General features: G+C 44.9%; 2 protein-coding genes across 7 annotated transcripts; one reads left to right on the top strand and one right to left on the bottom strand.

The window, feature by feature from the left end:
* Nucleotides 1-333: 333 nt before the first annotated feature.
* On the top strand, nt 334-42,892 carry GGT5 (gamma-glutamyltransferase 5). 3 transcript variants are annotated; one of them, XM_038372948.2, is made up of 12 exons: nt 334-486; nt 22,255-22,385; nt 25,852-25,941; nt 31,013-31,208; nt 32,293-32,450; nt 33,383-33,529; nt 33,985-34,121; nt 35,151-35,341; nt 36,428-36,525; nt 37,710-37,822; nt 39,463-39,573; nt 39,841-42,892. In XM_038372948.2, exons 2-12 carry the CDS (start codon nt 22,337-22,339, stop codon nt 39,985-39,987), a joined length of 1,437 nt encoding a protein of 478 aa, XP_038228876.1. In that variant the 5' UTR covers nt 334-486; nt 22,255-22,336; the 3' UTR covers nt 39,988-42,892. The 3 variants fall into 3 exon arrangements, with proteins under 3 accessions (XP_038228876.1, XP_038228878.1, XP_038228874.1); XM_038372946.2 differs by lacking the exon at nt 334-486 and adding an exon at nt 1,822-2,427; XM_038372950.2 differs by lacking the exons at nt 334-486; nt 31,013-31,208; nt 32,293-32,450 and adding an exon at nt 1,669-2,427.
* Nucleotides 42,123-102,660, bottom strand: GGT1 (gamma-glutamyltransferase 1). Of its 4 annotated transcripts, XM_038372942.2 has the most exons (17): nt 102,442-102,660; nt 98,058-98,144; nt 91,180-91,271; nt 88,971-89,117; nt 85,992-86,077; nt 67,540-67,719; nt 66,435-66,562; nt 66,107-66,196; nt 64,181-64,373; nt 63,536-63,693; nt 60,905-61,054; nt 60,093-60,229; nt 59,232-59,419; nt 56,053-56,180; nt 53,465-53,577; nt 50,431-50,544; nt 42,123-45,648 (listed from the first exon to the last, which is right to left on the bottom strand). In XM_038372942.2, exons 6-17 carry the CDS (start codon nt 67,713-67,715, stop codon nt 45,505-45,507), a joined length of 1,719 nt encoding a protein of 572 aa, XP_038228870.1. In that variant the 5' UTR covers nt 67,716-67,719; nt 85,992-86,077; nt 88,971-89,117; nt 91,180-91,271; nt 98,058-98,144; nt 102,442-102,660; the 3' UTR covers nt 42,123-45,504. The 4 variants fall into 4 exon arrangements, with proteins under 4 accessions (XP_038228870.1, XP_043354204.1, XP_038228869.1 ...); XM_043498269.1 differs by lacking the exon at nt 85,992-86,077 and having other exon boundaries at nt 102,442-102,659; XM_038372941.2 differs by lacking the exons at nt 85,992-86,077; nt 88,971-89,117; nt 91,180-91,271.
* Nucleotides 102,661-104,313: the final 1,653 nt, after the last annotated feature.

Raw genomic sequence — 104,313 nt, 5'->3', positions numbered from 1 at the left:
CCCCAACACTGACGTACACATGCATGGATAACCTCCTTCAATATCTTCTCAAAAACAAAATAAACCCACTAACAAGATGAGTCCTTTATCAGGTATGTGACATCTTGTTCAGGTAATTGTGTGGAGTAGAACTCCTCAGCAAAGAGATTATAGACTCCAAGATGTAGGAATGAACTACATACTGTCCTACAATGGAAAATATAATAAATATTTACCACCAGGAAGTATTCATAGACGAGGTGTTCTATTATCAGTTTTAATAACACTCGGCAATTATATATCACATTGCATTCTCAAAGACCTTCACAAACATCAGCTAATTAATCTTTACAGTGCCCATGTGAAGGACAATTTACTGTGAGAAGTCAAGTATAGGATGGTCTTGGATCCTGCACTCGTTTGAGCCAGCACTTATCTTCTTCAGGGTACTGCAGAGTTGGAGGCTCAAGAGACTCTTCCATAGGAACATGGGAATTGTCATTCCAGGTAAGACCACTGGTCCATCTCTTTCAGTATCCTGTCTCTACCACTGCTCAGTACCAGATACTTTAGAAGAAAGTGGAAGACATCCCATAACAGGTAAGTTTGGAATAACCTGCCCATAGGGGAAATTTCTACCCAATTCCATCAGTTAGTGGTTGTTTAGCCCACTTAAAGCAGAATGGCTTATATTTCTCGACAGTTATTGTACCCTAGCTAATGTAACTGTGGATGTTCTCATTATCCATAGAGATGTCTATTTTCTGTTTGGTAAGCAATTTCCAAATTGACACATCTTGAGAAGTTTGAGAGAAGAATGGTACAGAATTCCAAAAAAGAAGAATGATACATGAATAAAGGATTTTTAAAGTTATTGTACCCATTTGATTAATTAGACAGCAATTCTGTTAATGACTGCAGTGAAAATTAAGAGGTAAATATAATGGTTTGGGGCCCAGGGAATTGATTCTTATAAAAATGTTATTTTTGTGGTAGTAATTCTTAATGGGTGAGTTTCACTATATTTAAAATGGTCAGATCTTGAAGTCTTTCATTTTTACACAGTTCTTAATAAGGCAAAATTCTCATTGAAGTATGTGTATCTGTGTATCTTATGCCTTTGTGATATATTCTTAAATGTACAAGGACTTTGCTGTCTGTAGAGACCAGCAGTCACTCTGTGTTCAGCTCAGTGCAGACTGTTACAGAGGAGACACACACATACTATCTCTATAAGAATTTACTTTGGTTCTCTTTGTTTGATCTCTGAAATTAAAATAAAGTCCATTCTGGTTGAAGATACGAGAAGTCACTCTGTGTAGAGAAAATCAAAGTCTGTGGGAGTTCTGTCTGAGGAAAGAATAAGTAAAAACTCAGGCAGTGATCTACCTACATGTTTAACTTTACTACTGTGAGAGTCCCATTGTGGTCAATGGGAACTACTCATGGAAGAAGTTAAGCACATACGAGTTTGCAGGATCAGTGTATAAGAAGGATCCCGGGGCTTAGCCCAAAGATGTAGTCCAGGGGAGACTGCATGATACAGGGTCCATACTGTCTCATCTACCTCTGCTTGGAGGTTTGCAGCTGGCATGTGCAGAGAATTAGGCTTTGTCTATACTGGAACTTTGTTGGCAAAACTTTTGTCCTCCCGGGGTGTTAAAAAAACACACACCCCAAACGACAAAAGTTTTATCAAAGAAAAGTGCTGGTGTGAACAGCCCTTTGTCGGCAGCTGCTGCTGCTGCTCTTTGGGGGTGGAAGTTTTTTGTCGGCAGGAAAGCTCTCTCCTGCTGACAAACAGCAGGTACACTGCACACCTTTTAGTGGCACAGCTGTAGCGGCAAAACTGTGTTACTAAAAGGTGGGTAGTGTAGACAAAGCCTGTGAAAGCAAGGAAGTGTTGTGAAAGGTTGGAGATTTTCCACTAGAAATGCTCCAGGAGTAAATGGGTTAATAGTTTTCATCTCAACTTCCAAAGCAATCTTTGGAGTGTTCTGCCAAAAAAAGCAATTTATGCTCAAAAAAGAGGAAAAAGTCTTTTACTGAGATCTGTGTGCGTAAGAGTGTTCTGCACACACATTTCTTAACAGACATATCAAGGCACTTAACAGACTGTTTCCATCAAAGCCACTGTGGGGCAATCAATGAGCCTATTAATGCAAGCTCCTCCTATGGCTCTCACAGCGCCAGAGCAAAACAAGACAAGACAAGAGTCTCAGCCAGATACAAGTCTTTACGAACAACAGGACTGAGATCCTTTCTCTCTGCTGCACTGGGGAAGGTCAGGATAGCCATGTCTAAAAGGAAGATCTGCTGTCTTGTGCTGCTGGTCCTGGCTATTGCAGTTTCTGTCATTGTAATCCTGGCACTGCCCAGGTGTGTTCCTGGAAGTTATCTGCATGCTGCTGTAGCAGCTGACACTGAAATCTGTTCAGACATTGGCAGGTATGTGCATGTACTTTTCTGTTTGGAACTTGTGTATGTAGTACAAGCTATAGAGCCAGAGTGAAAGACAGGTAGATGATACTAGAGATTATAGTTAAAACCAGCGCTTTCCAGTGACTGAGTAGGAGGAACTGGGTCTTACCCTCTCCCCTAATCCTCAGTCTGAAGAGTTATGCCAGATACCTGAGCACAAGCTCCTGATCATAGGTCAGATTCATTCCTGGTGTAGGAGCTCTGAAGTCAGACATACTTAGCTGTACATACCAGTAGGATATTCCTTTTCCTTCTAGAAAAAAGAAAAGGAGTACTTGTGGCACCTTAGAGACTAACAAATTTATCTGAGCATAACCTTTCATGAGCTACAGCTCACTTCATCAGATGCATTCCTTCTCTCCTCCTTTTCCTTCTCTCACATCTAAGTCTGACTGCTCTGCAGACCTGTCTGTTTCCTGAGGGCGCAGATAATGACTGTCACTTGTATTCGAGTGTGACTGGAACCCACAAGGCAGCTCTTAAGGAGAAGCAGGAAGTAGATTAATCCCTCTTACTGGGCAGTAATCTCTGTTCAGCAAGACTTTAGAAACAAACTGGGAGACGGTGAGGAGGAGAACATAAAGGGGAGAAGTGGTGTTAGGCTGCAGGGAAAGATGAGCACCTACGCTTATGGCCAGCGCTGCCCAGGCTGGTCAAAATGTCCTTTATATCCATAAAAAAGCATGGGGAAATTATTTCACTTAATTATCTTAATCAGTGCTGAAGAAACAAAGGCAGCTCTCCAGGTCCCTTGCGTGGAGAGCTGGGGAACTTCTGATAGATCTTTATGGAAACAGGTATGACTGAGTTTCCCCTCTCACTTTGTATTGTTATGCCTGGGTGTGAAGGCATTAATTTATTTCTGGAAACAAGACAGGCAATGCAGTGATTGGGGCAGGAGAGGGGCAACATCACATAAGCATGAATGAACTATCAAGAACTGTCAACCTGTAGAAGCTAATGAATCATAGATTCCTCAGACCATTGTATCAACTTTATGTTGTGTGTATCTGTGTGGACTTGGGGAGGAGGGGCGGGAGATGCAGGAGTTACCTGCAAGAACTAAGGGTGGGGAATTAAAGCAAATCCCTAGGCAAGTAAACAAGTATGGAGAGGCAGCACCCTTCTGGGGAGAATGGCATCTCCTGGTTTGTGCGTATTGAAGAAAGCTACCAAAGAACAGAGAACTCTCTAATGTAACCAACCTGTCATAAGGGAGGTGTCACTCTCCTTGGATCCAAGAACTCATGACACTGTGTGGGACAGACCCTGACATAGGACTTTGGACCCCACCAAGGTCTCCACATTGAAGGGGGGGGTGACACCTGCTAGGGGTGACAGGTATGCATATAAACTGTGGCTGTCAAGATATGTTCTCTCAGTGAATTGTAGGAAGAATTGCTGACTAAATCTCTGGTGTGGAGTTAAAGGTGGTTTCCTTCCTTGAGTAAGGTGATGGCTAGAAGCCTGAGACTTGAGTAGTATGCCCTCAAGGAGGCCATGAAAGGGATAGAGGTGCAACTAGCTTTGGAATTCGAGACACCTGGCTCAGCAAGTGGCTGAATCAGTTGGAGGTGAGGGCTCAGTGCCTCATGTGATTGGACCCTGACCCATGACTCAAGCCACTTATGACAGCAGCAACATTTCAAAGGCTTCATTTTCTCTTACCTGCACTGAGTGTTATGCTAGCAGCCAGCTCTGACTCACATTTGTTGCCACTATGGCCAGTCAGGGAGCATTGCTTTGCTATTGGAATAAGGATGGCCCAATGTTAGGGAGCTACATGGGTGGCTCGGGAGAGTGGGATTCAACATCCTGTTTCAGCACAGACTTTCTGGGTGATCTTGGGCAAGTCTCTCACTGTACCTCAGTTCTCCCTCCTCCTCTCCCGCCTCAGAGGGGTGCGGTGAGGGTAAATCCATTAACGATTGTGAGGTGCTCAGGTACTGTGGTGATGGGGGCCAGAGAGGTTCCTAAGACAGATAGATACAAGGACAGGTCTCTAGCTAGCCTCATCCAAACCTCACATAGAATAGAATAGAATAGAATAGAATCATAGGAGTGGAAGGGACTTCGAGAGGTCATCTAATCCAGTCCCCTACACTCATGGCAGGACTAAGTATTATCTAGACCATCCCTGACAGGTGTGTGTCTAAACTGCTCTTAAAAATCTCCAATGATGGAGATTCCACAACCACCCTAGGTAATTTATTCTGGTGCTTAACCACTCTGACAATTAGGAAGTTTTTCCTAATGTCCAGTCTAAACCTCCTTTGCTGCAATTTAAGCCCATTGCTTCTTGTCCTACCCTCAGAGGTTAAGAAGAACAATTTTTCTCCCTCCTACTTGTAACAACCTTTTATGTACTTGTAAATCCCTCTCAGTCTTCTCTTCTCCAGACTAAACACACCCAATTTTTTCAGCCTTATAGGTCATGTATTCTAGACCTTTAATCATTTTTGTTGTTCTTCTCTGGACTTTTTCCAGTTTGTCCACATCTTTCCTGAACTGGACACAATATAGAACTGGAGCTCCCAATATAGAGCTCCCAGAACTGGACACAATATTCCAGTTGAGACCTAATCAGCGTGGAGTAGAGCGGAAGAATTACTTCTTGTGCCTTGCTTATAATACATTCCAGAATGATGTTTGTTTTATTGTAACAGTGTTACACTGTTGACTCATATTTAGCTTGTGCTCCGCTATGATCCCCGGATCCCTTTGCGTAGTACTCCTTCCTAGGTAGTCATTTCCCATTTTGTATGTGTGCAACTGATTGTCCCTTCCTAAATGGAGTACTTTCTACACCTCTTTGTTTTCTGACAAGCATTTCAGACTGGACAATAAAGAAAACCCTCTTGGTGGTGGTGTTTCTGAGTCCCTGCTTTAGGCAAGTCTCCAGGGGCATGGCTATTGCATTGCTGGGGCACATGCTTGAAAGCCACAGGAAAACGAATGAAGTATCCAGCTCAGCTAACATAGGGATTTTCCTATTCAGATGCCAATGCTGTGGTGGGGACTGTTGTATACAGGTATCAGTCTGCTCTTCTCCTCCCTCCAGGCTTTCTCCCACAGTCACCTTAGCTGCTCCCAGGGCTTCAGCCACTGCCTTTATGTTGGTGACTTGGAAATCTACCTCACTACACCATACTCCCTGCTTCTGCCCATTTCTCACACATTCAGCTCCCTCTCTACCTCTGACACAACTGAGGATCATTCCTTTCCTCCAAAACCTTCCCCTCTCTCTGGTTCCTCTTTTCATCAGCAACTGGACCACCCTCCCTGTCACATAGTATGAGCCTTGAGCAGGAGTGAAAGTAATAATAAATTCTTACCGGTACAGTGGCCGGTGTGTCGGGTGGAAGGGGTGGGGCGGGGGGGGAGGGTCAGCCTCTCCCAACCGGCCCATCCGCGGTGCCTGGCCCCTGCCACCCAGGGCTCCGACGGCGATTTAAAAGGGCCTGGGCTCTGGCTGCTGCCGCAGAAGCCGCTGGGGCAGCTGCCCTTTTCCCCCGCCCCCCTCCACCCCCAGTGGCCTGTGGGGGTGAAAGGGGCAACGACGTTAAAGTGCTGCGGCAGTGCTTTAATGTCATTGACCCTTTTGGCTTACCCATCAGCAGCCCTACCAGTAGGCTGCCCTACCACGGCAGTGCTTTAAGGAGGGTCCTTTGCTGCGGCAGCGCTTTAACATGGGCTGCATACAGGTCAGTACCGGCTTCTTACCGGTACGCGGTACCGGCCCGTACTGGCTCACTTTCACCCCTGTCCTTTAGCCTCATCCTGCTCCTAGCATCTAGCTTCTCACCAAATCCCATTGCTACTTCCTCTATAGCATCTCTGAAACCTGCCCTCTCCTCCTGGCTCACACTTTTGTGTCCGAGCTGCCATCGCCTCTTCCCCACCATCCCACACAGAGCTCCCTTCAGCCCATGTCACTTTGACACTATCCAGTTTTTTATCCCTGTATTTCTGTTTCAGTACTGAATTAAAGTGCCTCAAGTGATTACAAAGGCTCAAATCCGTAAATTAGAAGCAGCTCTCCTGAACCCTGACCTAGTTATTTCCAGATTTTGAAACTTTGCTGATTTTTATTCTTCAGTCAAAATATTTTTTTAATAAAATATCTGCCACATGCTTTACAATGAGCAGCCATTAATGAATGGAGATGAGATTCCTGTGGCATTACATACTGCAGCATCTTACAAGCTTCCTGAGTGTCTGATTAATAGTGTTGGATAGCCAGGCCCCATCCAACTCCAATTAAACTCAAAGGGAAGATTCCATTGACTTCAAGAGGAGTTGAACTGGGCCCCTTATAATAGGAGAAGCTGTTCCCTGCTGTCCTGAGGACATAGCCCTTTGGGCACTGCTCTTTCCCCCTCTAATGAAGTGTTTGTCTGTAACTTCACCAGTGAGTGAAGCTGGGGAGATGGGAGGATGCTCTTAGGAAAGTTTGTCTTCTTCACTGACCTGCCCCCTACTTGAACCTCAGCAGCAGTATAACTCAGTGATTTGAGGAAGCTGACTCAGCCCTCAAGGGTTCTACTCCAGGTGCTTCAACTAACCTGTGGTTGGCAACTTGCAACTTCTCTGTGCCTAGTTTCCCAATTTATGTTGAAAATAATTCCATCTCGTGGATGTTTTTGAGACTTGGGTCACTATAATGTTTCTAAAGCCCTTTATATCCTTTAGAGAAAGAAGCTGTACATCTGGGAAGTCTCACTATCCTTACTGGCATCACTCACAAATTCTGTGCTAGATTTATTGTTACTAACTCAGGGACTAAGAGAAAGCATCTCTGGCTTCTGGGTGATAGAAGGATTTCCAGTGCTGAAAGACAGCTAGGTCCTTTGTGGTGTAATGGTATGCTTATGGAGGATGGAGAGGGAGAAAGGACTATTATGTTATTTGTGGCACCTTAGAGACTAACAAATTTATTTGAGCATAAGCTTTTGTGAGCTTCAGCTCACTTCAGTATCACTTCATGCATCCGATGAAGTGAGCTGTAGCTCACGAAAGCTTATGCTCAAATAAATTTGTTAGTGTCTAAGGTGCCACAAGTACTCCTTTTCTTTTTGCGAATACAGACTAATACGGCTGCTACTCTGAAACCTGTTATATTATTGAGTCTCTTCCTGCTAATCCAGTCTACAGACCCTGGACAGAGAAAAAAGAAAAGGAGTACTTGTGGCACCTTAGAGACTAACAAATTTATTAGAGCATAAGCTTTCGTGAGCTACAGCTCACTTCATCGGATGCATTTACATAAATGCATCCGATGAAGTGAGCTGTAGCTTACGAAAGCTTATGCTCTAATAAATTTGTTAGTCTCTAAGGTGCCACAAGTACTCCTTTTCTTTTTGCGAATACAGACTAACACGGCTGCTACTGTGAAACCTGGACAGAGAGTGTCTGTAGTAGATTGAGCAGGAAACCTGAGTGTACCCAAACTTTTCTTTTATGGGAGCCATAGATGTTTGAAATCCACAGATGTGAATTTTGTGGCCTCAGTCCAGCTCCAACAATGGGGTCTCTTTCCCACTTGGCCCACAAAGCGTACAGATGGAGAAGTATCTAAACACGAACACTGAGGAATCTGTTTGTCCTTAGCATTCTGCACGGAGGTGTATTCAGACCAGATACCATCCCCCACACATGCCCTGAATCTCCCAGTCACAGTGCATCCTTTCCCTTCACTGCATTTTTAGGTCATTATAACCCCCTTTGTGAGCATTAGAAGAAGCTTTTCCTCCCAAGCAGATAAAGGACTATGTATTCCCATCCCCGCCTGCCTCCATCCACCTTCTGGTGGGGCTGCCTGCTCAGAGCTCTGGACAGAAACCCACCCGCCCCAACCACCACCACTGCAGTGTGCTGTTTTGCCTACTATTGTTTCTGAAAGTGGGGGCATGAGCCAGCAACAGGGGGTGACATATTTTGGAAAGATAGACCACAGAAGAAGAGTTTGTTCCTAGCAGAGGAAAGACAGGGCAGTTGGGAATCACTGCAGCCAGGAATCCTGTCTTGACTTGACCTTCCCTCCCAGCAGCCATCAATCTTCCAACCTCCATAGTACATACTAAGGAAAATACTGGAAACTAATCTCTTTCAAAACAGCATCCCCCAGGGGATTTGCTAGTTTCCTTGTGGCTAAGCCCCTAAAGGATGGGGGAGCTGGGAAGGCCAAACATTTTACAACCAAGCGATACTCACATTAATATGAAACCCAGTTCATAAGCCAAGGATACGCTACAAAAGTCATTTGCTGTTTTGAAGACCTCCAGTGTTTCTTGTTAATCTTTCTCTGCATCCCGAGGGATCTCCTCCTAGTTTAAGAATTATCAGCTTGGCCACTAAACATTCCATAGAAACAGCTGTTGCCTTTACTCTTGATAAGCCATCTGAGTCAGCCAAGTCAAGGGCTGGTATCATCTCAGGCCCAAGCTTGCATGAAGAAGAAGAAATATCTCCCAAGAGTGTTTAATGCCTTAACATTTCCAGAATTTACCCAATCGCAGCAGAGATCCTTCTTTTATCATCCCAGAATGAAATCACAGCCCCCATGAAGTCAAGAACTGAACTGACTTTGACTTCAGTGTGGCCAGAGTTTAACCCCCGGTATCTGAGAGTTATGCTGTCTCTATGTTTAGCTGCTACTACTGCAGGAGTTGTTTGTTAACTAGCTTTAGGCAGAAGGCTCTAGAAGCTTTATAGCCTCCTGCATCATAACAAGGCCCGATTGTTTGACGTGGCAAAAAATGGGAAAATTTACAATTTTAGTAAAAATAGAGAAGGGGGAAAAAAAGTCACAGGGAGGGGACGGACAGTAGCGAAAGCAGCAGCATGGCTCTGATCATCTCAGTGTGAGTAGAAATGGATAAGCAGGACAGATGTGCAGAGCAATGTGATACTGCAGAGACTGGAGAGCTGCTGTGAGGCCACCAGGCTCGCCCTGCGTAGCAGCAGCAAAGCCTACATATCTAAACACTTTGTTTTTAATTACAGATGTTTACGTTTAATCCTTGGCTCCTTAAAATTGGTCATTATCTGCCCAGACCGTTTTTTTAGCCTGTGCTTGAACCTCACCCTGTCTGTGTGGAGGCCTATGTCCAATGTTTCACCTGACCTCCATGCACACAATTAGCCTCTGGTGCAGAATGATATAGCTTCCTCTGCTGTGCACCATACAAGTCCTTGCAAGTGTAAAACCAACTGATGGGAAAGGTTACAAATACAGCTATGGCTTCAGAAGGGATGCCTGGCTTCACCTCCCCACTGTTGGGAAAACTGCAGCAGTTCAGGGGGGAAGGGCCTTGATGGCCGTTCATATCCCATGAAAATAAAACACATAACTGGGAAACTGCTGAGAATTTTTTTTTAATGCAATTACACAGAGGCTTAAGGCACTGCATAGCCAGCCAGGGTTGTAAGACCGTTGCTGGGAGCAACCATTTGGCATTGTGAGGAAGAGGCTGGCTTGATCTTTTGTTTGTGATTGTTCTCCATTGTGGTCTCCTGAATCCACCATAAGAAATCCCTCTGGATTCCTCTGCAAGAGCTTCTCTGGCTGGGGCTGCTTTAACAGACTGGAATGAAATGTGGCATGGAGTGGAGCCAGGCTCTTATTTACTCTCCTTTGCTGCTCCTTTGTTAGTCTCTACGGTGCCACAAGTACTCCTTTTCTTTTTGCGAATACAGACTAACATGGCTGCTACTCTGAAACCTGTCATTATTTAGAGTTTAACAATCCCTTCATGGAGTGATCACTTAAGATAAGCCATCACCAGCAGCAGGGGGGGGAAAGGAGGAAAACCTTTCATGGTGACAAGCAAGGTAGGCTATTTCCAGCAGTTAACAAGAATAACTGAGGTTTTCCTCCTCCCCCCCCCCCCCGCTGCTGGTGATGGCTTATCTTAAGTGATCACTCTCCTTACAGTGTGTATGATAAACCCATTGTTTCATGTTCTCTGTGTGTGTATATCAATCTCCCCTCTGTTTTTTCCACCAAATGCATCCGATGAAGTGAGCTGTAGCTCACGAAAGCCTATTCTCTAATAAATTTGTTAGTCTCTAAGGTGCCACAAGTACTCCTTTTCATTACACAAAGTAAAACTATTTCCCCATGTTATTTCTCCCCCCCACCCCCCACTGTTCCTCAGATATTCTTGTTAACTGCTAGAAATAGCCTACTTTGCTTGTCACCATGAAAGGTTTTCCTCCTTTCTCCCCCCTGCTGCTGGTGATGGCTTATCTTAAATGATCACTCTCTTTACATTGTGTATGATAAACCTATTGTTTCATGTTCTCTCTGTGTGTATATCAATCTCCCCTCTGTTTTTTCCACCAAATGCATCCGATGAAGTGAGCTGTAGCTCACGAAAGCTTGTGCTCTAATAAATTTGTTAGTCTCTAAGGTGCCACAAGTACTCCTTTTCTTTAAACTCTAAACAGTCTCTCCCTGATAATAGACCTTTGCTCATCAGTTGCTGCTCTTGCTGCTGGGAACCCTCCAAGGGTCAATGCTCACTGTCTGGTGCTGCTGAGAATAGAATGGAGACTGGATATTAGGGATGCTGCTTTGAAGCTCTGGATAGTGCCTGTCCTTTGAATTCCGCTGCCTTCCTTGCAAATTGATGCTACAAGTCCAATTGTAGAGAGAAATGTGTAATTGGGCAGGAGTCTAGTGTGTTGGGGCATGCTTTCATCTACGAGAGATGGTGGGAATTGCAGCCTATGATGGAAATCCAGGATCAATGGAACCACAAAACCTACCCTAGTTACAGGAAAGGTTCCTTTAAAAGAGCTGTGTTTGCCAAGTGTCTCAACCCTCACAGTCATAATCAGTAACAGAACAGAATATTGGCAGTTGCCAAGGTATGAAAAGGTTCCTAAAATTCAAACCAAGCCATCTAATACTATGATTTCAACAGATGCAACACTCATAAGCTAGCGTGGGTTTGTACTTGGATGGGAGACCTAAGGAAAACCCCAGATGTTACAAGAAATGGTATTGGTGATACAGTATGGGACAACCTTCCCTCTATATCAGCTAAGTGCCCTTATACAGTGTTGGGAGAGAGGGGTATTGAGCTTCTTGAAATGTCACCTTTCCATTGAGAAATAGTAAGAAGTGCTATGTGCTTTTGGACAGATGCTGTACTTGATCACAGAGATGGTTGCATTTTCGGAATGGGTAAAGTCACTATTACATATGTTTTCATCAGTCAGTAAAAAGAGTACGTAAAGCACTTAGGGGTCATTAAACACTGCATATTTTCATGGTCATCTAGTGTAGGTTTCATAACATGGCTAATGTGTGTTAACAAAACAATTGATTAAAAATTAAAACATGCTCTACTTTGACAGGAAGATGCATGATTCTCTTGCAGATTGTTAAAAGGAATCGCTTCCTGACAACATTATTATTATTTGTATTATTGTAGCACCTAGAACCTCCAGTCCTCGTGCTACGTGGTGTAGAGACATGAAAAGAGAAGACGTTCCTACCCCAGAGAGCTCATAACATGTGAGAATGCGATGCAACAGACAAATGTTTGGGGTGGGTTGGAAGGATGAAGCAACATATAAAATGACTAGCTTTTAGCAGAAACCACAGCTCATCATTTGCCTAACCAATGGCAGACAAGATTCCACCTGCTCCCCCTCTCCCTCTGCTGTCACACCCCAAGTTAGTGAGTACATTCATCAGCATTGGCTTGGATTGTGAATTACTTATTCCAGTTAATAAGCATGAGTAGTGACTTTTCATGAGTCAAGAGTGGACTTCGCATGAGTTCTAACCAGACTTCAGTGGGATCCACAAGATGAGTCTTTGATATCAGGAACAGTCTGAATATTTAATGTACAATTATTATTTATTTTCATTCTTAGGCCTGTCTGCGGGCACCTCCCATTGACCTCAGTTGGAATCACATTTTAAAGCATTGAATTTGCCTGAGTTTTATTAACTTGTGTCAAGTTGTGTTAGAGAGAGTGCATTACTACACACTGAAGTCTAACCATTTTGTATATGTGGCATTTCTATAAAGCCCTAGAAGTGTTTGTAGTAATTAAATAGTGTTTTTATCACACAGTGTTGCTGTTGTTAAGTAAATGTTGCTTTTGTTGGGAATTTAAAAGCTTTAAGCAGCAGACTGAGGCCCTTGGGAGCATGTGTGTGACTTATAGACTCCAACTTGCTGACAGAGTTGTGACCGTGGTCCCAGGGGAGCCATACTGAGATTACTTAATTAGGGCAAACTGAAAAGAATGGGGCAGACAATCCTCAAAATTGGTAGTCATTCCAGGACTTAGATCCACCAAGCTAGCCTCAAAACAACTTCTGCAATACCATACTGGTTACCCAGAACACCAAAACACAGCTCCCTTAAAGCAACCCAGCAGTAGGTTTCCATCCAGACACCCAAGTCAAATATGATGAGAATTACTGAAAATCTTATTCATCATAGAAGAAAGTTCTACCAATCCCAAAGGATCAGACACATTACCTCCCAGGTTAATGAATATTTCAGATCTTACCCAAATACACACTTACAGCCAATTCTTATTAACTAAACTAAAATTTATTTAAAAAGAAAAGAGAGAGAGTATTGGTTAAAAGATCAGTATGCGTACAGACATGAGTGCAGTTCTGAGATCATTCATATGATGGTGAGCTTTGTAGTTGCAAAGAGTTCTTTCAGAATTAGTCCATAGGTTATATAGTCCAATGTTAATATTCAGGGTGATCCAAATGAGACTGGAGATCTCAGTCAAGCTTCCCTGGCATAAAGCATCAAGCAGATCTGAGATGAAAGGATCAGGTCCCAAGAGTTTTTATACAGTTTTTTGACAGCCTCTTGACCATACCGTCCTGGGTGAAAAATAGGCCTTTAATGTAACCTTCTGGTTCCCAAATATCGCTAGTAATTAACTGCATGGATTAACATAAGGTAATGTATCCATTAAGTAGTTCATATACAGCTTACCACAAACTTTAAAGAGACATATAGACAATGACATTATTTCACTCACATTTCATCTAAATATTAATATTTCCTTTTGATCTCTGAATCAATAGCCATAGTAGTAGACAGGAACTGTCTGTTTACATGGCTAACATCTAACAAGATATAAATAAACACATGCAATTAGGATCACCTCTGATTCTCTAACAATACAGGATTGCATTTAAAAATTCTAGCCCATCTAGCATGAAATGGCCCTAATTACCATTTACATAGTTTTCTAACATGTTTCTAAAGGTTGAATCTGGGTTATTCAGCCTGCGAGCTGCTTAACCCTTTCTGGCCATGTGTCACAGGAGTACACTGAACTAATGTGTTTAAAATGCAGAGGGCACTGGCTCTGAATTCCCATGTGTGTTTGGATCTGGTGGAAAGAATTGTCCATGAAGGGTAAACACTCACTGTATCTCCTGGGATAATGCAAGAACTGCTCATTGTCTGGCAAAGATAAGCAACCACTGTAGTGTGTGAATGAAGAGGGCCTAGGGGTTCTTTAGGTTGTGGTATTTCTCACATAATTTTAAATGTTCAGGAGGGTGTGAGTGATTTATCTGTGTTGCTCTAAAAAGATATTGGCCAAGGGGCCATAGGACAATGGTGAATGTGGGTTATAGGAATTGCAAACATTGTCATAAATTATAAATATAGCTGTAAACTCAAGTGCTGGAATCTGTGGTCTCGGAAGGGTCAGCAGCTCATATGATGGTCATGGGCTTTTTATATTTAAAATCCTGTCCCTACTCCCTTAAAACCTCCTGTGCTAAGAAAAAAACTCCACATCTGTCCAGCAGAGAACGGAACTTCTTATAATGGGCGGAAGTAGGGAAGAGAGACAGATCTTTTAGCACATCTTTAACCACCCCAGGGCTGCTGGGTGGTTTTTTCACATGAAAGCTGCTGCTTTTTTCACATGAAAGCTCCTCTCAGGGAACAAGTGGAGAGTGGCAGATTTGTTCCACTTGGGGGATAAAGCCAAGCTGGAAACCTGGTCTCTGAAGCAGATATTCCAGGGATTTCTGTGGGAGCATAGGAATAACCTCAGTGGAGCAGACCAGAGGCCCATCTAGTTCAGTGTTCTGTTTCTAGTAGTGGCTAATCCTGGATGTTTCAGAGCAAATAACCAAATATAAATAGTGCTACATATAGGGACCCAATTTTACAGACTGATGCCTTCACAGAGCTGTTTGTGCGGGCTTGCCCCGGCTAGTGTCGTAATCTGATATTTCACTCCTGGCTTTGGCTGTGTTGGGATCAGCTATCAGAGTAATTTAGCATGACTTAAGTATATCAGTCAAGATAATGTTAATGGAAAATTCCCAACTGTAAGGGCTATCTGTTTACATAAAGAATGTTCTTGCAGATCTAAACGAATGTGTTTCTGAGAGGTACTTGCGAAACAAGCCCCCACAGGCTGAGGTGGCTCATGATCAGTGGGGTAAGATTAAGTGCAATTCCCTTTTCTCTTAGGCCAGGTCTACACTAGAAACTTTTTCTAGTAGAGTAAGATTGATTAGGGAGGTGAATTTTTTGCTGGTGACATTCCTATATTGTTAAAAGCCGTAGTGGAAGGGCAGTTATACAGCATAAACGTGCTTTTGCTGGGATAGCTTATTTCACTCAGGGAACTAAGTTCTGTCATCAAAAGCACTTTTTGCCAGTATAAACTGCATCTATACTAGAGGATTTACCAATATAACTATACTGGGAAACCATATCTAGTGGAGACTGGGCTTTACTCTTCCTAGAGAGTAGCATCCAGAGAATATTGAGCACATCCTGTTGCTAATCCTTAGCTATGTGCTACTTGGTTCTAAGGCTACTAGGGGCGGGGGGGGGGGCAGACCCACTTTAATGACAAAAGAAATGGTGGCTTAATGTAACTGTGGTTCTTCGAGATGTGATGCAGACATGTATTCCGCTTAGGTGTGCGTGCACCCAATGCGCTGGAGCCGGAGACTTTTGCCTAGCCTAGCAGTATGCGTAGAAGACAGTGAATCACACCTCCTGACCGTGGCCCTCCCCTGGCTGTATGAGGTGGCGCCACCCTGACCCCCCCCCAAAGTTCCTTTGCACTGAAAGCCCATGAGAGGAGACTCCAGTGCAGAGGGGACGAAGTGTTGGTCACATCTCAAAGAACCACACTTCCTGTAAATAACTGTTTCTTCTTTGAATAAATGCAGAAGTGTATTCCACTTAGGTGACTCACAAGCAGTACCCCAATCTAGACGCAGGGCTTGGAGCCTACGCAATAGAGATCACAGAACTTCCCTTCCGAGGCCTGCATCCACTCCTGAAGATACAGTAATAGCATAATGGTCTATAAACATATGTATAGATGATCTCGTGGCATCCCTGCAAATGTCCAGTATGGAAACATCACTGAGGACTGCCATCGATATCACTTGCGCTCTTGTGGAGTGAGCCATATCCACTGAGGAAGCATAGCTGAAGCTATTTCACACACAGCCTTGATACAGGATGTTATCCATCTAGAAATGGTCTGTGCTGAAACTGCTTGCCCCCTTTCATGCTGTCTGCATATGATACGAACAGATGAGGTGAAGCACGAATCGGTTTAGTCCTGTCTAGATAAAAGACTAGACATCACTGGACATCCAGATTATGGAGGCGCTGCTCTCCTGGGGAAGAGGTGCAGCTTTGGGAAAAACAGGTAAATACACCGCCTGATTCAGATGAATCCGAGAGACCACCTTGGATAAAAACTTTGGGTGTGATCAATAGGTGCTGGAACCAGGGGTGCTGCAGCACCTCCTGGTTTGAAGTGGTTTCCATCATATACGGGGTTTACACAGTTTGGTTCAGTGGCTCTCAGCACCCCCACTATAAAAATTGTTCCAGCAGTCCACTGTGATCTCAGTGTTACATTCAGCTCTCCAAGGACAAAGTAAAGCAGCTCAGCCATTAAGGCCTGCAACTCACACACACCCTTGCTGAAGTGATGGCTATCAGGAATGTGGTTTTCTGAGACAGGAGGGGCAGTGGGCAGGCCTCAAGGGGCTCAAACGGAGGGCCCATCAGAGCTGCCAGGACCATGTTTAGGTCCCACACTGGTTCTTGGACCAGATGATGTAAGCGGAGAAGTCCCTTCAGAAATCTCATCACTATGGCAGTGGAAAAAACTGACTTCCCTTAAATTGGGGGATGGAATGCAGATATTGCTGCCAAATGCACCCTCGGGGAACTGAGCACAAGGCCCAATTTCTGAAGATGTAGCAGATACTCTAAGATGTCCGAATGGAAGCCCCTGTCATTTGGGTCACACGGGTCAAGGACCACACCAAGAATTTATTCCAGCTCACTAAGTAGGCTGTCCTAGTGGAGGACTTCCTGCTGTTGAATAGGACATGTTGGACAGCTGCCAAGCACTGCTCCTCCTCTTCATTCAGACATGTAGCAATTGCACCATAAGGTTCAAGGAGCTGAGCACAGGATGGAGGTGTGGCCGTAAACCTGAGTGAGCAGATCAGGATGGAGAGGAAGTGGTATGGGAGGCTGAACTGACAGAGCCAGGAGCTCTGGGAACGAGCACTATCTCGGCAACACTAGAGCAATGAGATGAGCTTGGCCCCATCCGTATTGATGAACTATGGAATAGGTGGAAAGGCACACAGAAGAGCTAACTGCCAACTGCAGTGGAAGGCATCAGAGATGGAGCCAGGCCTGCAGCTTTCCCAGGAGCAGAATATATGACACTTTCTGTTTTCCCTCGTCACAAACAGGTTGATCATGGAGATGCCCCATGTTGTGAAGACAACCCTGCTGAGATGGTCTGTAAGATGATTTTGCACCTCCAGCAAATGGATTGCTACTGGAGTGATGTCTTCCTCGATGCAAAACTGCCACAGGTTGATCACCTCCAGACAGAGTAACCTGGAACTTGCTTGTTCACATAGTACATTGCGGTGCTATTTTCCCTCAGTATGTGAACCACTGAGTGTCTGATGCAGTCCCAGAAGGCATGGCATACATTGTGGATGGCCTGAAGTTCCAACACATTGATATGGAAGGAGGTTTTCTGTACCGACCACAAGCCCTACACCCTCAATGAGTTCAGCTGAGCCCCCCAAATCCAGAAGGGAAGCGTTGATAACCACTGACTTTGTCAGAGAGGGCTGAGCGAAGGGGACTCCTTGGCACTACATTGTGGAGGGACTCCCACCAGCACAAGGAATCCGGGATTGATGGAGGAACTGGGAAACCAGCCTGCCCAGAGAACGCAGGGCAGGGAGATAAGCCATCCTGAGCCACATCTGAAGAGGGAAAAAGTGCAGCCTGGTGAACTGGGCCACCTGCATGCAAGCAGACACGTAGCTCCAATAGGCTTAGACACATGTGGACTGTCATGGATGGCTGAGACTGCAGAATGAGGCAGAGCTGCTGAGTTGCTTGGAAGTGGTCGTCGGTAGGAATGCCCTCGACCTCACGGAATCTAACAGGAACCCAGTGAACTCGATTTGTTGTGTGGGAGCCAACGTTGACTTTGCAGTGTTTAAAATGAGTCCCAGATGGTCGAGCAAACGCAATGTGGTGTCAAGCATGGTAATGAGTGTGCCATAAATTTCAAGTACATAAAAGGTTGTTACAAGGAGGAGGGAGAAAAATTGGTCTCCTTAACTTCTGGGGATAGGGCAAGAAGCAATGGGCTTAAATTGCAGCAAGGGAGGTTTAGGCTGGACACTAGAAAAAACTTCCCAACTGTCAGGGTGGTTAAGCACTGGAATAAATTGCCCAGGGAGGTTGTGGAATCTCTGTCATTGGAGATTTTTAAGAGCAGGTTGGACAAACACCTGTCAGGGATGGTCTAGATAATACTTAATCCTGTCTTGAGTGCAGGGGACTAGACTAGATGATCCTTCCAGTCCTACGATTCTGTGATTCTGTGCTGATGCCATAGGCGGTGTTGTTCTCAACACAAACATCAGTACCAGAGTGTCTGAATGTGTCAATGTTGAGGGTGGTGAGAGCTGATATGGGAGCACTTGCAGAGTCAAATGCAGCGGGGCTGAAGCGGGTCCTGGTGCCGTGGTCCCCCTCACTGATTCAGGTGCCAGCTCCATCCCCTCCATGGCAAGGGAAGGGTCTGGATGCGGTGCTGACAGACACATAGGTTCAGTGGCTCGCTCCATCAGAGGGATCATAAATGGCACAGCCCTGGGAGAGTCCTGGACCAATGGTGAGTTTGGGACTGAAAGGCAGAGAAGGTCTGCGGCTGCCTGGGTTGCCAATGATACCGGTACCGGCATCTCCCTCGTCAGTACCAGACTCAATGGATGCCTAGAGGCTGGAACCGGAGTCAATGGCACGGGGTTTCTGCTCTTTCCATTCAGTACCAGGGAAGGGTCAGAGGAACCCGTGCCATCCCATGTTCCAGAACCAGCCGTGTGCCAGTCTGCACTTTTCCTGGGGGAAGCAGAGGAGTTGCCCCGCAACCTGGAATGGTCCTGATTGGTCTTATGAGACGTCTTCCTTGATGTCGATGATGGAGAACAGTTCCTCTGTCTCTTTGGCGAGATGCCTGCCCCGGAATGAGAGACGGCAACACTTTTCAAGCCTGAGGGCAATCTTTGGCCTAAAGAGGACCTTAGTATGGATCAGGCCGCATGGCCAGATGAAGCAGGTGTTGCTTCAGGCAAAGGTCCAGTGCCACCTGAGTCTGCTTTTTAAACAATTTGCAGATCAAACAGTGCTCTTAAGATGGGGCTCACTGAGACAAAACACGCACCGTGGGGTGGAGGGGGTCGCTGATGGAGATCGCCTCTCCACACGAAGGACAGTATTTAAAGCCTGGTGAGGGCATCAAGGGAGGAACACTATTTACTTATGACAGGTTTCATAGTAGCAGCCGTGTTAGTCTGTATTCGCAAAAAGAAAAGGAGTACTTGTGGCACCTTAGAGACTAACAAATTTATTAGAGCATAAGCTTTCGTGAGCTACAGCTCATGAAATGCATCCGATGAAGTGAGCTGTAGCTCACGAAAGCTTATGCTCTAATAAATTTGTTAGTCTCTAAGGTGCCACAAGTACTCCTTTTCTATTTACTTATGCTATCTAATTACTGACTAACTACTTATGTACAGTAAACTAGGCTTAGAGTAAATGCAAGGTTGTAAGACTACAATCACAGACAGATCTTCAACTCCAGCCACGGTCGGTGAGAAGGGACTGAGGAGGGTTGGGGCAACATCACCTTATATAGCCAGGAGAGGGGCCGCAGCCCTGAGGCGCAAGCACTGCCCCTCTATGGGCACTGGTAGGCCAAAGTCTCTGGAGGCATGTGGTTAGGTGAGAATAGCAGCTTTCGTTTTAAAAAAGAAGTTTCTAGCCCTCCCAGTTGCAGAGAAAAGCTTGAAAACAGAACCTAAGTGCACCCTAAAGACATTAAAACCAGAAGGGAAATAAATGGCATCCACATGTGTTAGGCTTAAAAATCATGAGGGTTTTCAATAGTATCTCATGATTTTGGGGTGCCTGATTCAGGCCTTTTGAACATTTAGGATTAACAGTACTGAAAACTCGGGTGGTTGAATCTGCCACTAAGAGAGTCAATCGAGGTTAACGTGGAGTTGTAGGAAGGTGAGGTAGTAAGAAGGGTAGTTCCTGTTGCTTAGCCTCCATGCAAATACGTCATCTTAATAATGTTTCACTCCTGTAGCCTGATCTGTAGATTATGTTACTGTATCACTTTGAGGGTTGACAGGTTCTTGTCCCAAGATCAGGCCAAGTATTATTAAAATTATATAGTTGGGATCCTTGATGTGCACAGGTGCAACACTCACACTACAGGAACTCTTTTATATTTACAAATAAATAATGTATTAATACATTTAGCAAAGTCACACACACTCTAACTCAGTAAGGTAGATAGAGATAATACAGAAAGTACATCTGAACATCCATACTCATACCATCCCTTGCAGAACAACATGAAATGTTAGCCATTATCTTCCTCATCACTGTCACCTTCTTCATCTTTACCATTGGCCATTCTGGCCCCTCCCAAGGGCTACATCTCTCTCCCTACTGCCCCCAGGCTGGGATGTCACTTTTATAATATGTTATGCTGACATTACCCGTCTCTAATGCATATTCAGGAGGGGTTTCTCCCCTCTTCCTTATTTGCATTTCATCTCCTTACCAGTGTTAAGGTATCCTTCTATAAGTTAGTGTATTTATGATTTTACCCCATTATCATATACGTCAATTTGTTGCCAGGGCACTCTTGTGGTCAGATATTCCATCCAAAAGCCAGTGTCAATTCATGTTCTGTGGTGAGCTGATAACATTATGGACAAAATTCCCCCCTACACTCTACTTCCAGTTCCCCAAAACGTATGTGTTACCTAAGTTTGTAGGCCTCGTGCTAACTGCTGAAGCCAGTGTCTTACAGAAACAAGCCTGTAGGTTCCTTGCATTACTGCTGAATATAAAAAAGCAGAATATAACGCAAAGCAATGAATATAACAGAGGTAAGCTGGCCCACTGAGCTACACTCCTAAAGCTCCTTTCATCTGAGGGGAGCAAGGTACTTTCATAATCATTCAGCAGCGACATCATTCATCGTATAAGGAGTTAAACTCATGCTACAAGAGGGGTGGCTTTGTAGGTAGGGCACCGGACTGGAGATCTAGGTTTTGTTCCTGGCTCTGCTAGAAACTCTGTGTGTGATCTTGGGCAGGTCCCAGAATCCCTCTCTGTGCCTCAGTTCCCCTATCTGTATAGTGGGAAGAATACGTCCGTATGTGCCAGGGGTGTTGGGAGGCTAAATTCATTAGTGTTGGGAAGATGGTCAGAGGGCCCCAGAATATGTTATAAATAAAGATATGGACATGCCTGGCCTACAGTGAGTGGGGATTTGAGCTTCCTCCAAGCTCAGTGCAATTTGGAACAGAGCTGTGGCTCCAGCCATTGCTTTGGAGGCACTGGTAACCACTCCATAGTGAGGATTGCATACTGGAAGGAGCTTGAAATGAAGCCTAGATTGGGATCCAGTGCCCTGCCCGAGCTCGTTCACTCTGGTATAAGTCTGGAGTAGCTTCACTTAAACCAGTGGGGTTACACTGCTGTTAGTGAGCAAAGAATCCAGCCCTGAGTTTCCACAGAGTTGGTGTTCAGATTCAAGGGCTTGTTTCCCATCCACCTGTAACTCATACTTCTCCCTTTCCCCCCACAATGACCAAATGGTGCCTCGTCTAATTGTCGTTTGAATTGAAGCTGGAAACGTAGTGCAGTTGAACTAGCCACAAATCACTTACGTTACTTAAGACATTTGTGAAGACTTCGTCTCTGCATTATAGAGTGTGCTGTGCTGTCCTGGGGGGGGCTTCTGGTTTTCCTCCTCTTTGTATGATCATTTCCTGATCTGCCTTGTTACTGTGGCTTAAAAAGCCGTAGAAATTTCCGATGATTGTTCTCTATTTTCATCCTTCAGCTTAACCTAAATAAGTCTTCTGACTGATAGGCATGGTCCAGCTGTGTCATTTCCTTGTGCAGATTTTAGATCCTCACACAGAATTGCTACCTGTTTTTTCAGGGGTTCTCTCTTCACTGTCCAGTTTCCTTTCCCACCTACTCATTTCCCCCAGTTTTGTGAAATCACCCCAACTGCTTCAGTCCACGTAACTATTGACTTCTCCCAACTTACCACCTGAATATCATTTGCATTACAAGCAGGAAGGATCTTCCATGAGCCAGCTCAGTTCTGTGCTGCCTGGCCTTTCACAATATTTTCTCTTCCTTTCTCATACAGGGACATCCTACAACGTAACGGTTCAGCTGTAGATGCTGCTATTGCTGCTCTGCTCTGCACTTCAGTTTTGAACCCCCAGAGTATGGGTCTGGGAGGAGGTGTCATCTTTACCATCTATAATGCAACCACAGGTATGGTTCCCTTCTCAGGTAATTCTCCCATAGCATTTGCATACTCCTCCTTTAGAGTCTATTCACCAGCATATTCATTCAGTGGCCTTGCACGAGCCAATGTCCTGGAAGCTCAGGCAAAACATTTTTCAGTTAAAGCTGCGCTCCCTGATTAGAATGGTACTGTATTCCCAGACCTAACTGGGGATCTGTTACAGTAGAGCGATGGCTGTAAACAGACATCTGTTTACTCACAACAGTGTGAGTAGGATATCGCAGTAATTCAAAAAGCAATCTCATGGAGGTGAGGGAATGTTAGAGTTAAGGTGAAAAACCCAACCATGTCTGAACTTTAGGCAGGCATTAGAGCAAACCCGGAATGGTCTGAATCCCAGTTAACTGAAGGGCTGATGCTCACCTTATGCTCAGCCAATGCAGCTGAGATCAGAAGGGAAGCATTTGTTATGAGAATCTAAGTGTAAATACTCTGGGCCATATTCATCTCTGTTGTGACTGTGCTGAGGGATGGATGTGACTCTCCATGTCTGGTGAGACCGTGGACCTAATGCTCCATGGCAAGTTTGCACCTTGTGTCCTTTACCATATGCCTGTGCAAAAGGCTGCCAGATCAGAACAGTACTTTGTGTGGGTGTTAGGGTCTCCACAAAGAGACAGACTATGGAGACTCAGGCCCTCTCATTTTGCAATTTACTCCCTTTGGCAATCTAGCTATGCTCAAGTCTAGCCACTTTCAGGACCTGACATAAGACTTGTCTGTTTGGCTTTTAGAACTCAAAGTTTCGTTATGTTCCTGCTTCAATGTATTTACAGTGCCTTAGCTTATCCCAGCCGACATAACCTATAGAAATTAGCAGTAAGAATAATACTGTAGTTTATTATAAACAAGCCAGCTAAGTAACAAAGTCTGGAAATATGCAGGACTGACCTACATTAGAAAGCTGTGCTGGCAAAACTTTCCTTTTTCTCAGCACAACCTGGTGTGTTGTCTCCTACCAACCAAAGTCCACTGTTGCTGACATAGTTATTCTCCTGTTCAGAACATCGTAACCCTCTGCCAGTGTACTGGCAGTGGCTGTGTGGGCACACACATACTGATACTGATATAGACAGTACTCCAGCTGCAATCCCAAAATGCAACATTCATTTGTGGTTCCAACACCCTCCTAAAGTCTACTTTTTTCACCTCACTTTTTTCCCCCTTTACTGGTGGGAGAATCCCATTCATTGCCACATGAAAGGGACTTAAGCACTCTCTGTTGCAGATATGAATTACAGTAGTGTGGTCTATTGTTGCATGATAATATAATCTACACACATGCCCTGCCTCTTAGCCTGCCTCAGGTACAAGGATTATCAATAGCCAGTCTGTAAGCGTGTATATGGTGCTGCATGTCTAAGGTTGTGTTGCTCTCTGGCTTGCACTGGGAAAATGGAGTGTCTTTCTGATAGTGGCAGATGAATATGGAGTATTGGATGGTTTCAGGGACTTGTATGGACAGAGGAGAATAAGAGAGGGCATGGTTGTCATGTTTTGGGGTGCAACCCACACCAGTGTGAGGTTGCGTTACCATTTGTTGTATAACTCTGAGTGTCTTAAAATGCTCTGCTGCTGTAGCTTCCTGTCTGGGTGCTCCCAGCCAGCATACAAGCCTGCACTGAGTATCTGTGTGATAAAAGCCACCCTGGTTCAGCAACTCCAGCAGCCTGCTTTTTACACCACAGCCACTCCCTGGTCTCCAGCAGCCTTGGTTACTATTAGCCAAGCCTCCCCTACTCCCGAATTTCCCCCAAACTGTCTGCCCTGAAATGTCCAGCCCTCTGCTAGTACATTTGGGAAGTAATACAGTCCATTGCTCCTTTAAAGAGACAAAATCTCAGCAGTCTGTTGCTTTAACTAGAGTTCATGATTACTTCAATTCAAACACAGCACCGGGTTGGTTTAGATGGAAAATAAGTTTATTAATGAAAAGAGGATTTTAAGTGAGCTCAGGTGTAAGGGATAAAGTAAGAAATAAAAGTGAAAAATGCTTTCTAAGGACTAAGATTTAACCAAGCTACAGTCTTGTTTCAAGGTAAGCTTCTTATGCTTCCTCCCAGCAAGACAGCTGACTGGCCCCTTGGTCAGGATCTTCCACAAAGTCCAAGGTGCTCAGGTCCTTTGTCTCTCAAAGTGAAAGATAAGTTGGGGTTCTTTGCCCCCCTCTTTTATAGTCCAGTGAACCTTTAAAATGCATCCTTCTCAAAGTCTAGTGCCCTCCTGTGCGGAAAGGTGCCATGGAGTCTGAGGGAGAAGGTTCCATGCTGGTTCCAATATGCCAGGAATGGGCAAACTTTTTGGCCTGAGGGTCACATCAGGGTTCTGAAACTGTATGGAGGGCCGGCTAGGGAAGGCTGTGCCTTCCCAAACAGCCTGGCCCTCATCCCCTATCTGCCCCCTGACTGCCCCCCTCAGAATCCCCGACCCATCCAACCCCCTCTGCTCCTTGATCCCCTGACTGCCCCCTCCCAGGACTCCCTGCCCCTAACCGCTGCCATGTGGCCCCACCCCCTATCCAACTCCCCCTGTCCCCTGACTGCCCCGACCCCTATCCACACTCCAGACCCCTGACAGGCCCCCCAGGACTCCCATGCCTATCCAGCTGCTCCCTGTCCCCTGATTGCTCCCTGGGACCCTCTGCCCCTTATCCAAGCCCCCGCCGCTCCTTGCCCCCTTACCTTGCCGCTCAGAGCAGCAGGACTGGCAACCACACTGCCCAGCCAGAGCCAGCCACTCCACCATGCTGCCCGGCAGGAGTTCGCAGCCCCACCACCCAGAGCACTGGTGGCACGGCAAGCTGAGGCTGCAGGGGAGGGGGGACAGTAGGGGAGGGGCCAGGAGCTAGCATCCCCGGCCGGGAGCTCAAGAGCCAGGCAGGACACTCCGAGACATAGTCTGCCCACCTCTGCAATACGCCAATGACTGGCCTCTTGACTGCAGTTTGCAACCATACCCCCTGCAGCAGGTGCAGGAGCGATGTAGAGATGAGAATTCCTCGTTAACTGGTTAAGCCAACTGTGTGCCTCTTTGCACCTCTGAAGTACCATAAAAGGGCCACAGCAGTTTTTAAGAGCAATAGAGCTGGAATTAACCCATCTGTATATCCTGGATCATGATCTCGCTTTCAGATCAAACAAAGAGTCAAAGGGACCAGCAGTATGAGATGTACTTTTCTTAAAATGTTAGGTAGACGTAAACTCTGCTGAAGGAAAGTGCCTTGCTGCAGAGTTCATAAACACAACATGAGAGCTTGGCCAGTTTGGTGAATGACTTCATGGACTCCACAGTGCATGATCCAGTGGGATTCCAACCCTCACCAGTTTCCACAAAAAAGCATAAACTCCAGCACTTTGCTTTCTGCTCCTCTAACTGTGATGAATGAAACATACTGAGAAGAGATTATTATGTGTTTTCCCTTCTTATTTCCAGGAGAGGTCGTGGTGATTAATGCTCGTGAAACAGCTCCAGAAAATATCAAACAAGACTTGTTAAATCAATGTACAGGCTTTCTCCAAATAGGTAAGGACTGGAATTGGACTGTTTTCCTTTCAGACAGCTTGGTGCAGTAAGCAGAAAGGGGGCCGCTGCCTAGCATTTGCGGAGAGGATAGCAGACCTCGCTACTTCACTGTATTATGGGAAGTCCATTGTCTCTGGAGGGTCACTCTTCTTCATTATTTCCTGCTGAATACTGAGTACTAAGCAGAACAGAGCTGGGTAAAGCATTTGAACCCACCTAATCTGTGGGACGAGAAGGGAAAAAGTGTCCTTGGAAGAGGAAGGTAACCTGAACCTCAAGGAAACCTTCTGGGGTTGGTCTGGTGTCAGTCCCCATGTACCGCAGTTCTAAACTTTTTCCTAATATCAGTGTTGGCCCAGAGTTGGGTTATTTTTGAATACATCTAGTGAAAGAGCACAGAGGATTTGACTCTTACGCCCACATAAAGTAGTTACTCCTGGGTATAGCCACATGTTTTTCACTAGGGCTGCAGAGACATAAATAATGTGTAAAAACAATAACCATGTAACCAATTAAAATTCTATTGGTTACACAGTTAAATGTTTAACTGGGGAACTAGAAGTATGGGGGGTGCTGCAACACCCCCACGTTTTACATGGGGCACCATTGCCAGCTCCATGCCTAGGGATCCCCACTGTCGGGCCCGCGCCTGGGGATCCTCGCTGCTGGCCCCGCATCCAGGGATCTCTGCTGCTGCATCCCAGCACACCCAGCATCCTGACTACTGGCCCTGCACCCAGGATGCTGGCCCTGCACCCAGGGCTGTCCATGCCTGGGATCCTGTCTGCTGGCAAATGCCTATAGATAGCAGTTTTTTGCACTATAGTGTATGTGAAATTGCTACGTGTAGAAATGTGCTATCTGTAGCAGTTAGTGGTACGTATAGATTGTAAGAAACAGCTTTTGTAAAAAGATGCTACTTTATTTGTACATACTTGAAAACTGTTATCATGTTTCAATCTTCCCTCATAGGTCATGTTTTCTAGACCTTAAATTTTCACAAACTTTATAAGTGTACTCTATATGCCATTATCTCAGTCATTAAGATTTTGAATAGAAACATATCCAGAACTGATCCCTGGTGACCCCACTCGTTATGCCCATCTTATTTTAGCTCCATCTGGGTTTCATTTCCATAGTTTGTTTATGAGAAGGTCATGGGAGACAGTATCAAAAGCCTTACTAAAGGCAAGATATACCACATCTACCACTTGTAGGCTTGTTACACTGTTAAAGAAAGCTATCAGATTGCTTTTACATGTGAGACTTCTTGAAATACCTTTTTTTAGCAAAGTAGGACCTGTCGTTGCTGCAGGTAGCACGGTCCTACAGATAACATTTTCACACACACATACATGTGTACGAAACTGCGAACTATAGGGATGTGCTACCTGTAACACTGCAATGTGATGAAGCTACCCCACATCAGCCATCTTGCATAAAGTATATATTAGCTATGTCATATCCATATCATAAGCATATTTTCATAAAGAATGTGGGTATAATGTCACACCCCACATGTATGTTTGCTGATCTGCAAATAGTGAAGGAGCCGTGCAGAGCCATGCAAGCTCCATGATTCTGTGTGAGATGGCAGACAGTGAGGAGGGCCAGGCAGGTTAATGGGTTTAGGAAAAAAGGTGTACACATTTTGTATATGTTTATGTATGGCAGTGATTCACAAACTGGGTTTCGCCAAAAAAATTTCACTAATGGCAGCCAGAGGATCCTGGGCATTGGAGGCAGCGGGTGGGACCTGGTTGCACGGCAGACAGCCCGAGCCCCAGGGAGAGCAGGGCAGGGCAGTTGGGGCTGGCAGCCCGAGCCCTGCCCCCATCAGCAGGGGAGCCGGCAGCCCGAACCCCAGCGCTCCACGCGGAGTTGGCAACCCGAGCCGCAGGAAGAGCGGGGCTGGGCAGTTGGGGCTGGCAGCCTGAGATCAGTGTAGCTCAGTTGACCAGGGCAGTCAACGGGGTCCAGCAGCAGGAGCCTCACGGATTGCAGAGTGCAGAGGAAATTTAAACTTAAATCCCTGGAAATATTCATTTTTAGGAGGGGGTTTGTGAGATTTCACAATTTAGTGAAAGGCGTTTGCAGGCTGTTAAAGTTTGGGAACCACTGATGTATGGGATACATATAAAATTAGTGGACAGGCTTGGCACCCAGTGGTCGGAGCTAATCCCCTCGTCGCGGTGGATTACCAGGAGCATTGGCACTCGCGGCAGTGCTTTGAACTTTGTAGTGTAGACATAGCCTCAGAAGGTTAGATCAGACAAAGAGGAGCTGCATTGACTAGGCGTTGGGGTGCCTGTGCCTTTAAGAACCCAGCCCTGGTAAACCCATACTGAGAGGTGTTGTCTGTGTGAGAGGGGGAAATAAAAAAGTCCCTTGCAAACACTGGTGTCAATCCCTCTGAGGTAACTGCTACCCCCCTCTTCCCCTGCCTGTGCTGGGTTTTGCCCTCTGACACCCTCTGCCAGCGCCACACTCCTGGGCTTAACTCCTCCTTCTCCCTCGATATGGGTTTGCACAGATCTTACTATGACTGAACTTAGCAAGCAGTGGTGTTGATGCACAAGGACTAGAGTCCAGCACTCTGTCTCGTAGCTGTGTTGACTCTGCAGCAGTAAAAATCATTTTAAAAAATTAGTTTTGTCACTAAAGTTGGCAGAGGCGACTGACCACACACAGGGCAGACCGGCTAAGTAAGGAGGTGCCTTTTATATGTAATCTTCAAAGTAGGACTGCATTTTCCTAGTGCTCAGCACCCAGCAGCTCCCACTGAGAACAATTAAAGTCAGTGAGTGCTCAGACCCTCTGAAAAACCAAGCCCTGAGTGTCTTGCCCATGATCCTTCAGGGCATCTGTGGCAGAGACAGGAATTGAATCCAGGTTTCCTGAGTTCCAGTACAAACCCATAACCAGGAAACTACCTTTTCTGTCTCATCCCCACCCTGCTCTGTAAAGAGAATACACATGCTGTTATTACTATCAAATAGAAAAGCAGCTTCTTCAACTTGGGCTGCAGATACTTTTGTTTAGGAAGAGATCAAGAAATCTACCCTTGCTGCTTTTGCGCAAATGCTTCTCGTTCCCTAGAACCTTTCATTCAAGGGTCTCAGAGCACATTACAGGCACTAGTGAATTAAGCCTCAGGACACTCCAGGAAAGGAGGTATTCGAGTTCCTCTTTTGCAGACTGATAAGCAGAGGAACAGAAAAATTAAAGCCATTATTGTTTCTAAGGAACAGAGCTCAGCTGTCCCAACAGGAGATCCAAGAGGCATTGTGCGGGTGAATAGGTTCCTTGAAGAGGGTGCAGTCTCTATTTCCCTATCTAGGTATTGTGACTGGGCAAGGCCAGATGGCTATAGAAAAGAAGTGGGAGATAGCTATATTAGCTCCAGGCTAAACAAATCCCTGGTACCTGGTTAAGTGAAATGGAAGCTGCTCCAGGTCAATTAAGACACCTGGGGCCAATTAAGAACTTTCCAGAAGGCAGGGAGAATGCTAGGTTGATTGGGACACCTGTTTGATCACTGAGACTGGGAGACAACAGAGACTGTGCAAGGGAGGATAACTTCTCCCCACCGGCTTATGATGAAAATGGCTCAGTAGACTGTGACCCTTGTCTGTAGAGAAAGAAGGGTTAGGTGGAGGGTCACAGTGAGCCTCTAAGGCAAGTGAAATCTGCCAGGAAACGCAGGACCCATGGAGGCAAGGACAGAGCTTTGTCGCAATATTTACATCACCCTTTCCACTAATCATCACAGCTCCTGCTCCATCCCTTCAGGGATCAGGTCAGCATCCAGGCTGTGAATGTGACTGGCCTCTGTACAGGGGTGCATGTGGAGAAGACCCCATACATGCTCCACAGCTAGATTACTTACTAAGTTCTACTAGATTACTTACTAAGTTCTAAGACTCCATTCCTTTTCTGTTCCTGGCAAAAGCATCACACAGACAGAAAAAACTTTTGTTTCTTTCCCCTTCCAGCTTTGAAAGTATCTTGTCTCCTCACTGGTCATTTTGGTCTGGAGCCAGCAAGGTTATCCTAGCTTCTTAACCCTTTACAGGTGAAAGGATTTTTCCTCTGGCCAGGAGGGATTTTAAAGGTGTTTACCCTTCCCTTTATATTTATGACATAGCCTGTAGTGATGGTCTGCCGGGGCACAAAGAGGGGGAGGGTCCAGAGGTCCCAGGCCCCATCTTGGCCCCTGATTGGAGCTGGAACTTTAGCCTGACCGCTCCTCTCTCCACCCCCAGGGAGAAAAGGAGCAGGGGCACCAGGAACCCCCAGTGCCAAGGAGGGTGGGAGAATTGGATCCAGGCGTTTGGAGCTTACTGGGAAGTGGAGATGCAGGAGGAGGATGTGGTCTGGGGCTCCCAGAAATGCCTGGTGGAGGTGGTGTTCTTCAACCTGACAGCCTCAGGGCTGGTTGTGGGGCAAGGAGGCCTCTGGGACTGAGTGCAGAGTGGGAGAGGTCAGAGCTGGGTGTGGGGCAGCAGGAGGGGAGTGTGTGTAGGGCTGGGTGCAGAGGCAGCAGCTGGGGGGCTGAGAGCAGGGAGAGCATGCGGGGAAGAGAGGTTTGGAGTGGGTGCAGAGCAGGGGAGAAGAACTCTGGGAAAACTCTGGTTGTGTCCCTGATCATCTGAGGGCATTTGTTGCCATTTTGCGGTGAATTGGCTGGCCACATGGTACTGGCTCCATGACTTCTGTCCGCTGCTCGATAGACATTGTTTTTCCATGTAAGCAATTGCTGAGCTATCGCTTATGAGACAGGTGGCTGGGGGAGGGTTATCAGTAATGGGCAGGGAGGAGGAAGTGGTCTGTGCCATCCCTAATGGAATAAGGGGGATGGGGGTGGTCCGCGCTATTGTCAATGGGATTGAAGGGGGTGGATCACGCCTTGAAACCATTGGAAATTCCTGGTGCTAGATTCTGCTTCCCTTAGTCTTAGCGTGTCATAGCTGTTAGTGGTGGTCTCCAGATGGATGTGACTAGGCATTATGTGATTAATGTATGAGGGGAGGGGTTACTGCAATGAGTAATATCATAACTGCTTGTGCAGGGAGCCAGTGGATTGCAGTCCCGGGGGAGCTTCGTGGCTATGAAGAAGCCCACAGGCGGTATGGGCGGTTGCCATGGAAATCGCTATTTGAACCAACCATCAAGCTCCTTACACATGGAATCAGAATGCCAAAAGTGCTAAGCAGATTTCTCAGTTCCCTGGAGTTACAGACCTTTTTGAAACAGTCATCCTTGTGGTACGAGAAGTTGTATTTCACATGGGTGTGCAGCATAGGGTGCTCGACCCCCACCCCTGCTCCTGCCCCTACCCCCACTCCAACCCTTCCATGAGGCCCTGCCCCTGCCCCACCTATTCCTACCTCTGCCCCGCCCCCATTCCAACCCCTTCCCCAAAGTCCCCACCCCAACTCCGCCCCTTCCCTGCCCCTATTCCAACTCCTTCCCCAAATCCCCGCCCTGGGACCGCCTCTTCCCCACCTCCTCCCCTGAATGCACCCCGTTCCCGCTCCTCCCCCTCCCTCCCGGAGCGTGCCAACACTGCCAAACAGCTGTTTGGCGGCGGCCAGGCGGGAAGCACTGGGAGATAGGTGGAGGAGTGGGGAAGCGGCACGCTCAGGAGAGGAGGACGTCGTGGGGCAGGGGGTGAGGGGAGCTTGGCTGCCAGTGGGCGCAGAGCACCCACTAATTTTTCCCTGTGGGTGCTTCAGCCACGGAGCACCCACAGAGTCGGCACCTATGGTGTGCAGGACAAAAATGTGCCACTGAATGGGCTTGAATTCGGAATACTCTGCTGGCAACTGGTCAATTTTTGCAGCTGAAAGAAAAATCTGTTTTGGGAGGATGGGGGAATATAATAGAAATATATCTTTGCTTTGTCAGCACCTCTTGAGTGGCTCTGCAGAGAGGGATGATTTAGTAAATGCAGCTGAACGTTGAGAATAAGAGATGGGGGACTGGATGTGTGAAGACTGCATCTGTTGAAAGACATTGACAGTGTTGCAACTGTCTGCTGAAAGGGCAGAAACCTGCAGTCTTACTCATGTGAGCATTCCCAGTGGGATTACTTGAATAAAGGCTGCATCTTCAGGACCAGAGTGAGGAATCTTTGTGTGGGACTTGATATAGAGACATGCTCACCAAGGGAGAGTTACTGTATGAAGACAGGCCTTCCCCTGGTAGTATGGAGTGGAGTTTTGAGAACCAGGACAAACTGTACACAGAAGAAACGAGCTTTGGCTGGCAAATGGGGACTCTGTTAGGGGAGAGAAATAATCACACGCACGCTATAAACCTGAACTGATGGACATTCTCTCTTAACAGCAAGCTGTTCTGTAAGAATGGTGGGGTCCTAAAACCTGATGAAATCATCTTTTGGCCAGCCCTGCTGAATACACTGAAGGTTGTAGCAGAGAAGGGAGCCAGAGAATTTTATGAGGGCGAGATAGCACGGGATTTGGTGAAGGACATAAAGCATGAAAGTAGGTAACAGTTATACTTCATAGATGACATTTCTGTAAGGTGGGTGCACAACGGCTGAAAGATCATACTCAAAGAGAAGTTATCAGTGGTTCACTGTCAAACTGGGAGGGCATAGCTAGTGGGGTCTCACAGGGGGTCAGTCTTGGGTCCAGTGCTATTCAATATTTTCATTAAAGACTTGGATAATGGAGTGGAGAGTATGCTTATAAATTTTGGCAATGACATCAGACTGAGGGGTTGCAAGTACAGTACTTGGGAGGAGAGGATTAGAATTCAAAAGGACCTTGTCAAATTGGAAAATTATTCTGAAACCAACAGGATGAAATTCGATAAAGATAAATGCAAAGAACTCAGTTTGTGGCCCCCAAAATTGAGCACTCAAAGTCACTAGTCACCTTTTTTAAAAATTGGCATCATGACAAGTATTGGTGAAAATACTAGGCCTGATATTTCCTGGTGCAACTCAGCTGACTCTGTGGAATTATACCAGGCCTGGATTTGAGCCCTAATGCCTAGGATTATACACAATAGAGTTTTCAGCTAAGAAAATGGGTCTATGTTCAGGAAAGCTGTAGCCTTGACTTTGATACAGCTGAGGGTTCTACAGCAGGGCAACTCATGCCGTTTCCCTTTCCACTGGGAGCAGACATGATCTGGCTCAGCCCCAGGAGTGGAGCCTGAAACCCAGCCTCTGCTCCGTCATTCAGTCAGGGTCACTGTGCAGTTGTTTCACCAGCTGTATCAGTTTTTTGCTGTCCTTGGGTTTGACATACAAAAGAGGAATAGCAAAAGATAGGTGGGGGGATGCTGGGGCCCGGTGTACTAAGTATTCATCAGGCTTGCAGGTATTCATCTGGTTCTCTCTGCCTATGGTACCCGTAGAGTAAGCTATCACGCCAATGGCATGTGCTTCTCTTGTCTTCTCTTGAAGATGGCAGTCTGCTGCTGAGTGACCTCAAGAATTTCAAGGCAAAAGTGATGACACCCCTGAATATTTCTCTGGGTGAATACACAATGTATTCCCCTCCAGCACCTGCTGGGGGTCCTGTTCTTCTCTTCATCCTCAACATACTGAAAGGTAATCTGTGAAATGAAAGGCAGATTTCTGTATCGTGTACCATCTACATGGACAGGAAGGGCACTGGCAGTGACAGTGGGTGGAGGGGCAGGATGAGATCAGAAACAGCCATGTAATAACACTACTTGTCCCTTATCTTCAAAGCATGCTACAAATAGGAACCAACTAATCCTCCAAACATCTTTGTGAGGTAGGGAAGCATCATTATCCCCATTATACAGCTAGGGGAACAGAGGCAAAGAGGTTAACTGACTTTCCCAAAGTCACAAAGAGAATTGGTTTCAGAGCAGGAATTAGAACTTTGGTGTTCCTGGCTCCCAGCCCATGTTCAGTCTGTGGGATCAAGTCTCTCAGATGGGAAGAAATGGATTATGAATAGGGATGGGACAGAAAGAGTAGATGGGATTTGGACTCATGATATAATGCAGCTGGCTGTCTTCCTTACTCCACCAAAGAGTTTAAATTCACGCCACAGTCTCTGACGTCGACCAGTGGGAAGATTGAGACCTACCATCGTATTGCAGAGGCCCTGAAGTTTGGCAATGGGCAAAAGCCAAAATCGGATGACCCGCAGTTCTCTGGCATAGAGCAGGTGAGCCAGCACAGTGCCATGAGGCAGCCAGAAATGCCGTTGCAGATCTCAGACTGCACCTGCAGCACAATCAGTGGGGGAAGGGAAGAAATGGAAATCAATTTGCTGTTAATTGTCCATGTATTTTAAAGTCCAGTCAATGTTTCCTTGCTAATAAGATTCAAGTACCCAAACCCCATAAAGTTTCACAGCTCACTGGTCCCAGTGCATCTCCATCTCAATAGGACTCTTACTTGTAAGATGAATATGTGCAAACTTGGACTTCCTGTACTGACTGTCCATTGGATAGTTGATAGGGAACACTGTCGTGGAGAACAGCTGTTATCTTGGGGCCCCTTCCTCCTTTCCTGCCTTCTCTATAGCTTTGATGCAGGGCTGCTGTTACTGTTTTGAAACCTCTTTGTCATAAACTCCCTATGATAAACCTTCCAAACAACCTGCCAGTTCCCCTTGAGGTTCATTAGAACACCACACTGCAACGTTAAATGTTACTTCTCTCATGCTTACTCTTGCTGAGTAGGAATTTACACTCTGTAGTCCTGTTGCAATGGGGAGGAAGTAAAATCAGTGGGACAACTGGTGGAGAACAGTACTGCTCAGCTTGGCTGAGGGTGGCAGAATTGGGCCCTGTGTTCTCAGACAGTCTCAATGTCAGTGTGTTGATTAAAAGAAAAGGAGGACTTGTGGCACCTTAGAGACTAACAAATTTATTTGAGCCTAAGCTTTCGTGAGCTACAGCTCACCTGATCAACTGAAGCAGGAAAGAGGATCTGGATTACATGCGTCATCTGTTGTCGTTTGCCAGAGTGTTCTCATTTGTTCAGGAGTTGGTTATTGAGCACTGATAGCTCTGCTTAGTGTTGTTTGAGGAGGCAGGTTGTGGGGAGCAGTTGGGCGACAGATGCTGACAGTGCTTGAGTGATGATGTAGATTCTCTGAATTCCATCACCCTATGACCTCCTTCTCAGCCTGCAGCAGCATCCCTTTGCTCTGGAAGGGTCATCTCACTGCCCTTGGCCTTATTCCTAGGTGATTATTCAAGAACTGTTGTCCAACTCCTTTGCTGAACTTATCAGGAAGCGTATAGATGACAGAGGTGACCATCCAGACAATTTTTACAATCTCTCGCAGCCAAGCATCGTAGGCTACGGCACCTCCCACGTCTCCGTCCTCGCTGAAGATGGCAGTGCTGTGTCTGTCACCAGCACTATCAACCAGCCGTAAGTGACCAGAGCCTGGTGATTTGGTCACCCAGAGGGAGTGTGACTGGAACTCTGCTGAGCAGGTTCATGGGGCTCCTTGAGTGTATGAGAGTGGGTAGTGCCACCTGAAAACCAGCTGCTGCCCAACTTGTGACTCTTGGGAAATGGCTTCAGTCTCAGGTCTCCCCTGTCTCTCCCCACCTTCACTCTTCCGCAGGTTGCCACTCTGGGGGAGGGTGTGGGGAGGTTGCTGTGCTGTCCTCATAGGGAGGGGACCAGATGGCCTGGTCTACTGAAACTGACACACAATCCTACCCTCCAGTATAATAAACTGGCACAGCCAGTTACCTGGCTGCCAAGCTGGTTATGAACAATACAATAGCCTGTGTTTCAGTTTCCCAGAAATAGGCAAGGCAGGGGCAGGGATGTAGCTACCCACAGGACAGCCTTCCTCTGAGCTTCCCTACACTTTCTCAGCCAGCCATCTGAGTTTGGTTGTTCCCAGCTGGAGTAGTGAAATTGTCCCCTGCTATCAAGGGACGTAGCCCCAATCCACCTATAGTGCCACGTCCACTCAGGAGTCAGACAGGACAAACAACTTGCTCAGTAGTTTTTGCTACTGAGCCACTTACTAAGAGATGCCCTAGAAAGTGACAGCCAGCAACTCTTTTACAAGCACCTGGACTCAGCTGGCTTAGGAACTAGAAGTGTCTCAGTTTTGTTGCCCATTCAGTGATGCCTCTGGCCCAGCACAAGGGCGTAATATTTACTCTGATTTCAAAACTTAGCCATACAAAAGGTAAAACTCTCTTGTCTCTCCTTACAGATAGTGGACTCAGCAACCCACACAGCCTGTGGCCACACAACAGTAAATATAAAGGTACCCCAGCCTTAAGGCACTGGCACAGTGGTATAATCACCTCTGCGCTGAATATGGGCTTAGCAGAATCTTCTGTGGGCTTCTGTATATGGCAGCGCTAGGCTGGCATGGTGCAGCATGGCTAGTGGTAATTCCCGAAGGGTTCTCTACTGTTCTGTCTGTCGGTGATCTTTGGCATAACAGTCCTGGACTCCCACATCTCACATGTGCTTTCCCTCCACCAGGTTTGGCTCAATGGTATATTCTCCAAACACTGGGATCATTTTAAATAACGAGCTCGTTGACTTCTGCAAGAAGAAGCCAAGAAACAAGATCACTAGCGGTGAGAGCTGTCGACTCTTATCTTAACAAAAGGCCAGAACATGCTGTGAGCATCCACAAACTTTTGGATGTGCTCCCAGATCTTGAGCAGTCAGCTCATGGCTCTAAGCCTAAAGTGCACCCTGGGAAATGATCTCCAGCAGGACATTCCAAGGGTCAGACGTTACTCTTCCTCTCTGATCCCTTTCTGACCAGAACTAGATGTGAATTTGTTCTGAACTAGTGCAGTATCTGGGTCTGTAAAACTCTTTCAGTCATTTTCTGGCCAGGGCATACAAAGCAGAGGCAAAATGCTGAGAAGCTGAACTCAGAAAAGTAACTACTATTCATATAGGGATAAATGCTGCCGTGCTTACTCTCGGCTCCCAGTGACTTCACAATACTCATTGTGGGGAAAATAATAATCCCCACAAGACACACACATCCACCAAGAATTTAAATAGCTTTATTACAGTGCCAGAGGTTTCAGAGTAGCAGCCGTGTTAGTCTGTATTCTCAAAAAGAAAAGGAGTACTTGTGGCACCTTTGAGACTAACAAATTTATTAGAGCATAAGCTTTCAAATGCATCCGATGAAGTGAGCTGTAGCTCACGAAAGCTTATGCTCTAATAAATTTGTTAGTCTCTAAGGTGCCACAAGTACTCCTTTTCTTTTTGAGTGCCAGAGGTGTATTTATAGCTGTACAACCCTATAGGTCTATATAAAGTGCGCAAGCCTGGGGCTATTGGCGCATTGTTTTCCACGTTGGCAGTTAAGTGTCACCCCAAGGAAATCTTCCATGGCTCAGCTATGCCAGAGGTTGACAGAACATTGACTATAGCCCTACTGCGAATATAGGTGTGCCCAGGTTGTGCCTATCACTGATGTCTAGTTCCAGCAGTTCCCGAAGTTTGAGGCTGCAGCACACTACAGAGCTAAGCAGGACTGTGAGAGCATCTTCATAGTTACAGGCCTCCTCTAGTGCAGGCTGGGCTTCCAAGGAGTTGCCTCTGGCTAAAGGAGACAAAAGCAAATCCCCAAGATTTGTATTTCTGGATAAACTGATGGGATGTTGAATTGCTGAGGGGAACGGGTGAGGTTCGGTGTGGAACAGGGAGGAGACAGACAGAGATTTGCAATGAACAAAGTTTGTTTTTTTCCCCCTATGGCCAGATGGGCCAATAACTCATTCTCCATCTTCTCTAGGAGAGATACCCCCCTCTGCCATGGTTCCTTCCATTCTTGTCTCCAAAGATGATAACTCCAAGCTGGTGATTGGAGGCTCAGGAGGGGACCTGATTATCAGCGCCACTGCCTTGGTGAGCGAGTGACCGCGTAGCAGGGGATGGAGCACTAAAGTTACTGATCTTCATTTGAGTTTCCTTCTGCTAAACGCGTGAAATGTTCATAAACCTACCTGCAGGGCAGAGGGGGCCGCAGTTCCTTTTGTCGGTGCTGTTAATTCTGTTTGAGAGTGCTGCAGGCCCACCAGCCTTTGTGACTACACTGGACACTAGCCCAAGTGGGTTTTGACATTACCATGAACTGGAGTTTCCTTCACTTCATGGCAGCTTTGTCATTGCCCCACAGGGATGGCTTAGACTTTCTTGCTAAAAGGAAGAGATGGTGTGTCTACTGGAGGTAGAGTGGATGAAATGGTAGCTTATTAAAACTGGTATCGCTGGTACCATCTCCCAGACCAGATAGGGAATGTTCCTGCCATCCTGCACACTCCATGTCCTCTTTCACAAACCTGATGCAATTGCTAGTCCTGTCCTTAAAAACTCCTCTCATTAGAGGTTGGGGGTGGGGAAAATCACTTCCTCTCCATAGAGGTTGGGGCCAAAGTGTCCCCAGGTTGCTTTCCAGGTCAGGTAAAGGATTTCATAGTCACTCTCTGGCCAGCTGGAGAGGCAAATCTCCCCTTCACTGTTGGAACCATCATCTTTGGATGTTGAGTCGCATTCATTCTTGCCTCCCTCTTTTGCTAGTTCAGGCCTCTCTGACAGGAAACGGAGGAAGTCGCTGTAGGCCAAGTTGTTGATCCAGCCTTGAATGGCCGCAGTTAGGGATGGGCAAGATCAGCCTTCTAGCCCATCTCCTGTCCCTTAGGGCCTGTTGTTCTAGTGTTTTTTTTTTTTTTAGAGGAGGCTAAATGAAAAATGACCCCTTGGTTGCCAGCAACAAAAAGACTCATCCCTGAAGCTTGTTAAAGCTCTGGATGTTGTTCTTAATAGTTTAACAGCTGGGCTGATGTTCAAACAGCATCACAAGGTGCTGCTGTGGACGAGGCAAGGGAGAATCAAGACAGATTCAAACTCTGTCCCTTTCATTTGGACCAGTGAGTGCTGTGGAGGGAACATCTGTGTGTGTTTCTGTCCCTCCACCTGTTTCAAGGGTAGTATTCGTCTGTTGAAGGAACCTGTGTCTAGCCCGCCTGGGGCCATGGAGCAACAGGTATGGGGAATAAGCTGCTCTCCCTTGGTATAGTGCACAGCACTTTTATGGCCAGTTGTTTATGTGAGATATGGGCAAATAGCAAAAGACTAGTGTATCAACCTTATAGGTGTTTTCATGGCTCTGTGAGGAAGTTACAGGGTTTCCTGGAGAAACCAACATCACTGGAGGGTAATTAATGGAAATCCCTAGGTAGGTAGCAAGTCTTGAGAAGACTCACCCTGTGAAGGAAACTGCATATACTAGTTTGACCAGGTTCAAGAGGCCTGACAAAGAACTAAAGCTGTCAAAGGTGCCCACCCCGACCTAGGGAGAGCAGTCACTCTCACTTGATCCTAAATATTACTGGTGTAAATCTGTAACTTCTAGAGTTACTTCAGACTTATGCTGCCATACAAGCAGGATATAGCCCAAAGACTTCAAAGGAGAGGCTCTGGGTTTGCACCAGTGTAAATGAGAATTTGACCCAGTTTCTCACCCTGCTGACTTTGTTCCACTACAGGCAATCATGAACAAACTCTGGTTTGGCTATGACCTGAAGCAGGCCATCTCACTGCCAGTTCTCCATGCTTCCACAAACAACTCCATCCAGTTTGAGCCAAAATTTGATGAGGTGAGCAGCTTCCGTTGGTTCTCCCTGCACTAGATTCTTGTCCTTGGTGTGGGTTACAAATATACAGCAACTGAGTGCTGCCTTGCCTGTCACCACACCAAATGATAGGAGGGGCCCACTTCCAACTGATGTTCCTTTTATTTGAATCCAGTCTCCGGACCAGTTGTACAACATCTTTCCGTCCCATGGGAGAATAAGCCCAGATGCAACACACAACAGAGGCCCCGGCGAGACTTGACTTCATTTTTTCTGCTCCTTCTCTTTCAGCATGTTAAGCTGGGACTGCTGAGCAGAGGACACCGTGAATCGAAACCCCACACATTCCTGAATGTTGTGCAGGGGATTTCAAAGGAAGGAAGATGCATCTTTGCTTATTCTGATCAAAGGAAGATGGGGAAGTCATCTGGGTATTAAGAAGAAGTGCTGTAGCAAACATTTTATTCTAGCTAAAAAGAGTATGAAATAACTGGGTCCAGAGCACCAGTTATCCTGGAAGCACCCCTGACACCTCCTGTACCAGTCGGACTTCTTGAAGCCACCTAGCAGTGGGTGAGACTCATAGTAACAACTGACCCTCCAATATATGGCAAGCTACCTTCAAGCTGTTACAGGCACTAGTCAGCCAGTCTTGGCTAGAATCATACCCTCCATTTATTATATCTGCTAGCTGGGTCCAGAGGACAAAGGACCAGCTCTTGTGTGATATATAGAAATATATTTTGTGAACAGAGGAGCTATTTAGAATATGAATCCAGAAATCAGGGATTTACCAAGCAGTGGGAATTTGGAAAGGGGAACCAGGCCCAGTGACAGTGGGAGCTGCCCTCAGGGACCTGACTCTATCTTCCCTAGAGTCTGAAGATCCTCAGATAGGAGTGGGATTGGTTTCTTTCTGGCTTTGGAAACCCTCCCCCCCCATGTGTGAATGTGCTTTCTGGCCACACCATTCACGTGAAATAGGAAGTTATCACAGATGACTTTCTTTGCTCAGGTGTGTTTCAGCACCACCAAGTTGCACAGCAGAGCTGCAAGATATAGCTTTGCTTCGACACACACTAAGGGAGTGAGTCTAACAACATTTTGTCTAGCTCTTGCAATCCCAGGACCCCTGCCTGGCCCACGGGTATCATTTTACATTAGCATTAGCACAAACCTGGTCTATGTACTACAGCGTCTGTTGCGGCAGTCAGCTACTGTAGGAATGAGGGCCACCTCTATAGTAGCACTGAAGGTTTCTTAGGCCCTGCATAAGAGGGAGTCCCTACAAATGAGCCGTGCAAAGTGTGACTGTGCATTAGGATGGATAATGTGAATTCTTCTCTCCTTTGGAAGGAACTGATAATGTATTATTACAGCTAATCTTCCAGTCTTACACCTCTCCCTTGCGGGCGGGAAGCCCTAAGCCTTCACCAGATTTCCTTGCTCATCCTTATCGAGACGTGTTCCATAGTGAAGCAGAAACCAGGCCCTGGATGAGTTGAAGTGAGGATGCACAAGAGAAGGAAATTAATATTGCTTCAAAACAGGAGTGACATGGGTCCTGGGAGGACCCTTTAAAATAAGGGTGCAGGTAAGAGTAGGGTAATTCAGCAGGATTTCTTTTACATCTTCACAAATATGCTGGAACTGTTACAGCACCCACCAATGCAACGAGACATGATGCGGCCTGTTCTAGAGCGGTGCTGTGCATTCTGCGACTATTTGACGCCTGTATCCTCGGTAAGAAGTGTGCTCCACAAAAAACTACTTCCCCCTGATTAACTACCGTAAGTGACCTAAGTTTTTCAGAGAATTTGAGGAGAGGAGCTTAGGAACATGTCAAAGAACAGTCATAGCTAATACACCTGTAGCAGGGGAACAGACTAGTGCTTGGTAAATTGCAGACATGAGCAGCCTTGGGGGTTATCTATGCCTCATCCCTGCCATAAGTATGTCTGGGCATGCAGTCACATTGTTTATATTTGTACACTGATGGGCTTTAGAAAAATTCACAGGACCGAAGATTCAGCATGCCTCTATAAATTCACCTGCAGTCACTTACATGTACAGGAACCTTTGTTTGCATACAGGAATTTGAGAATATTATATGCTTTTAAAGCTTTGCCTATAACAGATTTATATTCCCTATTCTGTAACCCATCTTATGCAGAAAAGAAAACAGTTGCATTCGTGTCAGACCTTAGTCTTTTTACTCCAGTCTCATTATCCCTCCGCCATTTTTTTTAAACTCATGCTTAAAATGTCTCCGCAAACCTTCTCACTGTAATTGTTTTGTCACAAATGGCTGAGTACATGCCTTTAAAAAAAATTCTGTATCTCATGAAACCAGATTGCTGGATGCCTGCCTTTTCTACCCATAAGTCCCTATCATTTAAATAAAATGCAAGCCAATGCTATTAACTTGGAGAAACAAAGTCAGCCTCTAGATGTATTTCAATGCTGTTGAAAATGAAACTTGCTACAGAGAGAGAGAGCTGTTTTCCTTCAGGAATTGTACATCAAGAAACTGTCTTTGTCTGGAAAAGAAATTTCTTTTTTCTTACTCATTGACAAGTATGTAAAGCATGTGTTTTTCTGAAGTGGGGCTTACGTTTTAAAGTGCTTGCCTGAACAAATAGTAAATGTAAGTGTGGTAGAACGGTACAGGATAAAAGAATGTTGCTGCTTGGCTAGCACTCATTCTATAGTATGTAGAATGATAGGGGCCCTGCTTTTTCTTTAAGGTCACCTACATACTTGTTACAGTCTGGTGCTTGCAGTTGTGATTTAGCAGTCAAATGACCTGAGTTGCAGGTAGACTGACATCTCAGTGGTGGTAGCACTGATGACTACAATTAGTTGCCACTCTGGGGTAATTACATAGGCCCAAAACAGTAATTTCAAAAATTGACCCAACTCTTCAAGAGCAGGCCCATTGATTGTATGCCAGCAGAACTATCACATAGGCAGATAAACTGAACAGAAGTAGCACTAGGCAGAAACTGAACAGAAGTAGCACTAGAGCTGTCATTACTTTTGGCTGGGTGAATGTTGCTTAGTGTGTTTAAAAATGAGGAACTGGCCAAAAGGAGGCAGGAGCTATTTTTGCTACCATATTACACCTCAAGCCTGACCTCAGCATCACTCAAGTCTCGCCCTGGGCTTCTCCAATGTTTGGCTCCCCCAGGCTGACTGCTGCCAAGGGCAGGGGCCAGTTTATCTGCACACTGCCACCTTCCATAAACTTTACATGACACCGTGAACAGAGGATATGTTTCTATTTTCCAGGTGAAGTTTGTTTTACAAAGCTATATTTTTAATAAACTACTTTTACAAATGACTTGTAGATGCTGGGAATTTTTAGCCTGCTGCCCTATCTCACCCACTAACTGATCAGTTCTTAGAGAATGGAACCAACAGTGTGGTTTTCATTTCTCTGCCATCCCGAGTCATTCTGGCATTTCTTACAATAGCAGCAAGGCGGTTTTGAACAGCCACATGTTCCACTTCACCTCTGAAATAAGGGTATCTTTGCCTGGACTGTGCTTGCATGGCTTGGTCCCTGGGTCCTGCATTACGCACTGAATTGTGGGGGGGTCTGAATATTACAACGATTGTGAAATAGCAACAGCCTAACTCTTGCTAAGGAGCTTATCAGGCTCCTTTAATTAGAGTGCTGTGAGAAAAGTGGTGTCGTCATAAAGATTTGGAGACGCTAAAGCAGTCATTTTAGAATGATTTGCTCTGGTGTGTTCCAAAATAGTACCCAAGGTCTACTTAATTTCCTCTACTGGGACTTTCAATCATACCATGTCAGTGCACAGTTATGGATTTTTATTTTATTTTTTTTTAAAAAACCCATCAGTGCAACTCAGGTCAAATCTTTGAAGGCCATACTTTGGCACTTATTTGGCAGCTAGAAAATAATCCTATTGCTGTTTGTATTATCAAAGCAACACCGTGACAGCTAAACCTTGACATACTGTGGAAAAAGTTTGCCCTTTCGCCAAAGGACCTATATAGAATGGGACAGGAAATGAACTCAACTGACATTTTTCATTAAAAAAAAAGGACATTGAAAAAGCAAGTTTTCATCCCAAAACATTTAAGAAATTAAATTTTAGTAACTGCAAAATCTGAGCATTTTCAGCAACAATTGATGAAAAAACATTTGTTTTCATCAGAAATTCTCGAAGGAAAAAGTCAGTTCCTGACCTGCTCCACACCTAAAGGATTTAGGAACACAGTTGCCATTAAGCTCCAAAATCCTTTGGGGTTTACTTTCTGAATGACCTGACATCCATTTAGTTATTATTGGGGATTTTGTTTGGGGTTTTTTTTTGGTTGCTTGTTTTAAAATACAGGTGAACAAATACTTGAGCTTGTTCTTTAGAGAGCTATTTCAGGTTAACATTCATTTTCAGTGCAGTCTTGTTTGTATTACTAATGGCACCAGTTATTGCAACCAAATAGATTTTTAAAATCCTGTTTATTTGAGTTCTTGGATTTTATCCAACTCCAACAGACAATGGAGAGAGTAGCAGGCTGCCAGTTTGACAGCTACAGACCAGCCTCACCTCTGGTGGGGGGACTTCAGTAGGCAGCGAGGCTGCTTGGGCCTTTTTTATCCACCTTGCATCTCAAATCCAAATGAATGAACCCGAGCTCTGAAGGTGGAGAATGTTCTTATTTCCATTATAAAGATGGCTGAAAGTCACAAGCAACTCAAAAGTTTAAGGGGGACAGTTGGCTGAAACCACAGCTTCACACTCATCTAAGACACAGCTTCTTCAATATGCAAGTCTTTGGGGTAAGTGGTAGGTAAAGAAAAATCTATGTATTCAACCACATCAAATTTGGAGTTTAAGGATGGGCACCCTGCACCCCCCACCCCTTATTCTTTTTTCAGCTTCTAGACACCACATCAAAGTGATATAACCAAAGCAAACCCTCAGAAGTTATTTTTGTCACTGAAAGACAAGAGGCCATGCTGCCCTGGGTGGCAGTGGTTTATACTATGATATTCAGCTTTATATGCTTCCTTCCTTTTTCCCTTGGACTCTTGCATGCTGTCAGAAGGGATAATAGTGAGAGACAAATTAGGGTGAGGGGAGAAGGGAAGACTCATCATGGATAAGGGAGCCTTGTCCCTATTCTCTGGGACCTGAAGGAGTTGCACCAAGGAGCCAAATTGCTGCAGAGCCTCAGTCATATAGAGCCTCCTGATTCCTTGTGGACACATGTACTGTACAGGTGAAACCAGGGATATTTACCTCCATGGGCCTGTAATTCTTTTTCAGCATAAATTAAACAGGTAGTCTCTGTCTTCCCTTTACAGCTTTTGAACAGATAAAAAACAAACAAAAGACATTGGCACCATCACCCCTCATAAACTCCTGAAATGAGAAGCAAGACGATAGTCTTAAAAAATTGGTGAGGTTGTGAAGGGTTATCCCAATCACTCTTCAGCCTGTAGCTCAGATGTACTAGTTTACAGTATAGAGTTACCAGCACCTTACATCCCATTAACACACCATCATACATTTCTCCTGGGAATGCGGTCACTGCTAGAAGACAGGCAAGGACAGCCACTGGCTGGATAAAGCTGAAAAATAAAGGAACACTTTCTGCAGCTGGGGCTTTGGAACTTCCAAATGCTGTGCACTCAGTCCCTGGTGAGCAGGAGTAGGGACTAGACCCTTTAGGTAGGTGCTGTATATTCTGGGAGATTTGTGCTTTTTCTTAACACACTGATCTGGTGAAAGGCACTTTTCAGTAATGGCCCTCAAAAACATCTGTCCAGGTCTATTAGCAGAACCACAGGCAAATTCATTCTTTCCTGTGACAATCCCTGAGTTGCAATGCTCAAGTATTCCCTGCTTCCCTCTCCCCACCTGGAAGCTGGTTACTAGATCCACAAAGAAGCAGGCTGTCAGAGCAACTTGAGTGAGTTCAGTAGCCTGCTGGGAAGCCACCTTTCCGGGAATCAGACACAGCATACCAGCCATCAGCAGTCTGCAGAATGGCCTGGACGACAGCACTACTGTTAGTCCGCTTGATAGCGTGTTTCCTCTTCTCTAGTTCCACTTCTATGCCCTGGAATTCAGAGAGAAGGGGTAAACACACAACAGGAGAGGCAGCCAAAGATGCAGACAGAGATTACACAGCATATGCTATGTACCTCACATGCAACGCACAAGTATACCGTACCCTGAGCTGCCTCCACTGCCAGGTCCCCTCTGCTGCTGGTAGCGCCATGCAGAAACCTGTTCCACCATCTCCACCCTCCCACTCCTCCAACCAGCTACCTCCTCTCTGGCTTTCCAAGGGGTTTTGCTACTAAGTGACAGAAGGCAATTCTTGATTTAATTCTAAATGGAGCACAGGATGTTGTTCAAGAGGTGAATATAGCTGAACCACTTGGTAATAAGCAACCATAACAGAATTAAATTTAACATCCCTGTGGAGGTGGTGGGACACCAAATAAGCCCACCACAGTAGCATTCAATTTCAAAATAGGGAACTGCACAAAAAAGAAGCAGCTAGTTAAACAGAAATTAAAAGGTACAGTCCCAAAAGTGAAATGCCTGCAAGCTGCATGGAAACTTAACACACACCATAATAGAGGTTTAAATTATATTTATACCTCACATTAAAAAACACAGTAAGAGGCCCCAAAAAGTGCCACCTTGGCTAAACAAAGTAAAAGAAGCAGAAAAAGGCATCCTTTAATAATTGGAAGTTAAATCCTATTGAAGAAAATAGAAAAGGAGCATAAACTCTGGCAAGTCAAGTGTAAAAGTATAATTAGGCCGGCCAAAAAAGAATGTGTAGAGCAATTAGCCAAAGAAACAGCAAAAGCGGGAAGCCTGCCAAAAAAATCAGTGGGGACACTGGACGATCACGGTGCTAAAGGAGCACTCGAAGATAAAGCCATTGCAGAGAAACTAAATGAATTTTTTGCATCAATCTTGACTGTGGAGCATGTGAGGAAGATTCCCAAAAACCTAAGCTATTCTTTTTAGGTGACAAAGCTGAGGAACTCTCCCAGATTGAGGTGTCATTAGTGGTGGTTTTGGAACAGATTGATAAACTAAACAATAATAAGTCGCCAGGACCAGATGGTATTCACCCAAGAAGTCTGAAAAAACTCAAATGTGAAATTGCAGAACTATTAACTGTGGTTTGTAACCTATCATTTAAATCAGCTTTTGTACCAGATGACTGGAGGATAGCTAACGTGACACCAATTTATAAAGGCGCTCCCGGCAATTACAAGCCTAACTTCAGTACTGGGCAAACTGGTTGAAACAATAGTAAAGAACAGAATTGTCAGACACATAGATGAACATGATTTGCTGGGGAAGAGTCAACATGATTGTTCGTAAAGGGAACTCTTGCCTCACCAATCTAAATAGAATGCTTTGAGGGTGTCAACAAGCATATGAACAAGAGTGATCCAGTGGAGATCATGTATACTTAGATTTTCAGAAAGTCTTTGACAAGATTCCCTCACCGAAGGTTCTTAAGCAAAGCAAGCTGTCATGGGATAAGAGGGAAGGTCCTCTCATAGATCAGTAACTGGTTAAAAGATAGTACAAAATTATCAGTTTTCAGAATGGAGAGAGGTGAATAGTGGTGTCCCCCCCCCCAGGGGGCTATACTAGCACCAATATTGTTCAACATATTCATAAATGACCTGGAAAAAGGGGTAAACAATGAGTTGGCAAAATTTGCAGATGATACAAAATTATTCAAGATAGTTAAGGCCAAAGCAGGTTACAAAGGAATCCCACAAAACTGTGTGACTGGGCAACAAAATGGCAGATGACATTCAATGTGGATAAAGGTAAAGGAATGCACATTGTATGAGCTTGGGAAAACGATGTGTGCAATTCAGCGGTGTGCTTTGTACAGAGAGGAAACATAAGCAGGAAGCACAGTGGCCCATAAAAGCAGAACTGCAGTGGGTTTGGGGGTCTTTATAGATCCTGCCCAAACACGGCTGTGCTTTAGAGGATGTCAGGATGCCCTTCCCACTCTGGGGTACAGATGTGAGAACCTGCATGAAAAACCCACCCCCTCCCCCCCAAGATTAATTCTAGCAGCTTAGGTTAAAAACTTCCCCAAGGTACAAATTCTTCCTTGGCCTTGGACAGTATTGCTGCCACCACCAAGTGAGTTAGACAAAGATTCAGGAAAACGACCACTTGGAGTTCCTGTTTCCCCAAAATATCCCCCCCCATGCCCCTTCACCCCCGTTCCTGGGGAGGCTTGAGAATAATATACCAACCAAATAGGTAAACAAGATGAGCACTTGGGTTTTTAGGACACTAAAAACCAATCAGGTTTTAAAAACAAAAAACTTTATAATAAAGTAAAAGAAGCTCCTCTGTAAAATCAGGATGGAAGATAATTTTACAGGGTAATAAGATTTAAAACAGAGGATTCCCCTCTAGGCAAAACTTTAAAGTTACAAAAAACAGGAATAAACCTCTCTTAGGGAAAAATTCACAAGCTAAAACAAAAGATAAGCTAATGCATTTCCTTAATTTTTTTAATCTTGGATGTTTATTTCAGGTAGGGTTTTAGGAGATGGTTTTTCCTGCCCTAGTCCCTCTCTGTCCAGGAGAGAACAACAAAAGGCCACACAAACAAACCCTCCCCCCACAGATTTGAAAGGATCTTCTTTCCCTGTTGGTCCTTTTGGTCAGGTGCCAACCAGGTTATTCGAGCTTCTTAATCCCTTACAGGTAAAGAAGGGATTTTATGCTACCCTTAGCTGTATGGTTATGACAAAGGTGGAATTCAGAATCCCAGATCCCAATTGCTCAGTTGAGCCCTTCTGTCTCTAAATAAAAAGGACAAAAACCCTAGAGCATTCAAAGTTAGTATCTGAATTTTACACTTCTCTATATCTAGGCCACACATACCCCCCTATCACTGCAGCGCCCAAAGAGGGACAGCAACAACCTTTATCAGAGGAAGCAGGGCACTGGGGTGACAGATCTAGGAGACCATGTGGATAGCTTTCCAAAAACATCTGCTCTATGTGTAGCGGCCGTCAAGAAAGCGAACAGAGTGTGAGGAACCATTAGAAAAAGGAACAGATAAGAGCGAAAATATGATCATGCCTCTGTAAAAATCCCAGGTGCACCCCCATCTTGAATACTCTGGTCAGATCTGGTTGCCCCATGTCAAAAAAGTTCTATTGGACTTGAAAAGGGTACAGAGAAGGGCAACAAAAATGATTAGGGGTATGGAACAGCTTCTGTGTGAAGAGATTAAACAGATGGACTTTTCAGCTTGGAGAAGAGAAGACTATGGGGGGATATGCTAGAGGTTGATAAAAATCTTGACTGGAGTGGAGAAAGTGAATAAAGTGTTATTTACTCCTTTACATAATGTAAGAACTAGGGGTCATTAATAGGGAAATTGATGGGCTGCAGGTTTAAAATTTACAAAAGGAAGTACTTCTTCACACAACACACAGTCAACCTGTGGAACTCGTTGCCAGGGGAAGTTGTGAAGGCCAAAACTATAACAGGGTTCAAAAAAAGAACTAGAGAAATTAATGGATAGATTTATCGATGGCCAGTAGGCAGGATGGGCAGGGGGTGCAATACCATGCTCTGAGTGTCCCTAGCCTCTGTCTGCCAGAAGCTGGGAATGAGCAACATGGGATGGATCGCTTGATTGCCTGTTCTGTTCATTCCCTTTGAAGCACCTGGCACTGGCCACTGTCAGAAGCCAGTATACTGGGCTAGATGGAACTTTGGTCTGACCCAGTAGGGCCATTTTATGTAAGTGAAATATTTTGAACACTACAGCACATCAAGTCCATTCATGAGCTCCTCATCCACGCCACTTCAAGTTTTGTAGGCGAACTGCCTCACTCCAGTCAACTGACTAGTTTTGAGGTTGACAGGGTGTTTTTGTGGCTTTTAGAGGCCTGGGGCCATCCACAATGTTGATAAAGGCTATTTTAGTTGCTGCCATAACTACAGTGGAAGCCCCTTTAGCTCTCCACAGATAGAAAAGAGGTTTCCGGACACAGTGTTTCTAGTTTGATGAACAAAGCAGGTTTTGTCCGGGAAAAGCATGTGTTTTTAAATACACAAGACCCAGAGTGTCTTCTAGAGTTGTTCTGCAGCTCTGCAGAGAAAGTGCTGATCCACATCTGATCGCAGGACATCTGGAAAGTTAGTGTATCGGAGAAGTGAGTGAGAGAAGCAGGTCTGCTGGCTTGAGTGGAGTGGTATCTGTCATTCTGAATCCAGACTGAAGGCAAGTTTTACCCCAGTGTAACAATGCATTGACAGGACAGCAAAGGTCCCATGTAAGGACCTTTGGTGGAAGTTTTCTATGGATTTTCAAGGGTGATCTCAGCACTGAATGAATATCTCCTTGGCCATCGTTCAGGTGCCATAGAACAACTCAGCTTCATACCCAACTCTTCAGGATCATGAAGAGAGTAATATATTAAGAGACAAAGCTGTTGAAATTCACTGGGTTTGTAGTTGTTACAAACTTCATGCCTAGCCCAGGCTGAGTATTTTAAAAAGTTTTTAAGCTATGCAGGGCCAAGGACAGCATTAAGTTCCCTCCAGGCAAATCCAAGGGCAGCTCTGTAGTACTGGCATTTCCAGCTTTGTTTGCAGCCAAAATTCCAAGTGCAAACCCACATGGATGGGCCCTTGTACTCCTTGTTGTGGACTAAGGCCAAAGCTTTGCCCAGCTTTAATTCTTATGTTCATAAACAGTCAGACAAACATTATGCAATGGAACACAGGGAAAACATTCCCACGGTGCCTGCAGAGACCAGGATCATGTCGGACATCATTCCCCCTACCCCAATCCCTCCCAGAGAAGACAGACCTGCTCTACATTTTGCTCCAGCTCCGTGACATTGGGAAACAGCTGATCATGAACTCGAGGTTCTTCCACAGCCTTCATCACATCATACCCGAACCAGAGTGATTTGATGATTGTCTGGATGAAGCAGAAAGCCACAACATTAGTACATGACCTACCCCTGGAGAAATTGGACATTGGTGTCTCAAAATACTGCAGTGAAAGAGAGCCAGATTCCTCAGCATGTTAGGCTTTACCCATACAATACTGCCTCTAAACCTGGTTGAACGGGACACAGGAGATCACCCCAGTATACAGGGCTGCTCAGGTGATTCAGAGCCACTGTAGCATAAATATTTACAGAGAGAAAACATAAGCAGGAAGCAGAATGGACCACAAAAGCAGAACTGCAGTGGGTCTGAGCATCTTTATAGATCCTGCCCAACATGGCTGTGCTTTAGAGGAGGAATTCAGAATCCCAGATCCCAATTGCTCAGTTGAACCCTTCTGTCTATAAATAAAAAGGGCAAAACTGTAGGGCATTCAAAGTTAGTGCCTGAATTTTGCACTTCTCTGTATCTAGACCACATATACCCTCCTATCACTGCAGTGCCCAAAGAGGGACAGCAACAGCCTTTATCAGAGGAAGCAGAGCACTAGGGTGACAGCTTCTTCCTGTGATAACCATAAACACTTTGTAAGGCTGCTTCTGTAAGAAGTTTGTACAGTGGATCATGAGGATCCACATTTCTAAAGTGGACTCAAATTAAGCCTAGTTAGAGTTCCAGTAAATAGAAAAGGAGTACTTGTGGCACCTTAGAGACTAACAAATTTATTTGAGCATAAGCTTTTGTGAGCTACAGCTCACTTCATCGGATGCATTCAGAGTTCCAGTAAATGTGACCTGTAGCTGTGCAGCACAGCTGCCATTTGAGAGTCCTGCATTTGGACATGCATGTAGAGAAATGCATGAAGGAGCAGGTCCCATGCAAACCATGTAGCTCTCAGAAACATAAATATTGGAAAAGTTAATAACTTTGCATGCCTGTGAGGCAAGTGACCTAGATTGTCCCCTTAATTGTCAATAAGTTATACTGAATGAGCCTCAACAGCAGCCTCTGCTGGTCTTCTATTAAAGTGTACTTGGACCATTATCACCCCAAAGCAGGGCACACCATGAAAGTTACCTCAGAAGCTTGGAACGTTGTACCAAATCTGACTTGGATTCCTTATCTCCAAGGATAGTAGATGACAGTATTTGCTAACCAACTGTTATTGACCCACTAACTCTTTCAGCAGCCTAAAAAAAATTCACCCTTTTGCACTCAGGAAAATCTCATGCAAAGAGCCAGATACAAATTTTCACATGCTCAGGAATGTACACAAGTACAGGAATTAGTGTAAACAACAGTGGGTTGTACGCACACACAGGTGCTTTTTAAAGTAGCCTTTTTAAATGCCTCCAAAAGCTTACGGCATTGTGTAGGTACTCAAACTTTTTTTTGTTTGTTTTTTTGTTTTGTTTTGAGATCATGTTACATTAGTTATATTACAGTAAAGTGCATGGCAGAAAAAAGTTACTTCTGCACACAGCATAGTGGTATACCTGACACTTCTAAAATGAAGGTTTTCTATTGCAGATACCATTTTCCACTGTAACAGTGTTGTGAGGGTTAGGCCAGCAGTCTTCATTATGCATTTCTACATTTGTTAGGGTTATAACTTTAATGTACACTAACCATTTTGTATTGATTGGATTATATATACACACACTTGCAAGAACAGTGTCCTGCTCGGTTGATTAATTGTATTAAGTTCTGTAGAAACATAACACATGCATTTAGGATATACCAAATTCTTTTGACTTGGGACATTATTCTAGTCTCCAGAGCACAGTGGAATGATTCAGATGGGATGTACGCTAGGGCTCCGTATAGCTGCAGCTAACCCAGGTAGGTCCCATGCTCCAGTTTTCCTTAAGTAGTACTTTGCTCCTATGGAGCACTTTCACCCATAGACCGAAAGTTCTTCACAAAGATGGTCAGCATTGTCATCCCCATTTTATCAATGGGGAAACTGAGGCACAGGTTAGTTGATTTTCCCAAGAACAGTCAATGGCAGAACTGGGGATAGAGCCTAGATTTCCCAACTCCATCCCAGTTGTGAGGTTACATTATGGCTGTTTTCTTGTGTGACATGCTCACTGTGACGTTCTCCATGTAAACAAAGCATGTCGATGACACAAGATGTGAGACAGTATCCTGGAATTCAGCAACATTGAAGAGGACATATCTATCCACGAACCTTAAGTGAAAATGAGCTGAGTGCGATGCTGTAACTAAGAGGGTGAACACACCCTTGATACCCAAGCAGGAGACTATCAAATAGATGAGGGAGACCCTATTACTTCTATATACCCCATTAGTGAGGCCATTATTTGAACAGTATCTAGTTCTGGTGTCCATGCATCAAAAAGGGTTCAGGAAAAGAGCTACAGGAATATTTCAGGTCTGGAAACCATTCCTCATAGACTGAGCTTCCTAAATCTCTCCATTGAGTTTACTCCAAGAGAAGGTTAAGAGGTGACTTGATCACAGTCTATTAATACCTACATGGGGAAGAGATTTGTCAGTAAGTGGCTTTTTAACCAAACAGGAAAAGGCATAATGGGATCCTATGGTTGGAAATGACAAATTCAGATTAGTATTATGGTGCAGGTTTTTAACAGTGACGGCAAGTAACCACTGGAAGAACTTACACAGGGCAGCTGTGGATTCTCCATCATTTGCAGTCTTTATATCCAGATGATGTCTTAAAATATATGCTATAGTTCACAGACATTATGGGCTTGATGCAGAAATGACTGAGTGAGGGGTCTGCATTTTGTAGGGGGTCAGACTAGATTGTCAATGTTTCTTTCTACCCTTAAAATTTATGAATCTCAAGGCAATCTCATGGGAGCCTTCCCAATGAGAAGCAGGATGGAATGACAGCTGCCTCTCCAACCTTGTCTGGCCTCTACTATCTGTCTCCTTATCCATCCCACAGTGACACATACCAGTGCTGTTGCTGTGGTGATTTTTGTTCCTCCAGAGGCACCAACCACCATCTTGATCTTATTTGTTTTATCCACTAGGATTGATGGACACATGGAGGACAGGGGCCGTTTACCTGTAAGAGTGCACAGAGACATTAACTTGTACTTAATTACATGCTCAGCATCTGAGCCCACACCACCATAGCTTGCTTAGGCTAGAAATACAGAACACAGCTACCGATGGTCTTTTGCAGATCCCAGATCTGCTGATTCAGCGCACAAGTCTCTCTCTTCAGCTGCCAGGGGGATTCTCCCCTGTCATTGGCTTTGTAGAGGGGGTGGGAATGAACTACAAGAGTTTTAAGCTGGTCCCTGACATATGGGTACACTTCAGTATGCCAGCTATCCAGATATGTGCACCCATACACTGGAGGCCAGGGGTCCAGTTCAGAATTCATCCTTGAGTAATGGGCTCTTCCTGGTCGCTTTCCTGTCTGCGTGAGAACCTCTGTAGCTCTAGATTTGATTGGGGAGACTCCCTTGCACTAAACCCCTGGCCCCCCATCCAGGGGTGAAAGTAAGTCGAGTGACTTACAGGTACGCTGGGGCCAGCTCTGGCCCCTGGAAGGGGCGGGGCCTAGGGCACAAGGGGTGGGGCTGATGGGGGGGTCAGAGCCAGCCCCAGCCCACCCTGTAAGGTAAGTGCCCCCCTACTTCCCCCTCCAACAGGGGTAGCAGCAGCATCCTGGGGCTCTGGGGGCTATTTAAAGGGCCTGCGGCTCCCCTGCTTCTACCGCCCCGGGTCCTTTAAATAGCCCCCAGAGCCCTGGGGTAGCGGGGGCCCCTGGAGAAATCGGTCATTGGTGTCTCAAAATACTGCAGTGAAAGAGAGCCAGATTCCTCAGCATGGTAGGCTTTACCCATACAATACTGCCTCTAAACCTGGTTGAACGGGACACAGGAGATCACCCCAGTATACAGGGCTGCTCAGGTGATTCAGAGCCACTGTAACATAAATATTTAGAGAGAGAAAACATAAGCAGGAAGCAGAATGGACCACAAAAGCAGAACTGCAGTGGGTCTGAGCATCTTTATAGATCCTGCCCAACATGGCTGTGCTTTAGAGGAGAAATTCAGAATCCTAGATCCCAGTTGCTCAGTTGAGCCCTTCTGTCTGTAAATAAAAAGGGCAAAACTGTAGGACATTCAAAGTTAGTGTCTGAATTTTGCACTTCTCTGTATCTAGACCACATATACCCCCCCTATCACTGCAGTGCTCAAAGAGGGACAGCAACAGCCTTTATCAGATTTCAGAGTAGCAGCCGTGTTAGTCTGTATTCGCAAAAAGAAAAGGAGTACTTGTGGCACCTTAGAGACTAACAAATTTATTAGAGCATAAGCTTTCGTGAGCTACAGCTCACTTCATCGGATGCATTTGAAGTGAGCTGTAGCTCACGAAAGCTTATGCTCTAATAAATTTGTTAGTCTCTAAGGTGCCACAAGTACTCCTTTTCTTTTTAAGAATATCAGAGGAACAGTGGGGGGGTGGGGTGGGAGGGAGAAATACCATGGGGAAATAGTTTTACTTTGTGTAAAAGCCTTTATCAGAGGAAGTAGAGAACTAGGGTGACAGATTTTTCCTGGGCAGTAGAAGCAGGGGAACCCTGGAGCCGCTACCCCAGGGCTTTAAATAGCCACCGGAGCCGCTACCCCAGGGCTTTAAATAGCCGCCGGAGCCCCGTAGCTGCTACCCCAGGGCTCCAGCAGCAGGGCTCTGGAGGCAATTTAAAAGGCCTGGGGCTCCAGCCACTGCTGGGAGCCCCAGATCCTTTAAATTGCCCCCTGAGGAAGCCAGGCTGCCCCCATCTCATCGTCATTGCCCCATGATCCACCCTTGTCATTGGCAAAAGGCAGCTTTTACATAAAGGGGGGGTGCACATCTCTGACTCCACTTCACCTGTAAAAAAAAAAAAAATGTAAACAAGGGAAGCAAAGGGAAGACACCTGGGTTTAAAGGTTGGCAAAAGACAGTGTATTTTTTTCAGAGCTGTATTCCAAAGGTATCGTGGGGGAGGAAGAGCATACACACGGACACAAATGTATTTTAAATATTTATGCAAATTACTTGCAGCCCGCAGATTGTTGGAATGCTGCATGGTTGTGCACCACTCCCAGGGCCTCCCGCATTCACTCTTACTGCCTCCCTAATCAGCGATGTCCAAGGCTCTCCTGCAGTTGTGGAGCATTGCACTTGGAGTAATTTTTGAGCTCACCTTTGTGAGGGCTTCAGACAGCTGGAGATAAGCAAGTCCCAGCTGTTTTCCTTGACACTACAAATGCTTGTGTTCCTCTCAGCCAGCCAGTGCATACAGATCACAGTAAGGAAACATGATCTGTAGTTAATGAGCTTTTATCAGTGATGCAGTATACAGAACATAGATGTTTCCGACATGTGACAGGGACTTCGACTCAGTGAGAGGTCAGAGGATGATGTCAGTACAGAGTCAGTGAGAGGTCAGGGGATGCTGCTCTTTAGCTGGCAGTCAGCATCACTTTGGTATGCAAAAGACAGCCATGATACTGGCTAAGGAGAGGGCGTGAAGTGCTACCTGGTTCGATGAAGTTTGCAGTAGAGGGAGGGACCCCAAAGCCATTGATGATGTAAGGTGAACTGAAGTCATCCATCTCATCGTTAAATATGATTCCACTCACGTTGGAGCGAACTTCTGAGCCAAAGCTAAATAGAACAAGCAAAAGGGAAGGCACGTCAAACCCAGACTCTAGGTCAAGGACAAGCTTCAGGTAAATTGTAGATCACATGAAACTAGGGCTGTCGATTAATCGCATTTGACTCACGTGATTAACTCAAAAAAATGAATCGCAATTAAAAAAATGAATCACGGTTTTAATCTCACTGTTAAACAATAGAATCCCAATTGAAATGTATTAAATATTTTTGGATGTTTTTCTACATTTTTAAATATATGATTTCAGTTACAATACAGAATACAAAGTATACAGTGCTCACTTTATATTATTTTTTATTACAAATATTTGCACTGTAAAAATGATAAAAAATAGTATTTTTAAATTCACCTTATACACATACTGTAGTACAATCTCTGTATCATGAAAGCGCAACTTAAAAATGTCGATATTTGTTACATAACTGAACTCAAAAACAAAACAATGTAAAACTTCAGAGCCTGCTTGTCCACTCAGTCCTACTTCTTGTTCAGCCAATCGTTCAGACAAACAAGTTTGTTTACATTTACAGGAGATAATGCTGCCCTCTTCTTATTTATAATGTCACCTGAAAGTGAGAACAGGCGTTCACATGGCACTTTTGTAACCAGCATTGCAAGGTATTTATGTGCCAGATCTGCTAAACATTTGTATGCCCTTTCATGCGTCGGCCACCATTCCAGAGGACATGCTTCCGTGCTGACGATGCTCATTAAAAAAATAACGCGTTAATTAAATTTGTGACTGAACTCCTAGGGGGAGAATTGTATATCTCCGGCTCTATTTTACCCGCATTCTGCCATATATTTCGCGTTATAGCGGTCTCAGATGATGACCCAGCACGTTGTTCTTTTTAAGAACACTTTCACTGCAGATTTGAAAAAACACAAAGAAGGTACCAATGTGAGATTTCTAAAGATAGCTACAGCACTCGACCCAAGGTTTAAGAATCTGAAGTGCCATCCAAAATCTGAGAGGAATGAGGTGTGGAGCATGCTTTCAAAAGTCTTAAAAGAGAAACACTCTGATGCAGAAACTACAGAACCCAAACCATCAAAAAATAAAATCAAACTTCTGTTGGTGGCATCTGACTCAGAAGATGAAAATGAACGTGCATCTATCCGCACTGCTTTGGATCATTATCAAGCAGAACCCATCATTAGCATGGATGCATGTTCTCTGCAATGATGGTTGAAGCATGCAGGGAAATATAAATCTTTACCGCATCTGGCACAAAGATCTTGTGGCGCCTGCTACAACAGTGCCATGCGAACGTCTGTTCTCACTTTCAACAAGAGGAGGGCAGCATTATCTCCTGCACATGTAAACAAACTTATTTGTCTGAGCAATTGGCTGACCAAGAAGGAGGACTGAGTGGACTTGTAGGCTCTAAAGTTTTACATTGTTTTATTTTTGAATGCAGTTATTTTTTGTACATAATTCTACAGTTGTAAGTTCAACTTTCATGATAAAGAGATTGCACTACAGTACTTGTATGAGGTGAATTGAAGAATACTATTTCTTTTGTTTATTACAGTGCAAATATTTGTAATAAAAATAAATACAAAATGAACCCTGTACACTTTGTATTCTGTGTTGTAATTGAAATCAATATATTTGAAAATGTAGAAAACATCCAAAATATTTAAATAAATGGTATTCTATTATTGTTTAACAGTGCAATTAATCGCAATTTTTTTTAATCGCTTGACAGCCCTACATGAAACTATTGTATCTCAGAGTGAGACCTCATCACCCTGAAAGGGACAAGCCTGCACTCAGAGAGCACCTGGCAGACAAACAGGGGCATTAACCAACCTCTGGATCTAACCTGGGGGGAACCATTTCTCCTCTGCCTTTCACGTTGTGTAGTAACCTTCTCTGTACAGGAGACACTGCCACCGACATGAATGAGAAACTATTTACAGCCACTTTGCATGTGTAACTATCCCAGGTGTGAGGACAGCAGAGAATTAGGACCCAGCTTTCCCATACCGGAGCCAAACCAAACCTCCAAATACACAAACGTGCCTAAATGTGCGGGTTGAACTCTGGATCCAAACCACCCTAGGGGTAGAGATGCATCATGGAGATAAGATTGAGTTGCAAGCTCAGATCCAGACCCATCTCTACCAGAACAGAGGCAGTATTTTCACCAGAACGCCACGGCAGCATCATGTACTTCGTTTACATTTTCTCATTACTGATTAAATCACTCGGCAATTGAATAAATTGCAATCGTCTTTATAACCCGCTAGTGTCTCGCACCCAATTCATTCAGTGATGCCACAGCCCAACACTTGACACGTCACAGGCATTTTGATAGGTTGGATTTGAGCTCACCAGGAGAATCAGGCAGGAAAGATTCACTCTGAGCAGAGGGGAGGAAAGGCCATCCTGGCTGCAGTCTGGTAAATAAGGATAAAGCCTCTGTTTACTAACTAAAGAACTCTCTTAATAGCCAATAACAGTGCAACACTTAGTGTGCCGACAATGGGCAGAGCAGCTGAAGTAATTATACTTCCTTTGTGATGATAAAAGGAAAGAAAGAAACAGGAAGAGTCTGATAATTTAAGGAAACATTAATTGAAAAGAGGTATTTGAGTGCAGTAGGGGATTCCCGGACGGCAAAGCTCAGGGACAGAGGGGTTGGAATAGGTCACGGCAAAATTAAACAAGAGTGGGCTTGAATGCAGCATAATGGAGGCCTTATATCTTATGTGTCCTACTCAATAGTGTGGGACTCAGCATTAGGGTCCTGACCTGTAAAGTGCCCTCAGCTCCCATGGATTTCAATGACTGTTGAGGGTGCTCAGCACCTGGCAGGACTAGACCAGAGAAAAGTATAGAATCTAGAAGTCCAGTTCAAGTCTTACCAGAGCAGTGGCACCTATATGACTCCAGTAAAGGGAGTTCCAGTCAGCAATTCCTCTACCAGCGACTAACCCACTATGGAGATACCAGTCCAGTGATGTTTATACCAACCACAGAACCACTATGAAGATGGCAGAGGCCTACATGGAAGTAACGTCTGAACTCATACTATTGGTTGATGGTGCTGGTGGCGGACACAGCACTGCCATCATCAGCCACAACGGAGAGATGGGATGTACCGGCATTATCTGGAGTGTAGTACTCTGGCTCATAGTAGTCGACTGGATGGGTTGCGTTGTCAGTGATTTTCCCCCGTAGGTTATCTGCAAAGAACTCAGAGGTCATGTTCCTGATCACCTGTTAGGAGAGACAAATTCAGCTCAATGCTACCAGTAAGTTTCAATTAAAGATGTAATTCTAGAATGCTGGAACCCATGTGAGATGGCTCACATCAGACCTTGAAAATTGTCTGGAATTCTTTGTTCCTTACAGAAAGCAGAACCCATGCTGCTAGCATTTCAAGCTTTCATAAAAACACTATACACGCAACATTAATATCACTGAGGTCAGTTCACATCTTTCATTGTCAAAACACTTTATGGAAGTCCCTTGTCACCATCCCCGTGAGGTAGGCAGACAAGTCTAATTATCCTTGTTCATAGTCTGTTATTGTCTGTATAGCGTGTTGAACACCACATGCCACGGAAGTGCAAAGTATTATCTATATTTTGTAAATTCTACTGACAAATCAACGGCTGCACACTGCCCACAAACACCAGGGGAAATTCCTTTTTATATCCTTGGCAGGTCAGTCATGGATCAGTGGTAACATATGACTTTACATTTGGATTCAGATCTGTGTTTCATCAACTTGCGGATAGCAAACAGAATTCTGAAGTGTCCTTGGAACTATCTGGGGTCCCCAGCTGGAGGCTGTAAGCCAATCATCACTTGGTTTTCATAATGCTTTGGACATGCAGAAAGATCTTGCTTTTAGGACAGGGAATACAGTGACTTCTCTGCTATTTACCTCCGTAATGTTGACAAATGCTGGATCTCCCAGTAAAGTCCTCTTGGCATACGCAAAGCGGAAGGCCTCCACAATGCGGTGGTAAGTCAGACCCTTTTTCTCCATGGTTGTGATGCTGTCACTGGAGAAATTAAATCCTGGCAATAGTAAATAGTACATTGTGAGCATATCTGAAAGCACATGGCCAGTGGGTGGCAAACAGGAACTGGCTCTGAAAGATGGTCAACTTGAAATCTAGTAATTTTAAGAAGAGACTCTGAAGCAAATATTGCCCCAGCCTCTGAGCCCCAACAGCCATTGCTTGGGGTCTGACAGTCACCTTTAGTTTTTCCTTTTCTGTTGTTGCTGCATGAAAGACCCATCCGGAAAAAACAGGCCACTGACCATACAGATTGCTGTAAACACTTCAAAGAGAACCTGTCCTCTAGTTTCTGTTAGAGTGACCTTAGGTGTTACTTGCAAGAATGGCAGGTAAGCACATTTCAAAGAGCAGTGTCCCTTTCATTTCCACACATGCAGGTATCAGAGGACACCCATCAAGAGAACCCTTTTCGTTCTTGAGCCTTTTCTTTCATATGCTGAGGCCATACCCTACATTTATGGAAATAGTGGGCTGATTCCCAGATGTACAAAGTGTTCTGCTAACAGCCTTCTGTCACTCGCCACTTCAGAACTGCGGTCGATTAAGAATGCTGCTGTTTATCTACCGAGGATTGCTATGGCAGAGCAAGTCAGCTGAACAGCCATGATCTTTGGGAATCCCAAGGCTGCTATCACCTGTCACAGTGTGGCTCACTGAGGCTTGCTCTTACCTTTCAGTATGTTGAGGATGAGTGCTAGCACTGGGCCACTCACAGGGGCACTGGGTGTGTACATGGTGAACTCCCCGATCGTGATGTTTAAAGGATTTTCACTCAGGATCGGAGTATAGTCTCTTAGGTCCTCTGTTGAAATGATACCCCCTAGAACAGAAAGAAAAGCCATCTGTGGCCCTGGGTTTACATGATCTCCAGTAGGAGGAAGAACCTATCTTCCCCCTTCCCCATCCTTGCTGTGACTGCCAGTGGTGGGAATGCAGTGGACTCACCATGATTGTGATCTAACCAGTGAGATCCCACAGATTTACTGAGATAAGGGGATGTGTAAATGGAGATGGGTTTATCCCTTTCTGACTCAGGGCCATATCCCCAGCTGGCAAAAATCTGCATCACTCTTGGACTGACTTATACCAGCCAGGATTCTGGACATCTGCTTCTCTCGTTTTGGGAGACTGGTAACATCCAGGAGTGAGCCACAGAATCCTCTTGTTTTACAAGGAGAAAAAATGTTGGGGTGGATGCAGTTGCTCTATGCCCCCCACAAGTGGAGTGCTTGGTGCAGTCTGTTTCCAGCCTCACAGGAAGGGAACTGATGCAGGGTTTTCAGAGTGCAGTGAAGGAAAGTGGTGGCCAACACTGCGTGAACAGGGATTATTTGTCTCTACCCTCCCTGCTTTTGGGGTATCTCATCCATGCTGTATTACATCCCCTGAAAGGGATGTACTCAAAGGGTCAGAGAGCATTCCTGAGGGAGCCCAGCCAGGTGGACCATACACCCAGGGGAGAAACAGTGAGTGATTTTAATTTATTTTAGCTCAAGGGCACTTTAGAACTTGTGGCCACATTTTCAAGAAAGCTCAGCGCCCAGCAGCTCCCACTGAGAACAAGGGGGGTGGGGTGTAGAGCAGTTCCCAGTTGTGGGTGCCAGTCACTTTTGATAAACTGGACTTTGGCAGTTCATGCACCAGAGTGCTGAGCATGGTGTGAGCTAGACAAACTCTTATGAAGGTTCCTATCCCCATGAGCTGACAGGCCCCCACACAGAACTGAAGGAAAATGGGTAAACTAGGTGTCCCTGGCCCTCGGTGTTCAGAGATGTGGCTGACAAGTGACAGAAGAGGGACAGGACATGCAAAGGTGGCCCAGGCCCATCTAGAGGCTGCATCCAATTCTGATCACCTCATCTTAAGAAAAATACAGTAAAAACTGACAGAGCTCCTGAGAAGGGCAATGAAGGTGACTAGACTGAGCATAGAAAGGATAAGACAGAAGAGACTGTGGCTTCTATGTACTGATGTGGTCAAAACCAAGCCATCCCTCTTACCCCTTCTGTCCCTCAAGTTCCCCATTGTACTTTGTAAAGTGCTTTGAGATCTGATGAAAAGCGCTATAAGCTGTGGATCATTATCGCATAATACAAGAACGGGGAGGGGGGAGGGGCACTCAGTGATGTTAAGAGTCAGAGCATTTACAACCAATTGAAGGAATTACTTAAAAACAAAAAACAAACAAACAAACAAACAAAAAACAGTATATAGTCAGCTGGAGGAATTCACTGCTCCAGGAGGACAAACTCAACAGGTGGGTTACTACGGTTCTGTGAATTCCAAAGCTATGTACAATGTACACGCTAAGCCTATGCTTCTGTCACCATTTAGTGGCCTACAGAGGGTAAGAGCCCTACTCCCACAGACAGAACAGATTAAGGCCACATGGTATGGGCCTATGTTTTTAGGTATAAACTATAACCTGAGATGCAACCTCTGATAAGACAGCAGACCCCTGATCTGCTATGGGAAGTCAGTATTTCCCATGAATCTAAAGGAAAAGATCTTTGGATCAGAGATTTCACTTAAGGTTATTTACTGGCTGGAAAAAAGAAAGAGTCTACACTTTTTTTTATTGTTCCCCCAAGATTAAATTTAAATTGGGCACAAAAAATTCTCCCCCAAAAATTGTTTATCTCCAATAAGATGCTAAATCAGTGGTTCTCAACCAGGGTTATGCATACCCCTGAAGGTACGCAGAGGTCTTCCAGGGGGTACATCAACTCATCTAGATATTTGCCTAGTTATATACAACAGGCTACAAAAAAGCACTAGCGAATGCAGTACAAACTAACATTTCATACAGACGATGACTAGTTTATACTGCTCTATATACTATACACTGAAATGTAAGTACCATATTTATATTCCAATGGATTTATTTTATAGTAATATGGTAAAAATGAGAAAGTGAGCAATTTTTCAGTACCAGTGTGTTGTGACACTTGCATTTTTATGTCTGATTTTGTAAGCGAGTAATTTTTAAGTGAGGTGAAACTTGGGGTATGCAAGACAAATCAGACTCCTGAAAGGGGTACAGTAGTCTGGAAAGGTTGAGAACCACTGCTCTAAATCATCAGCCCCATGACTACTGACTTATAACCAATGACTCAACTTCAGCCAGCTGCTAATGGGTTCCACTTTCTTTGGCCATTATAAAAAGTTTTGCTAAATCAGAGACTTGGTATCACAGCAAAGATTTTCATCCACAGAAGCGGAGCTTCTGCAGCTCTTCTTGATGAATAAGTTTGGGGTGTATAAAAAAAAAAAAAAGATACTCAAGCCCCTGGTTTCTCACCTGCCTCCCTAATGTCTTTGACAATTTGCTGCGCCAGACTCCCCGTGTAAAAGGCATCTGCTCCCTCATTGGCTAAAGTCTCATAGGTGTTTGCTAGTTTGGGCATCTTGATGACATCCCCCTCGTTTAGGATCGTTCCTCCTCTGCAGAACACTTCACTGCGGGGGAAAGGAAAAGAGAGTGAGTGAATCAGCTCTGACATTGAGCTTTACCCCAGACATCTTTGGCTTTGAATTGCACAGTATTCAGGCTAACAGCTTCAAGAGAAAACCAGGACTGCTGAGTTAGAAGACATGCTATTCACATGGTCCCCCAGACACAAGTACCAAGACAGTAACGCCATGCATGCTCACTGAACAACATACACAAGGAACTTCTGCCTCAGAGTTAAAACAAACTCAAGGCTCAGTACTTTCCAAGTGTAACCTACACTAGTGGAGAGTGGCTCTTTTTGTCCAATAGACTAGTAGCTGGTCCACATAAGAGATCAAAGCTACCACAGAAGCCAGGGATGGGGCTTGTCCTTGAGCTCAAATGACAGAGGCTCATACTGCTGGTTCTGAAGTTCCTGAGTTCAAAGCTTGTTGCCAGTCCAAGCAGGGGCAGTTATAATAGAACCGATGCAGGCTCCAAAGCGCTACCTACCACAGTGAGGGGTTGCTTTCAATCGCTTTCTCTTTTGACTTGATGACTTTTGCTAGAGCTTTCCCAATTGGGAACCCTTCTCTCGCCAGCTTGATGTTGGGCAGAAACAGGCTATTCCATGGCAATCTGCCATGCCGCTTATGAGCCATTTCATAACCACGAATTTCTCCTGGAACCGCAATGGACAGGCCCCCTGGAGCAGACAGGGAATACATTAGGCCATTGGGCAAACAAACACTAAGCAAGAGCAAAGACAGAGTTGTCTTTACGTGTACTCATTTCCAGAACAAGAAGTGAAGGGGATCCCCTCCATGGCCAGGTCTTCACTAGAGCTGAGCAAACAATTGGTTTTTTACTTCAGTGGCCAAACTGGGAGAGGAGTGGGGAGAGAAACCAGGGAAAAAATTGGACTGGAAGCTGAGTTTCTCACCAAAACGAAAACACAAAATAAAACAAAGTTTTGTTTTTGAACAAAACATTTCATTCAATTCAAAACATTTGGGGTTTTTTATTGTGTATTTACTATTTAAGTAAATCCAGCTATATTTCTAAATGAAAACATTGTTTCAAGAAGTCAAAATGTTTCATTTCAGAAGTGTCAAATCAAAGCATGCAGATTTCTTTTTTAAGCTGAAGCTACTTGCTGAATTCAAACAGTTTCAGTTGATGAAAAATGCTGTTTTTGGCAGATAAGAGTTCAGTCTAAAAAAGGCTGCCTTGCTCTCATGTTCACTTAGCAAGGAAGCTGTTTGATGGGAATCGCCTGCATGAAATGGGTGGTCGCATCTCCTGTCTTTACAACACTTCAGCCCACCCATACAATCACGCTGTGTGACGGAGCTGGCTTTGGTCCAGTCACTCCCTGTACATGTTCGGGAACTCTTGAAGCAATTGCTGGTAGCAAGGGGTTTGGGGTTTTTACCCAACACGAGGCCCTGCAGTGTGGGATGGCGTCGCTGGAGCTAGCTGAACTGATGAAGCAGCTTATGGCTTCCAATCCAAAAACAGGGCGAAAGACTGTAGGAAAGGGCACAAATACAACCAGAGCTGAGAGCTGAACCATAGGACCCTCATTGCATCCACCTGCACTGGGATGGCTATTGGGTGTGGACATGTTGCATTGTACAAGTAACCCATGCGAATGGGATTTCAGTCCATGGGTTGGTGCAATGACGTGCACCTCATCTAGACGGTTCCATTTTTATTGGCACCTCCCCAAATTGTAATGTAATCCTCAGATAGCAGTTTTCCCCACAGAGACTTTTCTCTTCCCCCGCTCAAATACAGTTTTCCCCCAGCAAAAGAACTTGCTTTCCTAAGTCCCTCAAAGCACTCTGGGAAGTCAGTTGGTTTAGCTACTTCATGTCTTTTAGATATGGTTCTGTTTCCAGTCAGGAGAATTTCTGCCTCTCCTCTGGACCCTCTAGGTCTCCAACTGGAGCCACCTTTAATAAGACAGTTGAGTGATGGCTCTAGGGCAACACAAGCATTGGTGAGATCTAAGAGCAGGGGTTCTTGTCTATCAGATCATGGGGATGAAAGTGGCAGATGTTATGCTGTTCATGGCAATACAAAATATGGCCCCTTAACAGTTGTGTATTAAGATTAAATTTTTTACATTGTTCTTTGTATGAATGAGACAATGGGTGCTGTTGTGACTGACTGTCATGGGCGAGACAGTACGTTCTGATCTCCTGGACAAGTGAAGATACACAGCACCAATCAGCAGGAGGAATAAGAGATTTCTGGGGAAACTGAGAAGGTGAGAATCCCAGGTGGCTGGGTAGGGCCAACTCCAGCCACAAGAGGCAGAACAGTTAGAAGTACTTTGAACCCAGGAGATATTGCAACAGTAGCTAAAGTTTGAACAGCCCAAGGATCCACTGACTGGAATCAACATGTCGGCACCACCTGACATCTCCTTACCTTTAAGGGAGAGCTCTGTGTTGTTTCCAAACATGTCCAGGGATGCATTTTTTGGAGCCACCTCTCTTGCATTAATGACTTCTACTTTTCCTTTAAAGACACAAGGAGTAAGGCTGGCATCAGCTCTTCGCTCTAGACACAGCACACTGGCTTTGTGTTACTGAACCTCTGAACTAGAACCCTACAGCACTGAGAGCTAACTCCTGCATTGGTAGGGCATGTCGTCCATCAGAACCACCCTGCGCTAGGATAGAATTAACAACTTTGCTTTAGACAGAGCCATGTCTCAAGTGAAGTGCTGCCCATCATTTATGACAGACTCTCTTACCTGTGCTGGTGTAGATGGTGAGGAAGAGACCCCCTCCGATTCCCATACTGTGAGGATTCATGAGGCCCACGCAGAGCAGAGCTGCAATTGCAGCATCCACTGCAGACCCTCCTTGCTGAAGGATATCCCTGAGCCGGCAAAAGAGAACAAAATTATAGTCCAGCAGCAGTACAGCAGCCTCTTCTCCAGCACTTTCAGGACCTCCTTGTACAGGTCAGCTCGCAGGGCAGCTACAGGCAGGCCTTTGTACCAGATTTGGACTGGCTACAGAGCTTCCGCCAGAGAGAGACACACAAGAGGTGTTCTCTGTCTAAGAGATACTTTAATGAGCTGCCCTCTCTGAGGCCAGCGGCTCAGATAAGGTATGTTACACATGGCATCACCTAGTGGCTGAACATGATAAGACTGTTTCAGCATCCCATCACAGCCGCCGCTCCCTCCTTCAGGCTCTCAAGGGGTCGCCTGATTCAGCACAGAGGCAGGAGGGAAGCAGTATCCAGTCACCTTCTCAGTGTTTTATTCAAGATGACAAAGATGCACCCTGGTTCAGTTTCACAGGGAAGAAGCCTGCAGAGCTCTTCCTTGGTAGCATCATCTACTCTCGAGCGTCCCCCACCTTACGGAGTAATTTTTAAAAAGCAGCATCTCCTGCTGGTGTGGGCTGGACAGATCTGTATTAAGATCAGCTTGAAAACCCTGCTGAGGTTTTCCAGAGCTGCCTATGGCATTTAGATGTCCAGTTCCCATTTAAATGTAAAGTGGGAATTAGCCATTGAAAATCCCCATGGAGATTGGAAAAATGGATTTTAAAAGCGGTTTGAAAAGTTTATTTCAGTCATTTATGCGATTCCCATCCTTGTGGGCCCATTGTGCATAGCTTAGATTGCCAGCAACCACGTTTCTCAGGCATGGGGAGCAAACCAAGCATTGCAAGACTCCTCAGTTTTGATATCCTGACCTTAATGACAGATTACAGAGCACTAGTGCATGCTGCAGGCTGAGAGCTAGCAGAGCAGTTCCTGAGCGAAAGCAAATAAAAGAGTTTGGGTCCTTGACTTTCTTACAATAGCTAAGAGAATGTACGGACGTGAGTAAAGAGAGATACCTTCCAATTATTGAGCATGGCCCAGCATCCGTGGCTACAGCTGCTTTCTTGTAGAGATGTCCATCCTGTGCTGGGGGCTGCAGGGCTGAGCGCAGTCCGAAGAAAAACCCCAAGAAAAGGACCAGGCCCACCAGGAAGCCAGTCAGAATCCCAACTATCAAATAGCGCTTCTTCATCTTTCTGTGGAGAGAGACACTGTGAGCAGGCAATCCCCACGGGGCCTACAGGCAATCGCTGAATGTGGTACCAGAGGGCTGCTTCCAGCAGCCCGTTTCAAATACACTGGAAATGAATGTCCACCTAACTAGTTTCACACTCTGGTTTCTCACCGGTTGTCTCCTCTCTTGACTCCCAATTAAAGCAGGAGAGGTCCTGCGAAGAGCAACTGAAGGAGACCAAAGTCACATTCCATTCAGAGAAATTAGAGACTCAGCCTAGTCTGTCTGGAAGGGCAGTAGATAGCGAGGAGCTTTTCAAAGGCACCCAACTCTCATTGCCTTGGTTAGGACCGGGGTGCCTAATTACCCCTGTTGACTTTCAAAACTCAACCCCACACCAAAAAGCATAACGAAATCATTGGGCATGCCTGTTCTTACTCTCATGCACACGTGAGAGTAAGAGTCCTCCGTGTCAGCGGGACAGTGCTCAGTTGCCATCCATCTCAGTTAACTTTGGGGAGCCCTATCAAATGCTGTGACAGACTCCAGCTCTATTACGTTCCCGAGACCCTTCAGTCAACAGTGTGTAATTTGAACAACACTAAAAAGCTCATCGCTGTCTGGCGTGGCCGGTCTCCTGCAGCTTTCTGCTCATGAGAGCGCCTGGGGAATAATGGAAACAAACATTCCTGCTCGCAGCAGCTGAACCAATTTTTTTTTTTTAAACTAGAGACCGAAGTTCGATTTACTGGATGGCAGTTACCAGGATTGCTCTTTTTTCCTCCTTTTCCTCACATCTCATTCACCCCTCCCCCCTTCTTGTTTTTAAATCAGGTCTCCATGGCTATTCAAACGTAATTGCCAGTAGCTCAGTCAATCAATTAGCTAACGAACCTGGCCCTACTGACCTGCAGCAATTGCAAATATTTCCCACCCTTGATTTATTTTTCATTCACAGGTATATTCTATTGATTCCATCACTACTTCATTGTGTCCCTCCAAGAGTCTTTGGGTCTTCATGCTGAGCATCGATTACAAGGAGCAGATCAGGGATTCTAGCATTTTAGAACAATTACAGAATTCTCCCTCCTCATCTGTTAACAGGCCCCCACCCCCTCGGCCCAGATAATTCTATTTACTATTAATATAGCATCACCGTTGTTCCAGTTTATAAGTACAGAGCCCTTCAAACCCCGCTCCTTTTACTAAGATTTTAAGCCAGCAAACGGTTTTGCAAGAGCTGCCCATCCTTCTTCAAAAGGAGCAGGCCAAGATACAGTAATTAACACAGCGAGCATCTAGGGTAGATTACTTCACATTGTAGCAAGTAAATACTTCCACAGAGAGTAGAGGAGGCAGGGTCAGGAAAAGCCCCAGGTACAGAACTTGATTTAAGCTGAAATAAATTATAAAATGTCTGGCAATGACTTCACAGGAGAAACGCTGTGTTTTCAAATTCTGGAATCAAAGCAATTCAGAGATACATTTACACTTTAACTATCCCCAGCTATTGTCACTTGTGGAAGCATGAAGGTACCCAAAGAATAAATAGCTGTCCTCCCTCTGTGCAAGATCATGGGGTAGCCATCGACCTGCATTATATACACTTTCAATCCTGACATTCTGAGCACATTGTCCCACTAAACTGTTCTAGAGGCAACATACCAGTATAGGCACAACCCACTCTAAGTGGTACGACATGCAGAGTACTCAGAAGGTGTCTTTTATCCTATTCCTAGGTGCAACAGAAACCATTTGCTTTCCCAGGAATCAGGGCCTTATTTCCCCAGAAACAGCTGCACTGGAGGTAAGAAAATAAACGTATCTTCTTTTAATTGCTTTTGATTTCCCACCCCCCCCTTAACAGTACAGGTTATTACAGATTTAATACAGCCAGCACACTTAGTGCAATAGCCATGTTACCCAGATACCTTACCAAAGCATCTGCTGTGCGCAGAGAGAAACCAGGCAGAGGCATCGTGTGACGAGCAGATGGGACTGACCCTCTCCAGTGATGTAACAGTCCCAAGGCAGGATGCGATTTCCAGGCAGGTCAGACTAGCTCGCGCTGCCCTGTGGCAGAGGCACATGCAGTACCAGCGAGCTATGGAGGGAGCCAGTGCAGAGGTCACTGGAGGGAGCAGGCCAGCCAGGATGGAAGCAGGGTGGGTAGATTGGCCCATCAGGGAGGAGATTAGCTGAACACCCCCCCACAAACGTATCATTCCAGCCGAACACAGCTCAGTGCGCCATCCTGGCCCTCTCTCTATTAGTGGCCATTGCATTGCTCCTGCCATCCATGCACTGAAAGCTTTCTAAGCCTCATCGCTCATTACAAAACTAATCTACTGCCTGTGCCATTACGCATGTGAATCTTAATGACAGGCAGCTGATGGGGAAAGGGTGAAGCCTCTCCGTACAGGTTCCCAGCTTGCTTTACACTAGACCGTTCTAAAAATCAGTGGCATACTTGTCATACAGTTACTGTGCCTGGAAACAGAGCAGCCATTATGCCTCCAACAATAGCTTACTCAGCCTTGAACCTTAAAGACAGTTTTGTTTATTGGCCATGAGTTTGGACTGGCTCTGTCCTTGGCATGTTACGGAAAGAGCCGCAGGATCTGTCACCAGGCAGGAGGTCTCCTCTTCTGTGGCTCATCTGAAGGACGACTCCTCTACCCCGCAGCACAGGGCATGATCACTAGTCCCGAGGCTGGAGCTTCTGAATCATTGGAAGCGGTGCTCTGTGGCCTGACTGTCCTGTGTCTGGCAAGAAGCTGTGGGGCACAGTGTCAGACTTACGTGACCTATCCAGCCAGGCTTCTGACAGATAGGTGGTCCATTCTTACAATGGGGGAGGGAGGGTTATCATAGGCCCTTTATTTTAAAAGAGACTTCTTGTTTCTCACTGTTTATAATCAGTGCAAGTTACCCCAGTACCACAGTGATGGGCATCATCCCAGACCAGTAAGGGCCCAGCTGCTAGGCGACCACACACAGAGCCTCTGACCCCCTGAGCCCCATGCATGGGAGTCAAGCACAGCCAGTCCCCCTGTAGATGACAGCCACCCTGAAGAGGATAAGGCTAAGACCAGGACATGACTTCCCGCGCCCTAGCTCAGCCCAGCTGGAAAGACATAGGGAAGGGTTGTTCAGTGCCCCAGCCTGATACCTGGGAGGGAGCACCCCCATGCTCCTGCCGGGGCTGTGCAGCTCTGCAAGGCCTCATCCGCAGGGCTGTGCCTATCAGAGAGCTGGGCTCTGTGTTCAAGTGTCACAGTCAGTGTTTCAGCTTAACTCTCAGCTCAGAATTCAGCTCCCAAGTGTCCTTTGGGCTTAGAATAAGTGGAGCATCCAATGAGTCTTCTGTCAGGAGATTAGGTCCCCAGCCTTGCAGCGACTCCTGTGATCTAAGAGGTACATTTCTGTTTCTAACTTGTATAATCTGTGCCCAAGTCCTGTGGAAACAGGAAGAAAAATCATGCACTTGGATGGGCCAACCAGGACACTCAATAGATGTGGACCTACAGCCGGAAGAAAAAGAGAAGCCAGCTCAACAAAATGCAGCTGCGTGAGACGGAACATGTCAGGGAAGAGAGCAAGAGAAAAAGTTTGGTCCCTGTAGGAAGCTAGAGGACTGAGCTACAGGAAAAGCAGGCAATCCTGAGGAGAGCCAGGACTAGAACCAGAGCCAAGAACACACTAGGTCTTTACTGCCAGAGTTAAAGAAAAGCTACTAGGTTCCCTAGCCTATTGTAGGCCCCACCACTAGAGGGCAACATCCCCCCTACACACAAGAGCCACTACATTGCAGCTTTGAACATAGGAAGGAAGCCTGTGAATGTTGATGCATGAAGTTTAAGTAGTACTGGCCAATGTTATGACCAACATTTCAGTACTTACCCCAATGCCTCTGGCTAGGTGGCATAGACAGGTGTGTTAAGTGGACAGCCTAGTTTTTCCCTGTTGAAGCTGGCTCTTTTCTCCAAGGATTTATTGGTGGAACTAGTCAGAACAATTACTGCGCGCTGCCATCTGAAGCAGCAAGTGCTGGAACTCTCTAGCAAGCTGTGTTCTGCAAGTGGTTTTAACCTCTGAACCCTCTTGCCAAATGCAGCTCTGGGGACGCTTTGTTAGTGTTTCAGTCAGACAGCGCTTCTCGGCAGCAGGAGACCGAGACGGAGGGGCTATAAAGTAATTAAAGGCACTGCAATTACTTCTCAGACATCAGGGTTGTGACATTGTCCAATGCTAGGCAGGAAATTCAAAGTCAAGTCTGACCTGTCTGAATTCATGTAGGGGAAGAACAGCAAACAACAGAGTTACGGTTGGATGAGCAACTTTACCAGTGAGCTGTGTTAATTTGTGTCACAGTTTTAATAGTCTTAAACATATAGAAGCTTTATTTAAAAAGCCAGCACCAGAGCCTAGTTACTGCCAGGCAGGGGCATTCAAGTTCAGACTGTTGTGCCGGACTTACCAGGGGCTGAGAGGAGGTCTCATGGTGCTCACTTCTGGCCACATGAAGGAACAGCAATGAGTGGCTCTGAAGGGAGGCAAAGCCCCCTCTGTGCCAGAAGGCAGGTTGCATTGCCCTGAGAACTGGAGCAGGATGAGGAGAACAGAAGGGGGGACATTAAGAGGGTTCTGTGGGCCACCTGGAAAAGCTGAAACAGTCACACACACACACCCCTGCTCCAGAAAACTAAGCATGTCAGAATTTGGTATTTTCCCCTGGAGGCCAGAATTTCCAAATGCACATAGTTTAAGGCAGGGGTTCTCAAACTGGGGGTTGGGACCCCTCTGGGGGTCACGAGGTTATTACATGGGGGGGTCACGAGCTGTCAGCCTTCACCCCAAACCCCGCTTTGCAGCCAGCATTTATAATGGTGTTAAATATATAAAAAAGTGTTTTTAATTTATAAGGGGGGGTGTCACACTCAGAGGCTTGCTATTTGAAAAGGGTCACCAGTACAAAAGTTTGAGAACCACTGGTTTAAGGTCTCGGGTCATGGTGGTCCAAGAGACAAGGCATTCCAGATCAGGAACCAGGGGCAATCAATTATTTTTTATCATGGTCCAAATTTCTTGGTCAAGGTATTGTCAAGGTCCAGACTCAAGAGAAAAATACAAAACCAATAACAATACTGGTAATAATAAGTAAATAAAAAGATGTTGCAGTCCATCCAAAAGTGTCTGGCAGTCCAGATTTGGCCCACAGTCCACCTATTGACTACCCCTGCAAGTCTAAGTGGTCAGAAAAGTGGGGCTATCATAGCTTAGACGGGCATTTCAATCATAGCAGCTAGCAGTGCTTTCTAGCACAGTGCACAGTAGCAGCAGCCAACATTTGTCCATTAGCCAAAAACTCGCAGGCAGAAAGATATCTGGATTCTCTCCTCCAAAGACACCAGCGCAGCTCATAGGAAGAGGGCGCAGCCAGATTCCATCACTTTCCAAAGCAGCATGTTGCCTTTAGCCTACCAGTTAGAGTAGAATCCCTTGTTTCCCAGGGACCATTCCCTCAGTTGTGGTTGTCAGTGCTTTTCCCCATACATCTCTGTACTTAAGTTAAAGCATTTGCCAATAAGCTGCTAGGATACCAGATGATATTCATGATTGATGTATGACTTCTTTTCATTCTCCCTCTAAAGGCAGGTTTAGCCATTAAGCTAAATAAACCATCATTTCCTCGCTCACATGTCAGCCAATGAACTCATTTTACCTCTATGTAACAGAGAAAGCAAATTGATTTTGTCAGCCTTGGAAACCTTGATCATTGCTAGGGTGTTTTATTCAAGCCTAGTTAGCCATTGTTTATATCCTTGGAAGCTCCGGGTCTAATTATGTGTTCATCCAAACTCTCTTCCAACTGTTAGTAGGGTCAGGGCCAGCAGAGACACACTGTGTGCAACAACATCCCAACTCATCACTTCTGTACAGCCCATTAAACTGTGGTGGTTTGCGCCACAGGACACCTTTTAGCAATGGGAAAAAGAAAACTAAAACCACCGCAGTAAAGGCAGAGAATATATTGACTGTGTCCATGGCAGGTTCAGACAACAGTGATTTCAGGTGTTAGTTCCACTTCCTTTGTGCAGAAAACATTCAAGATTTTTGTTTCTTTTGAACCCTAAACAATAATCAGTCTGTTTAGTCTCTATTCACACACACCTGCTTCAGTGGTTTTGCTAAGATTTATCCTAACATAACCTCTACTAACTCGCTATGGTCTTTGTCCCGCTTAGTGGTTTATGAGCCTGCTACTGCTTCTGAGCTGACAGATTTGGTTGGTCTTTTAGCTCAAGCAGTAGAGGCTTATGCTTTTAGCTCTGCAGTTCCCAAGATTAGTCCCTATAAACAACTTCTCCGGGGGTGTTATTACACAAGCTACACAATCCTTAGTAGATGTAACTGTGGGGATCCTTTAACACTGTAGTTTGATAGAGTTGCTTAAGAACTCCCAGGTTGTGAACACATTACCCGGAACAATAAGGGTCTTGTTTCATGTACCACTGAAAAGAACTGGTGAGTGTGTACATACACATCATTGCCCTTCAATGAAACCAAAATAGCTCAACTGTAGGTCATAGGCCCAATATTGCTAGCAGATAATGGAAATTCTTTCAGCACAATTGGTACCTTGCCTTTGAAACAGGAAATGTGCTCTCTATTGCTGCTGTAGCCATCAAATCCAAGGTGGCCATGGATTTGTTACCACGTATCCCAGACTTGAAATATTTATTGTACAGAGAATCAGAATCATCCCATAAATCAAAAGACACAGATACTCTTTTCCAGCTACAGTCAAGCAGTCCAGTGGATCTAAATTGGGAAGCTTTTGCTTTACCTACCAACCTTTCCTAAACACACAGCACAGATAAATGTGACCTCACCATTTATTACAAGTCTCTGTCTATAGGACTTCTTGGTCTTCAGGGTAGTTCTTATGGCACTCACCCATTTCAATTCATCCAGCATGCTGCGCACCGGGTCTCTCCCACATCTTATGAAGCCCTTAGCAGCAGAAACTAAATTCTCTTCTTCCTTCAGAGAGGCTGGCACAGGGTGAAGTGCCAGGTAATTGTAAAGTTAAAGTCACCAAAAAACCCAAATCAAAATTGAAAGCTGTGAAAAAAGTGAATTAGATAGACTTATTAACTAATTGATTCTCATAGGACTAGCTCAGCGAAAATAAAACACAAACAGATGGAAGTATTGATAATCATTACTTATGAGATTATTCCAGAGAGCTGATCCTACGTTCTGTCAACAAGAGTTATTTTCCTAGAATTTAGCAGATGCCAACCAAAATTAACAAAGGAAACTTGATTTTGAAAAATTGACGAAAATAAAACAAAACCAGCCACGAGAAGAGAGTATGTAAATCATTACAGTTAAAACAGGTATTAATGCTTAAAGAGCAACATCTTAATCAAGTGGGAAATTCTAGAATGTAAGGAAATTTAAAAAAAGAAGATAATCTGATTAGCTATGTCTGAAGGACTAATATGATGGGAGTATAAAGTTCAACAAGTAATGACAAACACAATGGTATTCAGTTGTCTACTTGGAATGCTATTGCTTCAAAAGAGTATTTCTATTCAATTGAGATAGTAGTCAGGCACCGTTAACATAATTCAGTGTCCATAATTAAAGGACTATTGCCATATAACCAGATATAAATTAAATTAAACTATGTCACAAAACAATACTAGACTTCAACTTACTATCAAAAATATCTAGGCTTGGCTGAATCTGATTTTTTTTTTTTTTTTACAATTTCAGTAGCTAATATATTTATTTTAAGTTATTTCATTTTTATCTATTTAAATGTTCACAGATGCAGGAAATTATGGAACGGCGGACAATAGGGGACCCAATTTTTTAATGACAGATGTTGAGATTAAAAAACTTAAAGCTTTATAATCATTAAAACACAAATCATCAATATCACACGTCAAAATATACAAAGTAAATATCCTTAAATCAAATTCTAATAAGTTGTCAAGCAGCATGTTTCTTACTTTGCCTCACTGTAAAGTTTAAATTATCGTAGATGGAAATGTTTTTTCCATCAGTTTGTGTGTATGATGAAATCCACATTTACAGATAAAAATCTAATCTGTCTAAGCCTAAAAATATAAACTACAGGAGGAAAAAAATCAATATACAAGCTAATAAGATAGACAGGATACTGCTGAGTAGTGTTAGTGAAAGGCTAGTAAAGTAAACTAGCAATTCCGTTTTAATCCTGGTCTAAGAAAGTGGTATTTCTAGGACTAAGCACGGGATTCAAAGACATAAATATCAAGGTCATTGGACATTACTGCTTAAAGTCATGGAGTGTTCAGTCACACAATACAGAGTGGATGGTGTAGCTCTAGCTGTGTGCGTTAATGTGTGTTTAAAATGGTGAGAGATAATGAAGCAGTTCAGTCAAGCAGTGTGTAAGGGGAAAGGTGAAGTCAGGCAAAGTGAGCAGTGTCTGGAAAAGCTGGAGTTGGATGCTGTGGGGATGATTATGCCATCCAAGTCAATTTGCACAGAGGAGAGAGGATGTCTCTCAAAGACAAAGCACATAACAAAAGTTAGCAAAGTGGACACAGAAAAGAAAATACAAAACTCAGTATTTAAGACAGACAGCACAGTTTGAGTTAAACACAGAAAAGTGGAAATGAAGAGAGCGTTTGAAAGTACCAGGCATTCACCTACACAGAATAACTTCTGTAGTTAGTAATACACAAGACAATCTGAATCAGTGTAGAAGAGAGTGTTTTAGCATTTGTAGCATGAACATATGAAGATTGAAGCAAGGTTAGGAGTTAAAGTACAGAAAAAGAGCACAGGAACGGTTGAGGAGGGGTCAATCAATGTGAACTAGACAGGCAATATAGCAGAACAGAGTGATGTTTTTAATGCTAGAAAGTTCTCATTAGTACTTATGGAAAGTCTTAACAGGACAAGAGGTAACGATCAAACAGTGATCTCTCACAAAAGTATGACATACAATAATTTGTGTGTGTATATACACAGCAAAACAATGATAAGACCAGTGTTAGTTCTTTTAAGCAGTAAAAAAAAATATAACTATTAATCTGGATGATGGTTAAAAAAGCCTTATACAAAAATGATGCATCTCCTTAAGATTACAGTGCTCCATTTGGAAATAGGCAGTTAAAGGCGTCTGATTTAAATCCTATAACGCAGTCTCCTTTAGGAGAAAGGTTTCAAAATCTAATTCAATGCAATATGTTTTTTGTTCCTAGTGTGGCCTTTCCTTCTACTATTTGAAGCCATGATCTCAGCATTATCTCTGGAAGTTGTTAAATTGTATATGCCCAAATTTAAGTCCTATCAGCACAAGAATCTGGATTTATGGATTTATTGAACAAAGCTCTGAATTCCAATTCATTTAATTACCTAGGAAAGCAAAATGTTTGCTCTCCAAGGCCAAGTTCTGTGTTACCTTTGAAGTGCAGAATTTTCCTATGGAATATTTTAGCAATAAATATTGATTTCCCAGTCCCTCTACTCTTTGAGCAGATTAGGAGAGTATCAGCTTTAACTTAGCTGTCTTTGGAGTTTTCTCTAGTAGTGGTGGGATCTTCTCGGTGTCTCTGATCTTCAGGAAAGTTTCCTCTTTCCCAAGCTGGGCTTATAGTTGGAATTTTGGGCCCAGAAGCCAAACCCAAAGGTTTTTGTCTATGAAGCACTAATTTAAAGAAACTCAAGTGATCATTCCTTGCTTGGGTAGCCACTCTCTGGGTGAGATCAAAGACAACTCTGCACTCAGGATCTGTTGATCTTCAAATGAGGCTGCTTCTACTCACCTGGTGGTGGTGCATCTTTTATGCATTCTTCTTCCATTCAGATGGACTGATGAGTTGAACCATCCCCCAAAAAGATCATTGTCATAATTTTGTGCCTTTTCATTGTCATCCCCAAAATTTGATGTTGTCCCATCTTCAGGTTACAGGTAAATCCATCATTGTGGCAGGTCTGGTGTGATTGCATTCTTTTACCCATCCAATAGGTGGCATCCACGATTCAGAAAAGTTAGTTTTCCCATGTAGTTGCAATTCTTTCCTGGAATTTTTTTAAATTTTTACTTGGCATTGTAAGTGTATAATACTAACAAAATTATCTCAGAAGTTTTTAGTTTGGTTCTCTGCTAATTCTTCATGAAACAATGAACAGTCACATTCTGATTCAGAGTAGCAGCCGTGTTAATCTGTATTCGCAAAAAGAAAAGGAGTACTTGTGGCATCTTAGAGACTAACAAATTTATTTGAGCATAAGCTTTTGTGAGCTACAGCTCACTTCATTGGATGCATTCGGTGGAAAAAACATTCTGTTGTAAATTTCGGGATTATTTTCTCAACATTTCATTAATTGTGAAGTTTAAAGTTTATGCTTCATTCTTTTTGCTATTAGCTTTAATTTGAGGAAAATTTTTCCCATCCGGCCTTCAAGTGTAGGAAGGTTTTCTTCCCCAATTTGATTTCAACTAACTTCCAGAGTTCATTATAAAATAATGACCCTAGCTCCTAATATTGAGTACTCTAGCTGTTCTGTTTTTGACATGATGTAGAATAACGTCCAGAAATATAAACAAGGAACATGATTTCTAACCAATATCTTATGCTAAATTATCAATTGCTACTCTTAAATCTCTAACATTCCTATATTCAATAGTATGCGCATAAACATTTCAACACTCATTTTTGCTAGTAACTCTTATTCCTAAAATAAGGATGCCTATTTACAATCTTCATTTGGAACAAATTTAGTCACACATTAATTATACTTAATTAATAGTTCTGTGCTTTGTTACAAGGAAGGAATTTGTAGTACAGTCACCGATTCTTAACAGTACCACCATATATAATCCATCTGGTCTATTGATTGATTGTTTTTCAGGATGGCAAGAGACACTAGTTGTGTCTGTCTAATCCTGAAATCTGGGAACATGCTTGGGGAGATTCCTATGCTAATTTCCTGGCAAGTCTTTAAAAGGTGTCTAAAATTAGAGGAAAGTTTAGAGATAAGAAAACTTTGTCAAAAAATCAATTAGAAGTGGCTTCCTTTCAGCAATAGCTGTAGATTTGTGGTTTCAACATTTGGCTGATAAGGATCACTTACGATGCATCAGTGCGTGCCTGAACATTTCTAGCAATATCCTTCATTTGTTTGTATAGAGGCTACAGATCAGAGTGTTATTTAGGTTAGTTTCTAAACAGCCCTTTAAAAGGCATTAAACCATCTCTTTTGGGATTAAACATTTTGAGATCTTTGGTGTGTTACATCTTATTTCCCAGTTTTACACATGTATCAACTTGATAGCAGAGCTATCCAAAGTGTCAAAGTAGAAATCTAAGCAGAGAAAAGGAAGGAAAAGGGTGTACTTGGTCTTTTCTTCCCTCTTCTTGAAGTTTTCGACATGTTTAAGAATGTCGAGGAGACCATATGTCTGTTCTCCCACATATATTAGCTTTCCTTGAAAGTAACAGATAAGGTTTATATAACCAGGGTTTATCAGAAGGTATTATCTTTGACCTAATATTCAGGCATTTCTGCCAGTTCATTATGGGTACACAATTCAGATCAAACCATTTCTGAACATAACTACCAACCTTATAACCCTTCTTCACAGTGAAAGAAATCTAAGGGAAGTTCTTTAGGGCTCAAAAAGAAAAGGAGTACTTGTGGCACCTTAGAGACTAACAAATTTATTAGCTCACGAAAGCTTATGCTCAAATAAATTTGTTAGTCTCTAAGGTGCCACAAGTACTCCTTTTCTTTTTGCGAATACAGACTAACATGGCTGCTACTCTGAAATCTGTCATTATTTAGGGCTCAGTTAAACTGAGTGAACAATGGGCGTTATACGCTACACAGCCTGCTGACTGTCTCCTTCTTATACACCCTAAGTTCTGTTAGCATTTTGGACATTGTGACAGATCTGGCAATTTCCTGGACTATCTTTGGGAGTGTTTACTAGATTAACTTTACATATCATTGTGGGCCAGGGATTGTATGCAATTCCATGCAGGAGGTGACCCCATCCCAACAGGAACTAAGATCAATGGCGGGTGATTAGGCAAATTCACACAGGTTGTAACACTCCAGAGAAGTGCCACCCCTCCTGGGGAGGCTCTCATATACTGGTTCAAACTGGATTCTCCAGAGACCAATAGACAATGAAAGGCCTTTTGGATAAACAGCCTGAGTTTAAACTGACTCAGGGCTTTTGTCCTGATCCAGCAAATGGACAGGACCTCTGGTCCAAGTGGGGGTCCCAAGCCTTCCTAGGAAGGTGGGAAGGACTTTGGCCTACTGAGGCCCATAAGTCTGAGTGCTAGTAAGCTTTTAGCATGTGTATAGGAACTATTATGTTTTTACTATGTTTTCTCTAGAATGCTTTCACCTTAAGAATAAAAGTGTTTGCTTAAAGAGGGCTTTGTGGTAACTTACGACTGTAGGCAACTATGCTGTTTATAGCCGCTGAGAGGAAAGCAAAGCACAGGCTCTGTTTAGGCAGTCTGGTTTGTTGGGGAACTTGCAGCATAGGCAGGCATGGTGCAACCTGGATAAACCCTGCTCAGGAGGGAGAGACATAGGTCTTCGCCCAGGGACCTTGGAAGGGGAAAACAGGTTCAGTTGCCCTGAACAGTGTCACACATCTCTTCCAGTCTTGAGTCTAGGACTTGAACATAGGCCAATATCTTTGCAGATATATTGGAGAAGTATAGGTCTGAGTGAAGCCCAGGTCTCCCCTCCTTAAGTATGGCAGCTAGCAGAGCCCTAAAACCAAAGAGAGAGACCCTATCACTTGCCCCTCGATACATTTTGACTAGAACATGATACAGTTCAACTGAAAAAAAAAAAGTATTGCTAACTGGCTGTGACATTGTCAGGAGCAGTAGGTTACAGTCTGTGTGCACATTCAGAGCGCCTTGGCAGAAAAAGGGTTTGCAACCCCTCCAAGGGAATATTAGGCCTTCCAAAGACTGAACTTCACAATCTGGAGAGAACTTGAGGGCAATGGATGCAGAGAAAGCTTAAGGTAGCTGGAAAATCTACCCTTCCTCCCCCGCCTCCAGAAAATTCCATCTAAAAATAATCATTTGAAGTTTTCCAACAGAGACTTTGGCTTTTCCAGCACGAATTTTAGTTTCAACTCTAACTAATATTTTTTTTTTGCTTTGACTTAAAATGCAAATTTAGTTGTTTAATATAAATTTCCCCCATTTACATCCAAAGGAAAAAAGATAGGAGAAGGTAGGTAAGTGGGGAAAATCCACTTTTCATATGTACTACTTGCCAACTTTTCCCCTTGGGTGGCCCCCAAAAAAATCTAAAGACTGGAAGTATAAAAATAAAAGTTTCAGTTTCCAAAAACCAAAATGACATTTTAAATGTTGATTCAAAACTAATTTTTATTTTGATTTTCCCCAATTGGAAAGTCAAAAGCCTTCATCAAAACAACATGTTTGGAAAATTTTGATGAAGCCAGATGTTCAAAAGCTTTCCCCTCTATTGGGTCAGAAGATTTTGACTAGATCTATGCTTAGTTAAATAAGAGGACTGGCCTTCTGGTCAGTCTCCATATGGCAGATCATGTACTTAACAGCATTCAAGGGAGGCATGGAGGGCAAATCTGCTGTTCCCTTGTCCATAAGCAATCCCACAGACAGAGCTTTGCCACCTGTAGGTCCCAGGTGATCATCTGCTACAGAACCTCTCTAATTCCCCCTTAGCTCTCACAAGTGTTGAAAATCTTTATCAGCTCCTGTCCTGTCATGCAATTTCCCAAATAGTAGTAATTGCTCTTCCAAGTGCCAAAGTATCTACTTAGCACTAGCAATAATTAATTATATTTCTCTTAAAAAGCACTCTGAGGAATTCCCAGTATCTGATGTCTATACTCCCTTGTTCATTGAAGTTGAGTTCCCTCCATCTAGTTACTTTTCAATTAACAGCCTCAGAGGAGGACATTAGTTAAACATTGACTGAAGAATCAAGAATTCACCCCTTTTAATCTTTATTTTGTGCTCATGAAAAGTACCATACTGAGAGCCCTGCAGGCTGAAGTCCTTGTTTACAAATGAAACCAAGAGTTAATCAGTATGCTTGACTTCTGATTAAGAGGGACCTCGCCTATGGAGAGTGTTCAGAGTCTTCTTAGGTATATATATGGCCCTCGTTACCATGGTATCTGAACCACTCAAGCCTTTAGTGCCTTTAGCCTCAAAGCCCTGCAAAGCAGGGAAATATTGTTATCGTTAAAAAAAAACAAACCCAGACTGGGAATTGAGGCAGAGAGAGACTAAGTGACTTGCCCATAGTCACACAGTAACAGAAGAGGGACTTGAACCAACTGTCCCAAGTCATAGTGCCCTAACCCCTGGACCTTCCTTCCTCTGGCAACATGAGCACTTCACTTCTTTGCCTTCTTGCTCAGCCTTCCAGGGTTGCCAGTTAATGCCATCAGATGTTAACTTTTGGTCCTTAGCAACAGACACGATTTTAACCAGCCACCTACCTAATCATTAAAGACTCCAAAAATCTCATTATCAATCCCTCAGCCAGCCAGCCCTCTTCCTACCTATGACCTAAGTTTTCCTGCCTCAGGGCATGAGCCACTATAAAAAATGCTGGCTGTATTAAATTGAAACACTAAAGTAGTTTGACTTAACTATTACAATAAAAAAGTAATTCCCAACAAGGTTCTATGCTTCCTAAAATAAAGGTGTTATTCCTTTCCTGAGAGAAACCACCACCAAAGGTAGAAAAAAAACCCCACCCTGAAGTTCCACTAAACATCTACATTAGCTTATTAATATTGAAATATGATGATCTATTTTTTAGCCTTGGAGATACACAGAAGTCCTCTGCAAGGTATGTAAACCTTTGGAATACCTTAAACTACATAGGATAGGATTTTAACTTCCGATATACGTCTCACGCTCTATAGTACATCACAAGTGCGAAAGCTTCCCATTTGTTACACTTATCGATTCTAATACAAGAATAATTTCAGTGTGTGTGGGGGTGTTTGCAAGAGATCCAAAGAGCAGGCTGAGACAAAGGAAACTTTTGGAAGGTAGGTAAATGGAGACCCACATTTTGACCCATAAGAAACTAACATGTTGCAGGTTGAGAAAGATGAGAGGTAGTGGGTGAGAGCACTGATAACCATCAGTATCCAGACTGGTGCCTGTGGTCATTAGATTCCAAGGCCAGAAGGGACCATTGTGATCTAGTCTAAGCTCCTATATTACACAAGTCAAAGAACTTCCCCAAAATAATTCCTTGAGCAGATCTTTTAGAAAAACATTCAATCTTGATTTAAAGATACACTATTACTTTTATCAACCAAACTCAATCCATGTGTACTTACTGTTTAAAGTCTACAGGATGGACAAGCTGGTGGTCATGACTACACAGACCAGGCTGTTCCAGCCTTAAATTTGCAGGAGAAACAGCACAAAGACAACTTAAGCTCTACCCCGTACATCTGTTAGTCCTTTATATTAAACATGGAGTATACTTTCTAGGTGGAGAATTTACACTGTGATTTGTTGTACAGAGTTCTTTTTCTTTATGTTAGCTTATGTGCACATACCTGTGATATAATGAATCTCAGCTTTGGAACAACACTAACACCAGGTGTTTTAATCCAAAGATGTAGTTTTGATCTTGCATTAGATTTAGGTTTCAGCTGTGTCCATACACTAGCTTCAACTCCAGTGATGTGTCTAATTGAGGGTTCATGGAATTATTTTGCTCAGGGGGAAGATTTGCTGTCTGTAGCATATTTCTACAGTCCCAAGTTGTTATAGAAATACAGTGAGAGTTATGTATGGTTGTTCAAAAGGCCAGATTTTGTAACACTTCTGCACTGATATTAAGGTTTGGAAGTTTTCATGTAGATATGGAAAGGTTGTGTTGTTTCTACAACAGGCTGATTTAGTCTGTGGCTATTGCTAGTGTGTTGTTAGAGGCAGAATGAAGTTGTTTGGATTCTGGTCAGTGATAATTGCTCTGTTTACTGGCCAGTGCATACGCCCATAAGGAGTTAAAGTTACATAACAATTAAACCCAACATTAAATTGGAATTTCTAGTTCTGAGATTTTTAAGTGATACATATAGTGGTTGTTTTGAACCTCACATAGCAACCCTTAGGTAACTAAATATTTTCACATGGGTAAAGAAAAAGGGTTGATTGACACTGAATAAGACATTAGCTAACCTTAAAATCCACAAAAATCAACACAGAAACATCATTGTTTTCCTGGTCATCATCAACTAGCAAAAAAAATACCCAGCAGAAAATACCCTCCTTCCTCCACCATAAACATTAATATGAAATTAAACTGTCTGGTTTTGCCATCTCTCTAAATACAAGATCTCCAGGTTACATTGAAACAAGATGTGCAAGTTGGTCCCCTCTACTTTCCCTTTCTCCCAGAGAAAAATATTTGTCGGCACATTAAGGATGTTTTCTTTCCATTGTCCTTAGGATATAATTTGTTGACATTGAAGTACAAGCACCTTGGAGATAATTTCTGGAGCGATGTTTTTAAATTGTTTCCCTATTCATTTGCAAGGTTCTCATCCCTGCAGTTTTTCATAGCTGCTTTTCAGCAACCTCTAATCGATCTGATGTGACCGATCTCACCACAGAAATTCCAAGAGGCACCATCTGGGATCTCTGACAATAGGGTGACCAGATAGCAACTATGAAAAAACGGGATGGGCGTGGTGGATAATAGGCGCCAGTATAAGTCCCAAAAAACGGAACTGTCCCTATAAAAACAGGACATCTGGTCACCTTACGAGACAAGAATTAGCATGTAAACAGAACTTCTGGTCTCAGCAAAGAAGGGGAGACAAGAACAGAGCATTCACATCAAAGTCTCTGCCCTCCAATTGCTGAGACATTGCCACCTTCTGCCCCAGTCAGCTGTCAATATTTGTGCTTAACAAACAGCATTTGCTCAAGAAACTCCCTGAAAAAGCACAAGAACAAATCCGCACAGACACACCCCTAGAACCCCGACCTGGGGTATTCCATCTGCTAAACAGTACTTCATTGTTTCATGAGGCACATTTCGCCTCTGACATCATAACCTGCCCAACATAGTAATCGGTTCTTATTCAATTTCAAGATAAGGGACCTTTGACCTGAACATAAAGATAAAGAGATCATCTTAAAATAAAGAGCAAAAACATGCCTACGTTAAAATACTGGGTGAGGCCTTGGCAAAGTATCTAAGAGACTTTATCTGAAAGAAGCACCTTCAGAGAAACAAGACTCGGACACAAGCAAGGCATCATCCTTCTCTGTTCTATACGGTGTGAGCCCATGTGCATGCTAAATTAGAGACAATTGCCATGGCTAATATTGGTGGACACAAGCCAGACATCTGAAAAGTGTTCTATGGGAGCTTATAGAGGCCTCCTTTCTCCAGAGTCAAGAATGAGGTTATTTGTGGGAGGCTCCCCTTTGTACAGGAGCAAAGCTTTTTCTTAGTCCTATCAGAACACACTCTGGCTGAGCAGTGGGTTTAGCCTGAGGTCAGGCAAATGGCTGTCTCAGTCTGTCTAGATTGTCTGAGTGGCTCTAAAGCCTTTTCATATTAGGGCGCTTAGAAGACTTACATGCCTCCCTCCCGAAGCCCCCAGGTCCGATTGAAGAGCCTCCTAGCAGCCACCCTACCAGTTTGCTACATGAGAAGCATAACATGAAGGTTACAAGGGGTAAAGATCAGCTCATTCCAGCCTGGGGCATGCTGCTGCCAGGCTTCCTTCCCCCGCAGTGTGGCCATGTGTTGTGAAGTCCTCTTAGAGGCACAACATAGGGTGAGCTGCTGGAGATTTCTAGGGCCTACTTCTCCTCTCCCTTATACCAGTATTATCCAAGAGCAACTGCACTCAAACCACTGAGTTTGGGTTTCATCCATGCAAGCAACATCAGAATCAGACCCATAGGCTGTGCGTGATGGGGAAGGTAGCAGAAAGCAAATGTTCAGCCTTCTAATGATTTGTTGCATTAAACAGCTGTCTGCCACTTGCCTCCTGGCAATTATTTGATCCCAGTCTCAGAGAGCTAACCTGCTGCTGGAGCCCCCATGGCTCTCCCTAGAGAGCTGGAAAGCCAATCCAAACCCAAACCGCGTTGTATTTGACAAGAAAGAGATGAATGCAGCGGAGGGGCCATTATTCAGACAAACTGCAGTTCTCTTTCCCATTATCAGGGCAATAAAAGAACAGTGTTTGCTAACCTGGGACAGCCTTTGAGCCTCAGAGCACAGAAGCAGGCAGCTTTGCTGACAGAGCTTTGGAAAGCAAGCAGTCAGCAGATTGGAACCTGCGGAGAGCAGTCATTTTAGAAAGATGAAACGGTTCTCTGGCCTGGGAGAGGGCAAAGCCAATTGAGGCCAAGGGCTTCAGAGGACCAACCCATTGGCCCTAGAGCCACAGCTCAACAAACAAAGAGTATCTCAGCACCAGAGTCACTCCCTCATTCCAGGAGTAATCCAGCCCCCAAGAGAGAGTAGCTCAGGTCATGTGCTTCCATTTATAAGCCCTGGATTTCCCCTCTAATGGGGTAATTAACCCAAGATGAGCCCAGCCCCCATCCAGACAGGCAGATGATGAAGGAGTATCTGCTAAAGGAGAGATTTTAACCCTTATCCTGCCAGCCACAAGGGGCGACTGATACACTGTTCCACAGCTCATTGTTGATTAGATTTAATCCCATCCCTGAGACTGCTCCAACGCCCTCCTTTCCAGAAGCAAGAGCCGGTGTCCCTTGAGCTCACATCCTCTTGTTTCCGTCACTTTCCCTGGCAGTTTATAATTATTATTCTTCAGGTGCCTGGGTTCATTATTTACTCCTGATTTTTAGGCCATGTGCTGTACTTTCTGAAACGCTGCATGCTGGCCCATTTCACCAAGCTGCTTTATTAACCCCTTCTTCCTCATTTTGAACCCTCTGGGCGTTGCTTTCTCAGTGCCTGTGAGCCTGCCTCTGCGAACCTCAGTCAGCCCTAGCCTGGGCCACACGTGCAGCCCCACAGAACTCTCCTCTCCCTTCCAGTTCTTTAAGAAACCTGGGCACAGGAGAGGGTTTTTCTAAGAAAGCGAAAAGACAGGCAGATGCGAGAGAGAATAAATACACGAGGGAGAGACAGCAAATGCACACACCAGCTAGAAAAGAAAAGTAGAAACAAAGCGAGACAGCAAATGAAAGAGGCGGGTGGGGGGCGAGGAAGAAGAAAAGCAAAGGACGAGGGAAGACAAAGCAAGAAATGATGCCCAGTCTTTAGGCTAGTTGCTCCTGGTTCATTTAGTCCTGCTGCGAGGGAAGATTTGGTGGCAGCAGGACTAAATGAACTAAAGGACTAAAGGACTTTCCTCAGCAGACATCTCCCACCAGCCCTGCAAGCTGCAGGAAAAGTAGAAGGCAGAATGCTGTTGCTTTGGGGATTTGAGTCTTTCTTTTGTTCTCTTGGGCTTGATGATTTGTTTTTTAAAACATTGTGCCACAGCAGCAAGTAATTTATTTGCTGGCCTGTCAAGCCCTGATTCAGGGAAGAGAGGCAGATTTAAGAATAATTAACGGGACTGAGGGACAGATCCAACACCCACTGAAAGCAATGGAAAGGCTCCCACTGACCCCAGTGGAAAAGTGCTCAGGCCCTGAGTCTGGAAAGTGCTTAGGCCCAGGTCCTCGAAGGTTTTTAGGCTCCTCCTAACTGCCACTGATTTCAAAGAACATTGGGAGCCGAAATACCTTTGTGGATCTGGGCTTTAGCTACCTGCTTAAATCTATCCCCCCATTCATTGAAGTTAATGGGATCTATGCAGGTTCTTAAGGTACTTTCCCAAACACGGGACTTAAAAAGGGGAAAATGGAAATGCAGGTGTGGCTGGAGTCAGTAACCATAGGGGGAAAGAGGCCCTGCTGCAGTCCCTCTAGCCCCCACTAGCAGGCTGCCCGTCAATCACCCGATTGACAGGCCTAGCCAAAGATATCCTCCTTTCCTAGCATCTGTGTCTATTCCAGTGCTGGCATTCTGGGGACTTGTATTCAGCTAATAGCACTTGTAATAGAGAGTGTAGTTAAGGGAATGTTGCTTTCATGGTTACTAGGACGATTTTTATGAATAGCTCTGGTTTGTTTTGTCCATCCACTCCTGGGAGGTTTGAACATGTCCCTGTGACAGTTCTTTGGCATGTGCTAGGCCCTGTACAGCCAGTGCACAAAGACAGTCCCTGTCCAAGAGGCTCACACGTGACACATTAGGTAGGACGCTGAGGGGTGGGGGTGGGGGTTGTGATAAGGGGATTTTGTGAATAGCTTTTCCAGCAGAATGGTCAAATGGATTATTAGGTGCAGCAGGCAGAGTGGAATCTGCCAAGCGGGACGTGGCTGAGATACCCTAGGGCCGAGATGGGGCCGGCCCCTCAGCCTTTCCGAGGGCATGCGTAAGGGTGCATGTTGGGGGGGGATCAGCAAGAGGTTTTTCTGGATCCACCTTGTTCTTGCAGTCGGTAAATTGCTTCCTGGATGCTTTGTCAGACAAGTGCCCCTCTGTAGGCCGGTCCCAGGCAATGCTTGCTCAGCCATGCATGTCTGCGTCTGCCCTTAAGAGTTTTGATTTTTGATCCAAGAATTAGGTTTGGCCAGCTCTGCTCCACTGGGCAGCTCTCTTCAGCCTCACTGGGCTGTTTCCTCTCACTCCCACCAGTCAGATTAGTGCTACTGCCTCTGGCGGTGCCCTTTGCTTGTCATACACGAAAACCTGGCACTGCTACAGTGCCTTTCATCTACACATATTAATTAATGAATGTCTCATGACTCCTCCATGAACTAGGCAGGAATTACTATTATTAACAACGGATGGATGGGTAAACTGAGTCACACAGTAGTTGAATGGCTTACCGTAGCTCACCCAACCAGTCAGTAGCAAATCTGAGAAATGACCACAGGACATGTGACACCCATTCCCTAACTCTAACCACACTCTCTGTAAAGAGACACAATCCTGCTAAACCAGACACACTCCCTCTCTTCAAATCCTGATCCACAGACAGGTAGATAGGACCCAGTTGTTTAGAAAGCAAAGCCACTGTAACAAAACATTATGAAACCAGCCAGAGAAGGGGTTTGTTTAAAGACAAGGAGCAAGACCAGGACACAACCCAACCAAAAATAAGAGTTCAGTGGGGGAAAATAAACCCACATGGTTGCTTACCCTCAGGAAAGCTGGGATGGTAGCTGGGAGCTGTTCACCTTCTGCCAGTGATACTAAGGATGGCTCTTTAGTCCCACTCGCTTTGTCCACGCTTGCAAATGGATTTCAGAAGTAAGAACTTCCAGTCAGGGGTTAGTGGCTGTTAAACTTTATAAATGGGAGTGGTCAGAAACAGAGCAGTGACTCCAGAGTCTGATGTAAAGAACTTGCAGCTCTTTGAAAACCAGCCTTGATGTTGGAAAATTGCTTCCCTGCCTGTTTTTCTTTTCCTTGCTCTTTTTGGATTTCTTTTCCCACCCGAGGTGATTTACTGCTCACAGGAGAAAGTTGAGAGCAGAGCAGTTAGACTTTTTGCAGGCTGTATTTTCTCATGGCAGGGAAAGTGGAATATAGCACAGAGAAAGGTAAAAGGTCTCACTTGAATTGGGGTGGTTCCTTGGCATCATGTTGTCCTAGAGCTGAAGCCCCGCTGGACGTGCTGTTTTTGCAACACTCTGGCCAACATGCTGACAACAGTTAGCTCTGCCCCCCAGTGGGGCATAGAGCGCCATTGCTCACTGCTCATCACAGCCAGCGGGAAAGTTCAGCCATGATAACTGAAGCCCTGGGGCCAGACTGACGGGCCTAGGGCAGCCACAGCCGAGTGCAGGCCCAGGTGTGCTCCGAGTTCCCTGGGCTGCGAGGGGCAGTGTACGTGACTTCTGAAGGGAGGCCAGCTCCTGGCATTGCCTGAGCGTCCAGGTGTTGCCTTGGACAGTGCTCGGAGCCACTCCAGAGAGAGACATGTCCAGCCCGTCTCAGCCAGAGGTGTGTTGTTGCCCATGGACAATGGGGTGGTTCCTCCAAGGAACCGCTCCACCCTCTGATTATAAAGAATTCAGTTTCCTTCTCTATGGCTTTGTTCTGTCCCTTACTGGAGGCTTTGTCTTAGATTTTGAAGACTAGTGCCACACACACTGCATGGACTTTAGCAGGTTCAGACATAGGTGCTGGAACTAGGGGATCTGAGGGTGCTACCGCACCCCCCGGCTTGAAGTGGTTTCCATTATATGCAGGGTTTACAGTTTGATTCAATGGCTCTCAGCATCCCCACTACACAAATTGTTTCAGCACCTCTGGGTTCAGAGCCCTGTTGCTCCTGATGATTTTTCTTGCTGAGAAATGACTACCCTAATGCATGATACTCCAAGGAAAAAAATCTGGGGCAGGTGCAGATAAGGCTGAGAGTAAGTTGGTTCTCACCGCAGACCTTTCTCCCCCTCCTCCGCTGTCGTGTCTATTTAGATAGTCAACATTCCAGGACAGATCCTCAGCTGATACACATCAGAGTCGCTCCATTGACTTCCACAGCACTGTGCTGCTCTACACCATCGGAGGATCTGGCCCGTCCTCTCCTACTATGTATTTGTGCAGCACCTAGCACAATGGGGCCCTCATCTCTGCTGGGGCCTCTAGACGAGCACAACCCTAAAATGCAGTCACTTCATACTGATAGGGCTAGAACCTTACTTTTTAAAATGAAAGCATAGCTCTCCAGAGGTCATTTGGCACCCTATTTTCAGTGCCTTGGAGCCACTCTGCCTATCTGATGTTAGTATTCAAAATCTTAACAACTTTTAAAACTAAAATCTAAGTAACTAATCACTAGTCTTGGACACAATTAAGTGAGTCCAATAAAGTTTTATTTCTCTTCTTTCTGCTCCAAGGAAGTTAGAGGACCTGGATGCAGGTGAACACCTCTAATTTCAGAGGATTGTAATAATTCTGGAAACCCTTGTCCAATTCCCTTCATATTGGGTAGACAATGTCAACCTCAGTCCCAGACCTAACCTGCCAAAGCTGAGGCTGAGATTCCTTTTGTTTGTGGATTTTAGTGGCATAGGAGTAGGTTGGGGGTAAAAAATGTCAAGATTATAATGGAAACTCGTTTGCAACCTTGACTGTGGAGTAGTCACTGCATAATATTCCATCTCTAGAATGGAGTCTTACTCCAGAGTCAGAGAAAAATGCTGCCATCTCCCTTCCCCCATCCATCTGAGAGACCCCAGGGCACTCTGAAACCATACGACTGTTCTGCCCCGTCTGGTATCCGTGAATCTACCTGGGCTTCCAAAAGTTAACCTTGTCCCCACACTGCATCATGTGACTAACACAAGAGTAGTCTAAATGTTTTATTTCATCCCTTCAAATGAAACACAGTTCAACTGACCTGGAGTTGAGTCTAGCTGCATCTCCCCAGGGTTCCCGAGAACAGCTTCACCCAGCTGGCCATGGGATGTTGATGTTTCACACCTAGAACCTCTACAGATGACAAGGTCCTTATTAACCAGTGGGGTAATGAATGCTGATCACACCCAGCGCGCACTCAGCTTTGGCATGAAGATTGCTGTGGACTTCTCTCATTACTACCATTAGCCATAGACTTCATATAGAAAAAGGCATCCAGCTAAACTGGCCAGTACCCCTCTGTTTTTACCTACATGGCACCAGGCTGCCCTGTACTCATTCATTATAAACTCTTTGGGGTAGGATTTATGGCCTTTGTGTGACACATCCTACATACTGTACAGCACTGCTTAAACACATGGCATAAACAACATCTTCCATACATCTGACCTAAATGTCCTTAATTGGGAGGATGGCCTGCTGGCCATTGTACAAGCCTATGACTCAGGAGACCTGAATTCCTGGTTCTACCCCTGATTTACTCTGACATTGGGTGAGGCACTTTCTCTTGCTGCCTCAGTTACCCTGTTGTAAAATGCCTTGATAGAGTCATAGAATATCAGAGTTGGAAGGGACCTCAGGACATCATCTAGTCCAACCTAGTGCTCAAAGCAAGACCAATCCCCAATTTTTGCCCCAGATCCCTAAATGGCCCCCTCAAGGATTAAACTCGCAATCCTGGGTTTAGCAGGCCAATGCTCAAACCACTGAGCTATCCCCTGACTCCCCAAGTCCAGTTATGAAAAAAACTAGCCTTTTGAAGCTAGGCCCTGAAGAGAAGGTCTTTTCTTTCCTGATTATCTGTTACAAAAGACCAAGATATAAGACCTGAGCTGTATAACAAAATGGCTGATCCACCCAGCCTTTCTTCTGGTTCCTCCTCTAAAGCCTGATAAGAACTAGTAACAATAAGGACAACTTAGTTGTGGGTGTCTGAAGGACTGACAGCTACCTGAGGTTGGAGGTGAGCTCTCAAGCTTTTTAGCATGCCTGTAGGGTCTTCTACTGGGTTGGGTTTTTTTACGTTTTCTCTGTAATGCTTTTACCTTAAGAATAAAGGGGTTTGCTTACAAATGATCGCACAGCTCTTTCTAACAGCTGTCAATATATAACCACTGGCCTTTTAGGCAGTCTGGCTTGCTGGGGATTTCACAATGTAAATCAGGGAGCTGTGCAGGGTCAAGAGGGAGTGAGATGCGGGTCTCTGCCCAGGAGAGTGAGGTGACCACTACTGGGCGGGGACTCACATTTCTCTCTCTCTCTCTCCCCCTCCTGACCTGGGTATTTCCAGTCTGTACAGTTCCCTTCCTATATTGTGAATGCCCCAGCAAGTCAGACTGTCTAAAGAGGCCTGCTCTGCCTGCCTTCCTCAGAGGCTATACAGAGCATCAATGCTCATGGTTAAAGGCCCACACAGCTCCTTCTAAGCAAGCACATATATTCTTATTGCAGAGAAAACATGTAAAAAAAAAATTTTAAGCACCTACATGCATGCAGCTAAGGTTACCAGGGATCACTCCAACTTCACAAAGGGCTCTGGCAGGTGAACAGTCCTTCAAACTGCACCAAGTTGCTTTCTTGTGGTTACACATTCTATTTCAAGGTGGTTATGAACAAGCACCCCCATGAAAAGTTTAGTCCCTCCTTTAAACAACTTGGGTCTTTGATCTGTGAATAGATAATTCATAGACACTGGGTTTCTCCTGAGGGCATAGCTTCAAAAGGCTGGGCTTTTGCATAACCGGGGGAGTTACCTTTGCACACACCTTCACCTAGAGATATCCTGGAAAATCCACATACCTTTAAAAGGTCACAGTGTTTAAAATAGTCCTCTGAAGTGCATAACACATCTCACAGTTTAAATTAGGCAGGTCTCCTCCCTAGAGACATTCCATGTAATGCCACAATAATACATAAATATTTGCAGTTTTAATACAATGGCCTCCTAAGCTGCTTAACCTTAATTCAATAAGGTTTGTCCAGGATATTGCCTTAGTGGTCACAAATGCATACGGCCTTTCTAGCAGAATGTTTATTATATTCATCGTTTAAATATGAAGCGATGAAAGATAATGGCTTAAATGCTGTCCAGGAAGTTAGTTAATGGGTTGCTCCAGGATGCCAGTCAAGCACTGTAGTTACAATCACTTTTTAAGGGGGGAGATGTGACAGCTATAGCAATTTCCTGAAAGATCCTTGAAAGCCTGTACTGTATTAAGTTTATATATTATTGAGGGGTGGGACAATATGTAATCTCTCTGGGGGGAAAACGTGACAGATATTGCAACTCCATGTAGTATCTTTGGGGAGCCATTTCTACTCAGTGGGGCGGGGGGGAGGGTTATCACAGCTCCTCCAGAAACTAAAAACAGTGGTTGGTGATTACCTCACAGAGAGGCACCATCACCTGGGAAGGCTCCCATATACTAATTCAAACGAGATTATCCAGAATCCAACACATAAAGGACTTTAGAATAAATAGCCTGAGTTTAAACTGACTCAGGGCCTCCTTTGTGACCCAGCAAACACACAGACCCTTCTGCCCAAGGGGGAGCCCTAGCCTTGAGGATGGATTGGACAGACTTGACCTACCAGGTCCCATAAGAATGCTGTAGAGTTGCCAGCATTGCATTTCAAAAATAAGGGACTGTTTTCTTATCACCCCTGACCCACCCCACCTCCAGCTATTAATTATTATTATTAATAATAATAATCAGCACTCACATTCACTGGGGTATTTCTTGCTGTTTTTTTGCAGCACTCAGCAACTCCCCCTCTTGCTGTACAGGGATGAAGTACGGGACAGTCAATTTTCTATTTAAATAAGGGACATCCCTTGTATTATGTGACTCTTGGGAACCGTATACTGCTGGGTACCCGCTGGTGAGCTTTTAGCATGCATATAGGGTCTTTTTTTTTTTTTTTTTTTTTTTAAAACATGTTTTCTCTGTAATGCTTCCATCTTAGGAATAAAGGTGCTTGCTTAGAATGAACTCTGTGGTAACTTGTAACTGCAGGCAATACACTGGTCATAGACCTGAGAGAGAGCGAGCAAACCATAGTCACTGGCCTGTTTAGTCAGTCTGGCTTCCTGGGTACCTCACTATGTAATCCAAGCAGCTGTGCAGACTTAAAACCCTGCTCAGGAGGGAGAGAGACACAGGTGTCTGCCCAAGGAGGTGCTGGCCAGGAGCCAGGAACCTTTCCTGAGCCACAGAGCGGAAATACAGGTGCAGTCGCCATGAACTGCGCTGTATAGTAACAGACAGATGCTTTCAGAGCTTCTGTCTCCAGTCAATAGACAACTTCTCTCTCTGGCATTTAGCTAATACATACATTAAACCCAGACGAAGCTGGAAATGGCAACTGAAATCGCTGGCTGTGATTTGACTGCACAATGCATGGAGCTGTGTGGGCTGTTTTTGCTGGTTCTTATGGCTTGGTTTCTCCTCCAGTGTAAACAAGAAATGAATAAAGCATGAAGACAGCTCAGACTCCTCATGCAGAACGAGGCCACATTGCATTGCAGCAAAGGAGTTGAAAAGAAGTTCAAAGTACTTGCTACTTAATGTCAAACTATCTGATTGCTGTAAGGAGCTGTTTGGTGACTGATTCCTGCTAAAGTCTACTAAGATGAGAGGGCGCTGAACCCAGAGTAATGGGGGCTATTTCCATGGGTAACCAAAGTCCGCTCTTGGTAGCTGCACAAATCTACTTTCTTTTCTGTCCAAGAACCAATAAACCCCATTACGGTCAGTCCCAGAAGCAGAGTCAAGACCTGAATGGACACAGATACTGTGAGCTGGACTCTTTTAGCCTCTTTATTCCCGCTTTATGAAGATTTATTCCTACCTCCTGCCCCCTTATTCTTTCTGATGGGAGCTATTGGCATTAAATAGGATCTTTATTTCTGAAAAGTTCATTCCTGCTACTAACACTGCCCAGAGGATGGTAGTTATATCTCACTTAGTTTATTCTAGGTCAATCTATCACAATTAGTGTCTATGGAAAGTATTGTGATGTCAGAATCAAAAGACGACAACCTTAGAAAGGGAATAAGGAGCAAGATGAGCACATAGCCAACAAAGGTTGAGTTTGCCGCCAATGTCCTCAAACAGTACAAGAGACGGGCTGCACCAGGGGATGGGGCAGACTCATCACCAAGGCCAAAGCACATGTTTAACTTGCAGCACATGTTTAATTCCCCTTGATTTCAGTGGGCCTTAAACCCCTGCTGACACGATTGCATGATTTGGTGTGAAAATGTGATAGTGACCATGAAATTTATAGATATAGATGGGAAAGGGTTAAAACTGCTCCTCTTCCCATTGCCACCTTCCCATTCTAAAGTGGCAGGAGAGGGGCCCCCCCCCCATCTTAGAACGCCAAAGCGTTTAAACGTCATTCTGATTGGACAGACCACTCAGGCTGGGTATTTGCAGCAGGCCAGCTCCTTTTGGTAGAACATTACCAGAGCATGTAGCATGGACAAGTGCTAATGCATACATGGGAATATGGGTAGGGCTCCCCTGGCCAAGGGGCAGTCCAGGGCCTTTCGAACTAAAGCAGCACTGAGTGGTCCTGCCAGCCTCGCACACTAATAACATGCAGACCAGGAGAAGAGAGAATCTGCCTGTCTAATCTCCCATCTCCTGTATTATGATGTATTTAACAGTTCTACAGAGCAGCCCAGGAGCCAGGGAACTTTACACAGTGAGTAGAGGCAGTCTCTGTCCCAAAGGGCTTGCAACCCGAGTTGATCGGTCTGCCTTTATTATTATTTAGCACATGCGTACAACACCACAGGTGAGCAGACGGACTGACAGCTGTGCTGTAACGGTTCAGGGTCCCAAGAAGATTGGGGTGCAGTGAGTTTGAGGTGAGTGTGTTGCTCACCAATGGAGGAGCCAGGAGTGTGCATGCTCTTAGCCAGCGCTGGATTGAATAAAGGCTGATCACTGTCAATCCCATGCACAAAAACATTCCTTTCTGGGCTTTGCGGTTTGTTTTGTTAGCACCTCCAGCTGAGCACAAAAGAAGTTGCTACAGCCCCATCGCCTTTAAGCAAGCTGATGTCAGCGGGCCGGTACACCTGAACCAGTCACAGCTATGCCAGTTAGCTCCTTCCATGGGGAGGCTTGCTGCAGAGACATTGAATTCAACAGCCTGCCTGCCCCACCTCTGGGGTGAGTGCCAAAGAGGAACTTTTGCTGCTTTTCACCTGTCTTGATCCATTCCTGCTGCTGTTGTTTCCATTGCCAGGGGGTGGGGAGCGATCTCTTTACCAGGCTATAACGGGATCTCTGGGGAGGATTTTACTGCTGCTTGTTTTTATAGACTGCTGGGGCTGCGAATAGCTGGCAGTCAGTGTGCCAGGGACACCTGCACTTCCTAGCCAGCTGCCACATCACAACCAGCCCCTACCCCTGCACTGTCAGACTGGGGCCCTCACAGCTACTCACAGGCTGATAGAAACAGTATGCAAATGTGTGCATTGAAATGTACTAGATCCCTTTGGACAGCTGTGGAGGGGTCCCCTGCCTGGCTTGTCCCTCTGCAAAAACAAAACAACAAAAAAGCCCTCTGGAGGGCTTAATCTTCCAAATTTGTGCATCCCCAAGACCTGCATAGGTCTCAGGCGATCCCCCAGTGGGCAGGACTGAGGTACATAGAGGCCAAGTGCCTCTGTACCTGCTCTCTAACCACAGCAGCCCTCTTACAGCCCTGGACCAGCACAAACCAGCCAGTGCCACCAGATCCCTCCACAAAGGGTCCAGATCCACTGTGTGGAGTGGAGAAGCACTCAGGCATGTGTGTGGATTTACAGTGGGAGTTAATGTGTCAGATAGTGCTAGTCTCTCCTTCCCACTGCCTGCCTGCTTGTCCCCCTGGACTCCCAGATCTGGATCCTCATGGACCCCACCATCCCTCCCCTCCACACGGCTTCCTGTGAGGTCAGAGAGGGAACTTGTGCTGCAGCGGCAGTACTCCCCAATCCACAGCCCCCCTGCTGGAATCTGTTGGGTTTTCATCCCAGGATCTGGCCCTTTGATGGTCTGATACAAGTGCATCTAAAGGGCACTCACTCTGTGTTCACTCAGGCAGTTCCCTGCTGAGATTCCCAAAGAGCTCCACATGAGTACAGCCCAGGGAAGGCTGGTGTGGAGATGCTTGTGTCAAGCTGTCCTGCAGTGGCTCAAGATTGTGGGTACCAGCCTCAGGCAGTGTTAGGAAACAGGGAACAAACTCCAAACTGGCTGTGAATTCTATACTTAGATTTCACCAACCAGTTATCAAGTTGTAAACTCCTCAGGGACTATAACAGCCTTAACATGGAGTCCCAGACAGTCTCCTTGGGTGCTCTGATCTATCTTGTCACCCAGGTAAGTGTGCCTTTGTGATAGATGGTCCCTTACACAATGGTCACAGCAATATTTAGGTTACTCCCAATCCCAAAGAACCAGTCAGTTATCACAGGTCAATTGCGCCTTAGATCTCACACCAAAGACAACGCTTGTAGCCAATCCTGTAATAAACCATCTAAAGATTTATTATATAGGAAAAGGAAACGAGAGTTATGTACAAGGTTAAAGCAAGTAAACATATATATGCACAAATGAGTTCCCATCTTAAGTTTAAAAAAAGTAATAAAGACTTCTATAATAAGCAAGCTCTATATGTCCTTTATGGCTCACCCAGGCTAAACATTGCAGATCTTTTGCTTACGCCTGGCAAACCTTGCCCCCTAGCGTCTAAGCAGCATACAAAAAAAGTTCCTTCTTTATCAGGCTTTTTTTCCCCCCTCCTCCCTTCTGTTTTGGGCTGCAAACCTCAGCTATAGAATTCACTTGCATGACTTACCTTCATGGGGGGAGGGGAGAGTAAACAACAAAGTCTTTTGTCCTCTTTAACATTCCACATTAGTCTGTCTGGTGTCCATTGGCCTTCCTGGATGGGCAGAAAAGAATACCTTCTGTTGGAGACCAGCTTTTTACCTAGTTAACATCTTTCTCCTGTCTGGTGACTTACACTGTTACAGAGGCTTACAATGCAAATGCTCAGATATTACCTTATAATAGGGTATAGATGTTACAAGAGATTAATGCCGGCAGCAACTTCCAAGCATTCCATAAAGTCTAAAGTCAAATGCTTGTTTTAACAACACTACTACCCAGGTGGGCCAGGCTGGTTCCCACTATGTATTTGTCAATGTTCAGTTGAGACACGAGCATATGGGCTGCCAGCATCACACCCCAAAGTGCCTGGTGTCGAAGGCACATGTAGCATGTGGCTGCTTAGCATACCCTGAAGCACATCCTGCTCTTTATTTTAGTTTGTTTTGATAGAAAGGCTGTTATGTCAGGGCAAATTAAGTTACTCTGAGCTTATTAAAATCATGTTGTAATTTCTCAACTGGTAATTACATGCGACAGCAGTGACTCTATGTTCATTCTAGGCAGGAGCCCTGGCTAGAATTCAACCAGCTGAGTCAAGCTACAAGGTGCTTCCCGGCTCTGACAGGTTCTCCCCAGGATGCCACCTGGAACTAAGGGACCACCAAGTCGCCTTGACCTACCAGCCTAAGCTCCCTTTACACTGTACTGCTATGACCAGCCTGCCAAGCCCTCTGCCAGGTTCCAGCACACATACAGGGAGGGACACACCCAACCGCAGTTACATGCTGAAAGGTTCTTTAACCAACCCCTGCACAGGAAGGCACAGGTAGGGCACTTTCTGGTTCCTAAGACACGCACCTCCTCTCTGAAGCGTAAACCCAAAATTATACCATTTTGCACTGCACAGAGAATTGTACAGCCCCCCTCTCAATGTACAGAGGAAATATACAACAGATTCCTGCCCCGAGTTATGATTTCCTCACACACTGGTTTTAGACAAAGCAAAAGCAAGTTTATTAACTACAAAAGAATAGATTTTAAGTGATTATAAGGGACAGCAAACAGATCAAACCAGAATACGTAGTAAATAAACAAAACCGCAAACTAAGCTTAACATACTAGATTGGTGGATATGAATTAGCAAATTCTCACCCTGAGTGATAAACAGGCTGGCAGATTCTTAAGGCACAAGCTGCCTTTGCTTTGCAACTTGGGTTTCCCAGGTTTTCATACACAGGCTAGAAATCCCTTTAGCCTGGGACCATCACTTCCCCCAGTTCAGTCTTTGTTCCTCAGGTGTTTTCAGGTGTGTTGTTGTAGGGAGAATGAGGTCCCATCATGATGTCATTTCCCCACTTTCAATCTTCTTCCCACTTGCTGGAAGGCTCTTTTGCTGTGGCCTGAGTCAAACAGTTCCCGTTGTGCAGTGCGATCTCGGAGAGGATTCTATTGTACACAGCCCTGGGGAAATCCTTGTGAGTGTGCGTATTTCCGCAATAAGCCATTAACATTGTTTGGCCTTTTTACTGTTGTACCTGAAAGGCTGCTTGTGGGTGTTTTCAACCTCACAACGTGTTTCAGTAACACATACGTAGCCAAACTTCATAACGTCACATAGGACGGTAGCACATACAATCCAACGAGATATTACTGTCTAGCAGATCAAGACTTTTAGAATGACACCTCACAAGGCATACTTTGTGCAAATCATATCCTAATTACATGATAGTGGTGCATATTGGGGTGCAGGGTGTCACACCGGCATCTACACTGGGAAAACTGTCAAGATGATTGGGGCTTAGCAACCATGTTACCTAAACCCAATTGCAACTCAACCACTTTCCTAGTGGAGACAGCCACAGCAGTGATGAGAGGGAGAATACGGTATGCACAGAAGGCACCTTCTCAGCACTGGAAGTGGTCCCTCCACACCCAGTTCAACCCTCATTTACAGCCAGGCAAACTTAGCGAAGTCACTGATCTTCCATATCAGGGTTAGGGCACATTAGGGGAAAAAATGTAACGTAGTGGACAGAACACTGGACTGGGACTCAGGAGTTGTGGGTGATATTATTGGCTCTCCCGTTGACCTACTAGGTGATCTTGGGCAAGTCACGTCACTGTTCCTATGTGTAAAATAGGGATAGTGATACTGAATTCCTCTGTTAAAGACCTTTGAGATCTATGGATGAAAAGTGCCATCTGAGAGACAGCAAGGTGCTGGTGGATACTGTGGGGGAAACCTCTGTTGTTGCTGAGATTCCTCACTGCCTTGTACCTTGTATAGCACAGAACTGCCTGCAGCAGATGTTGTGAGGCCTGAGAGGGGACATGGTGAACAAATAGCCAAAGATCAAGACAACAACAGAGGAATTCTGCAGGCATGTCGGAGGTAGAAACTTGCTGGAGAACCAGCACTGTGACTGCACCTTGTGGATGCTAAGGGAACAGCCAAAGTGGTCTCAGAGATAGCAGGTGAACTAATTTAGTTCTTTGCATCAATCTTCACCACAAACACCTACCCCAGATTACTCTTGCCAGGCAGGAGGGGTGGGGCCTGACCAGAGATGGAGAGATCAATAAAGAGTTGATGGAACAACCTGAGAAATGAGGGCCCAGTCCTACGATGAATCCCTAGTGGGCACAGCACTTGCTACTAAGAGTAGCCCACCACCTTCCATGCCCAGCTGCATGGGGCCCTGATTTAGAAAAGCACCTAAACATATGTTTGAATCCATCCCTACTCAGGAAAGCACTTAAGCACACACTTAACTTTAACCATATGTTGAAGTCCCACTGAAGTCAATGGCACCTTCACACTGCAATAGGACTTACGCAAGTCCTGAATGCTTTCATGAATCAGGGCCTCTGTTTGCAGGGTCAGCCTCTTAAGCTACCCTCAATCACCAAGATCAAACAGCACGCCTGTGAAAACACTGAAGGTACCAGCAAATGAAGTTGCTGAGTGATGAGTAAAACCAGCTGCTACCCTAGAGGACTAGAAGTTGATCAGTGTTGTAACTTTTTAAAATGCTTAAGGGATCTCCAGGAATTCTAGACCAGTGAACCCTACCTAAGTACTGAGAAAACTAAATGAGAAGATCATTAGACAGAGTTATAACCCTCGTCTGATCAGTGCAGTGTGATAGGGCTACGCCAGCATAGTAAATTGGTGGCTATCATTTATTAGCAAAACTGGATAAAATGTGTAGAACGGCTGGGTATAATACATAGAACTCTTTGATAAGGATTTTAATAAAGTGCCTCAGAAGGGGCTGTCAAGGACCCTTGGTAACCACAGACTGTGATATACAGACCTGTCCTGGACTAAAAACTGGTTAAAAGACAGGAAGTTAAATAGGAATAAATGACACGAGCTCAGCATGGGGAGTGCTTCGAAGCAGGTTGCCCTATGGCTCAGTGGGAGCTGTACTCTTCAATGTATCTATTAGTGCCCTGGGAGAGGGAATGTTAATGAAAGGGCTGAGCATACAAATTTAGATTATCAGACCCTGGAGAAGTTTGCAAAGAGCTCATGAAGAGCTTGAAAAAACTGGAAAACGGGGTAACATGATAGCAGAGGATACATGCAGGGTGATACCTGGTGGAAAACACCTTACCGATGCGTTTGGTTAGGAGCTTTTTTCACCCAGCACAAAAATCTCTCTCTATCAGTGTGTGAAGACATGCAGTAAGAAGCTGACACTGGAGGCACTCACTGTATGTGTCATCCGAATCCTGATAGCTCCTAATTCATTCCCTCTTATCCACAGCTTATAAATGAGATCGTGTCTAGAAAGGGGAAAAGGTATTTCTTTGGAAAGGATAAAGGGGACCGAGGAGAGAGTTAAGAATCAGAACTGACAAATCAATCAATAACTGCCTGAGTTCAGTGCTGAAAAATAATCCTATAACTGTCTGTGCTGCCTGTATAGGAAATGGCGTAACAGAGCCTGGGCTGGGCAACCTGTACTTGTGTTTAAAAAAAATCAAAGTGTTTTCCAGTCTAAGGCAGCTGCTTATAGCTGAGATTGCACTAGAAATGACAGCTAACCAGACAGAGCAATTCAAGATCAAACTGAGGTAGGTCACTTCATTTATTGTGATGGGCATCTGCTGCTGGCATGCTCAAACCACGTTAAGGTAATTTCACATCTGAAAAGCAAGGGCAAGATCAGTGACAGCAACAGCTCTTCCCTTTCCTACTTACAAAATCTGGCAGCAGCCTAGTATCCTAGCCACTCCAGCTACATGTGAAGTGTCAGGTAGCATGCCCACAGCACAACATACCCACCTCCTTCCCCTTCCCACTCATCCCTACAAACACACCTGGACACACACAAGCCTACCTGGAATTATGTCTGATTTTCCCACAGAGTCTGTGTGGCATTTCACAGATGTTTTCAACACATCACTTCACTGGCAGTTTGTCTGATGTGCTTCCCTGAAGAGAAAGGAGACTTCTTGAGAGCAACTTCCTTCTGTCTGTTCTCCTGAGGGTGAAATAGGCAGGCTTAAATAAGTTGCAATTCCTTGCCTGGAAAATAGATGGCATATGCCATGAGTTGTAGGAAATTTAAAGGTGAACTGTGATTTTTTTTTTGAAATGAGCTAATTAGTGTGTAAAGGTCCCAAAGGAGACAGGTTACATCAGGTGTTCTGCACCACTAGGCTCGATTCTCCATTGCCCTGCTTCTGGTGTGGTGCCTGTGGTATTATAAAACTGCTCAGATTGGGTAGCATTTTGCAAACCCTTTGCTCTGAGATAAATGACTCAACAAAGTGCAAGGCAACAGAGAAGCAGGCCCATAACCTAGGATTTCAGTTCCTGTCTCCTGAAATTAGATTGGCTGGTAGCCCCCACTGTCACACCCCAGAGGGGGTGGAGTAAAGCGAGTGACATTTAAAAATAATAATGATCATTCTTGTCATCACTCTTTTGTCCCTCTGACCTTTGCTCTTGGGGCATCGAGTGAAAAAATGCTTACAAAACTACGACAGTACTCCGCAGCTGTGCTGCCAGTTCTTGCCATTTGAAAGTCACTCTTGCAATATTTGGTGCTTTTCAAGTCTCAGCTCCAGGAGACATGAGGTTTTGGGAGAATCTCAACTTTCATTTCAAGTCAAGGAAATTTCCTTGCGGCTGCAGAGAAAAGCTTGAAAATGTGACCCCGGAAGGCTATGACACCAGCAGACCATAAATGGAGCCCAAAAGTTGTTATTCTTAAAAATCTCGGTATTTTAAGCCAGTCTCATGATTTCTGAGGGCCTGACTCATGACTTTTGAAGGCTTGGGGTTGGCAACACTGGAAAACTCCAAGACTTTTATTGCAGAACAACCAAAAAAAACCTTCTCTGAATTTTATCGGAACAGCTGGCCCAGCTCACAGCCAGGAACCCAGTCAACCTGCCTACCCCCCTCCCCAGGAGGGCACCTGGGGAGCTGGCCAGGTGGGGAACTGGCCAACGGACTCCCCAGGAATCCAGAGGTTCCTGGGACCCTTGGGTCTGCAGCAGCCCACCAAGTGAACTGGCAAGGTGCTGAGGAGCCAGGTCTTGCTTAGCAGGTGGTCCTGTAGCCTGGGAGCCTTGAGACCAAGGCAACACACTTGGTGGACTGCCCTGAATCTAAGGCCTGGTCTACACTACAAGGTTAGGATGAATTTAGCCGCAGTAGGTCGATTTTATAATAAATGCTTCTACATAACCAACTCCGTCCCACCGACCTAAAGGGCTCTTAAAATCGACTGCTGTTCTCTTCCCCGACAAGGGGAGTAGCACTAAAATCGACCTTCCTGGGTCGAATTTGGGGTAGTGTAAACGCAGCGAGAGTCATCCTGCTGAGGAGTTGTGAGCCTGGAGGCTTGGGAGCTGGAACTCCCAGTCAGCCCGCCAGTCTGGAGGCGAAGGAGCCAGGCAGGAGAATTAGCAGCAAACAGGCAGGTTTCCAAGCCAGCCTGGCCAGTTTCTTCAGAATTGTCCCATTCCTGCAGAACGTTCCATTTTGATGAGCCAGGCTTTGGTGATGGAAAAGCATCGCCTCCCAAACAGATCGAATTGCAACAGGTACCCCAAACACGGTCTGAAGCCAGCTGCGCAGGCTTTTGACCGCAAGTGTATATTTCAGAACTTTTAGTTGTATAAAGGAACTTGAGATTTAGCTTTTTAAAAATAAGCTATTACATTTGAGGCCTGGTCTAGTGGTCACACCCAGGAGCCAG

Source organism: Dermochelys coriacea, chromosome 15 (assembly GCF_009764565.3).
Source record: "Dermochelys coriacea isolate rDerCor1 chromosome 15, rDerCor1.pri.v4, whole genome shotgun sequence".
NCBI classification, from domain to species: domain Eukaryota; kingdom Metazoa; phylum Chordata; order Testudines; family Dermochelyidae; genus Dermochelys; species Dermochelys coriacea.
Note: the sequence above shows the minus strand (reverse complement) of the source record. Positions and strands in the feature narration are given on the sequence as shown.

Excerpts from the sequence above, each read along its gene's own strand:
- GGT5 (XM_038372946.2), top strand. The coding sequence starts at position 2,276 with ATGTCTAAAAGGAAGATCTGCTGTCTTGTGCTGCTGGTCCTGGCTATT. Across the intron at positions 35,342-36,427 it reads ACCAGCACTATCAACCAGCC|GTTTGGCTCAATGGTATATT; the intron begins GTAAGTGACCAG and ends TCCCTCCACCAG. Across the intron at positions 36,526-37,709 it reads AAGAAACAAGATCACTAGCG|GAGAGATACCCCCCTCTGCC; the intron begins GTGAGAGCTGTC and ends CATCTTCTCTAG.
- GGT1 (XM_038372942.2), bottom strand. The coding sequence starts at position 67,715 with ATGAAGAAGCGCTATTTGATAGTTGGGATTCTGACTGGCTTCCTGGTG. Across the intron at positions 59,420-60,092 it reads CATTTGTCAACATTACGGAG|GTGATCAGGAACATGACCTC; the intron begins GTAAATAGCAGA and ends CTCTCCTAACAG. Across the intron at positions 53,578-56,052 it reads TGCAAACTTCATCGAACCAG|GTAAACGGCCCCTGTCCTCC; the intron begins GTAGCACTTCAC and ends GCACTCTTACAG.